The 144,179-nt window shown below is 46.6% G+C and overlaps 1 protein-coding gene across 1 annotated transcript; it reads right to left on the bottom strand.

The window, feature by feature from the left end:
* Window positions 1-42,574: 42,574 nt before the first annotated feature.
* On the bottom strand, window positions 42,575-128,347 carry kcnj12a (potassium inwardly rectifying channel subfamily J member 12a). The gene is made up of 2 exons (XM_086000255.1): window positions 127,685-128,347; window positions 42,575-45,375 (listed from the first exon to the last, which is right to left on the bottom strand). Exon 2 carries the CDS (start codon window positions 45,196-45,198, stop codon window positions 43,897-43,899), a length of 1,302 nt encoding a protein of 433 aa, XP_085856381.1. The 5' UTR covers window positions 45,199-45,375; window positions 127,685-128,347; the 3' UTR covers window positions 42,575-43,896.
* Window positions 128,348-144,179: the final 15,832 nt, after the last annotated feature.

Here is a 144,179-nt window from a genome sequence, read left to right as displayed (position 1 = left end):
AAAGCTGGGTAATTTGCTGCGAACGATGGTCTGTTTGAGGTTAGGCGGCTGTTTGAAGGCGAGTAGTGGAGGCGTGGGGATGGCCTTAGCGAGGTGTTCATCATTGTTGTGGTTGATCTCTTAATTTTTAAATTTTTATAAAACATAGCAGCCTTACAGTTTTCTTTCTAGTTTAACCCTACGCATCTAATTATAATCCTTTTATATCATCTAACTCAGCCTCTTCAGAAAGAAAACACAACACAGTGGAAAAGCATGTCTAGAAATATTCCCCAGGACTGTCAATCACTGCACTCTATGAAATTGACCTTGCCAGTTACACAAACATGGTTATGTAACGAGTCTTGTTTTGCACCCAGTTAAAGGAACATTGCGATATGCACCCAATAGCTGTAACAACTAAATCCTTCGTGCTGCGAAGTGCAGTTTTAGAGATGACGTGTACAACGAACATCTTTCTTGGTTGCTTTTACCCGTTTAAGGTGCCTTAGTACCGCTGCTCTTGAAACCCAGGGGGATAGTAAATGTAAGAGATTGAGCAGGAGACCGAACCAGTATGGTGTGTAGCGAGCATATTTTATTAGTACTAGATTTACATAAGATTACATAGGATACACAGCACAAAAACAGGCCATTCAGCCCAACCAGTCCATGCCGGTGTTTATGCTCCACTCGAGCCTCTTCCCATCTTTCCTCATCTAAATCTATCAGCATAACCTTCTATTCCCTTCTCCCTCATATGCTTGTCTAGCCTCCCCTTAAATGCATCTATACTATTCGCTTCAACCACTCCCCGTGGTAGCGAGTTCCACATTCTCACCACTCTCTGGGTAAAGAAGTTTCTTCTGAATTCCCTATTGGATTTCTTGGTGACTATCTTATATTGATGGCCTCTAGTTATGCTCTTCCCCACAAGTGGAAACACTCTCTCTGTATCCACTCTATCAAAACCTTTCATAATTTTAAAGACCTTTATTAGGTCACCCCTCAGCCTTCTTTTTTGAAGAGAAAAGAGACCCAGTCTGTTCATCCTTTCCTGATAGGTATACCCTCGCATTTCTGGTGTCATCCTTGTAAATCTTCTCTGCACCCTCTCCAGTACCTCTATATCCTTTTTATAATATGGCAACCAGATGTGAACGCAGAACTCTAAGTGTGGTCTAACCACAATACAGGTTTAGCATAACTTCCCTACTTTTCAATTCTATCCCTCTAGAAATAAACCTGGTGCTTGGTTTGCTTTTTTCATGGCCTTGCAAACCTGTGTCGCAACTTTTAGTGATTTGTGTATTTGTACTCTTAGATCTCTACCCCACCTAGACTCGAACCCTCCAAGTGATAAGTGACCTCCCTATTCTTCCTACCAAAATGTAATACCTCACATTTATCTATGTTGAACTTCATTTGCCCATTCTGCAAGTTTATTAATGTCCCCCTGTAATTTGTTGCAGTCCTCCTCAGTATTGACTATCCCCCTCAATTTGGTGTCATCCGCAAATTTAGAAATTGTGTTTTTGATTTCAAAGTCTAAATCGTTAATGTAAATTGTGAACAGCAGTGGTCCCAGCACTGATCCTTGTGGAACACCACTACCCACCTTCTGCCACTGTGAATAGTTACCCTTTACTCCTACTCTCTGCTTTCTGTCCTGAAGCCAGCCAGCAATCCATTCTGCTACTTGTCCCCTGACTCCGCATTCTCTGACCTTATTCATAAGTCTATTATGGGGTACCTTATCAAAGGCCTTTTGAAAATCCAGATAAATTATATCTACTGCTTTACCATTGTCTACTCTCTCTGTTACCTCTTCAAAAAATTCAATAAGGTTGGTCAAGCAAGACTTTCCCTTTTGAAATCCATGCTGACTATTCATTATTGTACTTTTTGTTTCTAGATGTTCTTCTATTTTCTCCTTTAGTAGGGATTCCATTATTTTTCCTACCACCAATGTTAAGCTGACTGGTCTATAATTCCCTGGACATGTTCTATCCCCCTTCTTAAATATCGATATTACGATAGCTATCCGCCAGCTCTTTGGCAATATACCTTTTTCTAACGAATTATTAAATATGCTATCTCTTTTAATATGTGTGAATGCAATCCAGCCGGACCAGGGGTTTTATCCTCTTTGAGTTTGATTAATTTATTTAATATATCCCTTTATAAAATTTTAAATGCATGAATCGGAGGCAGCGACAGCAGAACCTTCCATGATTTCCAAAAAAAACCAAGGTGTGATGTCACAGGACAACAGGTCAAAGTGCAGAAAAATATTAAACAGGCAAAGTTGAATTCACTTTATCTAAATGCACGTAGCATTCGCAACAAGGTGGATGAATTAATGGCACTAACAGAAGTAAATGGGCATGATGTAATTGCCATTACAGAGACATGGTTGCAGGGTAACCAAAGCTGGGAACTGAATGTTCCAGGGTACCCAACATTTAGGAAGGACAGACAAAAAGGAAAAGGAGGTGGCGTAGTGCTGTTAATAAGGGATGAGATCGGTATGGTAGAGATAAAAGATCTTGGCTTGGCAGATCGTGATGTAGAACTGGAATCAGTTTGGGTGGAGCTAAGAAACAGCAATGGGCAGAAAACATTGGTGGGAGTTGTGTATAGGCCACCAAACAGTAGTGGTAATATAGGGCAAGAGAGTAGAAGTGCATGTAACAAGGGCAATACGGTAATCATGGGGGACTTTAATCTACATATTGACTGGGCAAATCAAATTACAGGAAACACTCGATTTACCGGCACCTAAATAACCGGAAATCTCTGTTAACCGGCAAAATGCAGGAGTAGGTTCAGGTAAGTTTTACTTCATATTAGTGGCCATTCCTGGATCTGTGGCTGTGTAACCGGGGTTCCTGCACTTGTTGCTAAGCAACAGGGACGCCTGGATCTTTGGCTGGGGTTCCTGCACCTGTTGCTATGCAACAGGGACGCCTGGATCTGTGGCCGTGTACGGAGCTCGTACCTTTTACTATACCTCTCTGTAATCCAGACTTTTTGATAAACCGGCACCACGCCGGTCCCGTCGGTGCCGGATAAAAAAGATTTTCCTGTACCACTAATGGTGTGGAGGATGAATTCTTGGAATGCATGCGAGATGGTTTCCTGGATCAGTATGTGGAGGAACCAACCAGGGAACAGGCTACTCTGGATCTGGTACGGTGTAATGAGAAAGGGCTAATGAATAATCTTGTGGTAAAGGGGCCTTTAGGGACAAGTGACCATTATTTGATTGAATTTTATATTAAGTTTGAGAGTGATGTAGTCCAATCTGAAACTAAGGTCTTCAATCTAAACAGAGGAAACTACAAGGATATGAGGGACAAGTTGGCCATGGTAGATTGGGAGACTACACTAAAAGGTATAAAGGTGGACATACAATGGCTAACATTCAAGGAAATAATGCATAATTTGCAACAAACATATATTCCTCTAGGGCATAAAAACCCAAAAGGAAAAGTGATTCAACCATGGCTAGCAAAAGAAATTAAAGCTAGTATTAAGTCAAAGGAGGAAGCTTATAAAGTTGCCAGAAAAAGCAGTCAGCCTGAGGATTGGGATCTTTTTAGAAGTCAGCAAAGGGGGACCAAGAAATTGATAAAGAAAGAGAAAATGAAATATGAGCACAAACTAGCAAAAAATATAAAAATGGATTGTAAAAGCTTCTATAGGTATGTGAAAAGGAAAAGACTGGCGAAGGTAAATGTAGGCCCTTTACAGTCAGAGACGGGAGAATTTATAATGGGGAATGAGGAAATTGTAGAGAAATTAAATAAATACTTTGTTTCTGTCTTCTCGGAGGAAGACACAAAAAACCTCCCAGAAATACGAGAAAACCAAGGGTGTGACGAGAATGAGGAACTTAAAGAAATTATTATTAGTAAAAAAACAGTACTAGCAAAATTAATGGGACTAAAAGTCGATAAATCCCAAGGACCGGATGACCTACATCCTAGGGTTTTGAAAGAGGTGGCCATTGGAATAGTGGACGCATTGGTTGTCATCTTCCAAAATTCTATAGATTCTGGAACGGTTCCTGCAGATTGGAGGATAGCAAATGTAACCCCGCTATTTAAGAAAGGAGGGAGAGAGAAAACGGGAAAGTACAGACCTGTTAGCCTCACATCAGTAGTTGGGAAAATGCTGGAATCTATTATAAAGGATGCAATAACTGGGCACTCAGAAACTAATAGTAAGATTGGGCAGAGTCAACATGGATTTATGAAAGGGAAGTTCTGTTTGACAAACCTATTGGAGTTCTTTGAGGATGTAACTAGTGGAGTAGACAAAGGGGAACTGGTAGATGTGGTGTATTTGGATTTTCAGAAGACCTTCGATAAGGTCCCACACAAGAGGTTGGTGAACAAAATTAGGGCACATGGAATTGGGGGTACAGTAATATACTAGCATGGATTGAGAATTGGTTAACAGACAGAAAACAAAGAGTAGGGATAAATGGGTCTTTTTCAGGATGGCAGGCTGTGACTAGTGAGGTACCGCAAGGATCGGTGCTTGGGCCCCAGCTATTCACAATCTATATCAATGATTTGGATGAAGGGACTAAATGTAACGTTTCCAAATTTGCTGATGACACAAAGCTAGGTGGCAGTGTTAGTTGTGAAGAGGATGTGAAGTGGCTTCAAGGGGATCTCGACAGGCTCAGTGAGTGGGCGAGAACATGGCAGATGGATTATAATGTGGATAAATGTGAAGTTATCCACTTTGGTAGAAAAAACAGAAAGGCAGAGTATTTCCTAAATGGTGAAAGATTGGGGAATGCAGATGCTCAAAGGGATCTGGGTGTCCTTGTACATGAGTCACTGAAAGTGAATGTGTAGGTGCAGCAAGCCATTAGGAAGGCAAATGGTATGCTGGCCTTCATTACAAGAGGATTTGAGTACAGGAGTAAAGAAGTCTTACTCCAATTATATAGGGCCTTGGTGAGACCACACCTGGAGTACTGTGCACAATTTTGGTCTCCTTACCTCTAAGGAAGGATATACTTGCCATAGAGGGAGTGCAATGAAGGTTCACGAGATTGATTCCTGGGATGGCGGGACTGTCGTATGAGAAGAGATTGAGTAAACTAGGCCTGTATTCTCTTGAATTCAGAAGAATGAGAGGGGATCTCATTGGAGCATACAAAATTATTACAGGGCTTGATAGGGTGGATGTTGGGAGAATGTTTCCCTTGGCTGGGGAGTCTCGAACTAGGGGCCACAGCCTCAGGATAAAGGGTAGGCCATTCAGGACTGAGATGAGAAGAAATTTCTTCACACAGAGGGTGGTGAATCTTTGGAATTCTCTACCCCAGAGGGCTGTGGAGACTCAGTCATTGGGTATAATCAAAACAGAAGTCGATAGATTTCTGACGAGTAAGGGCATCAAAGGATACAGCGATAGGGCCGGTGAATGGAGTTGAGGCAGAAGATCAGCCATGATCTCATTGAATGGCGGAGCAGGCTCGAAGGGCCGAATGGCCTACTCCTGCTCCTATTTCTTATGTTCTTGTGTAGGTGATTGGTTGGTGATTATTAAGGTTTTTTTTCTCTCTCTAAACTAAGACAGTGGTTTAAACTAGGAGCAGGAAACTATAACATACTGTATTAAATTTATAGCTTAACTAGTTAAACTAATTAATATAACTATAAATAATCATTGAATAAAGACTTTAACTAATTAAATAAATAAAATAAGGCTAGACTAAGATCTGGCAGGGCAGGTTGTATGTCTGGACTGGAGTATGTGGGTGTTTGTGGACAGTGAGACTGTCCCGAGTGAACACGTCTGTAGGAGATATCTCCATCTCGAATCTCTCCGGCTCAGAGTCATTGAGCTGGAGTGCGAGTTAGAGACACTCCGACACACATAAGGGAGGGGGAGGAATTTCTGGAGAGTTTTATCCAGACTGCAGTCACACCCCAGAGGAAAGCACAGGTTCAGGAAAGTGAGGGTGCGGCTGTTAGGGAGATGGGTAGCGGGGATTTAGGAGAGGTTGAGAAGGAGGTCCCGCAGACAATGGTCCTGTCCAACAGGTACGATGTACTCGCTAGCTGTGAGGGCAAGGAGAAAGACTGCAGGGAGGACAGCCACAATGCAGACCAAGGCACCGTGGCTCAGAAGGCTGTCCAAGGGAGGTAAGAGCAGAATAGAAATGTGGTAGTGATAGGGAACTCTATAATTAGGAGGATAGATAGCGTCCTCTGCAGCCAAGAACGGGAATCCCAAAGGGTGTGTTGCCAGGGTAAGGGATATCTTACGGTGGCTGGAGAGGAACTTGGAAAGGGAAGGGTTAAATCCAGTTGTCGTGGTCCATGTTGGATCAAACGACATAGGTAGGAGCAGGGAGGAGGTCCTGCTGAAAGAGTATCAGGAGTTACAATCTAAATTAAAAAGCAGGACCTCGAGGGTAATAATCTCTGGATTATTGCCCAAGCCACGTGCAAATTGGCATCGAAGCCGACAGATCAGGAGGATTAACGCGTGGCTAAAGGGCTGGTGTGGGAAAGAGGGGTTCCTCTTCATGGGACACTGGCACCTGTTCTGGGACAGGAAGGAGCTGTACCAATGGGACGGGCTCCACCTGAACCAGGATGGGACCCGTGTCCTAGCGGAAAGGATAAATAGGGAGGTGGAAAATGCTTTAAACTAGTAAGATTGGGAGAGGGATCTACAAGAAACGTAACCAGCCTAATTATAAACAAAACAGGAAAAGAGAGCATAGGAAAGAATAAAGTAAGGGAGGACATTGATGACAAGGGAATAAATAGAGTTATAGAAGAGGAGTCTAAAAAGATGGTTAAACATAAAGTGAGAGGAAATCCTATTAAAAATTAGTTAACCTGTCTGTGCAGCAATGCACACAGTGTCCGTAATAAAACAGGAGAGCTGGAGGCAATCATGCGTTGCGAGGACCCTGACATAATAGGGATTACTGAGACATGGCTACAGAAAAATCAGGACTGGGAATTAAACATTCCATGTATAACATATTTAGAAAAGATAGGAAGTGAAAGAGGGGAGGTGGAATAGCTGTACTTGTTAGGGATAACATAATGGCAGTAGAAAAAAGTGACGCAGATATCAGCAAGACAAAAATAGAATCCATATGGATAGAGATAAAAGATAATAAAGGATCAATCAAATTAATAGGTGTAGTCTTCAGACCACCTAATATTGGAAGAGAGGTGGAGGAAGAAATATGCAGACAAATTAGGGAAATGAGTAAAAAACATAGAATAATAATCATGAGGGATTTCAACTACCCCGATATTAATTGGACAGAAGAGGTAGGTAAAGGGGATAAGGGAATGGAGTTCCTATAATGTGTACAGGACTCCTTTCTAACCGAATATGTAAAACGCCCAACAAGGGCGGATTCGCTGTTGGATTTAGTACTGGGGAATGAACCAGAGCAGATAAGAGAAGTAAAAGTAGGGGAACATATAGGCAATAGTGACCATAATATAATATGCTTTAAGATGATAATTGAGAAGGATATAAGTATGACGAAGACCAGGGTAATAGATTGGAGAAAAGCTGATTTTGAGGAGCTGAGAATAGAACTTGGGGAAAAAAATGGGCAACAATATTGGCAAACAACGATGTAGAACAGCAATGGGAAACATTTAAAACGGTGTTCAACAGAGTGCAGGAAAAATATATTCCGCTAAAAGGAAAGAGCAAACTAAACAATAATGAGACTCCATGGAGGAATAAAGCCATAAGGGAACAATTGAGGGTAAGGAAAGAGGTATACATTAAGTACATAGACAGCAGGGGAGTGCATGATAAGGGAGAATATGAAAAGATTAGGAGAGAAGTCAAAAAAATAATTCGGGAGGCAAAGAGGAACTATGAAATTAAATTATCAAGGAACATAAAACAAAATAGAAAAATATTTTATAGGCACATCAATAAAAAAAGGAAGGTTGGGATGGGAATAGGGCCATTAAGGGATAGACGGGATAATATCACAGGTAACGATAGAGAGATGGCAGAAATATTAAATAATTATTTTGCTTCAGTATTTACCAGGAAGATAGAACATGTGGACATGAAATTGGACGATGTGATTGGTAATGAGATAAGTGCATTTAAAATAAAAGAGGGGATATATTACATTTAAACGAACACACAGCAGTCACAGAGTTAACAAGCTAGCTCACTAACAAAGCACAATTCTTAGGTTGAAGAACAGCCCAGTAATTTTTTAGGACACCTACCAAATAGTGACAAGAAGGTCAAGGTTAAGGAGAACAAAAGGAGGCCATCTTGTTTTTAGATGAGTATTGTGACCTGCTGGAAGGCCAGAAAACCACATGTTACCATAGGTTGGATGACATCTACACTCAGACTCCCAATCTCTTTTGATAGGAGAACATAATCTTTAAGATTATGAAAGTGTTTGATAGAGTAGACATAAGAACATAAGAAATAGGAGCAGGAGTAGGCCATTTGGCCCTTCGAACCTGCTCCGCCATTCAATAAGATCATGGCTAATCTTCTACCACATCTCCACCTTCTCGCACTATCCCTATATCCTTCAGTCCCTAGTATCCAAAAATCTATTGACGTAGAGAAGATGTTTCCACTTGTGGGGGAGACCAAAACTAGGGACCATAAATATAAGATAGTCACTAATAAATCCAATAGGGAGTTCAGGAGAAACTTCTTTATTCTGAGAGTGGTTAGAATGTGGAACTCGCTACCACAAGGAGTAGTTGAGGCGAATGGCACAGATGTATTTAAGGGGGAGCTGGATAAGCACGTGAGGGAGAAAGTAATGGAAGGATATGCTGATGGGGTGAGATGAAGTAGGGTGGGAGAAGGCTTGTGTGGAGCATAAACACTGGCACGGACCAGTTGAGCTGAATGGCCTGTTTCTGTGCTGTGAATTCTATGTAACTCAATGTAACATAAGCAAAACAAAAGCCAATTACTGCGGATGCTGGAAATATGAAATAAAAACAGAAGATGCTAGAAATACTCAGCAGGTCAGGCAGCATCTGTGGAGAGAGAAACTGATGTGCCAAATAACTGCCTGAATCCATGAGGTTACAACTTAAAACTAAAGGCTTTTATTAAGTAAGAATCTTGGCATCAAGTTAACACAGGGCAACCATCATTCATCACCGACCCAGCCCTTATGAGTAAAACCCAGCTCTTATAAATAAGACTCACACCAATCAGGAGGATCCATAAAGGCGGAGCTAGGGAGGAACATTAGTGGTTACACCTGTAAAACATTTACAGACATTAACAAGTACAACAACAGACAATCCAGAACACAGAGTTATTTCATCACAGAAACAGAGTTAACGTTTCAGGTCGATGACCTTTCATCAGAACCGGAAGAAGTTGGATATCTAACAAGTTTTAAACGAGTACAGAGGCAGGGAAAGGGGGGAGGGGAGGAAAGAACAAAAAGAGAAGGCCTGTGATTGAGTGGAAGGCAGGAGAGATTAAATGACAAAAGGGATGCTGGCGCAAGGCAAAAGAAGATGATAATAGGAGAAGTAAAGAAACAAAAGATGGGTCGAGAGGAGGTGTAAATGGCAACAGCAGAATCATTACCAACAGCTGCTGTCTGAGAAAATGGGGGCAGTGGTTATGATCTGAAATTGTTCAACTCAATATTGAGTGCGGAAGGTTGTAAAGTGCCGAATCGAAAGATGAGGTGCTCTCCCTTGAGCTTACATTGAGTTTCATTTGAACACTATAGAAGTGGGAGTGGGACAGAGAATTAAAATGACAAGCGACCGGAAGCTCAGGGTGATACGTGCGGAATGAACGGAGGTGTTCAGCAAAGCGATCACCCAATCTGCGTTTGGTGTCCCCAGTGTAGAGGAGACCGCGTCGTGAGCAGCGAATACAATATACTAAATGGAAAGAAGTATAAGCAAATCGCTATAATATATTATGTTATATAACATTGATGTCAGTCTCCTCCCTTCAATGAGACAGCAGCAATTCTTATTTATTGTGTGCCTTTCACATTGAACGTCACAAAAATGAAACCAAACGACAGTTGATGGAGTTTCAGGACCTTCACTGGCTTGTGAAAGGTCTCGCTGTCCTCTCTTCTTTGCAAAAAAACAGATCTCTCTTATTCCTCAGCTGTTGTTGGTTAGCGGAAGAGAGCTTTGCTGAAGAGAGGCGCCATCTGCCTGAGCCTCTTCAACCTCTGTGGCACTCCAAACAGAGAAGTGGAAAATGTGAATGCTAAGTCAAATCAAATTAGATATAAGGGTCGGCAATCTGTGGGTTTCTGGGCAACCCATTCAGTATTGGAGAAGAGTGGAAAGTCATTTTCTCTCTAAATTGATTTGCAACTTGGCTCCCATGTGATTGTCAGTTATTTTTCATTTAAATGCACTTTTTGGACTATTTCAATAAAAACAGAATACCAAAAATGACTCTAACTTTGGGAAATGTATAATATTGTGTTAGAACTACCGACCAGTGCAATTAAACAGGCTGACAGACAAACATACGGGCTCTGAAATCACACCAGGGGATACATGTGTATGAAAGCTTAACATGTTTACCTGAAATCCTTCTCTCTTCTACTTCTGAGGAAATATTATAGAATCATAGAATGGTACAGCCCAAAATGTTGCCATTCAGCCCATCATGCCTGTGCCGGCTCTTTGGTAGAGCGATCCAATTAGTCCCACTCGCCCCCGCTCTTTCCCCACAGACCTGCAAATGTTTTTCCCCTTCAAGTCTATATCCAATTCCCTTTTGAAAGTTACTATTGAATCTGCTTCCACCGCCCTTTCAGGTAGCGCGTTCCAAAATCATAACAACTCGCTGCACAAATGTTTTTTTCATCATGTCGTTTCCGGCTCGTTTTCCAATCCCCTTTAAACCGGTGAACTCTGGTTTAAATTAAATGGGCCAACATATCCACTGAAACAGGGGAAAGAGGAATTTCAGATAAACGGGTTCAGTGTTCATCTGCCTGTACCCTGCAAGGCACAAGTTCTTGGCCATGGGCAGTTACTCAGTTACCTCCCTATACATCACTAACAGAGTATCACCACACAGAGCACGAATACCCAATAAAAAGAGGAGACACCATGAGGAGGGAATGAAAGAGGAAGCACGTTGGTCACTCTGAGACAAGAAATCAGACCCTTAGTACATAGAAGATAGGAGCAGGAGTAGGCCATTCAGCCCCTCGAGCCTGCTCCGCCATTCAATGCGATCATGGCTGATAATCCAAATTCAGTACCCTGTCCCTGCTTTCTCCCCCTATCCCTTGATTCCCTTAGCCTTAAGAAATATATCTAACTCCTTCTTGAATAATGAATTGGCCTCAACTGTCTTCTGTGGTAGAGAATTCCACAGGTTCATCACTCTCTGGGTGAAGAAATTCCTCCTCATCTCAGTCCTAAATGGCTTACCCCTTATCCTTAGACTGTGACCCCTGGTTCTGGACTCCCTCGCCATCGGGAACATCCTTCCTGCATCTAGTCTGTCTAGTCCTGTTAGAATTTTAACTCTGCTCAGTCCTACCAATCAATCAAAAACTAAAGGGTTATCTAAAGAACCCTTGATTAGGAATCGTCAAACAAAGTACCAAAATAATACCCTCATGAACAGAGACACTTAAGCCAATAAAGTGTGACCTGGTTCAGCCAGAGATTGAACATCATTCTATCTGACTACATAAGAACATATGAAATAGGAGCAAGAGTAGGCTATTCAGCCCTTTGAGCCTGCTCCGATATTCAGTAAGATCATGGCTGATCTTCCACCTGAACTCCACCTTCCTGCACTATCCCCATATCCCTTGATTCCTTTAGTATCCAAAAATCTATCGATCTCTGTCTTGAATATACTCAACGACTGAGCATCCACAGCTCTCTGGGATAGAAAATTCCGAAGATCGAGTGAAGAAATTTCTCCTCATCTCAGTCCTAAATGGCTGACCCCTTATCCTGAGACTATGCCCCCTAGATTTAGACTCTCCAGCCAGGGGAAACAGCCTCTCAGCATCTACCCTGTCAAGCCCTGTAAGAATTTTGTATGTTTCAATTAGATCACCTCTCATTCTTCTAAACTCTAGAGAATATAGGCCTAGTCTACTCAATCTCTCCTCATAGGACAATCCCCCCATCCCAGGAACCAGTCTGGTGAACCTTCGTTGCACTTCCTCTAAGCCAAGTATATCCTTCCTTGGGTAAAGAGGCCAAAACTGTACACAGTGTCGTCTTTCTTAAAAATAATGTTGACTAAGGGACTGTACTTGTTTCAGCACCATTCGAATGACACAGGATTCTGAAGCAACTCCGTCCAATTCTAAAGAACTTGGTTACAGCTTCTGGTTGAGTACAAAAGGAGACTTAAGGGATTGCCAAGTGAAGAATCCAAAGGTGACTTTGGAAGATGCCTGGAGTCAATCATAAAACAACTGATAGTCTTCATCTCTACTGAATTCATGAAGTGGAAACCTTGGATGTTAGAACAGATCCCTAACATATGGAGAAAGAATATCAACTTCAAGTTAACCATCAAAGTATAATGAAAGGGGGCAGTGCTTTTGGTATGAGGTACGTAGCCCACCCAGACCATTCCAAATGAAATGACCATCTCCCAACTTATAGGAGATTGGGCAGCTGTTACTCTGTGAATTTTCCATGGGGATCTGAGTCCTTCTGGGCCCTTCTCCAATGATGTAGGTTACAGATTAACTCCATAAAGTAGCCTTTGCACTAGCTAGATGCCAATCTGAGGTGCTCAAGCCTGTATTACTTAATACCAGTTGAGCATTAGCACCCCCTTGAATGAGATAGTAGGAAGTGAGTGAGGTGGAATCTCTCTCCTTCAAATACCTCACTTTCTTCCTCTGGAACCATTCCTATCTTTCACTGATAACACAGCTCAGCTTAGATACATTCCAGATACAGGCTCATTGGCATTGACCCATGTCTTATTTCTCTGTGGTTGGCATAGGAGAGCCAATGTGCTGTGCCAATACGATGTCCCACTCTATCCCTCTACAAATGGATTTCTAAATTAGCTCTTCTAGTGTCATCTGATTGTGTTTTGTCTGTCAGATCTGTTTTGCCCAAAAGGAAATCCAAAACTGTTATCTTTGCCAAAATCTCAAGCGACTGTCTGGTATTTTTCATCTGACTTTTTAATTTAGCACAAGAGCTCAGCTACTAAACTGTAGGCTAAGAATCAATCTCTGTACTTGTTGTGTTATTGAAACAATGTCAGCCGTCTCCTGTAAAACAAGACTCAACTGGTCGCTTCTAATGGGTCCCAGGACTGTACCACACCTGTGGCGGGTGAATGATCATTGTTGTCTAATTTCTCTGCTGTCTGTTTTGAGTAAAATATTTAACAAATGAGTTACATTGAAGAACAAAAGACTTGCATTTGTACACCAAGTTATGATGTCTCAGAAACGTCACAAAGCTCTTCACATACAAGGAATTGTGTTGTTGGGTAAATGCAGCAGGGGTTTTGTGCACTGCAAGATCCCAGAAGCAGCAATGGGATATCTATTTTTGAGTGGCATCTAAGAGAGGAATGCTGGCCAGACACCATTCTTCTCTGTATAGTGCCATGGAATCTTAAGCAGTCATCTGAACCAACAAAACAGGCAGACTGGAGTTCAGTTTAACAACTCAACCAAAGGATGACACCTCCAGCACCCCAGCACACCCTCAGTACTGCACTAGATGATGTGCTCAAGTCCCGTAGTGGGGCGTGAACCCACAACCTTCTGACTCAGAGGAGAGAAATGGGGATGTTCGCTGATGACTGCACAGTGTTCAGTGCTATTCACAAGGCCTCAGATAATGAAGCAGTCCATGCCCGCATGCAACAAGACCTGGACGACGCTATCATCCGAAAACACAATGTTAAGTTCCACATGTGCGCTGACGACACTCAGCTCTATCTCACCACCATCTCTCTGGATCCCTCCACTGTCTCTGATTTGTCACACTGCTGGTCCGACATCCAATATTGGATGAGTAGAAATTTCCTCCAATTAAATATTGGGAAGGCTGAAGCCATTGTCTTTGGCCCCCACCAGAAACTCTGTTCCCTGGCCTCCGTTTCCATCCCTGGCAACTGCCTGAAGCTGAGCTGGACCGTTTGCAACCTTGGTGTTGTGTTTGTCCCCGAGATGAGTTTCCGACCACATATCCGCTCCATCACCAAGACTGCCTACTTCCACCTCTGTAAAGTCGCCCGACTCCAACCCTGCCTCAGCTCATCTGCTGCTGAAACCCTCATCCACGCCTTTGTTATCTCCAGACTTGACTATTCCAAAGCTCACCTGGCCGACCTCCCATCTTCCACCCTACATAAGCTTGAGCTCATCCCAAACTCTGCTGCTCGTATCTTAACTCGCTCCAAATCTCGTTCACCCATCACCCCTGTGCTCGCTGACCTACATTGGCTTCTGGTTCGACAACGCCTCAATTTTAAAATCCTCATCCTGGCTTTCAAATCCCTCCATGGCCTCACCCCTCCCCTATCTCTGTAACCTCCTCCAGCCCTACAAGCCTTTGAGATTTCAGCGTTCCTCTAACTCTGGCCTCTTGTGCATCCCCGATTTTAATCGCTCCACCATTGGCGGCCGTGCCTTCAGCTGCCTTGGCCCCCAAGCTCTGGAATTCCCTCCCTGATCCTCCCTGCTTCTCCACCTCACTTTCCTCCTTTAAGATGCTCCTTAAAACCTACCTCTTTGACCAAGCTTTTGGTCACCCATCCTGATATCTCCTTCTGTGTGGCTCAGTGTCAAAACTGTTTTTATTGATATCGCTCTTGTTAAGTGCCTTGGGACATTTTGCTACGTTAAATGCTCTATGTAAATGTAAGGTGTTGTTGTTGTTTAATGTAAAGCATTATATTCCATCTCTAAAAATAAAAGTTGGGCTATGTTACAAAGTAACAGTGCACTGGTGCAGTTCATTGCTTTACCTGATATGTTCCTGAACTAAGATGGCTCGTTAGGTGTGGAAGAGGGGTGGTGGTTGGGGGCGGAGGACGCGAAGGGTTGGGGGACGGTTACGGATGGGTGGGATTGTTGAAGAGTGACTTTCCCTGGGTGACCAATGTCCAGTCACTCTGTGCGCAATCAATTGGCTTTCGCTGTGTGAATTATGACTGGTGACTGTCACCACTCTTTGTTTTATACTCATTCTTCTTTCAGGCTGGGGGGAATTATGGTCCTCTAGTCGATATGTGTTAGGCAAACCCTAAACCTAGCAGGAATGATTCATCTGATAGCTTTTTCTAGTGAAATTATAACATACTCTTTTAGGCAGTTTTGAAATTTTGCTGGAGAGAGCCACTGCGTAGACTGTCACATGAAGAAAACATAGAAACATAGAAACATAGAAACATCTCTCGTATGAGGAGAGATTGGGACGATTGGGCTTGTACTTGCTGGAGTTTAGAAGAATGAGAGGGGATCTCATTGAAACTTATAAAATTCTAACAGGACTAGACAGACTAGATGCAGGAAGAATGTTCCCGATGGTCGGGGAGTCCAGAACCAGGGGTCACAGTCTAAAGATAAGGGGTAAGCCATTTAGGACAGAGATGAGGAGGAATTTCTTCACCCAGAGAGTGGTGAACCTGTGGAATTCTCTACCACAGAAGGCAGTAGAGGCCAATTTATTAAATATATTCAAGAAGGAGTTGGATATATTTCTTAAGGCTAAGGGGATCAAGGGATATGGGGAGAAGGCAGGGACGGTACTGAATTTGGATGATCAGCCATGATCGCATTGAATGGCGGAGCAGGCTCGAGGGGCCGAATGGCCTACTCCTGCTCCTATCTTCTATGTTTCTATGTTTCTATGTTAACATGGGGACAGCATTTTCAGTGACACTGCCAACTGATTTCCTTATTATATTTGCGCGGACATATTCAAATGATAAATTAATGTAGCTGTTATGTCGCCTGATCGTTAATGCCTTAGTAATGCTAGGTGTCAGGAACTCCTTGGTGCTCCTGACTCCCGATGTTGCCAAAGCAACAGAAGAAGGTCGGGCAACATAGTGTCAGCGGAAATATTGCCAGGAGCTCACCAAATGAAATCTCAATGAGGATGGCCCTCTGCCGAGGCCAGCGCTCACGGAGAATGGGCGGACGCCAAGCTTACCCAAGCACCGATCCGACAGGACTTCCCACCGTGATCAGAAAATCTAGGCCTTACTGCGTAGACTGTCACATGAAGAAAAGCGATTTGAGGTGAGGTACTAGGTGTTAACTGACGGCCGAGAAACCGTACCCCAAAACAGAGTCAACACCGCTAGTGGGGGAGGGGAGAAAATTGTCATGAGAAAAATAAAAAATAAACAGAATTGATTATTTGGTTAAGTTTACGAGGATTTCAAAGTATGCTACAGAAGCTAGCACGGTGTCAGCCAGTGGTTCAGTGGCTAGCACACTCTTGCCTCTGAGTCAGAAGGTTGTGGGTTCATAGTCCCACTCCAGAGACTGGAGCACAAAAACCTAGGCTGACACTCCCAGTGCAGTGCTGAGGGAGTGCTGCACTGTCGGAGATGCCGTCTTTTGGATGAGACGTTAAACCGAGGCCCTGTCTGCCCTGTCAAGTGGATGTAAAAGATCCCATGGCGCTATTTCGAAGAAGAGCAAGGGAGTTCTCCCCGGTGTCCTGGCCAATATTTATCCCTCAATCAACATCACTAAAACCAGATTATCTGGTCATTATCACATTGCTGTTTGTGGGAGCTTGCTGTGCGCAAATTGGCTGCCGCGTTTGCTACATTACAACAGTGACCACGCTTCAAAAAGTACTTCATTGACTAAAGCGCTTTGGGACGTCCTGAAGTCGTGAAAGGCGCTACAGAAATGCAAAATTTTTCTTTCTTACTGAAGGAATTCTCTGTTTTCATTTTTTTTATTTGCGATGAATTTCTGGTAATGTTTCAAATCCCATCAGTAAGACCTTCCAAGCTGCTCGCACATGCCGAACACCTGCTGCATTTATTAATCCACATTTAAAATTTAATTCAATATAGCGACATTGGACACCATGTGCCTGGCACAGGGCACAATGCATTGGCTATCAGGTAGCAGTGGGTTGTTGCCACCTTAAGCTGTGTGGACTCAACTTGCACAGCGCTCTACAATTGCTGCCTTTTCTTCGTATCATGTTGCTCCCATTTTTTGTTGCACTGACAAAAATAAAGCTTATCTGTGTTAATTCCATTCCCCTATCGCCCATTGTGATCTCAGTGGCTTAATACTACTGCTAAACAAACAGGCCTCCAGGTGGTTGCTGTAGCACAAGGACAGTAATTCAGTAGCACGCACAGGGTTAGAGAGGTTGAGGCAGAGGGTAACAATGGAAAGTTTGCTATGTACATCCATGTGCGTAGCATACAGTATAGTGCCCTCCTTGTGGAGGAAGTAAAGACCCAGTAGTATAGATTAATGAATGTGATCTTTTATAAAGTAGACAGCATAATTTGTCTTCATTCCTTCTTTTTTTACTAGATATTTGCTTCGAAAAATCTATTTTGAACGTTAAAGAAACTTGGAGTGAAAGGGCTCGATTTTCATTGGGCTGTTGAGGTGGGATTGGAGGCGTGCGGGGGGTAAAAATCCCGAAATCGGGGGGCACGAACCCATCCCACCCCCAACCCGCCTCCATGCCCGTTTCCCAGGAGGCGGGTACCCGACCTGTGTTGGGAGCCGCCTCCCCGAGGCGGGAAGGGGATTAGTGCCAATTAAATGCCTGTTAACAGGTAGTTAACAGGCATTTTTTAGCCTAATCCCTATTTTTATCCCTGAAGTGTGGGCTTCCCGACGGCTCCAAACCACGCCAAGCTAGCGAGGCGGACCGTCGGGCTGAAGGGCTTGGAAGGGTTCGAGATGTCTGGTGTTCAGGTGAGTGATGGGTGCATGAGTGCAGAGGTAAGTGTGTTTGGTGTGTGTAAAGTGTTTAAATAAGTTTTACTTACCTTTACTTACTAATGTAGGCTTCCTTCCTTCAGGTCTCGGGAGTCCCTCATCTCACCAGCATAGAAAGCAGAATGGCCGCGAGCTGTCAAAATCTGCAGCCTCTGCTTTCTGTTCTGGAGAGATCTCTAAATCAGCCTGAGAGGAAGCAATTAACTTAGAGTACAGATTGTCAGTGTTTGACAGCTTCAAAGAGCTGTGAAACGCTGATATTTCATCTGTCAAAAGCTCTTGACAGATGAAATGTCAATCTGTGGTGTCACCTGTTGCCAGGTGGCCCTTAATTGGCCTGCTGAGCCCGCTGGGCGGGTTCAACAAGGTCAATCAAGGGAAAATCGAGTGGGTTGGCCACAACTCGATGGAGGCGGGACTACAACCCCAAAAGTGGGAGTCCCGCCTCCTACTCGCCTCCATTGATAAAATCCAGCCCATAGAGTTAGCGGTAAATATGCTGCCTGGTGTGGTTACTGAGGTATACAAAGCTGGAAGTGACCAGGGTCGGTCCCTGGTCCGTATTATGTTAGCTGACCTCACCAGTAGGAATGGTGCAATGGGGCAGAGTGCTAGATTGTGAATGTGCACGCACACATCCCTTCAATATTGGGAATTCTGCGCGTCTGTGTGTGTGGTTATCGAGCAAGGAAAGAATTATGATACCTTCTGTAATTGAATAGCCAGTCAAGCCTCACCTGGAGAATGTCCACTTGTGTGAAGTAGTGGAGTGACTGACGCCCATGAAACTGTACCGCAGCATGAATGAACACCTCTAAAATAGGTGGAGAGATAGGTTACGAATCCATATGCTTACAGAATGAGGTACAAGCCTCACATCTCTTGTGCGTTTTACACTAAACTTAGGTGGCCCCTCCACCTATGCACAAGAGATGTGATCATCGACCAGCTTGTTATAAAGGAAATAATTGAAGTGAATTTAACCAGAAGAAAGGTAATAATTGCAACCTAACGTAGGCTATGACAGGCAGCTCCAGAGACGCCCTGCACTGGGGGCCTCGGTCTCACTGTGACCCAGCATAAGGTTGAAGGCAGGTGCGTTGAGGGAGAGGAGGCTAACATATTGTTTCTACTTTACAGAGGGTGGCGGGGGTCTGGAACGCACTGCCTGAAAGGGTGGTAGAGGCAGAAACCCTCATTGCTTTTAAAAAGTACTTGGATATGCACTTGAAGTGCCGTAACCTACAGGGCTGCGGACCAAGAGCTGGAAAGTGGGATGAGGCTGGATAGATCTTTTTTTTGGCTGGCGCAGACACGATGGGCCGAATGGCCTCCTTCTGTGCCATAAATTTCTATGATTCTGTGATAAAAGGCTGTGTCAGGAACGTTTGTCCAGTTGTGTTCCCGCTCCTCCAAATTAATTTTCAAATATGGCTTCTTTGGTCGCCATGTGACTCCTTCTGGAAGGAGGTGGATTCTGGGCTGGGATTAGTGCCTGGATCCCGCCCCGCCCCAAAGTTTGAATCCACAACTGGCCTTTTCCACCCCCCCACCCCTCTGTTGCCCAAGGTCACTGAGGCTAATTGCACCCCTCCTACTAATGCCCTGTCTCAAATCAATAGGGATCAAACCTCAGACATTCCTGCTTAGAACTAGACCAAGCGATGGTCACAATTCTTCAGTGTTACGATTTGGAAAGAGTGAATGGCAAGACTCCATCCTCAAGTGATAAGGACTGTGAAATGCTAACGCACATCTGGTTTTGAGGATCAGCTCCAGGTAGAAAGTCAAGTAGAAAGTCAAGCCTATCATCAGTCAGGGATCCAAGTAAAAGAAAAGCAACACCTTATATTTATATAGCGCCTTTAACATAGTAAACCGTCCCAAGGCACTTCACAGGAACGTCATCAGACAAAATATGACACGAGCCACATAAGGAGATATTAGGACAGATGAAGTTTGGTCAAAGAGGTAGATTTTAAGGAGCATCTTAAAGGAGGAAAGAGAGGTGGAGAAGTGGAGAGTTTTAGGCAGGGAATTCCAGAGCTTAGGGTCTTGGCAGCTGAAGGCATGGCCACCAAAGGTGGAGCGATTGAAATTTGGGATTCGTGGAGGGGATTACAGAGGTAGGGAGGAGCGAGGCCACGGAGGGATTTGAAAACAAGGATGAGAATTTTAAAATCGAGGCGCTGCTTAACCGGGACCCAGTGTAGATCAGCAAGCACAGGGCAGAGAGGTTTAGGGAGGGAATTCCAGAGCTTAGGGCCTAGACAGCTGAAGGCATGGCCGCCAATGGTGGAAAGAAATAAAGAAAAAAAAGAAAGAACAAACTTCTGAAGTGTAGTCACTGTGGTAATGTAGAATGAAATATCCTGAGGAACTTTACCTTTAATAACACTCTCTTACAGATGAGTGCTACTCGTAATGATATTTTGATGGCACCCTTCAGAGAGATAGTTTTGCACCATTTAACACCTATAGAGAAAATGTTGCAAGGAAGCGAATGCTGAGAGCTTTTAGGAATAATAGATAGTTATTGGTGAATTAGAGGGATGTATTGTAATAAGGGTATTCAGAAAGTTTGTGTATAGATTCACGGCTATCTGGCGGTGATCATACCACCACTAAACAATTAAGGAGATTCAGGTTGTCTCCGGGGATAATGGATATTTTGAGAGTGATTTGTACATAGAGTTGGAAATCTTTCTTCAAGACGCTCTCTCCGTTCTCACACCTCACCTCGGAGTTCTGCCCCACGTCCGGCAAGATCACGTCGGTGAGGGCTTGCCCGCTCTGGCTGAAGCAGGTCATCGGCTGGTGGGAAGGTCCAAGAGACCCTCCAAACAATCCAAAGAACTTCATTCTGTGGGTCCAGGAGGAGCGAGAGCACTCCTCTGTGCTCCGCAAGGAAAGTTGCGGCACCCTCCTGTTGAATCCGTGATTCTTAAAGTATGATGTTTTCCAATAACTAGACGGAGGCTGTAACTTAACAATCAACAGGTGTTTACTGGAGGAGAGTAGTCTAAAGACTAACAGTACAGAGGCATGCTCAAGGCTTATATACAGGTGTGGTCACTGCCGGTACTACAGTATACAGGAGCTGTAAAAGTAGTTCTCTCTTAAAGGTACATACACTACAATTCCCCCCCTTTTAGATTAACAGTACCCATAACATTCAAATAACAGTTAACACTTTAACATGCACATTAAACTGAAATAGTCCATTTATAGATTCAGTCTTTGGGGCGGCTTCCTGATCCTTTCTGGATAGCGCCTTTCCTGAGGTTCTTATTCTTGGTGCGGAGGCGATTCTGGCCCCCTTTCGTCGGTTAGTTCATCAGTTTCCGCTGCTACTGTTTCTGAGGTAGATGCTACCGGTATGTCGGGTTCATCCCCAGGTACGCAAGACATGGGGTTGACTCGTTCCTGTGACGCTAGGATCTGGTCGACGTGGCATCTCACAATGTTCTCCCCGACATCCACTGCATACATTAATGGCCCCTGCCGTGTGCATATCATTCCGGGTTGCCATTTCTCTGTTCGGTAGTCGCGGGCCAAGACTGGTTGTCCTACATTGAAGCTCCTTATCGGCTTCTCATTGATGTGCTGGAATTGCTTATCCTCAACATTTCTTCGCACATTTGGTCTGAGCAAATCCAGACGAGATCTCAACCTTCGGTTAAAGAACATCACGGCTGGGGTCTGGTTGGTAACTGCATGTGTCGCATTTCTGTAGGCTAACAAGAAATTGTCCACCTTATGCTGTAATGAAATTTCATCATCGCACATGGCCCTTATCGCCTTTTTAAAGGTTTGTACGAACCTCTCAGCCAATCCATTTGTGGCTGGATGATACGGGGCGGATGTGTAATGCCTTACCCCATTCCTTCTCATAAATTTCCGAAACTCTTCGGACACAAACTGTGGTCCGTTATCAGAGCAAATCTGCTCTGGCAAGCCGTTCCTGGCAAATATGGTCCATAGGGCTGCAATCGTTTTCTCTGTAGTGGTTGAGGACATTTTGATCACCTCAGGCCATTTCGAGTGCGCATCCACTGCTATTAAGAACATTGAGTCCATGAATGGACCAGCAAAATCAATATGCACCCGTTGCCATGGAGAGGAGGGCCACTCCCATGGGTGTAGAGGGGCATGTGGTGGTGCATTTTGGACCTTCTGGCATCCTGAGCAGCTCTTTGTTGGTCCTCGATTTGTTGATCGATCCCCGGCCACCACACATAAGCCCTAGCAAGGCTTTTCATTTTCACCCCTCCCAGATGACCTTCGTGAAGCTCATTGAGCACTCTCTCCCTTAACTTGGGTGGAATTACCACTCGGGATCCACACATCACTGTCCCCTGGCATACTGACAGCTGTTCTCTTCTGGATGAGAATGCTGGCAACAGTGAGTCGCCATGTGTTGGCCATCCCTTCACCGTCAAATCATATACCCGAGACAGTGTCGGATCATTGCGGGTCTCCTTCTCTATATCCGTGTTAGTTACTGGCAATCGTTCAATTATCGACGAATAAAATATTTCAATAGGGTCCACTGCTGGTGCTTCCTCCACAGTAGGCAGTGGCAGGCGTGATAGTCCATCAGCGTTTCCATGCCGTTTCGTGTCCTTATACTCTATTTCATATTGGTTCGCCCCTAGAAAAAGGGACCATCTTTGTAGCCGTTGTGCAGTCATCACCGGAACGCCCTTCTTAGGATTAAAGATGGAGACAAGTGGTTGGTGGGCAGTCAGCAAGGTGAACTTCTGCCCATGCAGATAGTGGTTGAATTTTTTTACTCCCCACACTAGGCTGAGGGCCTCCCTGTCGATCTGGGCACAGTTGCGCTCGGCTGAGGTTAGTGACCGAGACGCAAAGGCTACTGGCCTCTCCAACCCATCTGGGAATTTGTGCGACAGCACCGCTCCAATACCATAGGGTGATGCATCACATGCCAACCGAATTGGTAGTGCTGGGTTGAAATGGGCCAACACCTCTTTTGATGTGATCAATTCTTTGCACTCCTGGAAAACTCGTTTACATTCGTCACTCCACTTCCATGGTACCCCCGTTTGCAGTAGGGTGTTCAGTGGGTGTAATACTGCAGACAAATTTGGTAAGAACTTATGGTAGTAGTTCACTAACCCGAGGAACAACCTCAGTTGTGACACATTTTCCGGTGCTGGAGCCTTGACTACTGCCTCAATCTTTTCAGGGGACTTATGTAACCCCTCTTCATCAATAACGTGGCCACAATACGAGATCTGCTTCTGGAAAAACTCGCACTTGTGGTGATTAGCTCGTAGACCATATTCCTTTAATCTAGTGAGCACCTTCTCCAGGTTGGCAAGGTGATCACTGTCATTTTCACCCGTGACCAGGATGTCGTCCAAATAACACTGGGTCCCTGGAATCCCTTGCAGGACTTGATCCATTGCCCTTTGCCAAATAGCCGGAGCCGATGCTACCCCGAACACCAGCCGGTTGTATTGGTAAAGACCTTTATGAGTGTTGATCATGAGGTATTGTTTCGAGGTTTCTTCTACCTCCATTTGCAGGTACGCCTGGGCCAGATCAATTTTGGTGAAGCGTTTACCTCCAGATAGCGAGGTGAAAATATCCTCAATCCGTGGAAATGGATATTGTACCGTGTGAAGGACTGGGTTCACTGTCACCTTAAAATCCCCACAGATGCGACCCTTCTTTGGTTCCCCAGGCGTATTACTCAACGACCTCTTCATTACAGGAACGATGGGTGCAGCCCACTCGCTCCAGTCTACTTTGGACAGTACTCCTGAATGTTCCAACCCTTCCAGCTCTGCTTCGACGGCTGGTCGGATCGCATAAGGCACCGGTCTGGCCATAAAAACTTTGGGCTTGCATTTTCCTCTATTTTAATCATCGCTGTTATGCCTTTTAGTGTCCCGAGTCCCTCCTGGAACACTTCTTGTGCATCAGTTAGCATTTTTGACAGTCGTCCAGGTGTGACGTTGTCATCCTTCTTGTACTTCTCCTGTGAAGATTGCTTACTGCTGGTTTTCTTCCCTGACCTGCAGGCTATGTGTCCTGTTTTTCCACACTGTCTGCACACTTGGTCCTTGAACCAACAATCCTTCTGGTCGTGTGTTGTTCTGCCGCAGCGATAACACTTCCCTGCTCCATATGACATTTCATTGGTGCCATATTCTTGCGATCTCCGTTGTATCTCTGCAGCGCCCCGTGCGGCTGCTTCGTGCGATACTGCCATACTGAAAGCCTTGTCCAGCGTAAGATCCTTTTCTGATAGAAGCCGTTTCTGGGTTCCTTCACTTTGAAGCCCACACACAAATTTGTCCCTTAACGTATCTGCTAGTCCCAATCCAAACTGGCAGTGTTTCGATAGCTTGCGCAGTTCCGTTAAGTACTCAGCATTACTTTCGTCTTTATGCTGGTTCCTTTTGTGGAACTTAAATCTTTCTGCTATCAGCAGCGGTGTGGGGTTTAAGTGGTCCTGTAGGATTTCCACTATGCTTTCGAAATTCTTATCCACTGGCTTCTCTGGGGTTATTAGGTTTCGCAGTAAGCCATAAGTTTTTGCACCCATGGAATTCAACAAAACCAGTGCTTTCCTAGCATCTGGCACTTCATTCGCCCTGCAGTACACCGCAATGCGTTCCACATATGTCGCCCAATCTTCGACTTCATTGTTGAACGCAGTGATACTGCCACTCTCCGGCATCCCTGGATGTGATTAAACTGTCTAAAATGGCGTCTCCCGCGCTCTCCCTTCTTCTCCACTGGCACAAAATGGCATCTCCCGTGCTTTCCTTTCTTCTCGCGCTCGCCCTTCTTCTCCGCTGCGGCTTTCAAAATGGCGTCTCCCGCGCTCTCCCTTCTTCTCCGCGGCTCAATGGCGTCTCCCGCGCTTCCTTTCTTTCCCCCGCGGATGCTGTTCAGCCCTTGAGCCCTGGCTGTGCTCTGCGCGTTCTCCTGTGCGCCTCTCTCGTTGCCGCCGCTCGGTCCTGAACCCGGCTGCTGCTTTACCCTCTCTCTCTTTTTTTTTGTTGTTTTCCCTTGACGCCGCTCGGTTTTCAACCCCCGGCTGCGCCCTGTGCGCTTCACCCTCTCTCTTACCCCGTCGATGCTGCTCGGCCTTTTCTATGCCGTCGGTCGGCTCCAGCCGCCGCTGTCCGGGAAGGGTCTGCGCTGTACCTGTTGCCAGTCTGTTGCTGGATCGTCGTGGCTGGAGAACCAAGCCCAGCTCTCAACAGCCTCCCCTGCGATGTTCACTCTCTGCCGGTTGATTGGGCAGTTGCTCGTGGTCGACGCCCGTGCTTCTGGCCTCGACTTTCTTCCACCGTCCTCCCGGAGCGAATCCTTGAAAGGAAATGCAGAGTTGCAGGTAGATTCGAATCGACCTCGTCGCCACTGTTGAATCCGTGATCCTTAAAGTATGATGTTTTCCAATAACTAGACGGAGGCTGTAACTTAACAATCAACAGGTGTTTACTGGAGGAGGGTACAGTGGCATGCTCAAGGCTTATATACAGGTGTGGTCACTGCCGGTACTACAGTATACAGGAGCTGTAAAAGTAGTTCTCTCTTACAGGTATATACACTGCACCTCCTCTTGTCCCGGAGCCCCTCCCCCTTTCTTCCCGCGAGACCCATCCAAAAACCCACTACCTGCCACTTATCCGGAATACTGGCAGGCAAGTCAGTAAAGCTCAGCTGTGTAATTTGTTTTTTTTTCATTTCGATGATATTTAATATATGGACCTATAATGTACAGGACAGCATCTATAGGGTTACAGAAAGATACTGCTCTCTCGCTCCGTTCCCTCTTCCCACCCATTCCGGACAGGAAATGGGCTAACGGCATTTAAAAAAGAAAAAAAAGAAAGACTTGCATTTATATAGCAACCTCAGGACGTCCCAAAGCGTTTTACAGCCAATGAAGTCTTTTTGAAGTGCGGTCACTGTTGCAATGTAGGAAACACGGCAGCCAATTTGCGCACAGCAAGCTCCCACAAACAGCAATGTGATAAAGGCCAGATAACCTGTTTTTTGGTGATGTTGGTTGAGGGATAAATGTTGGCCAGCGCTCTGGGGACAACTCTCCTGCTCTTCTTGGAAATAGTGCCGTGGGATAATTTACGTCCGCCTGAGAGAGCAGACGGGGCTTCAGTTTAACATCTCATCTGAAAGACGGCACCCTTGACAATGTTGCACACCCTCAGTACTGCAATGGAGTTTAAATGAGGCCCAGGGGTTTAAATACCCAAGGGCCTTAAACTTAGGCCAGTGAGTGCTTTTCGTAATCCCCCCCCCATCACCCAAAACCCACTGCGGGTTAAATTTTAACCCACCCCCCCTCCTCATCTCTTCTACTCGTTTTAACCCTCGTGGTGTCCTGCCCTATGGGCCATGACCCTACAGCTAAGATTCCCCAAGGACTAAACACTGACTGTGAAACTGGAATATGCAGAATGAGGTGACTGAGTTTCCACAATCAGTGAAATAAACTCCTTAAGCAGCCTGGAGCTCATTCACCTCCAAGCACTTAACCTTGGCTTGATACCGAGAGGATGAAATTATCAGCCTGAATTTGTGTCCCATTACTGTGATGGATGTCGACTGGCCATTACATTACCTTCTATTACTTAGGACTTTTATTGAAGGTGCCTCAGCTGCTCTGCTGCTAAAACCCTCATCCAGACCTGACTATTCCAACGCACTCCCGGAAGGCCTCCCACGTTCTACCCTCTGTAAACTTGAGATCATCCAAAACTCTGCTACCTGTGTTCTAATTCGCACCAAGTCCCGTTCACCCATCACCTCCTGTGCTCACTGAGCTACACCTCAAACTTTAAAATTCTCAGCCTTGTTTTCAAATCCCTCCATGGCCTCACCCCTCGCGATCTCTGTAATCCCTCCAGCCCTACAGCCCTTCGAGATCTCTGCGCTCCTCCAATTCTGGCCTCTTGAGCATCCCCGATCTTAATCTGTCCACCATTGGCGGCCGTGCTGTCAACTGCCAAGGCCCTAAGCTCTGGAATTACTTCCCTAAACCTCTCTGCCTCTCTTTCCTCCTTTAAGACGCTCCTTAAAACCTATCTCTTTGACCAAGCTTTTGGTCACCTGTCCTTATGTGGCTCGGTGTCAAATTTTGTTTGATAACACTCCTGTGAAGCACCATGGGACGTTTTACTACATTATAGGTGCTATATAAATACAAGTTGTTGTTTTTGTTCAAATGTTCATTATATCGCCAGCCAGGCTGCCCAACAAATGCTTGTTATTTTCAGATGTGTTAATTATTCCTTGCTTTGGTTCAATATGTGTGGAAAATTCAGTGAAACTGGAAAAAATAACTCCAACACTCATGCAACAAGGTCAACTCATGTGCTGTGTGAATCTATTTACAGGAGCAGCGATGCCTTGGTGTAGGTGGTATTCCGCACATTCCTGCTTTCGCAGTGAGTGTTGCGTCCTCGAGGGATCCTAGGTTTAGGGTCATGGCTCATAGTGCCGGGTACCACTGGGGTGAAAAAGAGTCGGAGCGAAGATGAGGTAAGTCAAAGGAGTAGTGGTGCGGGACACCAAGCTAGGAGTTTTAGAAGCCTGTCGAATGAAAGAGGAAGAGAAGATTAAGTATCACAGTGCTGAGGTCAGTGGAGAAAATAAATTAGAGTGGGCAGGTGAGAACGTGCAGAAGATCATGAGGTAAATAAGGATGAGGAAGTGCCAACTTCGGTCACTCATCTAGAAGAACATACAGTCTTCCCACCGCAGGGTCCAACTGTCTCTTAAATTATTACAAGGTTTTGCCCCATTCCCTTCCTGGGTTGCTGGTTGCAAGTGATAGTCACCCCTAGTGTGAGGAAGAACTTCCTGACATCAGCCCTGATGTGTTCCTATGTTCCTTTTGACTCGACCTAGTGGCTCTCCCAATCTCTGGAGTTCCTTTGTCAGTCCGAGACAGTACAGGAAACTTTGGTTTATCCGGAGGTTAACTGTCCGGAATGCTCGAGCCACCGGCAAAAATCAGGAGCCGTTTCGTTAGGTTTTTTTTCTTTTCGTTGCTTTTTTTTCACCAGTCAGGCTCTGTAAGGTCTCACTGAAGCTGTTGCTAAGCTACAGAGACGCTTGCAAGGTACGGCCAACTGTTTAGAAGCTGTTGCTAAGCAACAGGATTTGTTGCCAGATACTGAGCTCAAAATCTCCGTATGTTTCAACATTAGCGCTGGTTTGTCCGGCAGTTTTGATGGGACGGCAACAGCTCGGTCCCGTCGGTGCCGGGTAGCACAAAGTTTCCTGTAGTATGCTTACAGGCTTCTTCTTTTGATTCAGGTTTTGCTGAATGTTCGTCCAAATAAGAAGGAAAATACCTTATCATGGGCTCAGGACGTCCCGAAGTGCTTTACAACCAATGGATTATTATTGAAGTGTAATTCACAGTTGTAATGTGGGCAAACGGTTGCCATCCAGCAAATACAAGCAATGCTGATCGTTGCAAGAGTGACGGAGGACAGATTGAGTAGACTGGGCTTATATTCTCTAGAGTTTAGAAGAATGAGAGGTGATTTCATTGAAACATACAAAATTCTTACAGGGCTTGACAGGGTGGATGCAGGGAGGATGTTTCCCCTGGCTGGGGAGTCTCGAACCAGGGGTCACAGTCTCAGAATAAGAGGTCAGCACGGTGGCATAGTGGTTAGCACTGTTGTCTCACAGCGGCAGAGACCTGGGTTCGAATCCGGCCTCGGGCGACTGTCCGTGTGGAGTTTGCACATTCTCCCCGTGTTTGCGTGGGTTTTCTCCGGGTGCTCCGGTTTCCTCCCACAGTCCAAAGATGTACGGGTTAGGTTGATTGGCTATGATAAATTGACCCTTAGTGTTAGGGGGATTAAATACGTGGGGTTACAGGGATAGGGTGGGATATGTGTTGGTGTAGGGGTTACGGGGATCGGGTGGGATATGTGTCGGTGCAGGCTCGATGGGCCGAAATGGCCTCTATCTGCACTGTGGGGTTTCTGTGATTCAGGACTGAGATGAGGAGAAATTTCTTCACTCAGAGGGTGGTGAATCTTTGGAATTCTTTACCCCAGAGGGCAATGGAGGCTCAGTCGTTGAGTATATTCAAGACAGAGATCGATAGATTTTTGAATATTAAGGGAATCAAGGGATATGGGGATAGTGCAGGAAAGTGGAGATGAGGTAGAAGATCAGCCATGATCTTATTGAATGGCGGAGCAGGCTCGAAGGGCCAAATGACCTACTCCAGCTCCTATTTCTTATGTTCTTATGATCATATTATCTGCCCAATTAACATTCAGGGGTAATTATTTACAGTAATGTGTTGTGGCCAACACTTATCCCTCAACCAACATCACGAAACCAGGTTATCTGATCATTTATCTCATTGGTGCTTGTGGGAGCTTGCTGTGTGCAAAGTGGCTACATTACAACAGTGACTACGCTTCAAAAAGGACTCCATTGGCCGTAAAGCACTTTGGGACGTCCCGAGGTCATGAAAGGCGCTATGTAAATGCAAGTTTTTCTTTCTTTAGATTGTAGGAGGAAGAAAAGACCAAAGCTTCACAGTGCTGCAGTCCTCGGGGGAAAGAAATGATTGAAAGTGGGAGACGGTGCAATGCGTTTTGCTCTTTGATTTCATGACAGTGAGAATGTAGGGGGGAGGGAGAGTGGGTGGGACGATGTACTTAAAGTGAGAGAAGCGCAAGGGAGGAAAGTTAAGAGTTATTCTTTGGGGAGCGAGGAAGAAAATGACACGTAATTTGCCCGCATACTGCCTGATACTGATTTATTTCACGAGAGATCTAGAACAATAAGTTCTGCCTTGAGTGGAATAAACCCAGTATGACACCCCCAGTCCTGTGATAAAAATAGTAGATGCATCGTCAAAAGTTTAACAGTGAGGAAAACCATAAAAGACTTTTATTGGACTACGTTTTTTAGTATGTCATGGTGGTTCCCTGACCTGTTGCGCTATTGTCACTTTTATCCCAGGAAGGTTCTCTGAAGTGGGGGAGAGTCTCCTCTGTTTTCTCTTCCAAAAAGTTCAGTATATATAGCCAAATCATAAACGTAAGTATAGAACGTATCCTGTAGATAGTACATACTGCAGCCACGTACTCCCTCCACCACTGGCACACGTAACTGCAGTGTGTACTCTGCACAGGATGCACTGCAGAAACTCGCCAAAGCTTCTTCACCAGCACCTCCCACACACCCGCAACCTCCACCACCTGAAAGGACATGGGTGGCAGGTGCACGGGAACATCTTCGCCGCCAAGTTCACCTGCCTGTCATGTTAATTGTGGCACCCCAGCTCCTCCAGGTTCCCCTCCAAGTCACACACCATCCCAACTTGGACATATATCGGCTGATCCTTCATCGTCGCTGGTTCAAAATCCTGGAACTCCCTCCCTAACGGCACTGTGGGAGCACCTTCACCACACGGACTGCAGCGGTTCAAGGCGACGGCTCACCACCACCTTCTCGAGGGCAACTAGGGATGGGCAATAAATGCTGGCCTTGCCAGCGACGCCCATATATTGACAATGCATTTAAAAAAAATGTTTGTGAACTAGCAAACAGAGGGAGACCCTGCTCAATATACAAGTGCCAATGAGAGACGGGTACCCATTGAGAGTGATGTGAGATCGACAGACCCAAGTTATACTGTTGGCCATGCATATACAGGGCTTAATAAGTTCCCAGGCCAAATAAAAAGATGGAAGGAAAGAACTTCATTTTATATAACACCTTATCACAGCCTCAGGACGATAGATTTTTGGATACTAAGGGAAGCAAGGTAGTATATGGGGATAGTGCAGGAAGGTGGAGTTGAGGTAGAAGATCAGCCATGATCTTACTGAATGGTGGAGCAGGCACAAGGGCTGACTCATAGAATCATAGAATGGTTACAGCACGGAAGGCGGCCATTCAGCCCGTCGAGTCCATGCCAGCTCTCTGCAAGAGCACGTCAGCTAGGCACACTACCCCGCCCTTTCACCGTAGTCCTGCAAAGTTTTTTCCTTCAGATACTAATCCAACTCCCTTTTGAAAGCCGTGATTGAATCTGCCTCCACCACCCTTTCAGGCAGTGCATTCCAGATCTTAACCACTCGCTGTGTAAAAAAGTTTTTTCTTATGTCGCCTTTGGTTCTTTTGCCAATCACCTTAAATCTGTGCCCTCTGGTTCTTGACCCTTCCACCAATGGGAACAGTTTCTATCTACTCTGTCCAGACCCCTCATGATTTTGAACACCTCTATCAAATCTCCTCTCAATCTTCTCTGCTCCAAGGAGAACAACCCCAGCTTCGCCAGTCTATCAACGTAACTGAAGTCCCTCATTCCTGGAATCATTCTCGTAAATCTTTTCTGCACCCTCTCTAAGGCCTTCACATCTTTCCTAAAGTATAGTGCCCAGAATTGGACACAGTACTCGAGTTGAGGCTGAACCAGTGTTTTATAAAGGTTCATCATCATTTCCACACTTTTGTACTCTATACTTCTATTTATGAAGCCCAGGATCCCGTGAGCTTTTTTAACCGTTTTCTCAACCTGCCCTGCCACCTTCAACGATTTGTGCACATATACCCCCAGGTCTCTCTGTTCGTGCACCCACTTCAGGATTGTACCGTTTAGTTTATATTTCCTCTCCTCATTCTTTCTAACAAAATGTATCTGTAGTGTATGTACCCGTCTACCTTTAAGAGAGCTATTGTATGTAACCGTCCACCTTTAAGAGAACTACTTTAGGTGTTGCACTACTTTGTTGGCTTCTGTATACTGTAATACCGACGGTGACCACACCGGTATATAAGTGCTGTGTCAGGATTTATTGGGCAGATTCGCCCTGACCTTCGAATAGTAAAGTCCTGTTTTAAGTTACTCTGGTAGTCTGTGTATTAATTAACTAAACAACCCACAGACTTTACAGTGGCGACGAGTCCGATCGTACCCTGCGGCAACAATACTTCCGAAGCAGTTAACGAGCGTCGAGAAGAGGCAACCGCCCTCGTCATTCTGCTGGGAGAAAACTCGAGTCTGCAGAGCTGGAAAGGAGGAAGAATTCAGAGACAAAGACTTCCATCAGCAACAGGCACTGACTGTCCCTTCTGCCACGGTGAGGAGTGAGCCGATCAGCACGAGAAGCAAGCCGGCCACGATGACTGTGAGTAAGGGAAAAGTAAAAAGAATAACCGGAGGATAAGGGTGGTGCACTCGACCACGGTCGAGGGGGAAAGGAGCCGGACAGAAGTCGGGCCCAGAGGCGCTGAGACTGGGGCAGTGTGGAGCAAGGAAGCCGCAGTACAGACAGGCTGGGGACGCAACGGCATCGTGAGACAGCTAGACCGCGACCGGCGAAAAAGGCCGGGCAGCGACCGAAGCCACGAAGCGCTGCGACCGGGAGCGTAGGCGCGGGAAGATATAAAAACTCAGCCGCAGCCGGGGAGGGAAGCACCGGACTGCGAGAGGGCTGGGAGGCGCGATTGGGAGCCGAGCGAGCGGCAGAGGCAGAGCCGACCAAGGGAGACTGAGCGAGAGCCAGTCCAGCGGCTGAAACTGTTTGCCGTCAACGGGGTGTACCCAGCGCCGGTAGAGCCGAGCGAGCGGGAGAGAGACAGAGCCCGAGCAAGGGGAACTGAGCGAGAGCCAGCCCAGCGGCTGAAACTGTTCGCCGTCAACGGGGTGTACCCAGCGCCGGTTGCCCTGCCGAGAAAAGGGAAAGCACTGAAGCCGACGCGCAGGCTGTGAACCTGAAAGCCAGCGGCCGTCGCCCGTGGGGAAAGTGTACCCCTCCCGCCAGGGGAAGAAACGTGGGAAGCCGCCGTTAGGCGGAGAAGAAGATAGAAGTGGGGAACCGCCATTGAAGTGGGTGGGGAGAGAAGATAAGCGCGGGAAACCGCCATTTTCGCAGGAACCGCCATCTTGAAAAAAAAAAGAAAATTTAAAGAAATAATCCGTGGTGTTATCAGGAAGAGAGGAAGATGCCTAAGCGTGGTAACATCAACGATTTTAATTCCGAGGTAGAAGACTGGGCCACGTATGTGGAACGCATTGAGATCTATGGTGAGGCCAATAAAATAGAAGAAGATGACAAAGCTATAACCTTGCTAAACTCGATGGGCGCAAAGACATACGGGCTCTTGAAGCATCTACTAGCACCAGCTAAACCGGCGGATCAGACTTTCGATGATATTGTTGCTGTCCTGAAGGATCATTTTAACCCCGCACCACTGATGTTAGTGGAACGATCCAAATTTTACGCGAGAACGCAACGGAAAGAGGAAAGCAACGCGGAGTACCTGATTGAACTGCGTAGGCTAGCGAAACACTGTCAGTTTAGGGAAAATCTGGCAGAGGCACTCAGAGACAAATTCGTGTGCGGAATGTCGAAGGAAGAAACACAAAAACGACTGCTCGAAGAGAACGATCTTACACTTGATAAGGCTGTCCTTATTGCTGCATCGAACGAAGCCGCAGCGAAAGGAACGGCGGAAATGCAGCTAAAGGCAGCGGCACTCAGTGTGCAGCAAATTACTTCGGGTACAACGAAATGCTATCGTTGTGGGAAGACAACACACGACCAGAACCAATGCTGGTTTAAAAACCAGGAATGTAGGAAATGTGGCAAGCTCGGTCACATAGCTAAGGTATGCCGGTCAGGAAAGAAGACCAACAATAATGAGTCACCACAAAAGAGGTACAGAAAGGTACATGAGGTGACTAGGAAGAGTCCGGAAGAACAGAATTCGGACTCACACTCCAGCTGCAAGGAACTGGATAGTCTGAGAATTCACAATGTGAGTAATGAAGCTGACCGACAAGCTATCTGGATCACACTACAGATTGCAAAAGTCCAAGTGAAAATGGAAGTGGACACCGGATCGGCGTTGACGGTCATGATTAAGCATGATTATAAAAAGTTATTCAAGCATATTCCCCTACGGGATACGGAACTAGTATTGCAGACATACACGGGGCACAAAGTATACCCCATCGGAAAGATAGAAGTCAAGGTGAGATACAAGGACAAAGATCACCAAAGGATGGACCTGTATGTGTTGCCTGAGGGAGGTCCACCACTTCTGGGACGGGAGTGGATCAGGAAAATAAAGATAGACTGGCATTCACTAAACACCATGACGGTAGATTCCGGAAAGGAAGATGTCAAACCTGAACGGTTGTCCAGAATATTGGACGAAGCTAAAGAGGTATTCCAGCAAGGACTGGGAACACTGCGAGGAATTAAAGCAAAGGTTAAGATTGCAGAACATGCAAGCCCAAAATTTTTCAAAGCCAGATCGGTACCTTATGCGATACGACCTGCTGTGGAGGCAGAACTGGAAGAACTTGAACAATCAGGGGTACTGTCAAAAGTGGACTGGAGTGAGTGGGCCACGCCCATTGTTCCCGTCATGAAGTCTTCACCAAGTAACAAGCCAGGGGGACCGGGGAAGGTCCGCATCTGCGGAAACTTCAAGATCACAGTGAATCCGGTGCTTCACACGGTACAATACCCGCTTCCGCGGATTGAAGGTATCTTTGCTTCGTTGGCTGGAGGGAAACACTTCACCAAGATAGACCTGGCACAGGCATACTTACAAATGGAAGTCGAGGAAGAGTCGCGTCAGTACCTCACCATCAACACACACAGAGGCTTATATCGTTATAATAGACTGGTTTTTGGGGTAGCTTCGGCTCCAGCAATTTGGCAGAGGGCCATGGAGCAGGTATTACAAGGAATTCCAAGCACGCAGTGTTACTTAGACGATATCCTGATTACGGGAGAAGACGAGGAAGAACACCTCACAAATTTGAAACTGGTGCTCACTAGGTTGAAGGAATATGGCCTTCGAGTTAATCGCAAGAAATGTGAGTTCTTCCAAAAACGGATCTCGTACTGCGGTCATGTCATTGACCGAGAGGGGCTGCACAAGTCACCTGACAAGATAGAAGCTGTCGTGAAGGCCCCCGCTCCGGAAAACGTATCACAGTTAAGATCATTCTTGGGGTTGATTAATTATTATCACAAGTTTCTGCCGAATCTATCCACGGTGCTGCATCCGCTGAATGCTCTGTTGCGGAAAGAAGTACCATGGAAGTGGAGTGAGGAATGTAAAAAGGCCTTTCGCAGAAGCAAGGCGTTGATTACCTCTGAAGAAGTGTTGGCTCATTTCAACCCAACGTTACCTCTTCGTCTAGCTTGTGATGCTTCCTCCTATGGAATTGGAGCAGTACTTTCACACAAGTTACCAAATGGCTCGGAAAGGCCAGTGGCATTCGCGTCCCGATCATTGACCTCCGCGGAGCGAAATTATGCTCAAACAGATAGGGAGGCCCTCAGCCTTGTGTGGGGCGTAAAGAAATTCAATCATTACCTGCAGGGCAAGAAGTTCACATTACTGACAGACCACCAGCCGTTGGTGTCCATATTCAACCCTAACAAGGCCGTTTCCACCATGACAGCGCAAAGGTTACAGAGGTGGTCCGTGTTACTTGGGGCACACCAATATGACATCGAATACAAAAGGTCCAAACAGCATGGAAATGCTGATGGGTTATCGCGCTTGCCATTGCCGATAGTAGAAGAAGCGACTACAGTGGACCCGGTAGAGATGTTCCACTCATCCATAGTGGAATGTCTACCAGTAACAAATTCGATGATCGAAAACGAAACAAGAAATGACCCGACTCTCTCACGAGTCTATGATTTAACGGTGGAGGGATGGCCAGCACAGGGCGAACCAACGCTGCCAGCATTTTCGCAGAGAAAAGAACAGCTGTCAGTGTGTCGAGGAACCCTGATGTGTGGATCTAGAGTGGTGATTCCACCCAAACTTCAACAGAAGGTGTTAAAGGAGCTGCACGAGGGACATCTGGGTGGAGTGAAAATGAAGAACCTAGCAAGAGCGTTCGTGTGGTGGCCAGGCATTGAAGGGGACATCGAAGAAATCACTAAGAGCTGTCTAGGATGCCAGAAGGTCCAAAACGCGCCACCACAGGCTCCTCTGCATCCATGGGAGTGGCCCTCATCTCCTTGGCAAAGGGTACACATCGACTTTGCTGGTCCATTTATGGACTCAATGTTTCTAATAGCGGTGGATGCACACTCCAAGTGGCCGGAGGTAATAAAGATGTCCACCACCACCACGGAAAAAACCATCACAGTGTTAAGGACCATGTTTGCTAGGAATGGGCTGCCGGAACAGATCTGTTCTGATAATGGACCGCAATTTGTGTCCGAAGAATTCAAGAAATTCTTAAAGAGCAATGGGGTTAAGCACTACACGTCAGCCCCATACCATCCCGCCTCCAATGGATTGGCTGAAAGGTTTGTCCAGACCTTCAAGAAGGCCATAAAGGCCATGGGTAATGAAGCCATTAACTTACAACATAAGGTGGATAGCTTCTTGTTGGCGTACAGGAATGCAACACATGCGGTCACAAATCAAACTCCCGCCATGATGTTTTTTAATAGACGACTAAGATGCCGGCTGGATTTGCTTAAGCCAAACGTCAGAAGGGATGTAGACAACCGGCAATTCCAGGGCATGAATGAAAGGCCAACTAGATCTTTTCAGATAGGTCAACAAGTTTTGGCCCGGGACTACCGTACCGAGAAATGGCAGCCTGGAACTATTGGAAAAAGGCTAGGGCCGTTGATGTATATGGTGGACATTGGGGACAGTATAATAAGGTGCCATGTTGACCAGATCATAGGGTCAGCCATAAATGGCCAACCTACTCCACCACCTTACACGGTTAATGTTGAGACAGAGATACCCAGAACACCTACCTCCGATCTGGTAATACTGGAATCAGATGAACCTGACACTGTCCTTCAAGCCGAATCGACCTTGCCAGAAGCACCTGCTACCCCGCCGGGAGTTACGACACCACCGAGGCATTATCCGGACAGAGTCCGGAAACCTCCAGAGAGACTGAATCTGTGAACTGTCTTGCATAAAGTTGTATATATGTTATAATGTATGTTTAATGGGGAATCAGTATGTTGTAAGCTAAAAAGGGAGGATTGTAGTGTATGTACCCGTCTACCTTTAAGAGAACTATTGTATGTAACCGTCCACCTTTAAGAAAACTACTTTAGGTGTTGCACTACTTTGTTGGCTTCTGTATACTGTAATACCGACGGTGACCACACCGGTATATAAGTGCTGTGTCAGGATTTATTGGGCAGATTCGCCCTGACCTTCGAATAGTAAAGTCCTGTTTTAAGTTACTCTGGTAGTCTGTGTATTAATTAACTAAACAACCCACAGACTTTACAGTATCACTTCACACTTTTCTGCACTGAATTTCATCTGCCACGTGTCCGTCCATTCCACCAGCCTGTCTATGTCCTCTTGAAGTCTATCACTCCCCTCCTCACTGTTCACAATACTTCCAAGTTTTGTGTCATCTGCAAATGTTGAAATTGTGCCCTGTACACCCACGTCCAAGTCATTAATAATAGCCAACTCCTGCTTCTAGTTATTATGATGTTATGTTCATATGACATCCCAAAGTCCTTCACATTCAATGAATTAATTTGACCAACAATTCCCAATGGACTAGAATCCTTTTAATGCATGTTTTGCATTGACTGCAGTTAAATGATGAGGACAGGTTGCACAGACTAGGCTTGTATTCCCTTGAGTATAGAAAATTAAGGGGTGATCTAATTGAGGTATTTAAGATGATGAAAGGGTAGATAGAGAGAAACTATTCCTCTGGTGGGAGAGTCCAGAACAAGGGGGCAGAACCTTAAAATTAGAGCAGAATCATTCATGGAGTGATGTCAGGAAGCACTTCTTCACACAAAGGGTGGTGAAAATCTGGAACTCTCTCCCTCAGAAAGCTGTTGAGGCTGGGGGGGTCAATTGAAAATTTCAAAACTGAGAATGATAGATTTTTGTTAAGGGTATTAAGGGTTACGGAACCAAGGCGGGTAAATGGGGTTAAGAAACAGATCGGCCATGATCTAATGAAATGGCGGAACAAGCTCGAGGGGTTAAATGGCCTACTCCTGTTCCTATGCTGTTCCTAGTACAGGAAACTTTTTTTTATCCGGCACCGACGGGACCGACGTGGTGCCGGTTCATCAAAAATTCCAGATAACCGAACGCTATAGTAAAAGATACGGAGAGATGAGGGCTCCGTATAAAGCAACAAACCCTGTTGCTTAGCAACAGGTTCAGAACAATGGCCACAAGTTCCAAGCGTCTCTGTAGCTTAGCAACAGCTGCAGCCACACCCTTGCACAGCAACAGATCGAGGAAGGCAAGTACAATATGAAGTAAAACTTACCTGAACCTACTCCTGAATTTTGCCGGTTAACCGAGATTTCCGGTTATTTAGGTGCCGGTAAATCGAAAGTTTCCTGTACAATATAACTGGCCAGTTAGTTACAGAGTGTCTACACAGTAGCACTGTAGCACTTGCTGGACTGCAGATGTTCTTTTGACAAATCTCTAATACCATTTTCATTTTTTCACACGGGTTAAACAACACTGGCATAAAAGTGAAACTAGCACTAACACATCTGCAATAAATTTAGAACTATATAAATAGCTGAGAGTGCACGGCCTGTAATGAAGTCACGAAGCTCAGTTCAACCCATTTACTCAGAGGAGTTTTTTGTTACTGGTACAGTACTACACTGGCTAATGTGCTCGGACAAAAATCTTTCGGGGGGTGATTTGTAACCGCTGCCGGGCCACTTCTCTGCTAAAAATAAAGGGCAGCCGGCAGCTGAAAATTGGAGGGGGGCCACCTTGGCCGCTCCATAGATGCTCAGGATCCGCCTGATGCAATTTTCAGGCATGTCTCTAACAGTATGCACAGCACAGCCGCCTGTTTTGGACAGGAGGCTGTTTAATTAAGCAAATCGGGATCCTGTGCCCGTTTTTAACCAGGCGGTGAGTGGCCTCATTAGTGGACCCGCCGGCGGACACTCCAGAAAAGGCCCACCAAACCTTTCTTCTTTCATTTTTTGTGGGGCCAGGAGTTGCTCCCCGCCGCTCCCCAGGTCCAGCCTGCCGACTGGCTCAGCATTTCCCACCCTCCCACAACTGGCGAGGTGCAGCGGAGCGCACGCTGGTGCTGGAGCCGGGAAATGGTTCGGGAGCCCGCAGGACGGCAGCTTCGGGCCACTCTGCATAAAAAAAACGATCGTGAAGATGGCGGAGATCAAAAATCCATCCCTTGTGAGTTACACTAATGCAGCCATTAACCGGAATGAGTTAGCAACTGGGTTAAAATAGACCATGAAGGAAAAATATTGAGCAATTGAGGAAATGAAATCCATAATATTTGAAGTGCTGGTAACTCGGAATCCCATGTTGGGATTACTGCTTTGGTTTTGATCTGTTATTTTTTTTCCAGTGTATCCTGACCTCTTTTATTAAGTACATCCTTGTTATCCTTTCTCGTGTTGCTCATGCTTTGCATCTCTGGTACTAGGCTCAATATTGTGAAAGAAAAGAAAGAGAGAGAAAGAGAGAAAAAGAAAGAAAGAGAGAGAGAGAAAGAGAAAAAGAGAGAAAGAGAGAAAAAGAAAAAAAAAGGAAAAAGAAAGAAAATGACTTGCATTTATATAGCCCCTTTCACAACCTCAGGACATACCAAAGCCAATGAGGTGCCTTTGAAGTGTAGTCACTGCTATAATATAGGAAATGCAGCAGCCAATTTGCACACAGCAAGCTCCCACAAACAGCATTGTGATTATGACCAGATAATCTGTTTTTTTTAGTGATGTTGGTTGAGGGATAAATATTGGCCAGGGATGCCAGGGGGAACTCCCCTGCTCGTCTTTGAAATAGTGCCATGGGATCTCCTACCTCCAATTGAGAGGGCAGATGGGGCCTTGGTTTAACATCGCATCCGAAAGGCGGAATGCGTGAAGGGGATACTTGTGCTTGCACCTACAGCTGTCCCTTTCTACAGTTAGGAAATAATTGAACCAACTGTAAGATCTTATTAGATCCCCAGCACAATGTGTTTGTGCTACCACAGTTGGTATACATACTCCACTATCTCTGGTCTTGCTTCCCACTATTCTATAGATTATGGGGCCTATTCTATAGGTATTCAATGTGTTATTCTATAGATTATTGGGCCCGTGTTTTATTTGTTGCTGGTTTGCACTATTCTATAAAATACAGACTCTTAGATGCCTATATTCTATAGATTTTTAGATCTGTGTCCTATGGGTTTTTCAATCTTAATTGCCTAGATCCATAGAACATAATTGGAGGAGGGAGGCTTTTCAATAGATAAAACTTTAACAGGAACTCCTCTCTTTCTTTCCTCATTGTGGCCATGGCTCAGTGTTACCACTCTTGCCTCCGAGTCAGTAAGGGTCTGGGTTCAAGCCCCTCTTCAGTGCCATACTGAGGGAGCACTGCAGCATCGGAGGTGCAGTCTTTTGGATGAGATATTAAATCTGCCTACTTAGGCGGACCTATAAGATTCCACAGCACTGTTCAAAGAAGGAGCAGAAGAGTTTTTCCTGGTGTCATGACCAACGTTTATCCCTTAACACAGTATCACTAAAAACAGATTATTTGGCCAATTAACTCACTGCTGTTTGTGGGACCTTGCTGTGTGCCGTGTTTGCCGACAAAACAACAGTGACTACACTTGAAATGTGATTCATTGTCTGTAAAATATCTTGGGATGTCCCAAGGATGAGAAGGGCGCAATATCAATGCAAGTTATTTTCTATTTCTGATTATTCTCTTGTCTTCTCACTTACGTGCGTGTTGCAAGTTAGAACACAAAAAAAAAGTTTGACATGAACGTGATGCAGTGTGTCTCCATCCATCTACTCCTTGAAGAGACCCAGGGAAAGGTTCAGAAACTGTGTACACCCTCCCATCAGGGTGTGTACTGGTCCTTGCCAATTCCTAAACATCATTCACTTCAAGTTCATCATCTCCAAGTTCCCCTCCAAGTCACACACCATCCTGACTTGGAAATACATCGACCGATCCTTCATCGTCGCTGGGTCAAACTCCTGGAACTCCCTCCCTAACAGCACAGTGGGAGCACCTTCACCACACGGACTGCAGCGGATCAAGGCGGCGGCTCACCACCACCTTCTCAAGGGCAACTAGGGATAGGCAATAAATGCTGGCCTTGCCAGCGACGCCCACATCCCATGAATGAATTTTTAAAAATTAAGCCCTGACAGTTGGGCAAGGAGCACAGGCTCGCTGATGAAAGACAATTTTCGGACTCATGTTGGGAAGTTCCTCATACAAGGAGTGATTAGCACATGGAATGGACTCGGGGTGGAGTAGTCGAGGTTAAAAGCTTTTGGAATAATTTAAGAAGCAGTTGGATTCTCTGATGGACGGAGGGAACTGTAGGTTCTTTCTATCGGGATGAGCTAGGATCAAGGGCCTTTCTCCATCTCTGTCATGTGGAGTATTGTTCGATGGGCACTGAGGGGCATTCAATGTTATTCTCACAGATTTGATGAAACAATCTATAATATCAAATGCTTTTATTGGTGGATTAATAGTGCCGAAAAAAAGACAAATTCCAATTTGTATTAGAATTCTTTAATTTAATAAATTCTTTTATCATTCAATAAAATAAAACAGAACCCAGAGTCATTCTTTACATTTACAATCTGGGTGAAGAGGAAGACTTCTACAGAGGTCAAAGTTCACCTTATCCCTTTAAGAGAAATACCTTTATTTAATCACAAGCTTCTATGCTGAGACATATCGCAAAAATTGAGAAGGAAAAAAAACCCCAAAATAACAGGAATGCAAGGTTAAGCTACGTCCAAAAACAAAGAGGTCGGCTAGCACAATCGAAGATGGTCAAAGCAATTAATACAGTCTTACAGGTGCAAGGCTGCAGCAGAGAAGCTGATGATGCTGTCACCATGGTTACCTAGTGTGAGACAAGCCACAAACATCCCAGTGGTATCACACCCCTATAGTAGGTACAAGGATTTCACACAACAGGTGTCAAAGACAGTGCCTTCCCAGAAGGCATTGCAAATGCTATAAAGAGTGCACCAAAAAATCAGCAAACGCTTAAAGGGGTAGGAAAGTCCAGACAGGGGAGAGTAACCTTCAGTTTAAAGTACTCTCCCACCTATACATTGCTCACTTGAATTTTCAGTTGATTTTTTTTTTACAAAAAAGGCCCACGCGTTGTGGAGCGACTCCATCGGAATCTTAGCGCTGCGGGAGCACCTTCGCCACACGGACTGCGGCGGTTCAAGGCGGCGGCCCACCACCAACTTCTCCAGGGGCAACTAGGGACGGGCAGTAAATGTCGGCCTTGCCAGCGACGCCCACATCCCGAGAATTATTATTTATTTTAAATCGGTGGGCGCCAGCACTTCAGTCCGTTCCGTTTTGGACCCCCAGAGTTAAAACTGGTTGGGGAAACCTGCACTCCCAGCAGCTGGTGTAGTTTCCCCGGGGCCCCCATGGCTGTGAGTCAGCTCTCGGGCCAGTCTGAAGTCATGGTCCTCCTGTTCCTTTGTGAAGTTGCTCTGGGATGCGAAGGTGCTCACCTCGCTGGTGATGTCACCGGAGCAGCCTCGCAGAGAGGTACACCTGACTAGAGGGTTTCCACCCCATTTGGCATTTTTGTAAAAAAAAAAATGATCAATCAATCAAAATTCTGCTTAGAACATTACAGGGGTATTCCCGTGGGGCTCAACTCCCAGACTGGGGCCTTGTTAGAGGAGAATGTAGGCTTGAGATAAGACTACGACACCATGTGGCCAATTCTCCAACCTAGGCTCCCATCTACGGATGCTCCCGTACACTGGGAGCGGATCCTTGCAGAATTATTCCTTCTATTGCCATCTAAAGTGGAGAAATGCTATTCCTCCAGACATTCCTTCCCCTTCAATTACTCCCTGATAGTAATTAACCATAGCACTCACCCAGGCTAGGTCTATACAGTATATAACACCATTCCTCCCAACTATACAGTGTGCATGTCAGTGTGTGTATGTGTGAGTGTGTGTGTGTGTGTGTGTGCGAGTCTGTGTGTCTGTGCAAGTGCGTGTGAGAGTGTGGACATATATATATATATATAAAATATATGGGAACAGCACTCTCCTTAGCTAGGCCTATACATTATATATAACAGCACTCAGTCTAGCTAGGTCTGTACAGTAGTATAATCTTGTGAAGCAATTTGTATTTAAAGATAAAGAACTTTATTTTTTTTACAAAAATGTACTCTGCTTGAGCAACACTGATGCGACATCTCGAGCGCGAATGACACCATTTTTTTTTGTACGCCTCAGGAGCTATGCGCAATTTTCACCTCATGCAATGTCTAGCTCTTCACAACGGTTAAGTGCACAGGTAATTGTGCTTGCTGACATAGAACCACTCGCACTCTGTGGCTGACTTGATGTGCATTGTCGCTCGGTAATTCCATCTCTGCTCTCTGTTCATCTGCCAGCTGGTACGAAGATACCTTCTTTCAAGTAAAATGTCAAATGGTGGGGAAAAAACCCCCCCACAGAAGGAGCATTAAATCTGGTCTGACAAGTTGAAATGCCTATTTGCAAGTCTAAACATCATGGTTTTGTTCTAGATCTATTCTCTTTAAAGCTCACATTTGCACACATCCTAGAGCACTTGATCCAACATCTTGCTGTAACCAATTCTTTGACCTTCTACATTAATGTCTAAATCCATTGGAAGGTAATTATTAATGTTACATAATCTCCTAAAAGCATGACAGTAATAATTCTATCTTTACTTACGTTAAACACTAGCTCATTCTGTTGCTTTGTAGGTATCATTCTGGTAGACTTCATATTTCAGAATTCCCGCCACCATTACAATCAAATTTTGACCTAATTCTATTCAAGCTTTAAAATCCTTATGGCACTCATGATGATCGGTCTCCCATTTCTTACATTTGACGGAAAGGTCACTGTAACAGTCAAAGGTCATATCTCAGATTCCCTTCTGTAAGACCTTTGATCCAATGCTAAAGTTGCCTGTAATCGGTCAAATTCATGCCGGCTGCTGTTTGGGCTTGGGTCATCCAGGACCCGGCTGTCATCGTCGTCGTCGCCCTCGTCGTCCTCGTCTCGGCTCATGAAAGCCAACTCATTCTCGTAGCAGAAGGAGTTTGTGCTGGGAACAAGGAACTTGCTTTCCACCAGGGCCTTGGCACTGCACCGGGGGGTTGTGGGCACCTCGTAGGTTTTATGGAAGTGTGAGTAGTCGACTTTGTACTGGTCCTTCTCCTCAAAGAGCACCGGCTCGAAACGCTGACCCCACAGAATCTCGCTGGCCAAGTACGAGCTGCGAGCTTGCGTGGTCATCGCCGTGGCTTCCACCATCCCTTCCAGGATGACCACAATTTCAAAATCCGCCATCTCCAGGTCCTGCTTGCTGATACCATACAGTGGACTTTCCTCGTCAATCTCGTGGAGAATAGTTATAGGGGAAACCAAGAATATACGATCGTACCCTTTATCGAAACCCACGTCAATGTCAATCTGGTCAAGGGGTATGTATTCTCCTTCCTCGGTGATCCGCGGCTTGATTAACTGAGCCCTGACGTGGGCTTCCACTATGTGACTTTTCCTCAGGTTGCCCACCCGCCACATAAGAGAGAGTTTGCCGTCTCTCATGGCTATTACTGCATTGTGGCTAAAAAGTAAGGTCTGGGCTCGTTTCTTTGGCCGTGCCATCTTAGCCATTATGGCACCAATCATGAACGAGTCTATTATGCAACCTATGATGGACTGGAAGACCACCATGAAGATGGCCAATGGACACTCTTCCGTCACGCAGCGGAAACCATACCCGATAGTTGTCTGAGTCTCGATAGAAAAAAGGAAGGCAGCGATGAATCCATTCACCTGCAGAATGCAAGGCATGAAGCTCTCGTCACCAGCGGGGCTCTCTAGGTCTCCGTGGATCAGCGCGATCAACCAGAAGGCCAGGCCGAAAGCCAACCATGAGGTGATGAAGGCTAGCGAGAAGATCAGCAGCATGTACCGCCAGCGGACATCCACGCACGTCGTGAAGATGTCAGCGATGTACCGCTGGGGTTTCTCGCTCATGTTTGCAAACTGTACATTGCACTGGCCGTTCTTCTTCACGAAGCGGCTGCGGCATTTCCTCCTGGTGTGGATCTTCCCGTTGCCATAGCCGTTGATTCCTGGCATGGTGGTCAACCTAAGCCCGTCTTCTTCGGAGGACACTATGCTGTAATGGTTGTCACGGGCGCTGCTCATTCCTGTCCGCAGAACGGAATTTGTTCAGCTTGGGGTCCCCGTCTGCCAGCCGCCAACCCCCCCCCCACCCCCCCACCCACCCCCCAAGAAAAAAATAAGCAAAGTCGAGTCTCTGGCAATGCAAGTGAGTCCAGGCAGCTTGGCTCGCCTTGTGCGGAGTCTTGTCAGCGCAGTACCCTGAAACAAAAACACTTATGGTTAAAATGCGCAATATTTAGAAATGCAACCGTCGCACACAACAGTGTTAAATATAATTTGGGGCAGTGTCACCAGCTTGTTGGGTTCAACTGAGTTAGCCCCTTTAATACCTTAGGAACAGGAGTAGGCCATTCAGCCCCTCTGGCCATTCAATCAGTTCACCACACAGTGTGAGTTCCTGGACTCGACCTGTGGCACAGCTGGTAGGTGCCAATCGGTGGCCAATTATTACCCCCCACCCTTCTGCCCCCCACCTCACCCCTTGTAGGATTGGGCTAACTGTAAAAGACAGTGAGCCCCGCAGCCTCCTCCTCTTCTTCTTCGCAGTCCCTCGGAACCGAGGATGACTTGCTTCCACACTAGAAATGAGTTCTCAGGTGACTGATGAGTCCAATAGTGGGACCTACAGTCTCTGTCACAGGTGGGGCAGACAGTGGTTGAAGGGACGGGTGGGTGGGGTGCTTGGGTTGACGTGCGCTCCTTGCGCTGCTTGCAACCTCTTGCACACCTGCTGGCAGTCAGCCATAAGGCAACCTTGATGGAGGGTTGCAAGTGGAGCGGTAACAGTGCCTACGAGACAGGTGTTCAGTCCAAAATAAGTGCAACTAAGCACATGCAAACCCCTTGTGCAGTTTTAATTAAACGATCGTGAATTGGGAAGGGGGAGGAGAATTGGGCGTAAGATGTAATTTTTCAATATGCAGTCAAGAATCACCCCCACTCACGTGGCAGGACTCTGAAGCTGGCTTGTTTTATCGCTGGATATATAGCAGGCTTATATAGGCTGAATAGGATTTTTCATTTCATGGCGTCCAGTCTCTCCAACCGTTTAAGCTGCCTTAGAATTCAAAACAATATACAAATCCGGCACAGGTACAATGGCCCGAGTGGCTACCTTCTGTCCTCTATGATTCTACGAAGTTCCGTCAGAGTGACACGGCCCCACAGAGAAATGGGCCACAGGCACAATTCCACATTTTGCTGAGTTGCCGATCGCCTCAGGCATTTCCACACGAGAAGGGAGGGAAAGTCAATGGGAGAGTCTTTGCTACACTTCTCCCAGGCATCTCCTAGCAACAGGCTGAAACATTCCATTGGCCAAGGCCCGGGGAGCAGGGTTGTCCATCTGCTCTCTCAGCAGGGAAGACCCTTCAGGAAGCTTTCAAGACTCAGGTCGATAGATTTTTGTTGGGTGAGGGTTGTGGGAGCAAAGGTGGGTAAATGGGGTTGAGGTACTGATCAGCCGTGATCTAATTGAATGGTGGCGCAGACTCGTGGGGCTGAATGGCCTCCTCCCGTTCCTGTGTTCCTATATTCCACGGGGGAGATAAATGTTGGAAGAAAATTGAACGTGAACGTACCCTCATTGTCTATTAAAAGAACGAAATGTTGGCATTTGGTCAGCCGGTTGGGACGTTAGTGCGCCAATGATAAGTCTGTAACCTAGGACTGCAGTAACAGTGCCCTGTGCACATCAGAGTCCCCTGATATTGTATGACAAGTTGTGTAACACTGCAAATAACTTTGAGTTCAATAAGCCAAGAGCAGCCAACAATAATACATTTTTGATTCCTGTGTTGCGAGGAGCCGAGAACATGTTTATTTAAAAGACAATTGTTTTTTCCCAGGCCATTTTCTATCAACTCAATAACAGCAACAATTTCTTACAATTGCTTCAAAGATGTTTTATTGCACTGAGATTGCGCTCCCTGTGCAGGTTTCAAACCCCAATCTGATTTTCAAGCGTTTTGTTTTCTGAATTTTAACTTTCAGATTCCAAGAATTGGATGTCCCAAATCGGCATGACTTCCCCAACATATTTATATAAAAAAAGGACTTACTCGCTCTTTGCAAAGTAATGAATTTTGAGACCAAATCTATTTTTTTCTAAAAATGTTTTATGTGTTGTCAATTCTTGATTTTCTGTGAATTGTAGTGCTCACTGAGATTAGGGATTGGATCATTTTCCACTTCAGGTCTGCACCCATGCACTCCCAGGTCAGGTATCACACAGCTAGATGCAGGAATAAAGCTCCCTCAACTCTGTCACAACGATGCGCCTCAGCCCTGACCTCAGAACAACAGCCCCTGCTGCACCAGCGTGACACTGGATGGAGAATGTCCAAACACGCTTCATATTAGACCCTTAGGGGTAGATCTTGACTTTGTGTGATTGTGTAGAATGGGCGATAGTGTAAACCGTCAGCCGGGGCTCAGTGGGTAGCACTCTTGCCTCCGAGTCAGAAGGTTATGGGTTCATAGTCCCACGCCAGAGACTTGAACACACAAATCTAAGCTGGCACTCCGTTTGCAGTACTGAGGGAGTGTCAGTGGTGGCTTTCGGATGCGACGTTAAACCAAGGCCCTGACTGCCCTCTCAGGTGGATGTAAAAGATCCCATGGCAATATTCAAAGAAGTGCTGGAGAATTCTCCCTGGTATAAAAACAGAAATAGCTGGACGTACTCAGCAGGTCAGGCAGCATCTGTGGAGAGAGTAACAGAGTTAACGTTTCAGGTCGATGACCCATCGTCAGAACTTCCTGGTGTCATGGCCAATATTTATCCCTGTAACCAACATCACTGAAGCAGGTTATCTGCTCATTATCACATTGCTGTTTGTGGGAGCTTGCTGTGCGCAAATTGGCAGGTACATTTCCAACAGCGACTACACTTCAAAGGTTGGCTGTAAAGCGATTTGGGATGACCTGAGGTTGTGAAAGGGGCTATGTAAGTGCAAGTTCTTTCTTCCGATAGCGAGTCGGCAGCCCTTTTTACATCACTCCTGATTTTTATTTCCACTGAATCACAGAGAATCAAGATCTACCCCTCAGAGTCAGTGGGCAGTGAAGGATTCCAACCTATCTGCCAGGGCTGGATTTTAGGCTTAGGTCCTAAGGGTGAAACCTCCCAAGGTACAAACACAAAAAAAATGCTGGAAACACCCAGCAGATCAGTCAGTACAGGTAGACTACCCTTTATCCGGACTTCCGAAAATCGAAACCCTCTAAAAACCAAAGGTTTTTTCGGTCAGCGTAAGTCGTGCGCACGACATGACCAGAGTGGCGCACGACTTATAGGCCTAGCCGGATAAGGGATAGTGTAGCATTTTTCCGCACTTCTGAAAACCGAAATCGCTCAGCGTAAGTGTACCAGCCTTTATCCGCACATCCAAAACCAGAAAACCTCTGAAAGCCGAAAGTGGCGCAAAGCATGACTTCTGAAAACCGAAATCGCTCAGCGTAAGTCGTGCGCACGACCCCGACCCCCGCCGACCCCCACCCTTGCCGACCCCCACCCCCGACCCCCACCCTTTCGGATAAGGGATAGTGCATCCTTTATCCGCACTCCCGCAAACCGAATTACTCTGAAAACCGAAGTGTTTTCGTGCACCTTCCGAAATCCGAAATTTTCCTAAAACCGAAACACGGCTGGTCCCGAGGTTTTCGGATAAAGGATAGTCTACCTGTATCTGTGGAGAGAACAAACAAGTTAACGTTTCGAATGTAGACCCTTCATCAGTTCTCATCTGATAGTTCCACAGCTGCTGAGCGCTTCCACCATTTTCTGTATCTGTTTCAGATTTCCAGCATCTTCAGTATTTTTGCTTTTTGTCTTCTTAATCAGCAGATTCTGTTACACACTTTTTAATCTTTTCAGAATCACCTCTCTCCAGTTCAAAGCATATCCATACCCCCAAAAACGGCTTGAACTTCTAACCAATAAATCCAGAAATGTTTTGTTTCATTTTCCTTTTCTTGGGGGGGGTTAATTTTTGTCCTCTTCTCTACGAGACACATCACTGCTGGGGAACGGAGCACCACTGCCTTTGTCAACCAGTGCCAGCAGCTCTCCCAGCTCAGATAATCGTACACTAGTTGTTGAGTTATGTTCCCTCACCTTGCTCTGACAATGTACCTTGACCTCAGCCTCACAAAAATATCCCACTGCATCAGGGTAACATAGAGTCATAACGGCACAGGAGGCGGCCATTCGGCCCATCGAGTCCATGCTGGCTCTCTGTAGAGCAATCCAGTCAGTCCCATTCCCCCGCTCTATCCCCGTAGCCCAGCAAGTTTATTTCCCTCAAGTGCCCATCCAGTCTCCCCTTGAAAACATTGAGTGTCTCCGCTTCTACCACTTCCGTCAGCAGTGAGTTCCAGGTCCTCACCACTCGCTGCGTAAAAAAGTTTTTCCTCACATCCAAGCTTAAATCTGTGTCCCCTAGTCCTTGTACCATCAACTAGTGGGAACAGCCTTTCCCCGTCTAGCCTATTCAAACCTGTCATAATCTGACCGTTGGGGAACATCACTGTCTACCATCCTCCAATCTGAAAAACAGCCATTTACCACAACTTGCTGTTTTCTGTCCTTAAGCAATTCCTTATCCAAGCTGCCACTGACCCACCTATTCCATGAGCCTCAATTTTGTTACCCAGCCTTCTATGTGGCACTTTGTCAAACGCCTTCCTAAAATCCATGTAGACAACATCCATTGCATTCCTTTCATCAATCCTCCCTGTTACTTCATCAAAAAATTCAATTAGATTAGTCAAACACGATCTGCCTTTTACAAATCCATGTTGGCTTTCCTTAATTAGCTTAAACCTCTCCAAGTGCCCATTAAGTTTTTCCTTGATTATTGTTTCTAAAACTTTACCCACCACTGATGTTAAACTGACCGGCCTGTAGTTACTAGGATTGTCCTTACACCCTTTCTTGAACAATGGTGACACATTTGCTATTTTCCAATCCTCAGGCATCTCCCCCGCATCTAGGGAAGATTGGAAAATTATAGCAAGCCCTTCCGCTATCTCCTCCCCCAATTCCCTTAGCAACCTGGGATGCAAGCCATCTGGACCAGGCAACTTGTTCACTCTAAGCATACCCAGCCTTTCTAGCACATCCTATCTATCAATTTTCGCCACTTCCATTGCTTCTACCTTTTCCACTTCTACTGATATTTTGTCAGCATCCACCTCCTTAGTAAACATCGATACAAAGTACTCATTGATTACTCTAGCCTTGCCCTGCGCCTCTAAGCATATATCACCTTCTTTGTCCCTAGTAGGCCCCACCCCGCCTCTTACTACCCGCTTACTGTTTACATGCTGGTAGAAGATTTTTGGGTTCTCTTTTATGTTAACTGCCATTCTACTCTCATTCTCTCTTTGCCAATCTTATTTGCATCTTCACTTCCCCTCTCAACTTATTGTATTTGGTCTGGTTCTCCCTTGAAGACATTCATCATACACCCTCTTTTTTTGTTTCATCATCTTCTCAATCTCCCTCATCATCCAAGAAGCCCTTGCTTTGGTTCCCTTACCCTTCCCTCTTGTTGGAATGTATCTAGCCTGTACCTGGAACATCTCCTTCTTAAAGATCACCCATTGTTCCATTACAGTTTTTCCTGTCAGTCTTTGGTTCCAGTTTACCCTGGCTAGATCCTTTCGCATCCCATTGATGTTATCCCTATTCCAGTTTAGAAGTTTCACTCTAGATTGTTCCTTGCTCCTCCCCATTGCTAATCTAAATCTTATAATACGATGATCATTCGTACCCAAGTGTTCTCCCACAGACACTTGGTCGACCTGGCCCACCTCATTCCCCAGCACCAGATCCAGCAACGCCTCCTTCCTAGTTGGGCCAAGAACATACTGGTCAAGGAAATTCTCCTGAACACATTTCAGAAATTCCTCCCCCTCCTTTCCCTTTACCCTTACATTATCCCAATCGATATTTGGGTAATTAAAGTCCCCCAATATCACTACTCTATAGCTCTTGCATGTCTCTGCGATTTCCCTGCAGGTTTGCTCCTCTATCTTCCTCTCACTATTTGGACGCCTGTAGAATACCCCCAATAGCGTGATCATACCCATTTTGCTCCTCAACTCTAACCAAATGAATTCTGTCCTTGTCTCCTCAAGAGCATCCTCCCTTTCCAACGCTACAATGTCTTCCTTAATCAGCACTGCCACCCCACCTCCCTTTTTCCCTTCCCTATCTTTTCTGAACACCTTGTACCCTTGAATATTAAGTGCTCAGTCCTCACTGTTTTTAAGCCACGTTTCTGTTATTGCCACATCATATTGCCACACGGCTAATTGTGCTTGTAGCTCACCAACCTTATTCACCACACTTTGTGCGTTTCCGTACATGCATTCTAAACCCATTTTTGAATTTTTCATAGTCTTTCTTAGTCTGCTCCTATCTAATATGGTATTACTTCTGCCTCCAACACTACCTTCCCCTCCAGTACCATCCAACACACTCACTCTTCCACACACCCCATTCCTCCCCTCCACTCCTACATGCACTTCCATTTGCGGCATTCTCTGCCTTTGAAGCCTTTAAAAAAAAAAATTCATTCGTGGGATGTGGGCGTCGCTGGCAAGGCCAGCATTTATTGCCCATGAGATGGTGGTGGTGAGCCGCCTTCTTGAACCGTTGCAGTCCATGTGGTGAAGGTCCTCCCACAGTGCTGTTAGGGAGGGAATTCCAGGATTTTGACCCAGCGACGATGAAGGAACGGCTGATATGTTTCCAAGTCAGGATGGTGTGTGACTTGGAGGGGAACCTGGAGGTGATGGTGTTCTGAGTGACGTGGTGAAATTGCGTCAAATCACGACAGTTCTGTGCCGTCGACCTGAGCTCATTAGCAACTACCTAGAACCTGGGGTACTGATAGACAACAGAGAGTTGAGACTTTAGCCCATCATTCTCAAACTGTATTTGAACATGTCCCAGAGCTGAAAAACAGTTTTCTAAACACCATGGACCCAAATGTCTGCCGGCTATGGTCCTGCTGGTTATACTGAGATCATGCCCGGCAGTGCCCTCCAGTGCTAACCCTACCAGATTTTGCACCTGATTTGCATGGGGCTGACAGGTGCCCGCACCACTACAAGTACATCTCTGGCATCTGCCTGCCCCAGGGCTGCCAACTCTGGTTGGACATATTCCTAGTGGTGTCATCACATGATCCCCTGCCGCCAACCGCCCCGCCCCCACAATCCTGCCATTGGTCGTCTGACATGTCCATCCTCATGGTAGACCACCTTCCCACGGCCAATTGGAAAGTGAACAGACTCTTCATTACCCAATTGGATGATTCTTGACTGTCAGTCAAACAGCCTTTTATTCCCATGTCCGATATTTTTAGAACTAATAAACAAAAATGTTCAAAGAAATGTTTTTAAAAACACACAATTGTGGCGGAACCACCAGAGGATTACGGACAATTGTATATAATTCCTTTTACAGCAATGTAGTACAGCTGGGGGCTGCACCTTTAACGTATCTGTTAACTGTACTAGGGCTTCTTTCCTGTACTCCGCATGATGACGTCATGACGTCAGAGCTCGGAACCTTCTAGCAGTAGAGCTCGGAACCTGCTAGCAGTTGAGCTCGGAACCTGCTGGCAGTTGAGCTCGGAACCTGCTAGCAGTTGAGCTCGGAACCTTCTAGCAGTTTCCAGAGAGGCTTTGAAGCAGACCAGACCTATTTGCATTGTATCCTACAGTTTCCTGCACAGCTTTGTTTGTTCATTAAATTTTATTGTTTTTGATTTTCTGAGTCGATCTCAATTCTTCGGCTAGGAACCCCAGTTCCTACATTGGTGACCCCGATTTCTTCGAACAATTTTCGTTGAAGTTACATCATGGACACGAACGCCGTCACCCTCAAACTGCCGCAATTTTGGGAGCAACAACCGGCCGCGTGGAAGCCCAATTTGCAATCCGGGGAGTAGCAACGGATTCGACCCGTTATTATTACGTGGTCTCCGCCCTCGACAGCGCCACGGCCTCGCGGGTCATCAACCTCCTCGAGAGTCCACTGAACGATGGCAAGTACGAAGCTTTAAAAGCACGTTTACTGCAGATTTTCGGTCTGTCCAAGTTGGAGCGTGCTCGCAGACTTATCTCCATGCCCGGCCTCGGGGACTCAAAAACCTCAGAGCTCATGAGCCAAATGCTCACGCTTTTGGGCTCGGAATCGCAATGTTTTCTGTTCCGCGAGCTGTTTCTCTGTCAACTACCAGAGCCAATACAGACGGCCTTGGCCAATTCCGCGATCACGGATTGTGCTGAACTCGCCGCGGAAGCGGATAAAATATTCACCGTCTCACAACAATCTTGTGCAGCCACGAGGCGCCCATCCCCCACAAGAGCGAATCCGACTCCTCCTCCTGCAGGCTGGTGTGCATACCATGCTCGTTTCGGCGCGAAGGCCAGAAATTGCCGTCTGCCCTGCAGTTTCTCACCAAAAATAAAACCTACCTCAAACCAGCGGTTTCTGAGAAGATCAATAAGGCCTAAGGGACGCGCCGGAGTTGCGATGGCCATCGGGTTCGCAGGGAAACTCCTATACATTACAGACTCCCTGTCAGGGCGATGTTTTCTCTGTGATACTGGCTCCCAGTGCAGTATCCTACCAGCGTCGAAGCTAGATCTTCAGTCCGGCAGTCAAGGTCCCCCCCTCGAGGCAGCCAATGGTGCGGCCATTCGCACGTTCGGAAAGCGTAGGGTCCAGTTGAGTTTTGGCGGCCAACGTTTTGTTTGGGAGTTCATCACGGCGGAAGTCTCACAGGCCATCCTGGGGGCAGATTTCTTCTGCGCAAACGGGTTTCTCGTCGACGTCTGACACTGCCGGCTAATCAGTGCCTCCACTTTTCACTCGTGCCCTGCCACCGAAGCACCGCGATGTCTTGGTCAGTTGCCTTTGCAGTCCCATCTCCAAATGAGTTCTCTCGTCTTCTCAGTGAGTTCCCTGAGCTCACCAGGCCCACATTTTCTTCTTTAGTCGCGAGGCACAGTGTGGCGCACCACATTACCACGACAGGATCCCTCGTTTATGTGAGAGCTCGAAGGCTGGAACCTGGTAAACTTGCGGCCGCCAAGGCGGAGTTCCATACAATGGAACGCCTGGGTATTATTCGACGTTCGAATAGTCCTTGGTCCTCGCCATTACACATTGTTCCTAAGCCGGGCGGCGGATGGTGACCATGCGGCGACTACAGACGCCTGAATGAGGCTACCACACCGGATCGGTACCCAATTCCTCACATTCAGGATTTTTTGGCCCATCTGGCAGGGAATTCCATCTTTTCCAAAGTAGACCTCGTCCGAGGCTATCATCAAGTGCCCGTGCATCCTCAGGACGTCCCCAAAACTGCCGTCATCACACCTTTTGGGCTCTTTGAGTTCCTTTGTATGCCATTTGGGCTGAAGAATGCAGCACAAGCCTTCCAACGTCTCATGGATTCCGTGTTGCGCGATCTGCCGTTCATCTTCGTCTACCTAGACGACATCCTTATTGCCAGTAACAGCACGAAAGAACACATTACGCACTTGCGTACCCTTTTTTCTCATCTCAGCCAACATGGCCTTATTATCAACCCGGCCAAGTGCCAGTTTGGGTTGCACAGCATTGATTTCCTGGGACACAGAATCACCTCAGAAGGCGCCGTCCCGCTGGCCACGAAGGTGGAAGCAGTCACCTCGTTCCCTCTTCCTCAGACCGTCAGGGCCCTCCAGGAATTTCTGGGAATGGTCAATTTTTATCATCGGTTCGTCCCCAAGGCGGCATTGTTGATGCAACCTTTGTACGAGGCCCTCAGAGGTAAATCGGGCAAAGACCCGATCGATTGGACACCCCAGATGGACCAGGCTTTCCTCGACACTAAGAACGCTTTGGCTGCTGCGACCATGTTGGCACATCCCCTTCCGGGCACAACCATTGCCCTTACCACCGACGCATCTGATTATGCCATCGGGGCAGTACAGGAGCAGTGGGTCGACGGCACATGGCAACCACTGGCTTTCTTCAGCCGCCAATTGCGGAAGAACGAACGCAAGTATAGTACTTTTGAGATCTTCAACCTGTTTGAAGTTGGTAGGGTGGCAAGGTTGGCACACTGGTCCATAATTTCATAGGAGTTCACAGTTGGCCTTGTAAGGGTCAGCACCTCCGCCTGCAAGGCCAACAATGTCGAGGGGCGGAGCTGAGGGCAGGAACTCCCTATGCTGGGAATTTACTCTTCCCTGGCCCAGAAGAGAGCTGGCGTAAGACCGGATGCCAGCACACCGAGAGTGATGAGGCATTCTGGTCTCCAGAAGGGAGGAGTGGGTCCCTTCAGATGGGTCCAGGTCAGGGAAGCAACCTGGAGCTCTATGGGGACACTCCACGGCGGGGTCCCAGTGACGGTCACACGCCATGTTGGCAGCATGGGGCAGACTATGGTTGCCAACCTTCCAGGATCACCCTGGAATCCCCAGGAATTAAAGAAACTGATGCGAGCAAAACCAGGGAGAAAAATTAACAAAAATTGTGTAGGAACTGGGGTTCCTAGCTGAAGAATTGAGATCGACTCAGAAAATCAAAAACAATAAAATTTAATGAACAAACGAAGCTGTACAGGAAACTGTAGGATACAATGCAAATAGGTCTGGTCTGCTTGAAAGCCTCTCTGGAAACTGCTAGAAGGTTCTGAGCTCAACTGCTAGCAGGTTCCGAGCTCTACTGCTAGAAGGTTCCGAGCTCTGACGTCATGACGTCATCACACGGAGTACAGGAAAGAAGCCCTAGTACAGTTAACAGATACATTAAAGGTGCAGCCCCCAGCTGTACTATATTGCTGTAAAAGGAATTATATACAATTGTCCGTAATCCTCTGGTGGTTCCGCCACATGCGCCCCCCCAGAATTGCTTTTAACAGAGAAGGTAAGGCGAGAAGGGGGTCTGATGAGTCTGTCCGACCGACTGCGATACCCCGGCAGCTGGAACGGAGCGCTAGAAGATGAACTGGCCGTTGGCTGTGGTTGGGATGACGCCGCAGGAGAAGAAGAGGCCGGCTGTGGTCGACCCGGTGAGGCGGGCGCTGGCGACTCGGCGGATGACTGTGGCTGTACTGGACCGGCAGTCGATGGTGGACGACCACGACGAGGCAGCTGAGCGGTGACGACTGGTTCGCTCAGATCCAGATGCGCCGGTTTCAACCGGTCGATGGAGATGTGGTCAGGCTTACCGCCGACGTCAACTGTGAAGGACTTCTCACCTGACGAGATGACGCGGAACGGACCTGTGTAAGGTGGTTTGAGCGGGTTTTTGCGAGCATCCTGCCGAATGAACACGTATTCTGCGCTCTTAAGATCCACCGGGACACGGGAGCGCTGCAGGTCATGATGCGACGTAGGCACTGGGATGAAATTCCTAGCCGCTTCCTGGTGGCTGACGAGCTGCTGAGCTGGGGACCAGGGTTCCGTGTGAGGATGAAGAAAATCGCCAGGCACTCTGAGTGGTTGGCCGTAAACCAGCTCTGCTGAAGAAGAATGCAGGTCGTCCTTAGGCGCCGTGCGAAGACCTAGCAGCACCCAAGGGAGCCTGTCCACCCAACTAGGCCCACGGAGACTAGCACACAGTGCGGCTTTAAGGGACCTGTGGAGTCTTTCACACAGACCGTTCGCCTGTGGATGGTAGGCGGTGGTACGATGAAGCTTGGTGCCCAAACCTTGAGCTACAGCGTTCCAAAACTCAGAGGTAAATTGAGGCCCCCGGTCGGAGGAGATGTCAGCCGGTACCCCGAACCGAGCTACCCACGACGAGATGAAGGCTCTGGAGACATCTGCCGCTGTGGTGGCAACCAAAGGAATTGCCTCTGGCCACCTGGTGGTGCGGTCTACCACGGTGAGGAGGTGAGTGTACCCGCGAGAGGAAGGGAGAGGACCAACCAGGTCCACGTGCACATGGTCGAATCGACGCTCCGGAACCGGAAAAGTGGCGACTGGGGCCTTAACATGGCGTTGTATCTTGGACTTCTGGCAACTCACGCAGGTATTGGTCCAGTCACGGACGTCGAGATGCATGCCCTTCCAGACGAATTTCTTTGCCATGAGTCGTTGTGACGCTCTCATGCCAGGGTGTGACAACCCGTGGATAGTGTCGAAAATTCTCCTGCGCCATTCGACTGGAACGATTGGACGTGGGACGCCCATTGCGATGTCACACAGGAGTGTGGTCCCTGCGGCCTGGAAACTGACATTAGCCACTTGTAAGCTGGAAGGTGCGGTCCGGTATGCTTGCACTTCAGGGTCTGCCTTCTGTTCTTTTGCCAAACCAACATAGTCGACTCCCAGGTGTACTGCGTGGAGCTGGGCGCGGGAGAGACAATCCGCCACCAGGTTGTCTTTGCCCGAGACATGTTGTATGTCAGTTGTAAATTCAGATATGTACGTAAGATGACGTTGTTGCCGTGCCGACCATGGTTCCGCTGTCTTGGCCATCGCAAAAGTAAGTGGCTTGTGGTCGACAAAAGCCGTGAATGGGCGTCTTTCCAGTAGGAAGCGGAAATGGCGGATGGCCAGAAACAATGCCAACAAGACGAAGAAATCAGCTGAAGGTCAAATGATTTTAAGCGATTTTAAGCGATAGCATAAAAAATCTTTGAAGACCTGGAATGCGACTGCCGATTGCCAAAATTGTACATTTAGTCAGTTCAAATGCATGGGATACATCACCAAATGGGTATCGTACTGGATTATTGAACTACTGAATTCCCTCCCTAAACCTCTCCGCCTCTCTACCTCTCTCTCCTCCATTAAGACCCTCCTTAAAACCTACCTCTTTGACCAAGCCTGTCCTACTAGCTCCTTATGTGGCTCGGTGTCAAATTTTGTTTTCATAACGTTCCTGTGACGCGCCTTGGGAGGTTTTACTCCATTAAAGGCGCTATATAAGTGCAAGTTGTTGTTGTTGATGATTGGCCACACAGTGGATGGGAGTCGGAACCCCACCAACAAATTTGATAATTAAATGACCATGCAAGCTGCCGGAATTTAAAAAAACCAAATGGTTCACTAACATCCTTCAGGGAAGGGAAGATTGCCACCCCTCCCTGGTCCCAACCACACTCTGTGGGTGACTCCTCGGAATGGACAATAAATGCAGGGGGGGTCGACTGTAATTGTTTGGCTGCCCGTTTTACACCCCGTCCGAGGTTTCCTTTTCCTTTCCGCGGAACAAATGAGTGACAAAATTGTAAGTCTAGTCCATGGAGAGTTAATTGGGTGGGAACCATTCCAACACCCTGCCCCCCCCCAACCTACCCCTCCACCCCGTCTCTACTTGCAATCAAATTCCTTCAAGATGACGTTCAATTGATTAGTTTACAGCAGGCTTGCATTAACTGGATACTTTTAGTGAACAATTGATAATCATTCACCTTTGTCAATGGACATTGTAGTCAACTCCTTACTCAGCAATGTAGGACTGACTGCACTCATCCAATTTGGCATAATGACATTTTGGGCAGTGTACCAAATCTGGTGACCAGATTGGATGGTTTCATTTTTTTTTTTAGAAAAAATTGATGATGTATCTATCATAAGAACATAACATAAGAAATAGGAGCAGGAATAGGCCACTTGGCCCCTCGAGCCTGCTCCGCCATTCAATAAGATCATGGCTGATCTTGGGCTCAAAGCCACTTCCCAGCCCGCTCCCCATAACCCTTCACTCCCTTATCTTGCAAAAATCTGTCTATCTCCACCTTAAATGTATTTAATGACCCAGCCTCCACAGCTCTCTGTGGCAGAGAATTCCACAGATTTACGACCCTCTGGGAGAAGAAATTCCTCCTCATCTCAGTTCTAAAAGGGCGACCCTTTATTCTAAAACTATGCCCCCGAGTTCTAAATTTCCCCACGAGGGGAAACACCCTCTCTGCATCTACCTTGTCGAGCCCCCTCAGTATCTTATATGTTTCAATAAGATCACCTCTCATTCTTCTAAATTCCAATGAGTATAGGCCCAACCTGCTCAATCTTTCTTCATAAGTCAACCCCCTCATCTCAGGAATCAACCGAGTGAATCGTTTCTGAACTGCCTCCAATGGAAGTATATCCTTGCCCCATTTCCTCTCTCTGTGGCCTCCCTGAACTATGGGCCAGCCCTAATCGAGAGGACAGACGTGTGACATGGTCCAAGGCCTCTGCCAATCCCACTTTATAACCATCTGCTCCTGGGTCCAAGTGACTATCTTGTTTTTTCCTCCTTTCTAAAAGCAGGTGCCGCTACCTCAGTACCTCATTGCGGTGGGACAGGGATCGTGACTGGCGATCATCAGGCACATGAGCATTCTTTTCATTCCAGTTCCTAAAACACTGGTGCTCCAACTCACACCATCCTACACCGAGTCCAAATATCTTCTCCTTGACTACAAGGAACAGGGGTTAAACACCCTTAGGCTAAGGGCAGCTTGGCCTGTCTGCTCTCAATATGGATGACAACAGTTGACTAACTGAACCCAAATTGGTCGGAAATAAGAAATTCAGCTTCCATGAACACCTGAATTCAGCCCATTTAAATGCGCCTGTCCCTTTAAAACAAAACTGGCTATGCTTGTGTGAATAAAATCTCTCTTCGTCTGTGCATCACGCCATTTCTTTCAAGGTCCAAAAGCCTTTTTCGCTTGTAATTACTCCAGGTACTCAGGGGGATCTGATACTCAAACAGAAGGGGCTGCTTATCAAAACTTTCTTTAATCTTTTGTTTTAAGTGCAAGCATTTGTTTGCAAAAAGAAATAGCCCGCCTACTCTCAGGATTTTAAAAAGAGCCAATTGACATGATGTTTGTTCCAAAGCCAAATTAATCCCCATTCAGTGATTCAATTGGAATGAGAAAAAATAAAACCAAAATCCTAAGCCTAACACAAGGTGATTCAACTTCTATTGCTGCATCTTTCTTACAGAACAAAGAAAGAAAGAGTTTGCATTTATAGAACGCTTTTTGCAGCCTCAGGACACAATTTACAGCCAATGAAGTACAGTGCCTTTGAAGTGGAGTCAGAAGGTTGTGGGTTCAAGTCCCACTCCAGAGACTTGAGCACATAAATCCAGGCTGACACTGCAGTGCAGTGCCGAGGGAGCGCTGCATTGTCGGAGGTGCCGTCTTCCGGATGAGACGTTAAACCCAGGCCCCCGTCTGCCCCCTCAGTTGGACTTAAAAGATCCCGCAGCCACCATTCAAAGAAGAGCGGGGGAGTTCTCCCGGTGTCCTGGCTAATAGTTAATTGCCTATAAAGTACTTAATTGCCTATAAAGTGCTTTGGGACGTCCTGAGGTCATGAAAGGCGTTATGTAAATGCAAGTCTAGAGGGGAAAAATTTGTCGTCGCCCGGAAAGCAGTCGGTGTCCTCGCCAACTGTCGTTAACAGCCGCTCGAAATGGCCGCCGCGCTGAACGAGGTAAATTGGTGTGTGTGGGGGGGGGTGGGGCACGGTGGTAGGTGGCGCAGCGCTAACCTTAGGCGCAGCGCTGTGTCCAGGTGGCGTTGCACGAGGGATCCGGGACCAGCCCTGGTGCAGCGTTGCTGCTTCCCCGAGTGTCTGTGTGCGAGGCTGTGAAGCTCGCAATGCATTGTGGCCAGCGAGGAGCTCTGAAATTTAAAGGGCCATGCACATTGAAGCAAGGGAAAATAAAATGCACTGGTTCAATAGATTTTTCAGCCCTTTCGGTCTTTTAACAAATAATCTATATTTAAAAGAAGTTCCAAATGTCAATATTCAGCACTTAAAGCTGAATTACCTTCCTAAACTCCACAAATGGGAAACATGCCTCAGCACCAACACAAATGGCTCAGCAGGCCAGGGAAAGGGCACCCAGGGTCTCGCACGCAGCGCTCCAGCTTTGTGCAGGAGGTCAACACTGCAAGACTGGCCCTCTACCCACAGGGGCCAGGAGGCCCTCTAGAAAGAGCAATGTGGGAGTGCATTACCAAGACCATCACTGCCAGCAGTGTCGCCCCCACCACCTGGCTCCAGTGCCCAAAGAAGCTTCATGACCTCAGACCACTGGTCAAGGTCAGTGAATGTATCTTCAAAAGCCGTCACCTACTAACTAACCCACTAGCCTCACACACTGCTCAATACAGGACCCCCAATCACTCACCTACCAACAATCTGCACCAAGATGAGGCACATCTCCCATTCCTAGCATCACCTCACCCCCCCTTAGAGGAGACGGTGCAGGCCATTCTTGGCAGGGGCATGGCTGAGCCCTTGGCCAGCGGCGGGGCTGAAAGATGCGGGTATCCTCGTACGATATCCTCCCTCTGGCATGCACCGCAAGGCTTCCCGCCCTCCCGCCAGCACAACTCCACCCTTGTGCCTTCCTCATTTCACACACCCAAGAAATGCATCCTGCCCAGCCCGGGGGATGATTCCATCCTGGATATGCCGGCCACAAAGGGGCTGTCTGGGATGCATCCTTCCGTCTGATTGCTCCTCTTCTACGTCTTCCTCTTCCCTCTGCAAGCGGACACTGTAAATGTGAAATGACGGCATAAAATGCGGGAATACTCAGTGGGTCAGGCAGCATGTCGACCTGAGACGTGAACTCCACGGATGTTGCGTGACCTGCTGAGTATTCGCAGCATGTCCTGTCTTCTCAAAGGCGTTCACTTACCATCCGAGCCCTTGCAAGTGTCCAGCAGCACTCGCAAAACACTTAAAAAAAACTTTTCACATCTATTGCAGCAAGCCACCACTTCAATAAAATAAATAAAACCCCAGTCCAAACACTTCCATTCAAACTTACCTGATTGATGTGTGTGTCCCTTTAACAGCTGCAGATATCGCCCCGTCAGCCTGCTTGCACACCAGGTTAACTGCGTTTAGGGCCCAGCGCTGAATTGAGCACTAGGGTCGAAGTTCGCGCAGGTGATGTTAAGTCGGCGTTGCACGCTGACTGACGTCGCCATGCTGACATTTTTTTCCTCAGGGCACTGCCGGTTACCGGCAGCACAAAGAGGGAGAGCAATATGGCGGCCACTGCCAGGACCGCCACCAGCTGGCGCAAGAGCGGCGGCCGCCATTTTTTCACGCATCACTGGCGCTACCAGGTGGCGGTAAGGACATCAATATCTCGCCCTGTATTTTTATACAATGGGAGTGAATGGGAAGGGGTTTAGTCCATGGGAATTCTATACAATGGGAGAGAATGGGAATTTGTTAAGGAGGAATTCTACAGTTAAATCGGATTGTATTTATCTGGAATCAGGTCTAGTGCTTTTTGTAACAAAACGAAAAAAACAATTCTGGAAATTCACGGCAAGTTGATTAGCACTGGGAAGGGATGAGATGGTTAATGTTTCAGGTGTAAGACCACTCTTGAACCCGGTTACCCCAGTACTGCTGGGCCTGCTGTGGTAGTTCGAGCATTTTCAGTTATTATTTCAGATGTCTCATGTCAGTTTTATTGTGACAGACTTGATAAACTGGATATTGCAATTCGCATCACTGCCAGACACTTTGGGAATTGTAAAGCTTTCTCTACCGCTCCCAAAAAAAATCTTGCGATGCAAATTTTTTTTTAATGTTGAATTATTGACAGTATTTTGTGCAGTTTGGATCTATCCAGCACTGCGGTGTCTATTCAGAATCACAGCGAGGAGAGGGTACACACGAGGAGGATCACACGCCAACAAGTCAAGGTGCCCCAGGCTATATATGGACAAATCCCTGCCCCCCCTTCTCCCATGGAGACAGCACTTCAAGGCATCAGCTGACTGTTTCTTCCCAGCTGATGCAGCTTTTCTGTGCCGAGCTTATCACAGCCACTTGTGATAACATAGAATTACATAGAATTTACAGCACAGAAACAGGCCATTTGGCCCGACCAGTCCGTGCCGGTGTTTATGCTCCACACGAGCCTCCTCCCACTCTACCTCATCTTACCCTATCATCATATCCTTCGATTGCTTTCTCCCTCCTGTGGTTAGCTTCCCCTTGAATGTATCTGTGCTGTTCACCTCAACCACTCCCTGTGGTAGCGAGCTCCACATTCTCACCACTCTCTGGGCAAAGACGTTTCTCCTGAATTCCTTATTGGATTTATTAGTGACTATCTTACATTTATAGCTTCTAGTTATGGATTCTCCCACAAGTGGAAATATCTTCTCTACGTCTACCCTATCAAACCCCTTCATAATTTTAAAGACCTCTATTAGGGCACACCTCAGCCTTTTCTTTTCTAGAGGAAAGAGCCCCAGCCTGTTCAGTCTTTCCTGATAGTTTGAACCTCTTGAGTTCTGGTATCATGCTTGATACACCTGTGTAGTTGACAAGTCTGGCTGAGCGTCCCAATCTTGGTCAGCACCTGATAGGCTGTGCACTGGTGGCTGGGTCGCAAACAGAGCCAATGGCCTAAAAAATATGCTGATGCCATTTTCATTTGAATATAGCAACAGGAGGAGGCCATTCAGCCCCTCGAGCCTGTCCCGCCATTCAGTGAGATTATGGCTGATCTGTATCTTAACTCCATCCACCTGCCTCCTTGTCCAGCAAAAAATCTATCGCTCTCAGATTTAAAATGACTAATTGAGCTGGAGCCTACTGCTTTTTGCAGGAGAGAGTTCCGCACTTTTACCATCCTTTGCGTGAAGGGGGTTTGTCCTAACTTCTCTCCTGGATGGCCTGGCTCTGATTCTAAGGTTATGTCCCCTTGCCCTAGCCTACCCGACCAGCGGAAAAAGTTTCTCTCTCTCTACCCTTTCAATTACTTTCAAAATCCTAAAAACTTCAATCAAATCACCCCTTAGCCTTCTATATTCCTGTGAATACAAGCCTAGTTTATGTAAATTCACCTCATAATCTAACCCTTGGAGCCCTGGTAACATTCTGGTGAATCTGCACTGCACTCCTTCCAAGGCCAATATATCCTTTTTAAGATGTGGTGCCCAAAACTGTACACGGTATCCAGATGTGGTCTAACCAGGGCTTTGTGTAGCTGTAGCACAACTTACTCCCCTTTATATTCTAGCCTTCTAGTTATAAAGGCTAACATTCCATTAGCCTTTTTTGATTCTTGTTTGTCCCTGACATTTTGATGATGTGTACATGGACCCCTAAATCTCTTTGGACCTCTACTAGTGATATGGCTTCTCTATTGTGTTAGCTATGTCATTAATAAATATAGTGAATAGTTGAGGGCCCAGCACAGGTCCTTGAGGGACGCCACTAGTCGCTTCCTTCCAACTCGAGTACTTACCCATTATCTCTACCTCTGTCTTCTACCGCCTAACCAATCCCCTAAACAGGTCAATCATTTGCTTTCAATTCCATGAGCTTTAATTTTAGCTAACCGTCTCTCATGTGGAACCTTATCGAATGCCTTCTGGGGAGTCCGTATAAATTTGGTAATGTGTCTCACTCCTGCTCCAGTCAGTCTCCGTCTGGCCTCTACTCTCTTGTCAGTCAGTCCCCCTCTCTTTAATCAGCGAGCCCTTACTCTCTCTGGCTTTCTCCTCTATCACTATTAGCCCTGTTCCTGGGGCTAGGGACAGGGTCACTGGCAAGGCTTGAGAAGCCTAAGCAGAGCCAGGCCTGGTTAGTACCTGGAGGGGTGACCACCAGGGAAGACCAGGTGCAGAAGGTCATGGAAAGAGCCCCAAGGAGGGGCAGCTGGTGAGCAGGCCCGGGCGTTGGGCTGAAGAGTGTCGGACAGGAGGAATGGTGGAAATGGAATGGCGGCACACACAGACGCAGTGGCTTTGTTTCTCCCAGGACGGTGCTATTTACGTTAATGTTATTTGTACTGGACTCATGGGAGCTTGCAAGATCGCATTTTGTTGTACTTGTACAATGACAATAAAGTTGTATTATTACTGCTGTCTTTTGCTTTGACATTAGGCTCTTTAGACAGAAGTACATGTACCCTGATGGAGCGCTCACCCGTTTATTTTAAATGGCTCAGCACTTATAGTAAAATAGCGGATGAGGGATTTCAGCATAAATCTAGTGCTCTCACACTCCCAGTATGGAGCCACGCTCAAAGAAAAGTTCTGGACCACAGTACAAAGGGATCTGGGGGTCCTGGTGCATGAAACACAGAAGGTTAGTATGCAGGTACAGCAGGTGATCAGGAAGGCCAATGGAATCTTGGCTTTTATTGCAAGGGGGATGGAGTATAAAAGCAGGGAAGTCTTGCTGCAGTTATACAGGAAACTGGTGAGGCCACACCTGGAATACTGCGTACAGTTTTGGTTTTCATATTTAAGAAAAGATATACTTGTTCTCGAGGCAGTTCAGAGAAGGTTCACTCGGTTGATTCCGGAGATGAGGGGGTTGACTTATGAGGAAAGGTTGAGTAGGTTGGGCCTCTACTCATTGGAATTCAGAAGAATGAGAGGCGATCTTATCGAAACATAAGATTGTGAGGGGGCTTGATCGGGTGGATGCGGTGAGGATGTTTCCACTGATGGGTGAGACTAGAACTAGGGGGCATAATCTTAGAATAAGGGGCTGCCGTTTCAAAACTGAGATGAGGAGAAACTTCTTCACTCAGAGGGTAGTAAATCTATGGAATTTGCTACCTCAGAGAGTTGTGGAAGCTGCGACATTAAATAAATTTAAAACAGAGATAGACAGTTTCCTAGCTGATAAGGGAATAAGGGGTTACGGGGAGAGGGCAGGGAAGTGGACGTGAGTCTAAGTTCGGATCAGCCATGATCCTATTGAATGGCGGAGAAGGCTCGAGGGGCCGTATGGCCTACTCCTGCTCCTACTTCTTATGTTCTTATGTTCTTGCCCTATCTCCGACCCACATTCCCTTCACGTGCAGTTGCACCCCCCCGGAGGTGCTTAATTTACCCTTCTTACGAATATGTTAAAGAGCCTAATTGAAATTGATTCAAATTTGCCCTTCCTTGCTCTCTCCGCTTCCTTCTCTCTTCCACTTCCCTTTCAGTCTCCATCATTCCTCCTTGCTCTCTCCATCATTTTCTCCCCATGTCTTCTCTCTTGCTCCCTCCCTCTCCTCTTTCCCTCATTGATTCTGACAGTGAAGGAGTAAGGAAATAGACAATGAGTGAACATTCCTCCTGCTCGCCAATGTCAGGGGCCAGCGGTGGAAAGTGGTCTCTCAACGGACCCGGTCCAAGAGAGCGCAATGCTGCTCCTGTGCATGCCACCAGAACCTAATTCATCTTCATTGCGGTTAGTATCAGATAAAACTTTCTATTGCTCTGTGCCAAGTGTCAACACTCAACTGCAACCAGACAAGCTGCCAGAATCCAAACAATGACTAAACAGTTCATTCGTTTTAGTAATTACTAGCTCAGTTTGAGGGGAAGCCCATCAGCATTGATGTTGTCCCCCGGGGCTCCTGTGTGTGTATTTAGAATGTGAACCAAATATCACTGAGGTAATAAGAAACATTGAAAGAAAAAGTGACTGATGAAACATGCCAGGACTAAACAGCTACCAGTCAGTCAGAGCTGGATATTAAGGAAAGGACAGAAAATGCTGGAGATACTCAGCAGGTCAGGCAGCATCTGTGAAGAGAGAAACAGCGTTAACGTTTCAGGTCGATGACCTTTCATCAGAACTGGAAAAAATTAGAGATATAATAGGATTTAAGCAATTGCAGGGGCAGGGAAAGGGGGGAGGGGAGGAAAGAACAAAAGGGAAGGTCTGTGATAGGGTGGAAGGCAGGAGAGATTAAGAGACAGAGAGACATTAAGAGATATTTAAGGCGAGAGGAAGTGGTAATGGGACAGGTTAAGAAACAAAGGATGGCTCTAGCATACTTCATCTAGAGCCATCTTTTGTCTCTTTTACCTGTCCTATTACCATCTCGTCTCGTCTTGAATATCTCTTAAAGTCTCTTCACTTCCCCTTTTGTTCTTTCATCCCCTCCCCCATTTCCCAGCCCCCAAACTGGCCTTTTAATCGGTTTCATTTCCTGCCTTTTTTTCTCAGTTCTGAAGAAGGGTTTCGACCTGAAACGTTGACTCTATTTCTCTCTCCACGGATGTTGCCTGGCCTGCTGAGTTTCTCCAGCGTTTTCTGTTGTTATTTCGGATTTCCAGCATCCGCAGTATTTTGCTATCGTAAAGGATGGCTCTAGATGGGGTGTGAATTGCGCTGGCAGAATGAAGGACAGCTGCCATCTCTCTTCACAGATGCTGCCTGACCTGCTGAGTATCTCCAGTATTTTCTGTTTTTATTTCAGATTTCAAGGATCTGCAGTATTTTCTTTTTGTATTAAGTGCTGTGGCATTTGAGTTGAGAGAGAGTGTGGTAAGTGGGAGAAAAGTCATTTAAGTGTATTTTGTGAATTTTAGTGTGTTAAAAAGTTAGTTATTTGAAGTGAGTTTAATTTTTTAAGTGTAAATTAAACTGCTGGGGAGTTTAAACCGGAAGTAGAATCCGGGTATGAAAGGGGCGGGACTAGTGTGGCTGCACAGAGTGCGGGGCATTGAGTGTAAGCAGAGTTTTGTAAGTGGGAGAGTTCGGGCAAGTGGGAGGTGAGGGGGTGTTTCTGCTCTGTTTTGTTCCCCACTCCCAGGCTTAGACAGCACTGCGGAAGCAGAGCAGTGAGACGAGTCAACCAAACAGGCCCCACAGACAGTATTCAAAGAGGAGGTTGGTGATCAGCTGCTTGGTAGGTTTTCTTCCTTCTCTTTTATACCTTTAAGTTGGTAAGTCCTATTGAATAGCGGTGTGATATCATCTATATCCGGGCAGGGTCTTCATAACTAATAATAAGAAATTTAATTAATTATATAGAATGGAGCAGGTGATGTGTTACTGTTGCGAGATGTGGGAGCCGGTGGACCCCATTGAGGCTCATGGTGATTACATCTGCGACAAGTGTTTGCTGCTAGAGGAACTCCGGCTCCGTATTGAGGTGCTTGGGATCGAGCTTCAGACACTGCAACACATCAGGGAGGGGGAGAAGTTCCTGGACTCTATGTTTCAGGAGGTAGTCACACCTATGAAATTAATTAATTCAGATGTAGTCCGTGGTCAGGGACAGGACGGTGTGACTATGAGTGAGGCAGGTACAGGGATCCAGGAGGTAGTGTTGAAGGAGCCGCAGCCCTTGCTCTTGTCAAACAGTTTCGAGATTCTTTCTCCCTGAGGGGGCGGGAGTGGGGACTGCAGGGAGGATGAGCAACCTGGCCACAGCACCGTGGAACAGGGGGCCATTCAAGTGGGGGGAGTAAAAAGAAATGTTGTAGTGGTGGGGGATAGATAGGGTTCTCTGCAGTTGAGAGCGGGAGTCCCGAAGGCTGTGTTGTCTGCCCGGTGCCAGGGTTAAGGACATCTCTTCTGGGCTGGAAAGAAACTTGGAGTGGGAGGGGGAGGATCCAGTTGTCGTGGTCCATGTTGGTACAAATGATGTAGATAGGACAAGGAAGAAGGTTCTGTTAAAGGAGTATGAACAGCTAGGGGTCAAATTAAAAAACAGAACCTCAAGGGTAATAATCTCTGGATTATTACCTGAGCCACGAGCGAATTTGGCTAGTATAAATAAAATTAGAGAGTTAATTGCGTGGCTCCAAGACTGGTGTGGGAAAAATGGGTTTTGCTTCTTGGGACACTGGCACCAGTACTGGGACAAGAGGGAGCTGTTCCGTTGGGACAGACTTCACTTGGCCAGTGCTGGGACTAGAATCCTGGCGAATCATATACCTAGGGCTGTAGAGAGGGCTTTAAACTAATTAGTGGGGGGGAGGTTTCTAGAGAGCAAATAATAAAAATGACTACGGAGAAGGTCATAGACTTAGGTAGCAGTGGGGGAATTAAAAAACAGAGCCTGTCAGGAAGGGACAGAAGGTATGGAGTAAAAGGTAAAGTAGTAAAAGGGGAAAAAGCATATTTGAAAGTTCTTTATCTGAATGCACGTAGCATTCGTAACAAAATGGACGAGTTAACGGCACAAATAACTACATATGGGTATGATCTTGTGGCCATTACAGAAACATGGCTGCAGGGTGACCATGACTGGGAATTAAATATACCAGGTTATTTAACAATCAGGAAGGACAGGCAGGAAGGAAGGGGAGGTGGGGTGGCTATGTTAATAAAGGAAGGAATCACTGTAATACAGAGAAATGATATTGGGTCAAAGGATCAGGATAGTGAAACAGTTTGGGTGGAGATACGGAATAATAAGGGGAACAAAACACTAGTGGGCGTAGTCTATAGGCCTTCGAACAGTTGCAACTCTGTTGGATGGAGTATTAATCAGGAAATAGTTGAGGCTTGTAATAAGGGAACAGTTATAATTATGGGGGATTTTAACTATCATATTAACTGGACAAATCAAATTGGGCAGGGCAGCCTTGAGGATGAGTTCATTGAGTGTATTAGGGATGGGTTTCTTGAGCAGTATGTAACTGAACCGACCAGGGGGCAAGCAACCTTAGATTTGGTCCTGTGTAATGAGACAGTATTAATAAAAATGTCCTAGTAAAGGATCCCCTTGGAATGAGTGACCATAACATGGTTGAATTCCATATTCAATTAGAGGGTGAGAAGGTTGGATCTCAAACAAGCGTGCTGAGCTTGAATAAAGGAGACTATGAAGGTATGAGAGCGGAATTGATTAGAGTGGACTGGGGAAATAGATTAAAGGGTAAGACGGTAGATGATCAGTGGTGTACATTTAAGGAGTTATTTTACAACTTCCAAAAAAAATATATTCCACTGAGGAAAAAAGGGTGTAAAAGAAAAGATAGCCATCCGTGGCTAAGTAAAGTAATTAAGGATACTATCCGACTAAAAACAAGGGCATATAAGGTAGCCAAATCTAGTGGGAGGATAGAAGATTGGGAAGTCTTTAAAAGACAGCAAAAAATAACTAAAAGATTGATTAAGAAAGGGAAGATAGATTATGAAAGTAAATTAGCAAAAAATATAAAAACAGATAGCAAAAGTTTCTATAGTTATATAAAAAGAAAAAGGGTGGCTGAAGTAAATGTTGGTTCCTTAGAGGTTGAGACCGGGAAATTAATGGTGGGAAACATGGAGATGGCAAAAACGCTGTTTTTATATTTTTTGCTAATTTACTTTCATAATCTATCTTCCCTTTCTTAATCAATCTTTTAGTTATTTTTTGCTGTCTCTTAAAGACTTCCCAATCTTCTATCCTTCCACTAGATTTGGCTACCTTATATGCCCTTGGTTTTAGTCGGATACTATCCTTAATTACTTTACTTAGCCACGGATGGCTATCTTTTCTTTTACACCCTTTTTTCCTCAGTGGAATAAAGACCGAATGGATGAGCTATAGAATTGGTTCATCCCAGTTTGGCATAAAAATAAAACAAAAAAGGTGACTCAACCGTGGCTAACAAGGGAAATTAGAGATAGCATAAGATCCAAGGAGAGGACATATAAATTGGCTAGAAAAAGCAATAATCTTGAGGATTGGGAGCAGTTTAGGAGTCAACAAAGGAGGACAAAGGGATTAATTAAGAAAGGGAAAATAGAATATGAGAGTAAGCTAGCTGGGAACATAAAAACTGACTGTAAAAGCTTTTATAGATATGTGAAGAGAAAAAGATTGGTGAAGTCAAGCGTAGGTCCCTTACAGTCAGAATCAGGGGAATTTACAATGGGAAACAAGGAAATGGCAGACCAACTAAATACATACTTTGGTTCTGTCTTCACAAAGGAGGACACAAATGCCTCCCAGAGATGCCGGGGAACATAGGGTCTAATGAGAGGGAGGAACTGAAAGAAATCAGTATTTGTAGGGAAATGGTGTTAGGAAAATTGATGGGACTGAAGGCCGATAAATCCCCAGGGCCTGATGGTCTACATCGCAGGGTACTTAAGGAAGTGGCCCTAGAGATAGTAGATGCATTGCTGGTCATCTTCCAGAACTCGATAGACTCTGGAACAGTACCCATGGATTGGAGGGTAGCTAATGTTACCCCACTATTCAAAAAAGGTGGTAGAGAAAAAGCGGGGAATTATAGACCGGTAAGCCTGACATCAGTAGTGGGGAAAATGCTAGAGTCCATTATAAAAGATGTAACAGCAGAGCACTTGGAAAGCAGTGACAGGATCGGACAAAGTCAACATGGATTTACAAAAGGTAAATCATGCTTGACTAATCTACTGGAATTTTTTGAGGATGTAACTGGTAAAATAGATAAGGGAGAACCAGTGGATGTGGTGTATTTAGACTTTCAGAAGGCTTTCGATAAGGTCCCACATAAGAGATTAGCGTGCAAAATTAAGGCACATGGGATTGGGGGCAAGGTATTGACTTGGATAGAGAACTGGTTGGCGGACAGAAAGCAAAGAGTTGGAATAAACGGGTCATTTTCCGAGTGGCAGGCAGTGACTAGTGGGGTACCGCAAGGATCGGTCCTAGGACCCCAGCTGTTCACAATATATATTAATGATCTGGACGAGGGAATTGGATGTAATATCTCCAAATTTGCAGACGACACAAAGCTGGGTGGGAGGGTAAGCTGTGAGGAGGATGTCGTGAAACTCCAGTACGATTTGGACAGGTTGGGTGATTGGGCAGAAACATGGCAAATGCACTATAATGTGGATAAATGTGAGGTTATCTACTTTGGTGGCAAAAACAGGAAGGCAGATTATTATTTGAATGGCAATAGATTGGGAGAAGGGGAAGTGCAAAGAGACCTGGGTGTTATTGTGCACCAGTCGCTGAAGGTAAGCATGCAGGTGCAGCAGGGGGTTAAGAAGGCAAATGGTATGTTGGCCTTCGTAGCAAGAGGGTTCGAGTACAAGAACAAGGATGTCTTGCTGCAGTTGTACAGGGCCTTGGTGAGGCCGCACCTTGAGTATTGTGTGCAGTTTTGGTCACCTTACCTGAGGAAGGACGTTCTTGCCATGGACGGAGTGCAGCGAAGATTCACCAGGCTGATACCTGGGATGGCAGGAATGACGTATGAGGAGAGATTGTGTTGATTGGGCTTATACCCACTGGAGTTTAGAAGATTGAGAGGGGATCTCATCGAAACCTATAAAATTCTGTCAGGTCTGGACAGACTAGATGCAGAAAGGATGTTTCTGATGGCCGGGGAGTCCAGAACCAAGGGTCATAGTCTAAGGATAAGGGGTAAGCCATTTAGGACTGAAATGAGGAATTTCTTCACCCAGAGAGTGGTGAACCTGTGGAATTATCTGCCACAGAGGGTGGAGGAGGCCAGTTCATTAAATATATTCAAGAAAGAGTTGGATATATTTCTTGAGGCTAAAGGGATCAAGGGATATGGGAGAAGGAAGGGACAGGGTACTGAATTTGAATGATCAGCCATGATCTCATTGAATGGCGGAGCAGGCTCGAAGGGCCGAATGGCCTACTTATGTTTCTATTATTTTGTATCAGTCTTTACGGTAGAGGACACTAAGAATATCCCAACACTGGACAAACAGGGGGCTCTAGGGGGGGAGGAGCTAAATATGATTAAAATCACTAAGGAAGTGGTACTTGGTAAAATAATGGGACTCAAGGCGGATAAATCCCCTGGACCTGATGGTTTACATCCTAGGGTCTTGAGGGAAGTGGCGGTAGGGATTGTGGATGCATTGGTAATAATTTTCCAAAACTCCCTGGACTCAGCAAAGGTCCCGGCATATTGGAAAACTGCTAATGTAACACCCTTATTTAAAAAGGGTAGTAGGCAGAAGGCGGGAAACTATAGACCTTTTAGCCTAACATCTGTGGTTGATAAAATTTTAGAGTCCATTATTAAGGAGACAGTAATGGGACATTTGGATAAACATAATTTAATAGGACAAAGTCAGCATGGTTTTATGAAGGGGAAGTCATGTTTGACAAATTTGCTTGAGTTCTTTGAGGAAGTAACATACAGGGTGGATAAAGGGGAACCAGTGGACGTAGTGTATTTAGACTTCCAAAAGGCATTTGACAAGGTGCCACACAAAAGATTATTGCTCAAGATAAAAAATCATGGGATTGGGGGTAATATTCTGGCATGGGTGGAGGATTGGCTATCTAACAGAAAGCAGAGAGTTGGGATAAATGGTTCGTTCTCAGACTGGCAATCAGTAACTAGTGGTGTTCCGCAGGGGTCAGTGCTGGGTCCCCAACTCTTTACAATCTATATTAATGATTTGGAGGAGGGGACCGAGTGTAACATATCAAAGTTTGCAGATGATACAAAGATGGGAAGGAAAGTAGTGAGTGAGGAGGACATAAAATACCTGCAAAGGGACATAGACAGGCTAAGTAAGTGGGCAGAGATTTGGCAGATGGAATACAATACTGGAAAGTGTGAGGTTATGCACTTTGGCAGGAAAAATCATAGAGCAAGTTATTATCTTAATGGCAAGAAACTGGAAAGTACTGTAGTACAAAGGGATCTGGGGGTCCTGGTGCACGAAACTCAAAAAGTTAGTATGCAGGTGCAGCAAGTGATCAAGAAGGCCAATGGAATGTTGGCTTTTATTGCTAGGGGGATAGAATATAAAAACAGGGAGGTATTGTTGCAGTTGTACAAGGTATTGGTGAGACCGCACCTGGAATACTGCATACAGTTTTGGTGTCCATACTTAAGAAAAGACATACTTGCTCTTGAGTCAGTACAAAGAAGGTTCATTCGGTTAATCCCGGGGATGAGGGGGTGGACATATGAGGAGAGGTTGAGTAGATTGGGACTCTACTCATTGGAGTTCAGAAGAATGAGAGGCGATCTTATTGAAACATATAAGATTGTGAAGGGGTTTGATCGGATGGATGTGGTGAGGATGTTCCCAATGATGGGTGAAACTAGAACTAGGGGGCATAATCTTAGAATAAGGGGCTGCTCTTTCAAAACTGAGATGAGGAGAAACTTCTTCACTCAGAGGGTAGTAGGTCTGTGGAATTTGCTGCCCCAGAAAGCTGTGGCAGCTACATCATTACATAAATTAAAAACAGAAATAGACAGTTTCTTAGAAGTAAAGGGAATTAGGGGTTACGGGGAGCGGGCAGGAAATTGGACATGAGTCTATGTTCGGAACGGTCATGGCCCTGTGGGTAGTGGAGCGGGCCCAGGGGCCGTGTAGCCTGATTCTGCTCCTACTTCTTGTGTTCTAATTACGTGTTAGATTTCAGGAGATGGTTCTATTCCTGTTCCTGGCTGGGGTGGAGATCACCTTTTACAGAAGTTAAGTACTGTAGAAAATATAGGGACAGAGTGATCTCCTGGACGAGTTTCGATCACCTAGATGGGTCGGAGAGGAATTTCCCAGATTTTTTTCTCCCAAATTGGCCATTGGGTTTTTTATCTGGTTTTTTGCCTCTCCCAGGAGATCACATGGGTTCGGGAGGAATGTAGAGTGATAGAAGATTGAAGGTTAGGATCAGATCAGCCATGATCTTATTGAATGGTGGAGCAGGCTCGAGGGGCCGATTGGCCTACTCCTGCTCCTATTTCTTATGTTCTTATGTAGGAAAGGACGTTGCTTTAATTTGACTTTTTGTTAGCGATCAGAGTTGATGTTTTATGTGGAGGCTGGGGGGGAGGTGTTCCAGGCTCTTAAAGCTTTGAGGGGCACTGTGCATTGTTGATGGCTGCGATGAGCTGCGTGGCTCCTTCCTGGCTCGTGTCAATCTTTCAAATAATCGGATGATAATCCTGCCCTGGATATGCATGAAACAAAATATTCTTTGTACACAGCACAGGAGGCAGTTGAAGGGGCGCTGTCATCTCAGGAATGGGAGAGTTTTCAGACTGTCTGACTCCTGGCAACCCCAGCCCGGACTGAAAACTGCTGTCAACGATCGTGTGTTAGCCAGCAGAGAGGAGCATCGTGCGGCGGAGGCTGCCATAACCATCACTGTGCCAACCGTTACATATCTGGGTTTTGCTTTTTATCAGCCTCATTCTTTAATATAGATATTTTTCTCTCTTGGAAGGAGTTGACTTCTGCGGGGTGCTGTTCCACAGCTGTGCTCCCTGTACCTTCCCTTCCCACCTCCAGGTGGCTATCACCTCCGGGGGGGCGCAACTGCACATGAAGGGAATGTGGGTCGGAGATAGGGCAACAACACTGTGGTCCTGAACTTTTCTTTGAGTGTTGCTCCATACTGGGTGTGTGAGAGCACTAGATTGATGCTGAAATCCCTCATCCGCTATTTTACCCTAAGTGCTGGGCCATTTAAAATAAATGGGTGAGCGCTCCATCAGGGTACATATACTTCTGTCTAAAGAGCCTAATGTCAAAGCAAAAGACAGCAGCAAGAAGTGATGGAGGAGAAAGCCAGAGAGAGTAAGGGCTCGCTGATTAAAGAGAGGGGGACTGACTGACAAGAGAGTAGAGGCCGGAAGGAGACTGACTGGAGCGGGAGTGAGACACATTACCAAATTTATACGGACTCCCCAGAAGGCATTCGATAAGGTTCCACATGAGAGACGGTTAGCTAAAATTAAAGCTCATGGAATTGAAGGCAAATTATTGACCTGTTTAGAGGATTGGTTAGGCGGTAGAAGACAGAGGGTAGAGATAATGGGTAAGTACTCGAATTGGAAGGAAGTGACTAGTGCCAAAACTGTGGAGGTAATTTTCACCTTCACCGTCTGGGTGGTAATCTGGTGAAACGGACTGTCCACCCATTGTAGAACACATCCCATTAAAATCAGACTGGTCATCCTGAATCATAGTACAACTGGGCCCAATCCTGCCCTCAGCCAATGTCCAGTCCTGCCTGCTGAGGCAGTCGCAGATAGTGATCAGAAACAGGACCCGTTGTTGATGTTTTATCTTCTCTGAAGCTCAGAGATACTGAGATTAGCAAACTCAGGCCTAGAAATTCACTATGGCCCCGCCAGCTGGCTAGCGCCCAGAAGTTAGTGCTGGGCGGGAAGCCTATAGCGATCGTCAGATATTCATTGTTAGCGCCCCAATTCGGAAACGGGCGCTATACCAGGGTGTGCCCGCCTCCGCTTGGGGCGCTGACACTGAATATCAGCGCTCTTGGCGCCGCTGCGCCAGCCACTGCGGAGCGGCAGGCTGCGGTACTGCAGGCCTCCTCCTGCGCTTAAGGGGGAGGTGCCTGCAACAGCCGGAGCCCCGATCGCGAGTGCCGGCAAAAGAGCCCGGCACAACGGAGAAGTGCCGGGCTCCCGCAAACCAGCCGGCAATGCCGCGGGGGGGGGGGGGGTGGAGGAGGCCGGGGAAGGAGGTGCGGGCAGGCGGCCGCCGAAAAAGCGGCCGGCCGCACCTTTCCCCTTTAAAGCGCCCCACTAAGGATTCAGCACGGCCCCGTTTTCTGGTCGCTGTTTGCGGCCGCTTCGGAGGAGGCGGCCGCAACTAAATATGGGGATCGGGCCGGTACCAGGGCACTGCGCACACCGATGGCGTCATCGGTGCTGGCGCAGCGCTAACGGCTACCGCCGCAAATACCGCTGCGCTGAATATCTGCACAAACTCATTTTTGGCGCAAAATCACTCTTTAGGCGTTAACTGGGCGCAAAACTGGCAGCGCCTTAATGAATTTCTAGGCCTCAGTCTATACCAGGATTGAACCTGGGCCTTCTCAGGTCTATGTAGCTCAAACAGAATAAACGGCAGCTTATCTATCCACTGGTCCGTTAGAAGAGTCCGCAAATTAAACTTTTGGGCATCGTATACGATCAGTTAATGCAATAACATAATTGTGTCAAAGGTCACGCCACTGTTTCCTCTGGTATATTCACTAAGTATCTGCACCCGTTGCTAATACATTATGGTTGGGAGTTTGCTTTGCATTAATTTTTCCTGGTATTGTGGTGTCCGCTCTCAGGTTACGTTGGCTTTACAAGATGCTACTTTACATCCCTTGACTTTAAAAATGGAGGGCTTGACTGTATCTTGGGTCCGACAGTAGATTGGATTTGTAAGGTATACTAACTAGGTACTTCCAGCAAGGGTCGCTGGGCACTCAGCCAGATCAGCAATCCTGGAATGGCCTGAGGTGGGGGTCAACTGTAGCAACCTGCACACTGCCCCATCTGAGATCATTTCATTCCGAGCACAGACCTTTCTGGTCTGCATGCGTCAGGACTACACACAGAATTACATAGAACTTACAGCACTGAAGCAGCTCCACACGAGCCTCCTGCCACTCTACTTCATCTCATCCGATCGATAGCCTTCTATTCCTTTCTCCCTCAGGTGCTTATCTAGCTTCCCCTTAAAGCCATCTAGGCTATTTGCCACAGCTACTCCATGTGGTAGCGAGCTCCACATTCTCACAACTCTGAGTAAAGAAGTTTCTCCTGAATTCCTTATTGGATTTATTAGTCACTACCTTATATTTATGGCCCCTCGTTTTGGACTCCTCACAAGCAGAAACATCTTCTCTAGGTCTACCCTATGCATTGTGCAGTTAGCTATTAACCATAGCCATAGGTTGAGTAGACTAGGCCTATATTCCCTAGAGTTCAGAAGAATGAGAGGTGATCTCACTGAAACATATAAAATTCTTAAGGGGCTTGACAGGGTAGATGCTGGGAGGATGTTTCCCCTGGCTGGGGAGTCTAGAACCAGGGGTCACAGTCTCAGAATAAGAGGTCGGCCATTTAGGACTGAGATGAGGAGAAATTTCTTCACTCAGAGGGTGGTGAATCTCTGGAATTCTCTACCCCAGAGGGCTGTGGAGGCTCAGTCGTTGACAGAGATTGATAGATTTTTGGTTACTAAGGGAATCAAAGGATATGGGGATAGTGCAGGAAGTGGAGTTGAGGTAGAAGATCAGCCACGATCTCATTGAATGGCGGAGCAGGCCCGGGGGGCCGGATGGCCTACTCCTGCTCCTGTTTCTTATGCTCTTAAACCATCAGGGAACCCTATTTGATTGCATTTATTTTGTTTTTAAATTTTAGTTTTTTCACCCTATTCGATAATTCTATCCTGTTAATTTTTAATGGCCTGTTTCTGTGCTGTAAATTATATCTAATTCTTTATTGCTCTATCATAGTCCCCCCTGTGCTTCTGATATTGTCCCTCTGTTGATGCCAATAAATGCTCTCTGGCACCACCTCAGGCCAGGCAGAGAACTGCAGCCATAAGACATTTTTTTTTCAAGCACTTGAAAATCAGAAAAATGCTGGAAATGCAGCTGATTGATCAACAATTGAAAGTGGAAGGTGATAAATATTTCACATGTAATCCTTCATCAGAACAGACGATGCAAAAACAGATAAGGAGAGTCAAGGGTTCAAATGTAGAGGCGACTAACGGGTGCAGGTTTTAAAATGTTGGAAAAAGTGTAAAATGCATTATTTGCAATCAGATTCTACTGCCGTTCCTTTAGTGTCCAGCAGTGTCACTGTTGAGCACACAATAATTAGCAACAAAACCTATCTTTGCATTTACATAGCGCCTTTCACCACCTCAGGACATCTGAAAGCGCTTTACAGCCAATGAAGTACTTTTTGAAGTGTAGTCACTGTTACAATATATAGGAAACATGGCAGCCAATTTGCGCACAGCAAGCTCCCACAAACAGCAATGTGATAATGACCAGATAATCTGTTGTAGTGATGTTGATTGAGGGATAAATATTGGTCAGGACACCGGGGAGAACTCCCCTGCTCTTCTTCAAAATAATGCCATGGGATCTTTCACGTCAACCCGAGAGCGCAGACGGGGCCTTGGTTTAACGTCTCATCCGAAAGACGGCACCTCTGATAGTGCAGCACTCCCTCAGCACTGCACTGGAGTGTCAGCCTAGATTTTTGTGCTCAAGTCTCTGGAGTGGGACTATGAACCCACAACCTTCTGACTCCGAGGCGAGAGTGCTAGGAACTGAAGGAAAAAGAACGGGTATAGTCCACACCACATCAAATGACTGACTGTAATACAAAAGCAAAATACTGCAGATGCTGGAAATCTGAAATAAAAACAGAAAATGCTGCAAATGCTGAGCAGGTCAGGTAGCATCTGTGGAGAGAGAAACGAAGTTAACGTTTCAGGTCGATGGCCATCTCCTTTTGCTTTGTACAATCATACCTTTTCTCATTTAATCTCTCCTGCCTTCCATCCTATCACAGACCTTCCCTTTTGTTCTTTCCTCCCCTCCCCCCTCTCCCTGCCCTTTCTTAAAACCTGTCACATCTCTAACTTTTTCCAGTTCTGACGAAGGGTCATCGATCTGAAACATTAACTCTGTTTCTCTCTCCACAGATGCTGCCTGACCTGCTGAGTGTTTCCAGCATTTTCTGTTTTTATTTTATGACTGATTGTAATGGTTAGCTGGCTCTATGTAAAATTACCATTTTTTAAAACTTTATATTTACTGACAAATAGTATGACCCTATGTTAAATACAGGTGATAGAACTCCCAATATCCAACATTTAGTTTGAACCCTGTTAGCCAATTAGTTTAAAGGTTTAATATGTTCAGTACCTCACTGATACCTTTTAAAACAGATATCTTCATTTATAGATTCTAACTGTTCCAAAGCTCCCTGCACCCTCACTGTGCTGAAATCGAGACCCATTGTGCTGACTCCGACTCTAATTGGTTCTGTCCCAGGACATCAAAATCATCAAAACTCCTCACCTCTCTTGGTCTTTCTTTATAAAAATCTACAGGCTGTTGATATGCGTGATGGGCAGCATGAATCCACAACTTAGCTGCATCATCCGTGGCTCAGTGGGCAGCACCCTCATCTCTGAGTCATGAAGGTTGTGGGTTCAAGTCCCACTCTAGAGACTCAACCACAAAATCCAGGCTAACACTCCTGGTGCAGTACTGAGGGAGTGCTGCACTGTCGGAGCTGCCGTCTTTCAGATGAAATGTTGAACCGAGGGCCCCGCCTGCTCTCTCAGGTGAACGTAAAAGATGCCCGTGGCCACTATTTCAAAGAAGAGCAGGGGAGTTCTCCCCGGTGTCCTGGGACCAATATTTATCCCTCAACCAACATCACTAAAAAAAAAATGATCTGGTCATTATCACATTGCTGTTTGTGGGAGCTTGCTGCGCACAAATTGGCCGTTGTGTTTCCGACATTACAACAGTGATTACACTTCAAAAAGTACCTCATTGGCTGTAAAGCATTTTGGGATGTCCTGAGGTTGTGAAAGGCGCTATATAAATGCAAGTCTTGACTTTGTTCCTATTCTTTTTAAATTGGTGGTGTCTTGCTTTCTGGGCCCTGACCCTTATATACAAAAGTACGCTTCGTTGGGAGGTTTTACCGCATTCAGACAGTTCTGTTTGTGTTTCGTTTGTTTGCCGAATGCCTCTGGCAGACAGCAGCATTTTACAACTGAATCACATTGTGCAGGGCTGCGAGCTAGAAAACTAAGCTGTATTGTACCAGGGGACTCAGGATAGCAAGCTAATTTAATGGACTTAACCTGGGTTCTCATCTTTCAGGTTGACCTGTTTGTCCTCCATTATCTGGTGTAGCACAGTGCCCATCCATTATTACTTAAATATACCACCGGCAGAAATGTGAAACATCCCGACATAACATTTTGCCGCACTGTAAATCTCTTTATTAAATCTTCAGACTTCTAAGTTCATCGTTATGTTGGCCACTACTTTCATTAGCTAATACTTCCTTTATACCTCAGAATTATTCATCTAATTTCATTAGGTAAACACAAACAATGCCGAGAATTAAAGTGCTAATCAAGGGGACTGGGTCACGCGTGGCAGTTGATGTTTTTGTATCTTCACATTCTTCCCTTGGAAAAGGGAGTGAAGTAGTGTGAAGCACTCACAGGCTGATTAACAGTCTGACAGGCCCCGACGTGAACCCTTCTTCCCTGGCAGTAACCATCCAGCCGCTAGGGTGGTTAGTCTGATCTGGCGGGAGGGTTTACGGGCTCCCACAACCCATACGATAAGTGGGGGGAGCAACCCACACCCATCGGGCAAGAGTGTCCCGCTGATAGTCAACCCAGAATCCAGAGCTTTGATCTAAACTCACTGGGGCTGCCTGGTGTAGGGTTCGAACCCTGAACCTTTCTGACAAGAAGTAATGCGACCACTGACCCAAAGGCTTGCTCCATGCATAGTGGTGACACACTGTACTTTCACCTATGGGACCTTGGCTTCAATTCTGCCCAGACCGGTGGGAGTGCAAGTCTCCCCTCACTACCAGCTGTAAGGAACCTCTTGTGAAGTGAGCTCAGGCCTGTCTCAACCCAGTTCCTTTTGGGCACGTCCACAGTACGAATAGTTTGGCACTCAGTTATTCACTCAGCGGATGGCTGGTGTAGGAATTGGAAGTAGGGGATGCTTGTTTGAGGCTTGGGGTTAAGGCACACCAAGAAAGAACGAAAGACTTGCATTTCTATACCACCTTCCATGACCTCAGAACGTTCCAAAGCGCTTTACAGCCAATGAGGTAATTTTTGGAGTGTAGTCACTGTTGTAATGTAGCAGCCAATTTGGGCACAGCAAGCTCCCACAAATAGCCATGTGATAATCTGTTTTAGTGATGTTGATTGAGGGATAAATATTGGCCAGGACACTGGGGATAACTCCCCTGCTCTTCTTTGAAATAGTGCCGTGGGATCTTTCACGTCCACCTGAGAGGGCAGACGGGGCCTTGGTTTAATGTCTCATCCAAAAGATGGCACCTCCGTCAGTGCAGCGCTCCCTCAGTATTGCACTGGAGCATCGGCCTAGATTTTTGTGCTCAAGTCTCTTCTTGGAGTGGGACTTGGACCCACAACCTTCTGACTCAGAGACAGGGAAGAGGGAACTACACTCTGTATCTGGTCCATGTGTAAATGGCACAGGCGGCGCTTGATGCTGACAAATAGGTCAACAATGTGGGAAAAATGCTCCATTCTCCTACCCCACCATCTACCACCTTGATAAGCCCATTGACCTCTCTCGTCTCCCTGCTTCAATGGGCTCCCATTTTATAAGGGGCATAGTTTCTTATAAAATGTCTTCTGGGGCAGCACTTTTAAAGTCACTTTCACATTAGAATGCTTCAGCCATGATAAGCAGATAGTTCTCCCATCACTTGCTGTGTTTGGGAATTACTAAATGGCCTGGACTTCATAGTTCTGACCTAGTTCTTCCCGGGTCACACAACTTCCGTCTCAGGTATACAGCTAAAAACGCGGACCGGGATTCCCTCATTTTTTTAGCCATGGGAATTGACGCAGTCACATCTACAAGTCTTTTGTTAGGACCAGCAGAGCCAGGTAAAATAAACAGGAGTAATTGTTACACAAGAGATGGTAGGCCGCTGGTTCAGTGCCGCTCCCCTGGGACCCCTTAGTGAAGGTACAATCAACTTATGGGCCCTATTTACTGGCGGTAACCTTCGGAGTGCGTGCAATTTCCCAACATGTACAGCCAGTGGGCAAGGCTCCTTGCCGACCGTGCGTACTTGGGAGATTGCTCCCGCTGTGCTGGCCGGTTTCTGTTGTTTTAACAAGTAAGCTCCCCGACTTCTCCTTTAACACTTAGGCTGCCGCAGAATGCCTGTCACACACTGTGACATTGAACCATGTGTGGAGATTGCCCTGTGTGATATCTGTAACAGATGCATGAAAACACTCCTATAGCATTCATCTGTCTGCTATTTTAACTGAGGCATTAACCTGCTTAAAATAAGGTTAGTGCTTTCTTTAAAGTTCCTGATATCTGACAGTGATTGCAGTAATAAAAGCTACTTCAAAGTCATCCTTGTAAAGTCTGTGGGTTGTATAGCGAAGTAATACACAGACTACAAGAGTAACTTAAACAGGACTTTACTATTCGAAGGTCAGGGCGAATCTGCCCAATAAATTCTGCCACAGCACTTATATACCGGTGTGGTCACCGTCGGTATTACAGTGTACAGCAGCCAGGATAAAGTAGTGCCACACCTAAAATAGTTCTCTTAAAGGTGGACGGTTACATATAATAGTTCTCTTAAAGGTAGAACAGTTACATACACTACAATCCTCCCTTTTTAGCTTACAACATACTTATTCCCCATTAAACATAACCTCCTAACATATATCCAACTTTATGTTAAAACAGTTCACAGATGTAATCTCTGCGGAAACAGTTCACAGATTCAGTCTCTGCGGGAAACAGTTCACAGATTCAATCTCGGTGGATGCGCCTTCCGTGCTTCTTGACTCGGTCCTGACAACGCCTCAGTGGTGCAGCAGTTCTCCGTGGTGTAGTCGGTTCACGTTGCTGGAGTGACTCATCCAATAGTCCTTCACTGGACTTAACAGCTTGAACTTCCGTCCTTCTGAACCAGCATTGTTGGCTTGTAAAACTTGAGTACCTTGGGAAGTTTTCTACTTCCAAACTGATTTGGCTCCGTTCGCAGGGACCCCGTGCGTGATCTAATAGTGATGATGATGGTCCAGATGATCATCATCTTCTGCTTCGTCTTTTCCTTTTCTGTGATTCAGATGGTTATCATCTTCTGCTTCGTCTTTTCCTTTTCTGCTTCTTGGAGACTCTCGGGGCTCCATTGTCAGCTGCCAGCTGCCTGCACAGTTCCTCCCGTAGTAGCGCCACCATCTCCCGATGTTCCTTAGACTTTTTGTGATTCATCAAGGTTTCTGCACTTTGGGAGTTTTCATCACAAGCTGGGCAGAACAGGTCCTCGTAATATTCGGTGTCGCTCAACAGGTCATGGTAATATTCGGTGTCGTCCTGAGCTAAGCCAGCGGGAGGGTCTTCTATTTCCTCCTTGCCCAGCTGAACGTTAGCCGACTTTTGTTCTAAATCCCGACATCTGTCCTGAAGAGACTTCATCATGCGTTCAGCTTCATCCCGCTTTTTCTGGGCTTCCTGCAAGTCTTTTACTAATGACCTCATTTGTGATTTCAATACTTCAACTTCATTCGGAGATTGATTGATCGGACCATTCAATCCCTCTACTGAAGTAGCTGTTTCAGCATTCTGTTGTTCTGCATTGACGTGAGGCAGCGTACTTTCGGCATCCAAGAGTGGCTCTGCTGCAGTCTTCTCAGTCTGTGTTGCCACCTCAGCTATTTCAATAACCTTTGAGAGTTCCGAACCCCTTTTCTTTGAAGATTGAGGCTCGTGTTCAAGTTTTTCCCATTTCAGGGTCTTGTCCCTCAGCATATGAAGAAGTTGGCTGACTGTTAACTCTTCTGCCATCATCCGTTTCCCATTAGCTGCAGGGCTGTTTATAAACTTGCCCTGGGGCTCCTTTGCTGTTTCTACTTTGCCATCATCCGCAGCCTCCACCATTCGAATTTCCACAAATGAATCGTCCGGTGATGCTGCACCCAACTTCAGTAGGAGCTCGGAAGTCATGTCGACCAAATCAGCCTTTTCTGTCTGCAACCTGCTAACAAGCGCCTTCAGTTGCTGCACATCTTGTTCCACCAGATTAGAGCACGCACCTTCAGAAACCGAATCAGCTTTGATTCGTTTGGCCTCCTCTCGCAGACGGTTTGTGTGCTCCTGCTCCCTTTTCTCCCTCAGCTGCTTCTGTTGTCTTTCCAGATTCTCCCATTCGGTGTCATAGAACTTTTTCATTGCTTTCATCTCTTGTTCAAGACGGCAACTCAATTGCTCTAATTGCTGTCGTAATTTGAAATAAGTTTGAGTTCGAGCTCGGTGTTCCTCAGTAATGTATATGTCTGTAAACTGAACAGACTCAGAATTCTCTGTCAAACTAAGTTGTTGTTGTTCAGTGGAGTTCTGTTCTGAAACTTTGTTCTCCTCTGGAGCATAAGCCTTTATGCACGCCTTCGTTTTTCCAACCTTAGTCAGCAAGTCCATTTTAGCCTTGTCTTTCATACTTGGGCTGGACTTATCGTCATCCGTTTCAGAGTCTGAGCTGATTGTCCGCACCGAGTCCTCACTCGTTATTGCTTTTAGGTAGTGCCATTCCATGTCTATTTTCTTGATCCACTCCCGTCCTAGAAGTGGTGGTCCTCCCTCAGGTAGTACATATAAGTCCATTCCTGGGTGTTCTTTGCCCCTGTCTCTCACCTTGACTCTTATCTTTCCCATGGGGTATACTTTATGCCCCATGTATGTCTGCAATACGAACTTGGTATCTCTCAAGGGTATATGTGAGAATAGCCGGTTGTAATCCCTTCGATTTATGACTGATAGGGCTGATCCAGTGTCCAACTCCATTTTTACTTGGACTCCGGCTATTTTTAGCATGACCCAGATAGTTTGTAGGTCAGCTTCCTTACTCACATTGTGAATTCTCAGACTACCCAGTTCCTGGCCGTTTGGGTCTGAACTCTTCTCAGCCACCTTGTGTACTTTGTTGTACTTTTCCTGTGATGGTTTTCTTTGGTTGTTGGTCTTCTTCCCTGACCGGCATACTTTAGCTATGTGACCCAGTTTGCCACATTTTCTACATTCCTGGTTTTTAAACCAGCATTGGTTCTGATCGTGTGTTGTCTTCCCACAACGATAACATTTCGTTGTACCCGAAGTAATTTGATCCACACTGAGTACCGCTGCCTTTAGCTGCATTTCCGCAGTTCCTTTCGCTGCGGCTTCGTGTGATGCTACAATAAGAACAGCCCTCTCAAGTGTAAGGTCGTTCTCTTCGAGCAGTCGCTTTTGCGTTCCTTCCTTCGACAACCCGCACACGAACTTGTCTCGCAATGCCTCTGTCAGATTTCCTCCAAACTGGCAGTATTTCGCTAATCTACGCAGTTCGACCAAGTATTCCGCGTTGCTTTCCTCTTTCCGTTGCGTCCTCGCATAAAGTTTGAATCGTTCCGCCAACATCAGCGGTGTGGGGTTCAAGTGATCCTTCAGAACAGCAACAATATTATCGAAAGTCTGATCCGCCGGTTTAGCTGGTGATAGAAGATGCTTCAATAACCTGTATGTCTTCGCGCCCATCGAGTTTAGCAAGGTTATAGCTTTATCATCATCTTCTATTTTATTGGCCTCACAATATAGCTCGATACGTTCTACGTACGTGGCCCAATCTTCCACCTCGGAATCGAAGTTGTTGATGTTACCATGCTTAGGCATCTTCACTATCTCCCACTATCTTTCTGCGAAACAACAGGATTTCTCTTTAACTTTTTCTTTTTTTTTTCCAAAAATGGCGGTTTCCCGCGCTTGTCTTCTTCCCCCCTACTGGCAAAATGGCGGTTTCCCGCTCCTGACTTCTTCCTCTGGTGGGAGGGGTAAGCTTTGCCCTCGGGCGACAACCGCTGGTTTACGGGGTTTGTAGCCTGTGCGCCGGCTTCAGTTTATTCTGAAGCGCGCGCTAGAAAAGCCGATCGCGTTCCTTGTTCCCCCCCCCCTTCTTCTTTTCGGCAGGGGCAACCGGCGCTGGGGACAACCAGTTGGCGTCGGACAGATCCAGCTCCTGGTCCTTCACGGCAGCTGCTGCAAGCCGCTGGCCGGAACCTCGCTCGGTCTCTCTCTCGGGCTCTGTCTCTCCCGCTCGCGCAGCTCTCGCTCGCTCTCTCTTGGGCTCTGTCTCTCCCGCTCGCTCAGCTCTCGCTCGCTCTCTCTCGGGCTCTCCCTCAGCGGCTTTAAACGCCTCTCCCAGACCTCCCGCAGTCCGGTCCTTTCCTCCCCGGCTGCGGCTGATTCTTCGCGGGTTATTTAGTTATTTATTTATTTATTGCCTCCGCGCCTTACGATCCCGGTCGCAGCGCCTCGTGGTCGCGGTATTTGTCCGGCCTTTTTCGCCGTCGCGGTCTAGTCATCTCACGACGCTCCCCAGCCCGCTTGTACCGCGGCTTCTGCTCCACGCTGCCCCAGTCTCAGCACCTCTGGGCCCGACTTCTGTCCGGCTCCTTTCCCCCTCGACCGTGGTCGAGTGCACCGCCCTTATCCTCCGTTTATTTGTTTCTATTTTCCCTTTACTCACAGTCACCGTGGCCGACTTGCTTCTCGTGTTGATCGGCTCACTCACCACCGTGGCAGAAGGGACAATCCGTGCCTGTTGCTGATGGAAGACTTCGTGTTTGAAATCTTCCTCCTTTCTTGGTCTGCAGACTCGAGTTTTCTCTCAGCAAAACGACGAGGGCGGGTGCCTCTTCTCGACGCTCATTTACTTCTTCAGAAGTATTGTTGCCGCAGGGTAAGATCGAACTCGTCGCCACTGTAAAGTCTGTGGGTTGTATTGTGAAGTAATACACAGACTACAAGAGTAACTTAAACAGGACTTTACTATTCGAAGGTCAGGGCGAATCTGCCCAATAAATTCTGCCACAGCACTTATATACCGGTGTGGTCACCGTCGGTATTACAGTATACAGCAGCCAGGATAAAGTAGTGCCACACCTAAAATAGTTCTCTTAAAGGTGGACGGTTACATACAATAGTTCTCTTAAAGGTAGAACAGTTACATACACTACAATCCTATTACCATACTACCAACCAAAGTCTACTGAAATAAGCACTTAAAATACAATTTAGTAGAAATAAAAACTTTAATATTGTTCGACCTGTTATTCTTTACCCTTCCTTGTTCTCGCTTATTAATCTCCCCGGATCTCCCACTGTCCTGGCCAATATTTATCCTGGTCGCGTTTCCTACATTACAACAGTGACTACACTTCAAAAAGTACTTCATTAGCTGTAAAGCACTTTGGGACATCATGAGCTCATGAAAGGTGCTGTATGGAGGGGAAACGAGGAGCAATTTCTTCACACAGAGGGTTGTTGACATCTGGAATGCGCTACTTGAAAGGGTGGTGGAATCAGATTCCACAGGAACAATAAAAAGACATTTGGACATGTACTTGAAGAGGACTCATTTGCAGGGCTATGGGGAAAAAGCTGGGGTGTGAGACTAAATTGGGCAGCTCTTTTAAAGAGCTAGCACAGGCGTGACAGGCCGAATGGCCTCCTTCTGTGCTGCAAGAGTCTATGATTCTATAACTGCAAGTCTTTCTTTACTTTCTTACATACAAACATATGGAAAAGAACAGGATAAGGCCAAGTGGTCCATTCAGACAATGGGTGCAGCCCATGTACACCATCAAACTAGGCCCCAGTCAAGCAATCTAGCTTTAGGGTTAGGGTTAGGGTTAGGGATCAGGCGTAGGGTTACAAGCAATCTAGGGTTAGGGTTAAGGGTCAGAGGTAGGGTTACAAGCAATCTAGGGTTAGGGTTAAGGGTCAGGGGTAGGGTTACAAGCAATCTAGGGTTAGGGTTAAAGGTCAGGGGTAGGGTTACAAGCAATCTAGGGTTAGGGTTAAGGGTCAGGGGTAGGTTTACAAGCAATCTAGGGTTAGGGTTAAAGGTCAGGGGTCGGGTTACAAGCAATCTAGGGTTAAGGTTAAAGGTCAGGGGTAGGTTTACAAGCAATCTGGGGTTAGGGTTAAGGTCAGGGGTAGGCTTACAAGCAATCTAGGGTTAGGATTAAGGGTCAGGGGTAGGTTTACAAGCAATCTAGGGTTAGGGTTAAGGTTAAGGGTCAGGGGTAGGGTTACAAGCAATCTAGGGTTAGGGTTAAGGTTAAGGGTCAGGTTACAAGTAATCTAGGGTTAGGGTTAAGGTTAAGGGTCAGGGGTCGGGTTACAAGCAATCTGGGGTTAGGGTTAAGGGTCAGGGGTAGGCTTACAAGCAATCTAGGGTTAGGGTTAGGGTTAAGGGTCGGGGTAGGGTTACAAGCAATCTAGGGTTAAGGTTAAGGGTCAGGGGTAGGGTTACAAGCAATCTAGGGTTAGGGTTAAGGGTCAGGGGTAGGGTTACAAGCAATCTAGGGTTAAGGGTCAGGGGTAGGGTTACAAGTAATCTCGGCTTAGGGTTAAGGTTAATCCTTGGAGCACTTTTATGAATCAACAATGAAAGGGACTCTGCCAAGAAGTAAAGCTATCAGTGAATCCCGGCAGTGGAGGGTATCACAGTTGAGCCCCATCCTGTTCTTATCTAATATGTATTTGCACTCACTTTCCAGCAGGGTTCACCAGCAATGCTCCTTCCAAATATTACCGTGGGTGCGCGACCTTTTTATTTAACTGCATGGTACATAATAAATAGGAGCAGGAGTCGGCCATTTGGCCCCTCGAGCCTGCTCCCCCATTCAGTAAGATCATGGCTGATCTTCTGCCTCATCTCCACTATCTCCATATCCCTTGATTCCATGGATATCCAAAAATCTATCGATCTCTGTCTTGAATATACTCAACGACTGAGCCTCCACAGCCCTCTGGGGTAGAGAATTCCAAAGATTCACCACCCTCTGAGTGAAGAAATTTCTCCTCATCTCAGTCCTAAATGGCCAACCCCTTATCCTGAGACTGTGACCCCTGGTTCTAGACTCCCCAGCCAGGGGAAACATCCTCCCTGCATCTACCCTGACAAGCCCTGTAAGAATGTTGTATGTTTCAATGAGATCACCTCTCATTCTTCTAAACTCGAGAGAATATAGGCCTAGTCTACTCAATCTCTCCTCATAGGACAATCCCCCCATCCCAGGAACCAGTCTGGTGAACCTTCGTTGCACTCCCTCTATGGCAAGTATATCCCTCCCATTACATATGCAGCGCAGCCACTGCGCACGTGCAGTATCTTCATCGGGACAGCTTGTGCACGGTACCTTCACAGATTGCTGCACGGCCACACACCCGCACAGATTACAGGGGAACATTGGTCACTGGATAGCAGCCCTGTCTGATTTTCCCCCCTCCTTAACCTAGACCACGGAGGCCAACTACAGCAGCCCAGGGGCAGCTCAGCTCCCCAAGGTTGCGCGCTTGCACAGCTGTTCAAGAGTTGCAATTGTGATGTTACAATTACGTGGCCTGATTGGGGTGTAAAAACCACACCGCCAGTTCGTATGGAGTGAGCTGGGAGGTCAGCGCAGTCAGTGCGAGAGAAATGGCATGCAGTGCCAATAAAACCCCAGCTGAGATACTATGGTTAGATTTGTTCTGAAGAGGTCCCATGGAAGCCTGCCTCACGGATTGGACCTCAATGCCTCCAGCAGCACCTGCACTGTGTGTTTGTATCGCAGCCCTGCCTCCGAAGGCAGGACTGTGATATATATTAGGGAGGACCGGTGGGGGGTGGGGATCACAATTTTAAGTTGTATAAGGCCAGATCGAGGTGAGATGTCAGGAGGTGGTTCTTGTCCCAGAGAACAGTGGACCTCTGGAACAGGCTGCCCTCTCGTGTGGTGGACGCGGACTCGCTGAATTCCTTCAAGCGAGAGCTGGACCTGTTTCTGGGCTGGGGCGGAGATGACCTCTTACAGAAGGTGGGTGCTGCAGCGAATTCAGGGCCAGATGGAGCTCCTGAACTAGCTTTGATCGCCTAGATGGGCCGGAGAGGAATTGACCAGATTTCCACCCCAAATTGGCCTGGGTTATTTATCTGGTCTTTCGCCTCTCCCAGTAGGTCCCATGGTTTCGGGTGGCGGGGGGAGTGCAGATATTGTGATACACAAGGTATCGCAATTTTGTGGGACAGGCTGGATGGACCAGAGGGTCTTTACCGGTCCGTCATTGTCCGTATGTTCATAAATGACATACAAGTCTGTATAGGTTTAATATGTGCAGAATCAGCGTGAACAGCAAACCTCAGTATAATGTCACCTGCTGCTCCTGTCAGTAAATCATAGAGACAAACATGTCAGGTAGTGCACTCACTGCTGCCTCCGAGACCTATAATATTCCAACGTCTCCCATCAAAATAACCAGCACTATATATTTACTGTCTGGAGAATCAATTTACGTTCGAAGCAACAATAATTTCCTTCCAGTGCTCTTTCGAAAACTCTTCTAGCTAAAATGATGTTTTACTCGCTCAGGGAAAGAGAGAGAATTAAATAAATATATAGAGATTGCTCTGAGATTTGCTATATGCAAAAAGGAACAATTTATTTGACATCTGGATCACTGTAAAGAATACAGAAAATTCAAATCTTGAATTATTTATGGGTCTGGTGTGGAAATGTAACTGCAAAACCCCCCCACGAGATTAATCCTCAATCCTGTAAACTGCAGTGTTACTGATGCATTACATCCACCAGTAAGATCCGTGTCACTCTCCCTCCCACTATTTGCTCACTCCCATTATAATTCCTCACTGCTAGATTTAAGAACATTAGAATTAGGAGCAGGGGAAGGTCATCCGGCCCCACGAGCCCACTCCGCCATTCAGTAAGATCACGGCTGATCATTTCCCTTCTGTCTCCTACCAAAATCACCACAGTGCATTCATGTGCAAATCAAAAGGGAAGGAAGCTGTTTTGAAAGGCACTAAAATACAAAAAAAAACACCCCCAGTCACATCGCAATAGGTGGAGAATTACACCAACATTCAAAGCAAGTGTGAGATACAAGAACACACAAACAATCTGGTCCCTAGAGTCTCGTTATCAGAGGGGCTTCCCTAACCTTTGGCTACTTAATTCAATCCTCTCTCCCTCTCTCTCTTTGTAAACAGTTCTTTTCTGGTCTCACTGTTTGCTTTCTTTTTCTACTTGAACGCTGTCCTCGATATTCTATACCCTCTTCCTTCCTGTCCTCACAAATTCTTCCTCCTGAGTGTATTCTTGTCCCTCTCAATCCTTCTCCCTGTCTTCACTAGTAAGGTGTCCATTTCCAACTCTTGCCCTCTGTTCATTGGCAGGTATTTTTACTATACTTGCTCCCTCTGTCTCTTCCTCTCCTTGTCCCCGTTGAGTTCCCCTCTATCTAAAATGTCTGTCTCTTCTTCTCCCTGTTTCTCCCTTCTGGTTTGTCTAGAAAGTAGCCAATCAGATGACCAGATCTAGTAATTGTGACAATTTGATTGGAAGTGCCTTAAACCCAATTTCCACACACAGCATATAACAACTCTATGAAGTTAATGCTTGAATTCATATTTGGTGTGTTAGCTATAAGATCAGTCATGATCTAATTTAGGTGTCAGCTCTGGTTCAGTGGGTAGCACTCTCTCGCCTCTGAGTCAGAAAGTCGTGGGTTCGAAATCCCACTCCAGAGACTTGAGCACAAAATCTAGGCTGAGGGAGTGCTGCACTCTCGGAGGAGCCGTCTCTCAGATGAGACGTTAAACCGAGGCCCCATCTGCCCTCTCAGGTGGGTGTAAAAGATCCCGTGGCACTGTTTCGAAGAAGAGCAGGGTAGTTACTCCCGGTGTCCTGGCCAATATTTATCCCTCAATCAACATCACAAAAACAGATTATCTGCTCGTTATCACATTGCTGTTTGTGGGAGCTTTCTGTGTGCAAATTGGCTGCCATGTTTCCTAAATTACTGTACAACAGTGACTACCCACTGGAGTGGAACCTGAACCTACAACTTTCTGTCTCAGAGGCGAGAGTGTTACCAACTGAGCCATGGCTGATAGAAGGATGTGTTGATAGAGTGAGATGAAGAGGGGTGGGAGGAGGCTCGTGGGACGCACAGACACCGGCATGGACCAGTTGGGCTGAATGGCCTGTTTCTGTGCTGTAGATTCTATGTACTATCAGTTCACATCACACAAACCAAAACGAGGTGTGATAAAGGGCAGTTAGAAAGATTACCTGTAATCATCTGGCATTTTTCTCTGACTATATATGCTGTGCCTGTATGCTTCTCTTCACTTCACCTGATGAAGGAGCAGCGCTCCGAAAGCTTGTGATTTCAAATAAAGCTGTTGGACTATAACCTGGTGTTGTGTGACTTCCTACATTAAACCAAAACAGGTTCAGGTTTAAGCAGAAAAATACAAAGATCTGAACAGCCTTTCAAATTCAGGTGGAACAGGCTTGAGGGGCTGAATGTTCCCATGTTCCAGTCATGTGTACCTGCACTGATGACAGCTGACTTGCTAAATTAGCAAACTGGATGACAAACTTGATCAGAATGTTGTCCTGTCAGAACATGGATCAGTTACGACACCCTTTAACATCTGCACACAGTATCATTGCACCTCTCAAGCATAGCCGTAACACGTTTTTCCGTGATTGTAAGGTGCTCAGCAAAGGAGGCCACTTGTCTCTTTTATCGCTCCACCATTAGCGGCCGTGCCTTCAGCTGCCTCGGCCCTAAGCTCTGGAATTCCCTCCCTAAATCTTGTCGCCTCTCTCTCCTCTTTTAAGAGGCTCCTTAAAACCTACCTCTTTGACCAAGCTTTTGGTCATCTGTCCTAATATCGCCCTATGTGGCTCGGTGTCAAATTTTATTTGATAACGCTCCCGTATCGTGCCTTGGGAAGTTTTACTACTTTAAAGGCGCTGTATAAATGCAAGTTGTTGTTGTTGTTATTGCATGGGGGTTAAACATCTTGGGCCTTTTGACAACTGATGGTTCCACGTTCCAGGAGGATCCTTCTGCTATGGCTCCTCCAGCTTTGGATGCTCGGACAGATCCCTTTGAGGTGATGGTGGTCCCAGCACCCTCGTCACCTAGTGACTCTAAAAGATACAAATAGGTGTAGGATTGTTTAGCTCTCCTACAGCTATGTTCAGGGACAAGGCAAATAAAAAAATGTGGGGGAGGGGAGAAGGATTGATGCAATTACTGCTGTAAGGAGGGATGATATCTTAGCAGGTTCCTCTAATGAGGCCATATGGGTAGAACTTAAAAACAAAAAGGGGGCAAGCACTTTGCTGGGAGTGTACTATAGGACCCCAAACAGTCAGGGGGAGATAGAAGAACAGATATGTAGGCAAATCTCAGAGAAGTGTAGAAATAATAGAGTAATAATAGTAGGGGATTTCAACTTCCCCAATATTAACTGGGATAGTCAGAGTGTGAAAGGCTTAGAGGGTGCGGAATTCTTAAAGTGCATCCAGGAGAGCTTTTTGAGCCAGCATGTAGAAAGTCCTACAAGAGAGGGGGCGGTACTGGACCTAATTCTAGGGAATGTAGCCGGGCAAGTGGTAGAAGTGTCAGTAGGAGAGCATTTTGGTGACAGTGACCATAATTCGGTGAGATTTAAGGTAGTCATGGAAAAGGACAAAGATGGACCGGAAATAAAGGTTCTAAATTGGAGGAAGGCCGATATTAATATGATAAGGCAGGATCTGGCCAAAGTGGACTGGGATCAGCTACTTGTAGGAAAATCCACATCAGAGCACTGAGTCTTTCAGAAAGGAAATAGAGAGAGTACAACGGCAACATGTTCCCGTAAAGGTCAAGGGTGGGACCAACAAACCCAGGGAACCCTGGATGTCAAGGGATATACAAGAATGGATAAGGAAAAAAAGGGAGGCTTTTGGCAGATACAAAGGACTAAAAACAGTGGAAGCCCTAGAGGAGTGTAGAAAGTGCAGGGGGGTACTTAAAAAAGAAATTAGAAGAGCGAAGAGGGGGCATGAGAAAACACTGGCAGGCAAAATAAAGGAAAATCCCAAGGTGTTTTATAAGTATATTAAGGGCAAGAGGATAACCAGGGAAAGAGTAGGGTCCATTAGGGACCAAAGTGGCAATCTGTGTGTAGAGTCAGAAGATGTAGGTGAGGTTTTAAATGAATATTTTGCATCTGTGTTCACTATGGAGAAGGACGATGTAGGCACAGAAATCAGACAGGGGGATTGTGATATACTTAAACAATTTAGTATTGAAAGGGAGCAGGTACTAGCGGTTTTAGCGGGCTTAAAAGTGGATAAATCCCCAGGCCCAGACGGGATGTATCCCAGGCTGCTGTGTGAGGCAAGGGAGGAGATTGCAGGGGCTCTGGCACAAATTTTCAGAACCTCTCTGGCCACAGGGGAAGTGCCAGAGGACTGGAGAACAGCTAACGTAGTACCATTGTTCAAGAAGGGTAGTAGGGTTAAACCAGGGAATTACAGGCCAGTGAGCCTAACATCAGTGGTAGGGAAATTATTGGAAAAAATTCTGAGGGACAGAATTAGTCTCCACTTGGAGAGGCAGGGATTAATCAGGGACAGTCAGCATGGCTTTATCAGGGGGAGATCATGTCTGACCAATTTGATTGAATTTTTCGAGGGGGTGACTAGGTGTGTGGATGAGGGTACTGCAGTTGATGTAGTCTACATGGACTTCAGTAAGGCTTTCGACAAAGTCCCACATGGGAGACTGGTCAAGAAGGTAAGAGCCCATGGGATCCAGGGCAATTTGGCACATTGGATCCAAAATTGGCTTAGTGGCAGGAGGCAGAGGGTGATGGTCAAAGGTTGTTTTTGTGACTGGAAGCCTGTGTCCAGTGGTGTACCGCAGGGATCGGTGCTGGGTCCTTTGCTGTTTGTAGTGTACATTAATGATTTAGATATGAATGTAGGAGGTATGATCAGTAAGTTCGCAGATGACACAAAAATTGGTGGAGTGGTAAATAGTGAGGAGGGAAGCCTCAGGCTACAGGATGATATAGACGGGATGGTTATATGGGCAGAACAGTGGCAAATCGAATTTAACCCTGAAAAGTGTGAGGTGATGCATTTTGGGAGGACTAACAAGGCATGGGAATACATAATGAATGGTAGGGCCCTAGGAAGGACAGAAGATCAGAGGGACCTTGATGTGCATGTACATAGATCCCTGAAGGCAGCAGGACAGGTAGATAAGGTGGTTAAAAAGGCATATGGGATACTTACCTTCATTAGCCGAGGCATAGAATATAAGAGCAGGGAAGTTATGATGGAGCTGTACAAAACGCTAGTTAAGCCACTGCTAGAATAGCGTGTGCAGTTCTGGTTGCCACACTATAGGAGGGGTGTGATTGCATTGGAGAGGGTGCAGAGGAGATTCACCAGGATGTTACCTGGGCTGGAGCGCTTCAGCTATGAAAAGAGACTGGACAGGCTGGGGTTGTTTTCCTTAGAGCAGGGAAGGCTGAGGGGGGACCTGATTGAGGTGTACAAAATTATGAGGGGCATAGATAGGGTAGATAGAAAGGAACTTTTCCCCTTAGTAGAGGGGTCAATAAACAGGGGGCATAGTTTCAAGGTAAGGGGCAGGAGGTTTAGAGGGGATTTGAGGAAAAACCTTTTCACCCAGAGGGTGGTTGGAATCTGGAACTCACTGCCTGAAAGGGTGGTAGAGGCAGGAACCCTCACAACATTCAAGAAGCATTTAGATGAGCACTTGAAACGCCATAGCATACAAGGCTACGGACCAAGTGCTGGAAAATGGGAATAGAATAGACAGGGCTTGATGGCCGGCGCGGACACGATGGGCCGAAGGGCCTCTTTCTGTGCTGTATAATTCTATGACTCTAATTATGAAGAATGCTTTCCTACATTCCATTATTCCACCCCGGAAACCTTCCACCTGGATCTTCTTGGGCATGGCTACTGTGAGTTGCTAGGATGCATCTCCCAGCATCTGCTCCGCTGTAATACTGGGTCTTTCTTACCACTTACGTTCTAGGTCTGGTGTAGCATCTTTATATTTTTCCATCTGCCCCTGATATTGGCTTTGCTGCAGTGAATATGTTGGAGCAACCGTGACCTTGGAGAAGGTGCACTCGTAGAGAAGGTGACGCTCAACCAGCTCCTCACAGAGAAAACTAGCAGCCAATCTAAAGAATATGGCTGCACAAAGGAAGGCAATAGGTGCTACTAATGAAAGAGTAGGTTGAGCATTACTGTTGCAATTAGGTGTCAGCTGTATCTCAGTGGGTAGCACTTTCGCTCGACTGAGTCAGGAAGGTTATGGGTTCAAGTCCCACTCCAGAGATTTCAGCCGATAATCTGGGCTGATACTCCAGTGCAGTACTGAGGGAGTGCTGCACTGTCGGAGGTGCCGTCTTTCGGATGAGACATTAAACCGAGGCCCCGCCTGCCCTTTCAGGTGATGTAAAAGATCCCATGGCACTATTTGTAAGAAGAGCAGGGGAATTGTCCTGGGCCAATATTTATCCCTCAAATAACATCACTAAAGCAGATTATCTGGTCATTATTGTTATGTTCATTAATAACTAGACATTCTTATTATGAACACAGCAAGCTTCTAGCTAGTCATTTATTCAGTACACGTTCTCTAGGTACAGTATCTGTAGAGATGCAGCATGTGTGCTCCTGTGTGCAGGCTGCCATCTTGACTGTTGCCTTGTGGGTAGCCTAGTGCCTCATGGGTAATGTAGTCTTAATATATATACAGCTGGGTAGTGTAGTCTTATACATACAGCTATATACAGCTCTACGCAGCTCTACGGCTCCACCTAGTGTCCACTATAGAATGACATGTTATTGATCACTACAATTATCACATTTCTGTTAGTGGGAGCTTGCTGTGTGGAAATTGGCTGCTGTGTTTCCTGTATTACAACAGTGACTACACTTCAAAGAGTACTTCATTGGCTGTAAAGCGCTTTGGGACGTCCTGGGGCCGTGAAAGGCGCTATAGAAATACAAGTTTGTTCTCTTTATCAATGGAGTGAGCCTTCTTGAAGTCAGGGATGTGCTGCTGTTTCAACTAATATGAGGACGAAATAGAAAAAGATTCTGCTGTTCGAGTGAACACTTACTATCTTCCGTTGTGTAGCCACTCCCGCCGAGGCTGGGTGCTGCTCATAGCTGTCCCAGGACCTTCCCACAACCCTGACTGCGGAAAGCGGAGGTGGGCAAAGCACTTTAGGGACCCGCTGATTGGGTTATTCAAACATCTGATTGGTGGCCCAGGGTTCAAGCACCTCCGGCACAGATTGTGAAGTATTTGAAACTGAGCCAGTGCTTGGTAAGCCATGATATGTGTTGTAGTTGACGTTTCTAGGTTACCTTCTCCCCAATCCCTTGCCCCAATGGATTTGCTGTACAGTTTTCTGCAAGATTTTCTTCATCTTCCCAAACACTAGGTAGTTCACAGAAAATACATTCGCAACAAGCCATAGCTGATAAATAGCTACCTTCTTGCAAAACAGAAGGGCAAAATAAGTGACTACAAAATAGTCAACTGACAACAACAATAACAACAACTTACATTTATATAGCGCAGTTGCATGTCAGCCAGTGGCTCAGTGGGTAGCGCTCTTGCCTCTGAGTCAGTAGGTTGTGGGTTCAAGTCCGACTCCAGAGACTTGAGCAAAAAAATCTAGGCTGACACTCCCAGTGCAGTACTGAGGGAGTGCTGCACTGTCGGAGGTGCCGTCTTTCAGGCGAGACATTAAACCGAGGCCCCCTCTGCTCTCTCAGGTGGACGTAAAAGATCCCATGGCACTATTTCGAAGAAGAGCAGGGGAGTTATCCCCGGTGCCCTGGCCAATATTTATCCCTCAATCAACATAACAAAAGCAGGTTATCTGGTCATTACCACGTTGCTGTTTGTGGGAGCTTGCTGTGTGCAATTTGGCTGCCGCGTTTCCCACATTACAACAGTGACTACACTCCAAATAGTACTTCAGTGGCTGTAAATTGCCTTGAGACATCTGGTGGATGTGAAAGGTGCTATATAAATGCAATCTTTCTTTCTATTTAACGTGGTAACGCATCCCAAGATGCTTCACAGATTAGCTAACAACATTTGACACTAGCCACTTAAGGAGATATTAGGACAGGTCAAAGAGGTAGGTTTTAAGGACTGGAGAGGTTTAGGGAGGGAATTCCAGAGCTTGGGGCCGAGGCAGCTGAAGGCACGGCCACCAATGGTGGAGCGAAGAAAATCGGGGATGCGCAAGAGGCCAGAATTGGAGGGGCGCAGAGCTCTCGGAGGGTTGGAGGAGGCTACAGAAATAGGAAGGGGCGAGGCCACGGAGGGATTTGAAAACAAAGATGAGAATTTTAAAATCTAGGTGTTGCCGAACTGGGAGCCAATGAAATTCAGCGAGCACAGGGCTGATGGATGAACGGGACTTGGGACTTGGGGAACGAGTTAGGATGCAGGCAGCAGAGTTGTGGGTGAGCTCAAGTTTACGGAAGGTGCCAAGTGGGAGGTCAGCCAAGGGAAGATAAGAAAACCGCAATACTGGAGATGTGAACTAAAAACAGAAAGTGACGGAAACACAGAAGATAGGAGCAGGAGTAGGCCATTCGGCCCCTCGAGCCCGCTCCGCCATTTAATGAGATCATGGCTGATCATCCAAATTCAGTCCCCTGTCCCTGCTTTCTCCCCATATCCCTTGATCCCTTTAGCCTTAAGAAATATATCCAACTCCTTCTTGAATATATTTAATGAATTGGCCTCAACTGCCTTCTGTGGCAGAGAATTCCACAGGTTCACCACTCTCTGGGTGAAGAAATTCCTCCTCATCTCAGTCCTAAATGGCTTACCCCTTATCCTTAGACTGTGACCCCTGGTTCTGGACTCCCCCGCCATCGGGAACATCCTTCCTGCATCTAGTCTGTCTAGTCCTGTTAGAATTTTATAAGTTTCAATGAGAACCCCTCTCATTCTTCTAAACTCTAGCGAATATAAGCCTAATCGACCCAATCTCTCCTCATACGTCATTCCTGCCATCCCAGGTATCAATCTGGTGAATCTTCACTGCACTCCCTCCGTGGCAAGAACATCCTTCCTCAGATAAGGTGACCAAAACTGCACACAATACTCAAGGTGTGGTCTCACCAAGGCCCCGTACAACTGCAGCAAGACATCCTTGCTCCTGTACTCAAATCCTCTCGCTATGAAGGCCAGCATACCATTTGCCTTCTTAACTGCCTGCTGGTCAGTCAGCGTCTGAAAGAGAAAGCTGAGCTGTGACGAAAGGTTTCCATTGAAACATTAACCTGTCTTTACTCTTCCAGGCGCTGATGGGCCTACTGTGCAGTTTCTGATATTGTATGTTTTCCTTCTTACTTGTTCCTGAAACAGCAGCTAGGGAGAACCAGTCCAAAATTAGAAATACACTACCAGGTCCCAGTAAAAGTAAACTGAGAGAGGTATTTATTGACAGTTAGGGTCTACATATATTTAAGGGCTATAGATCTGCATTCATATCAACACTATTGGAATCCCATATATGTACGTGCTAATTTGAGACTCATTTAGTTAACCTGACAGACATGCCAATGTGTTACCATGGGAACAGGCTCCCATAGACACAGCATGGGTGCCTGCAGGACCAAAACATCACTAGTTCTTTCATGCTCCATGACACAGTCCACAATTAAAAAAAACTTGCATTTATATAGCGCCTTTCACAACCTCAGAACCACCCAAAGCTCATTGCAGCCCCAATGAAGTACTTTTTTGGCGTGTAGTCACTGTTGTAATGTAAGAAACGCAGCAGCCAATTTGCGCACAGCAAGCTCCCACAAACAGCAATGTGATCATGACCAGGTACTCTGTTTTTTTGGTGATGTTGGTTGAGGGATAAATATTGGGCCCTAAGACACCGGGATAACTCCCCTGCTCTTCTTCGAAATAGTGCTATGGGATCTTGTACATCCACCTGAGTGGGTAGACGGGACCTCGGTTTAACGTTTCATCCGAAAGACGGCACCCCCGACAGTGCGGCCCTCCCTCAGCACTGCACTGGGAGTGTCAGCCTGCATTTGGTGCTCAAGTCTCTGGACTGGGACTTGAGCCCACAATCTTCTGACTCCGAGGTGAAAGACTGCTACCCACTGAGCAACATTCATGATGTGAGAATGTTCATCAAAAATGTCCCTCAGATAAAACCCCTCGGTCATACATCAATTGCAAATGGTGACCTAGCCCAATGGCACAGCTAGATAATGTAGGACAGCCCCAGCTCAATAAGGGAAGGCCTGCATCTCACAACATAATATTTTGCAGCTTTATCACAGGCCAGCATTGCTCATTTGGTCCAACTCACTGAATAAAAAGCAGTTCTAAAATATTGCATTGCTTTTACGAGATTTAAAAAAAAAATTCTAATTTATTGGAGACCTTTTTGCACTAAGGTGAAGATGTTGGCATCAAGCACGTCCGTGATAAGCACAATTTGGGCCAGAGGCAAGGTAAATTTCCTCTAATATGCCCTAACAATATACCCTAACGAAGAAGCTTAACAGGACACTTACAGCATCACAAGCACACAAAATAGGTTAGAAATGAAGAAGAAAAATTGGCCCATTTTCTCTCATTGTTCCAGAATACCAATTCCACGGTGGTCCCATTACAGCATACAGCTGTGCCTTTCATGGCCGGTGCCCTGGCCTCAATCGCACCTTCCTGGCAATCTCTTCCATCTGTTGATCGCTTAACGTGTAAAGAAATACTTCCTGGTGTCTGTCGCCGAGTTGTCCTACACAACCCTGAACCTGTGCCCTCTTGCTCTGCTGCTTCGGTGCATCTGAAAGTATTGTTCCGGGCTGGCTTTTACCATCCAACGTGCTAGTGTGGCGTTCCTATTTCTGACGCCAGCTATCCTTACCGTCCCTCTGAACGAAGTTGTAAGCTGGCACAAATTATGTGTGGCTTTGCAGTGTGTAAATTCACCCACTGGGACTAAGACTGGAAACGTATATTAATCGTTAATACGAGACTTTATCAAATATAATCTCCCACAGTTGCTAACGCGAGTGGAAATGTCAACGCGGCTATAAAACTGGTTTCCTCATTTTGTACGCGGATGAAAATATACCCGAATATGCGGTCACCCTTGGATTTAGGATGGCAGAGGAATCCTGTGCTATTACTCAGATCTCCTGTGGCGTTGCTTACTATGGGTCAAAGGTTAAACCGTTGCGAGGGGAAGGTTGTGGAAATGGAGAGCGCTGCATCTCTCCACTGGAGCAATTTGGAAGGGATTTCCCAGAGTGAGGGAAGTGTGGAGCTGCAAAACAAAGAAATAGTCTGTTCCTTAACAATTGTGGGTAGATAAAGGAATAACTTTGTTCCCTGACATACCACACGTACATTAAATAAATAAAAACATTTATATACCTAATATTGGGGAGCTGCTTATGATGTGGCTTCTGATAGTAAAGTCCAAAAAAATCTTACTTAGTTTTTCAATTGCATCTTTACCAAATATCTTTGGGCCAATACTTAGTGGCCTAGAAATTCAGTTGGGCGCCGTTTGGGGCGCCAAGCTCGCCTGGGCGCCGGAATTACCGCTGCGAGCGGAGCCATTTGCGCCATCCCGATATTCAGTTTCTGCGCCCCAAACGGAAGCGGGCCGCTACTCAAGGCTCCCCGCGCCCCGCTTGGGGCGCTCACCCTGAATATCGCCGCGCTAAGGGCCACAGCGCCACACGCTGCGGCACGGCACGCTGCGGTACTGCAGGCCTTCCTCCCACTGTTAAGGGGGAGGTGCCTGCAACAGCGCGATCCCCGCTCGCGAGTGCCGGCAAATGAGCCCGGCACCAAGGAGAAGTGCCGGGCTCTCGGGAAACAGCCGGCAATGCCACGGGGGGGGGGGGTGTAGGAGGCCGGGGATGGAGGTGCTGGCAGGCGGCCGCCGAAAAAGCGGCCGCCCGCACCTCCACCTTAACTAGCGCCACTACCGCCACAGGTAGGCCCCTGTGAACCGGTCGCGATTTGCGACCGGCGTTAAAGAGGCGGGCGCGACCAAATATGGTGATCGGGGTGGGAGCGTGGCGCTGCGCACACCGATGACGTCATCGGTGGCGGCGCAGCGCTACAGGCTAACGCCGCCATTAGCACCCAGCTAAATATCGCGGGAGGCGTGGCCAGTGGCGCTAAAGCCACTGAGTGCCCTCTTTGGGCGCTAACTGGTGGCGCAGCCCACTGAATTTCTAGGCCAGTATGTTTAAGTAGGACCTTTGGTAAATGATTTAAATTCAGGACTTTTACTCAAAGACTCCCTTCAAATTTGAATAATAGTACAGGTCTTCCTGAACCTGCTATCCATCTCTGTGAGCCAAATACAATTCCAACCGCACTTAATTGTTACCATGATGTTCTACTTAAATTCGCACGCTTAAAGCAGGAATTTTATTCGCAACCTTCCTCCAAACCTGAACAATGGTGCAATCCCTCCACAACTACCAATGTCTAAATGAACAACGATTGATTTGAGTTCTCGGTGAAAACGTAAATATTGGCAGCTGCTTTAACCATTTGGAACACTTTGCAATGTATCAGGACCTGCACCATTCTCTCTCATTGGTTTTTTCCTCAGATGTATCTGTCTTCAGCCTTCTGATTGGACTTTATTTGCAAGACATCGGATAGTAATCTGTCTATAACATTTTTACTTTCAAAGCTTCCAATAATGGCTTCCCTGGGGACTTTTGTCCAATTGAAATTTTCCGTCAATGCAAAGAATTGGGGAGGAGCTTGCAAACACTAATGCCCAACACGTTCTGTGAATGGTTTTAGCGGGCTTAAAAGTGGATAAATCCCCAGGTACAGACGAGATGTATCCCAGGCTGCTGTGTGAGGCAAGGGAGGAGATTGCAAGGGCTCTGACACAAATTTTCAGAACCTCTCTGGTCACAGGGGAGGTGCCAGAGGACTGGAGGACAGCTAACGTAGTACCATTATTCAAGAAGGGTAGTAGGGATAAACCAGGGAATTACAGGCCAGTGAGCCTAACATCAGTGGTAGGGAAATTATTGGAAAAAATTCTGAGGGACAGAATTAGTTTCCACTTGGAGAGGCAAGGATTAATCAAGGATAGTCAGCATGGCTTTGTCAGGGGGAGATCATGTCTAACCAATTTGACTGAATTTTTCGAGGGGGTGACTAGGTGTGTGGATGAGGGTACTGCAGCTGATGTAGTCTACATGGACTTCAGTAAGGCTTTTGACAAAGTCCCACATGGGAGATTGGTCAAGAAGGTAAGAGCCCATGGGATCCAGGGCAATTTGGCACATTGGATCCAAAATTGGCTTAGTGGCAGGAGGCAGAGGATAATGGTCGAAGGTTGTTTTTGTGACTGGAAGCCTGTGTCCAGTGGTGTACTGCAGGGATCGGTGCTGGATCCTTTGCTGTTTGTAGTGTACATTAATGATTTAGATATGAATGTAGGAGGTGTGATCAGTAAGTTCGCAGTTGACACGAAAATTGGTAGAGTGGTAAATAGCGAGGAGGGAAGCCTCAGGCTACAGGACGATATAGACGGGTCGGTCAGATGGGCAGAATAGTGGCAAATGGAATTTAACCCTGAAAAGTGTGAGGTGATGCATTTTGGGAGGACTAACAAGGCAAGGGAATACACAATGAATGGTAAGACCCTAGGAAGGACAGAGGATCAGAGGGACCTTGGTGTGCATGTACATAGATCCCTGAAGGCAGCAGGACAGGTAGATAAGGTGGTTAAAAAGGCATATGGGATACATGCCTTCATTAGCCGAGGCATAGAATATAAGAGCAGGGAGGTTATGATGGAGCTGTACAAAACGATAGTTAGGCCACAGCTGGAATACTGTGTGCAGTTCTGGTCGCCACGCTATAGGAAGGATGTGATTGCATTGGAGAGGGTGCAGAGGAGATTCATCAGGATGTTACCTGGGCTGGAGCGCTTCAGCTATGAAGAGAGACGGGACAGACTAGGGTTGTTTTCCTTAGAGCAGGGAAGGCTGAGGGGGAACCTGATTGAGGTGTACAAAATTATGAGGGGCATAGATAGGGTAGATAGAAAGGAACTTTTCCCCTTAGTAGAGGGGTCAATAACCAGGGGCATAGTTTCAAGGTAAGGGGCAGGAGGTTTAGAGAGGATTTGAGGAAAAACTTTTTAACCAGAGGGTGGTTGGAATGTGGAACTCACTGCCTGAAAGGGTGGTAGAGCAGGAACCCTCACAACATTCAAGAAGCATTTAGATGAGCACTTGAAACGCCATAGCATACAAGGCTACGGACCAAGTGCTGGAAAATGGGATTAGAATAGATAGGGCTTGATGGCCGGCGGTGGACACGGTGAGCCGAAGGGCCTCTTTCTGTGTTGTATAACTCTATGACTATATGACTCTAATGGCCAGTTTTCTTTGTCAGTCATAAAAAAAATCATAGAATCATACAACATAGGAGGCCATTCAGCCCATCGTGCCTGTACCGGCTCTTTGAAAGAGCTATCCAATTAGTCCCAGTGTTATACTCCCGCCTCACTCTCCCCCCCCCCGCTCTCCCTCCGCTCCCGCCCTCCCGCCGCTCCCTCCCCGCTCTCCCTCCGCTCCCTCCCCGCTCTCCCGCCCCGCTCTCCCTCCGCTCTCGCCCCGCTCTCCCTCCGCTCTCCCGCCCCGCTCTCCCTCCGCTCCCTCCCCGCTCTCCCGCCGCTCCCTCCCCGCTCTCGCTCCGCTCCCGCCCCGCTCTCCCGCCGCTCCCTCCCCGCTCTCCCTCCGCTCCCGCCCCGCTCTCCCTCCGCTCCCGCCCCGCTCTCCCTCCCCCCCCCACTCTTCCCCCCCCCACTCTTCCCCCCCCCCACTCTTCCCCCCCCCCACTCTTCCCCCCCCCCCCACTCTTCCCCCCCCCCACCCACTCTTCCCCCCCCCACTCTTCCCCCCAACATCCATTCCATAGTTACTTTGCTTGTCTATTTTGGAATGTGCGTAGGCATTTTCGATGAATGCCAAACCTATTAGGGCTGTGGGACTGGGTAACCTACTTGTATAAGGCATGGATGGCCATGCTCTTAGAACATTCGGCTGATTAGGAGTTGAACTCCCCTGGCTCTTGACTGCTTTCAGACAGAGAAGGCAGTTGTTATAATGAGAGGTTTGTTACAAAGACTGGATATCTACCTCTGATCAATTGAGGCAACGTTCCATTTACGAAATGGCTGATCATTAAAGGGCACCATCTTGATGACTAAGTGTCTGGCACAGGTTTTTTTAGTTTGTCTACAATCGTTTGACACAATTCAAAGGATTTAATGGTCTTCTGCACAAAATATAGAATTGTTTTCTTACGTTAAATGCTGTCGAAGTTCGAGCAAGACTCAGACGCCTGGTAACTGGCAAACAATACCTTTATTTACTTGTACAAGGGGAGAGCAGTACAATCAAAGGTTGATAATGCCCATCATGATATTCTCTACATACAGAGCAAAACTGTTTTTCCTCTGTGCCATATCACAAGTTGAAATAGAGCAGAGAATTACATTGAATGATACGTTGGGGCTTAGGTGCCACATAGCTGTGGCTTAGTGGTGGCACCCTGAGTTAGAAGGTTGTGGGTTCAAGTCCTGAAAATCTAGGCTGACACTCCAGTGCTGTACTGAGGGAGTGCTGCACTGTCGGAGGTGCCGTCTTTTGGATGAGACGTTAAATCTACCCTTTCAGGTGGACATAAAAGACCCAATGGTGCTATTTCGCAGAAGAGCAGGCGAGTCCACCCCTGGCCAATATTTCTCCCTCAACCAACATCACTAAAAACAGATTATCTGGTCATTATCACATTGCTGTTTGTGGGAGCTTGCTGTGCACAAATTGGTGCAGTGTTTCCTACATTACAACAAGTGACCACACTTCAAAAAGTGCTTCATTGGCTGTAAAGCGCTTTGGGACGTCCTGAAGTTGTAAAAGACGCTGTAGAAATGCAAGTCCTTTCTTTCTTACTATACTTGCACCTCTGTGAGCTGAGCTTGAATCTAGACTGATGGGATATAAGGTCTCCCACCAGCTGATGGATGTAAGGATCCAGTCTCAAGCCAGTTTATAGAGGATGCAAATCCACCGCATAAACCTGCGCATCGTTCAGGCAATGAAACATAGAAAAAGTGGGGCAGGAGTCGGCCATTCGGCCCTGCTCCGCCATTCAATATGATCATGGCTGATCCTCTATCTCAATACCATATTCCCGCTCTCTCCCCATACCCCTCGGCCACTCAGAAAGACTTAAAGATGACAGATGTGGGAAATGGGGCTAATGTTCGGAGCTCGTGTTACCAGGGGGGAGTCTAGCCGTTTGGCAGGCCACGCTAATCAAGTAATGGCGGCTATGCTGTCTATGGTTTTCCATTTGTTAATACAACAGATGAAACTTATGGCAGTGTGCCGGTGATTTCCTGACATTCTCAGTCAGCAGGACCAAGATGGAAAAGAAAATTGGCCCTTAAAAGTGAAATGTAATAATTAAGAAGGATCAAGTATGTCGTAATGTTGATTTAAATGCCCCATTTATAAATACAGTGGGGACGTGATGTACACATATGATTAAAGGTGGTGGTGAGCGAGGAAGGGGGGAATTCAGTAACGTGTCTTGAGCAAATTAAAAAGTCAACCTATGCCTGAACCTGAGTTGGTGCAGTTGCCTTGAACTGACTGTGTGTCGTGTCTTATTTTATGTAATTACAACTTTCTTAATTGAATATTAAAAAAAAAAAATTCCCATCCAATTGTCTCCCTTTTCCTGGAGGCACTGACTTGTGTTGGGGTACGATTCTGCACGCACTGGACTCTTCACCCAGCCAGCCATTCTTTGTGCATGAGCCTGGATGGTATCAGCGGGCTAGTTGACTATGAAGGGCTTGACAGCTGAGCCCAACCACTTCGCCACCCAATGTCCACAATCAGATGCTGGCCAGCAGTTGTGACTGGGAAGTATCCAGATGTTGGGAACTTTATCCTTCCATGCTCCAGCCAGGCTGAGCCCAACTGATAGCTCAGCACAGACCAGGAGTTGTCTGTCCTCTCAGGTGGACTTAAACGATCGAAGAAGAGCAGGGGAGTTCTCCCCCGGTGTCCTGGGCAATATTTATCCCTCAACCAACATCACTGAAAACAGATTATCTGGTCATTATCACATTGCTGTTTGTGGGAGCTTGCTGTGCGCAAATTAGCTGCCGCATTTCTTACATTACAACAGTGAATACACTTCAAAAATATTTCATTGGCTGTAAAGCGCTTTGGGACATCCTGAGGTCATGAAAGGCACTATATATTAGATATTAGTGTTAGATATATTTCTTAAGGCTAAAGGGATCAAGAGATATGGGGAGAAAGCAGGGGCAGGGTACTGAGTTTGGATGATCAGCCATGATCTCATTGAATGGCAGAGCAGGTTCGAGGGGCCGAATGGCCTACTCCTGCTCCTATCTTCTATGTTTCTATAGAAATGCAGGTCTTTCTTTTTTACCTGGAAACTTCCTGTTGGGTATGACTCAGTTCCACACTGAGCAACGCATTTACCAGCTGAGCAACTTTTTTTTTTATATACACAAGTTCCCACTCAGCTACAGACCTACCACCTCAGACAGATGTAGCCGCACAAACTACAGACCCTGCACCCTAACCAGCTTTGACAAATTCAATACGAATCATATCAACTTAAAAGCAGACAAGTCTTAGAGTGCAAATTGCCAGTCCATTATGATTTTGCAGCATGCCATTCTGGCGCACGTTGGGTGGGAAATAGGACTCGGTGAAAGACTAGCTGGATGTTGCAATAACGGCAGTAGGGTTGGTATGCTGGAGTACAGCGAGTGGTGAGGACCTGGAACTCGCTGCTGACGGAAGTGATGGAAGCGGGGACACTCAGCGTTTTCAAGGGAGAGACTGGATAGGCACTTGAGGGAAATAAACTTGCTGGGCTGCGGGGATAGAGCAGGGGAACGGGACTGACTGGATTGCTCTACAGAGAGCCGGACGGACTCGATGGGCCGAATGGCCTCCTTCTGTGCCGTTATGACTCTATAATGAGGCGATGGACCTTCTTCACCACAACCCATTTTGTGGGGGTTCAGGAAGGTTTTTCTGTTTATGAAAATGGGAGAGGAAGTGACAATTGGTGAATTAGAGGCTCTTGCTCAAAACTTAAAAAGAAGCGAATCTGATAAGAGGATTCTGTGGATTAGTCACATAATCCTAAATGATATGGAAGACAAATCTACACACCTCCTGGAGTTACCTCTTGTTAATCTGCATAGGTTTAAAACTGGAGATGGTCTGGAGACAGATATCTTTTGTGCACAACTGGTTCAGATGTCACTGAAGTTCTGATCTGAAGTCATAATGAATGGGCAGACCCAACCACAGCTTACTGTGGCCACTAGAATAGAGGCGTCCTGGTGGTATGTCAGGCCCCCACAAAATATCTAAACATGCTCCACTTTCGTAATGGGTGAATGCACCTCCAACTGATGGTGCTACTGAGCCACAGGGGCTCTTTATCTCAAAAGGGGCTGGATTACAAAGGGGTGGAAGTGATGCTTCAGTTGTGCAGAGCCTCAGTCATACCTCATCGGGAGTGACTGCGTTCAGTTCTGGGCACCGTACCTCAGGAAGAATATACTGGCCTTGGAGGGGGTGCAGCGCAGATTCACCAGAACGATACCGGGGCTGAGAGGGTTAAATTATGAGGACAGGTTACACAGACTAGGCTTGTATTCCCTCGAGTCTAGGGCCGATCTGATTGAGACGTATAAAATGTTAAAAGGATTCGACAGGGTAGATGCAGAGAAGCTCTTTCCTCCGGTGAGGGAGTCAAGAGCGAGGGGACATCATCTTAAAGTTAGAGCGAGGCCATTTCGGAGGGAAATCAGGAAGCACCTTTTCACACAAATGGTAGTAGAAATCTGGAATTCTCGCCCCCCAAAAGGTGGTGGATGCTGGAGGGCAATTGGAGCTTTCAAGATTGGTAGTTTTTTGTTGGATAAGGGTATCAAGGGATATGGAGTTGAGGTACAGTTCAGCCATGATCTAATAGAATGGCAGAGCAGGCTCGAGGGGCTGAATGGCCTCCTCCTGTTCCTACGAGACCAAGAAGGTCGCAGGTTTGATTCTCCAGTATTAGTTGGCCTCAGTCAAGCCAGCAATTGGGATGCTACAGCGGACTAAAATGCCCCTGGGCTAGGGAAAGGGGAAAAGGATCTAGCCATGTTTCCCACCCCTGATCAGTATCCAGTGACCCTTGATGGAAAGTGCGCGCATGTGGATGTCGATAAGAACACAGTCAGTCAGCCGAGATGCTCCCCTATCGAACTAAGTCCCACTGTGCCTCGAATGTTATTATCCTGTCTTCGGGAGAGGAGAGAAAAAGGTAGGAAAACTGGAAATATTTATGAATGGCAGTAAGTGAACAGATCCATCTCTTCATGACATTTCGGATTAGGTGACAATTCAGCAGCATACACTTCCTCTAAGAAGCGAGCGTCTATATATAGCCTTAATAAAATGAAGTCAGTGCTGATAATGGTTATAAGTTCCGGTGAAATGACATTGAACGAAGATGTCGAGAAGCACAGTGCAAAAAGATATTGTTACATACTTCACAGGAAGGTGTTACACTTAAAATGGGCTCCTGGGAGTGATTCTAAGGCAGCAAAATCATTTAGGGGTTCAAGACGCAAGAGCAAAGAGAGGCGCTGAACTCCAAGAATCACTCCTGTGTGTCTGTCGGGGTCTTTATAAATAAAACAATTTAATATAGTGTGGGGGGGGGTGGGGGTGGGAGCAGTAGTGGAATGTCGATGGCCAGAACAATCCACAGAATCAATGCATGCTGACTAAAGGATTGCTGTCCGTGGCTTAATCGCTGCACGTAACAGCGATCATTACATGGCATTACTGGAATGTGAGCCACCAGAATATTGGTCAATTATGAAGGGTTTTCATGGAGTAGGTAGGGAGAAACTGTTGCACTGGCAGGAGGGTCGGTAAGCGAAGGACGCAGATTTAAAATAATTGGCAAAAAAGCCAGGGGGGAGATGAGGAGAACTGTTTTTACGCAGCGAGTTGTTCTGATCTGGAATGCGCTGCCTGAAAGGGTGGTGGAAGCAGATTCAACTGTAACTTTCGCAAGGGAATTGGATAAATACTTGAAAAGGAAACATTTGCAGGGCTGTGGAGAAAGAGCAGTGCGTAGTGGGACTAATTGGATAGACCTTCCAGAGAGCCAGCACAGGCACGATGGGCCGAATGGCTTCCTTCTGCGCTGTACGATTCTATGATTCTATTGTACAGGAATTCAAAGTTTTAAAACAGAATGACAAGGGGATTAAAGGGCAGCATCTTCATGACAAAAGTGTTTGGCAAACCTTTCCCTTGTGAATTTGTAAACACGTAACTCGGTAGCATAAATCATATTGAAATAATCTCTGGGATCATCATAGCACACGGCTCTTCGGGTCCTCCCCAGTCAAAAAGGTTTGCCAAAGTTTTTCATGCATTCCTTTAAGAGGCTGCCCCTTTAATAGCCCAGTATCTGTCATAATCACAGAAAATGCTGGAAATACTCAGCAGGTCAGGCAGCATCTGTGGAGGGAGAGAAACAGAGTTCACATTTCAGCTCGATGCCCTTTCGTCCGGTATCTGTCATATGTTTTTACTTCTATTTCTCTGCGCAAGTGTGACTACTGTGTGTTGTTGAAACCGGAATACTGCCCTCAAAAACATGCCTTACTCCCCAGCCACTGTTGCCTGAAGCAGTGTGAGCTATATGTTTCCCATGTCAGTCATCTCTTGGCCTTTGTGAGTGAGTCAAAGGTTTTTGACATCACAAAGTGCTTCTTCCATTAAGAACTGGGAATACTGCCTGCAATGCCCCGCCATCCTATCCGTCACCAAGAGCACTTACATGTAACCTCCACAACACTGCCCTTTGCTGCCTCTGCCACTGCTGAGACCCTTATCTGTGATTTTGTCACCTCTAGACTTGATTTCTCTAATGTTCTCCTCGTCAGCCTCCCTTCCTCCACAAACTCCAACTCGTCCAAAACTCAGTTATTAATATCCTGTCCTGCTTGCATGTTACAGTACTTCCTATCATCGCTGACCTACATTGTCTGTCTACCAATGCATTGAGTTTAAAATTCTCGTCCTCATCTTCAATTCCTTCCAGGGCCTCGTCCCACTCTATCTCTGCAGCCTCTGCCAACCTTGTGTCCTTTCCCTCACCATCTGGTTCTCGGACTCTGGTCATTTGTGCATCCTCCCAAGATCAGATCAGCCCTGATCTCATTAAATGGTGGAGCAGGTTCGAGGGGCCGAATGGCCGACTCCTGCTCCTATTTCTTATGTTCTTATGTTCTCCCCTACCCCACACCCTTTGCTCCACAATTGTTGACACAACCTTCAGCCACTTGGGCCCAACTGTCTGCAACTCTCTTCCCTAACTGTCTCTAAGTGCTGGCTGTGGCTCAGAGGATAGCACTCCCATCTCTGAGGTAGAAGGTTGTGGGTTCAAAGTCCTGATGCGCCATCAATTACTCAAAAGACTGAAGTTGAGCGAGTAACAATCAGGCTTTTATTAACTAAAGAATGAAGGTCTTGTCTCGAGTGGTCGACCCGTCCAGAATACTAAGGGACTGGGAGGTAGTCACTTATATACCTGGAATAGTGGGAGGAGTCAGCCGAGGCATGTCCAGACCTGTACCTAGTGGAATACACATACAGACACAGACAGGTATGACAGTGGTTTACCACAAGTCCCACTCCAGATACTTGAGCACATAATCTAGGCTGACATCTCCCAGTGCGGTACTGAGGGAGTGCTGCACTGTGGGATGTGCCGTCTTTCGGATGAGACGTTAAACCGAGGCCCCGTCTGCTCTCTCAGGTGGACGTAAAAAAATCTTGTGGCACTATTTCGGAGAAGAACTGGAGAGTTCACATGGTATCCTGGTCAATATTTATCCCTCCACCAACATCACTAAATGCAGATGATCTGGTAATTTATTTAATTGCTGTTTGTGGGAGCTTGCTGTGTGCAAATTGGCTGCTGCATTTCCTACATTACAAAAGTGACTAAACTTCAAAAGTACTTTATTGGCTGTAAAGAGCTTTGGGACATCCTGAGGTCGTGAAAAGCGCTACATAAATGCAAGTCTTTCTTGCTTTCTTTTCTCTGCCTCTCCACTTCCCTCTTTAACCAAGCTTCAGGTCAACTCTCCTCGTTCTCCCATTATTGATCGGCGTCCGTTCCTTCTACACATTTATTTTTCCCGTTTATCTGGCTCCCGCTTTCCCCACCCCCCAACCCCTTGCAAAGAGCCCGAAGGGGATTTCTACATTAAAGATGATATAATTTTTTTTTTTTATTTGTTCACAGGATATGGGCATCACTGGCAAGGCCAGCATTTATTGCCCATCCCTAATTGCCCTTGAACAACTGAGTGGCTTACTGGGCCATTTCAGAGGGCAGTTAAGAGTCAACCACATTGCTGTGGGTCTGGAGTCACATATAAGCCAGACCAGGTAAGGGTGGCAGATTTCCTTCCCCAAAGGACATTAGTGAACCAGATGGGTTTATTAACAACAATCCTGTAGCTTCACCATTACTGATAGCAGTATTTTTTCAATTCTGGATTTATTTAATTAACTGAATTTAAATTCCCCAGCTGCTGTGGTGAGGTTTGAACTCATGTTTGTGAATCATTAGTCCAGGCCTCTAGGATTACTAGTCCAGTAACATAACCGCTACGCTATCGTACGCAAGTTGTCGATACTCTCAATGGACTAAGGGAAAGAAGACTATGCATGGAGGTCAGTCTGCATGTGTTTCAGCGGTGATCTCCACTTCCATCGACTAACAGGCAATGGGGCAAACACTCCTCAGTGACTGCCGTCTCCTGGTTTCTCTTTACGTCCTATGACATGGTCCTCCTTTTATCCAACCACAGAAGGATGAAAGGCCAAGTAAGCCTCCTTGACCTCGAGTCTGCTGCTCTGTCGAGTTTTGCCAATGGACAGCAACTTCATGAGGTCACAGAGGAGGAGACATTGCACAGAGTGTTTGCTTCTAGCCTGCTGTTTTGAAGGCATAACATGCAAGAACAAGGGAGCACTGAGAGGCACCAATAAGCGAATAAGCACCTGCCATTATAGCAATTTAGCCTTATGTGCCAATTCAATAGATCAACCGTCCCTTTTATTATCCTTTGGAGATAACTCTGTGCTTCCTACAACTACTTCTACAGCCTGCTGAAGGTGAGACACAGGCCAGCAGAATAGTCCAGCTTTTTCTAGAACATTCTAGCTGGAGAAATAAAAGTTATTGTATCGGTGTATCTTACTTCTGGTGTTGCTGCTGTGCCTGTGCTGAATGTATAAGTAAGTACAAGCTGCACTGCTAAGAAACCCAGTCTCGCTGTATTTGCAGCGTAATAACTAATGACACGATTAAGTCAAAGTTGCAAGCAAGGATGGGAAAATAACTGGCTCGAATAATTAATGGCAGCACAAATTCGCCAAGTGGGAAAATTCTTCTTTTGCTCCTCTCGTAAAGGCGCTGCCTCACCCTGGGGCTCGGTTCTGTTGGTGCTGCCTTGCCCAGGAGACCACTGTTCATGCACGAGCTTAGATAGTGAGCGCCCAGGCGAGGGGGGGGGTGGGCAGCAAGGCCGAGCATGAGGTTGATACACGCACAGTTCCATCAGGGGTGGATGAACAGCAATCAGCAGTAGAAGCCCTGGTTGATGCCACCTCTGCTAACGTTCTATTGTCACTCTGCTCCAGAGACTCGAGCGCAAAATCAAGGCTGACACTCCAGTGCGGTACGGAGGGGGGGGGGGGGGGCGTTCCACTGGCAGAGGTGCCATCTTACAGAGGAAACGTTAAACCCTCTCAGGTAGACGTAAAGGGAGCTACGGTTGGACTCTGAGGGGAAAAGAAATCAGCCTGGGTTTCTGCTTCTTAATTCTTATCCAATAACTCTTGCTGGAAAGGGGGTGTCCAGGCACATGTTTGTCTGGATCACACTCAGCGATGATATTCCCAAAAAGAATGCACTAGCATTTACATAGCGCCTTTGACAACCTCAGGACATCCCAAAGCGCATCACAGCAACTAAGTTCTGGTGATGCACGGTCACTGTCGTAATGTAGGCAAATGCGGATGCCAATTTGCGCACAGCAAGATCCCACAAGCATGCAATGAGATACACGACCAGGTAATCTGTTTTATTTTAGCAGTGTTGGTTGAGGGGTGAGAACGCTGGCCAGGACATGGTGTTGGACAAATAGCCTGCCAACACTCCCTGTCCAGGATCACACGAATAATGGACACCTAGCTTGAGGTGAGAGAGGGCAACTGGCAGCCATGGAAGTGTACCTCACTAAAGGGGGCAACAGTGGAGGGAGATGAGGAATAAATTGGAATAATGAGATGTCACGTGGAGCTAAAAGCGATGGCAGAAACCTGCACAGCAATATCTTATGCTGCCAAATGTTTAATAAGGTCTACAGCCAACATACGTTCTTGTGTTCCAAGCAGGGTGATTGCTTGTGACACATAGCCATTATTCTCAACCACAAGAAGAATAAAAAAACACATTAGTTCTAGAATGTGAAGTGTTGCCTTGACAACAGTCTCCCAGTACATCATTATCATTCTAAAAAACATCAGTTTCACAATCTGAAGGTATAACAATTCAAAGTTCAAAGCTTGCTGCATAGCTGACAAGATCAGGTTTCCCAAGCTTGCGATACTGGAACAGATGTGAGTGGTATGCTGGGTTAGCACACCATCCTTGCATCTCTGGGACTGTAGGTTCAAATCCAACCTAGTCTTTGTTTCCCTATCAACTGGCTGTTAAGGTCCTACATTGACATGAGCTTGGGACAGTGAACCCAGTTCCTAGTGGGTATGAACCAACAACATAATAATAATTACAGTTCGTCACATATCGGTGCTAAATTGGCAGCCTTGTTTAGACAATGTGGAACGTTTACACTTCTACAGGCGAGAAGGATGTTCTTCAAAGATTGGGGCAGAGGATTATTCTGCATCCGGCTGTGTTATACCTGACCAGGGAGGGCTTGATACTGATACTGATTGGCCAAATAGTGCCCATTCTCCAAAACACCTTGATACGGATAGAAATTCAAACCAATTTCCAAATTCAAAACCATGATATAATAGTTTTGGACAATAATAACAACAACAACAACTTGCATTTATATAGCACCTTTAACGTAGTAAAACGTCCCAAGGCGCTGCACAGGAGTATTTTAAGACAAAAGATTTGACACCGAGCCACGCAAGGATAAATTAGGGCCGGTGACCAAAAACTTGGTCAAAAAGGTAGGTTTTAAGGAGCGTCTTAAAGGAGGAGAGAGGTAGCGAGGTGGAGAGGTTTAGGCAGGGAATTCCAGAGCTTCGGGTCCTAGGCAACAGAAGGCACGGCTACCAAAGGTGGAGCGATTATAATCAGGGATGCTCAAGAGGGCAGAATTAGAGGAGCGCAGATATAATTGAGAAGGGTATAAGTACGACAAAGACCAGGGTAATAGATTGGAGAAAAGCTGATGAGGGGCTGAGAATAGAATTTGGGAAGATAAAATGGGCAACAATATTGGCAAATAACGATGTAGAACAGCAATGGGAAACATTGAAAAATATATTTTGCTAAAAAAAACAAGAACAAACTAAACACTAATGAGACACCATGAATGAATAAAGACATAAAGGAAAAATTGAGGGTAAGGAAAGGGACATACACTAAGTACATGCAAAGCAAGGGGAATATAAAGAGCCTAGGAGAGAAGTCAAAACAACAATTAGGAAGGCAAAGAGGAACTATTAAATTAAATTATCTAGTAAAATATTCTACAGGCACATAAATAAAAAAAGGAAAGCCAGGATGGGAATAGAGCCACTAAGAAGGGATGGTCAGGATAAAATCACAGGCAGCGATAGCGAAATGGCAGAAATATTAAATAATTACTTTGCTTCAGTATTTACCAGGGGGACATATCAGGTGGACATGACATTGGAAGATGAGATTAGAAATTATATAACCGTATTTAAAATAAAAAGAAGAGAAATATTAAATAAACTAATCAAACTCAAAAGAGGATAAAACCTCTGGACCAGACGGATTACACCCGCGCAGTTTAAAAGAATCTAGGGAAGAGATAGCAGTGGCACTATTACACATATTTAATGATCCATTAGAACAAGGTGCAGTGCCAGAGGACTGGCGGATAGCTAACGTAATACCTATATTTAAGAAGGGAGATAGAACATGTCCAGGTAACTATAGACCAGTCAGCTTAACATTGGTGGTAGGAAAAATAATGGAATCCCGACTAAAGGCGAAAATAGAAAAACATCTAAAAAACAAAAATATAACAAAAAATAAGCATGGATTTCAAAAGAAAAGTCTTGCTTGAGCAACTTCACTGAATTATTTGAAGAGGTAAGAGAGACTAGACAAAGGTAATGCAGTAGATGTACTATATCTAGATTTCCAAATCTTCAATGAGGTACCACATAATAGACTAATGCATAAGGTCAGAGCATGCGGAGTCAGGGGACAAGTAGCAGAATGGATAGCTAGCTGGCTGCAAGACAGAAAGCAGAGAATAGGGGTAAAGGGTAGCTATTCACAGTGGCAGAAGGTGGGTAGTGGTGTTCCACAAGGATCAGTGCTAGAACAACTGTTGTTCACAATTTATATTAACGACTTAGACTTTGGAATCAAAAACACAATTTCTAAATTCGCAGATGACACCAAATTGGGAGGAATAGTCAAAACTGAGGAGGACTTCAACAAATTACAAGAAGACATTAATAAACTTGCAGAATGGGCATACAACTGGCAAATTAATTTCAACATAGATAAGTGTAAAGTATTACTTTTCTTACCAAAATGTAAGGTCACATATGACTTGGAAAATAAGAATCTAAATGAGGTAGAGGAACAAAGGGATCTGGAAGTACAAATACATAAAACACTAAAAGTTGCGACACAAGTTAGCAAGGCCATAATAAAAGCAAACCAAGCACTAGGGTTTATTTCTAGAGGGATAGAATTGAAAAGTAGAGAAGTTATGCTAAACTTGTATCGAACCTTGGTTAGACCACACTTGGAGTACTGCGTACAGTTCTGGTCGCCATATTATAGAAAGGATATAGAGGCACTGGAGAGGGTGCCAAAAAGATTTACTAGGATGATACCAGTACTGCGAGGTTATATCTATCAGGAAAGGATGTACAGGCTGGGGCTCTTTTCTTTTGAAAAAAGGCGGATGAGGGGTGACCTAATAGAAGTCTTTAAAATTATGAAAGGTTTTGATAGAGTAGACAGAGAGAGAGTGTTTCCACTTGTGGGGAAGAGCAAAACTAGAGGCCATCAACATAAGACAGTCACCAAGAAATCAAATAGGGAATTCAAGAGAAACTTCTTTACCCAGAGGGTGGTGAGAATGTGGAACTCGCTACCACAGGGAGTGGTTGAGGCAAATAGTATTGATGCATTTAAGGGGAGGCTAGATAAGCACATGAGGGAGAAGAGAATAGAGGGTTATGCTGATAGAGTTAGATGAGGACAGGATCGAATGGAGCATAAACGCCGGCATGGACTGGTTGGGCTGAATGGCCTGTTTCTGTGCCGTATATCTTATGTAATTCTATGCAATTAACAAAGAAAAAATGCTCCAGTTTCTCCACAAAACTTCAGTTGAAAGGACAAAAAAAATTTTTAAAATATGAATCTTGCATTTCAATTCCGATGTTATTTATGTCTTTACTGAGTGTCGAAATAATTTCTACCCAATGATAATACGTATTATGATCACTAGGTGAGTTCAAGTGAAGAAAGCCCTTTGGCTCATTTGATCCCCTCTTTCCAGAATACCAACCCTACCACCTTCCTGTTACAGCATCTAGCTGTCTCTTGAATTAGTCCAGTGTCCTGGCCATAGCCACCAGTTCAAGTTGTTGTTGTTCAGCACCCTCTGGGAAAAGAAATACTTCCCAATATCTGTCCTAAACCAGCTCTTTATAATCCGGTCATCAATTTCTGCCATTTTTCTGTGAAGACAGGAATTGGGACTAAACTTTGAAGATCTGACATTCTCCACTAAGCTTTCCTTCTTCCCCCTCCTCACATATAGGTGCGGATTCTTGTTGGGGAACTATTCCACAAACGCCAAATGCCCCTCTAATACCCAACAGTCATTCTTCATGTAGACATTCTTCATGCAGAGCCATCTGACTATGAATGCTTTTCACAGCTCAGTGCGATCCTCTCCTTACCCAATATGCACATTCTTTAGCTTGGCTCGCTTGATTGCAAGAACCCTGGCTGATTTTTGCCTTTCCTACTCTGGGGTCATTAAGACACATTGGAGCACTCCACTGCCATGCCAGCTGAGGTCAGTTGACCCAATGCAGACCAAGGCATTGGACCTGGGAATATCTTGATCTGTGTGACCCAGTTCCACACTCATTCTGCATTACCCACTGAGCCATCTGGGCAGAAACCCATCTTTAATCTATCAGACAAGCACACTCTCTCTTATAAAACTCCCTGCACTGCATTCTTATCTTCAAGTGTCACCAGATAAGATTTATTGCTGTGCTATAAGACATTTATTACAATAAGTAGCTCACAACATGCTTTACTCCCACAAGTCAGGTTATAAATGAGGGTATAGGATCATCATAAAAGTTTCAAATGGTCTATTTTGAAAACATAGTCTAAAGAATCTCGGGAAGACTAGAAGCTTGGGGTATCCCTGGAACAGTTCCCATGGATTGGAGGATAGCTAATGTAACCCCACTATTTAAAAAGGGTGGTAGAGAAAAAACGGGGAATTATAGACCGGTAAGCCTGACATCGGTAGTGGGGAAAATGCTAGAGTCCATTATAAAAGATATAATAGCAGAGCACTTGGAAAACAGTGACAGGATTGGACAAAGTCAACATGGATTTACAAAAGGTAAATCATGCTTGACTAATCTACCGGAATTTTTTGAGGATGTAACTGGTATAATAGATAAGGGAGAACCAGTGGATGTGGTGTATTTGGAATTTCAGAAGGCTTTCGATAAGTTCCCGCATAAGAGATTAGCATGTAAAGTTAAAGCACATAGGATTGGGGGTAAGGTACTGTCTTGGATAGAGAACTGGTTGGCAGACAGGAAGCAAAGAGTTGGAATAAATGAGTCTTTTTCCGAGTGGCAGGCAGTGGCTATGGGGTACCGCAGGGATCGGTGCTAGGACCCCAGCTATTCACAATATACATAAATGATCTAGACGACACAAAGCTGGGTGGGCGTGTGTGCTGTGAGGAGGATGCAGAGAAACTCCAGTACGATTTGGACAGGTTGGGTGATTGGGCAGATGCATGACAAATGCAGTATAATGTGGATAAATGCGAGGTGGCAAAAACAGGAAGACAGATTATTATCTGAACGGCAATGGATTGGGAAAATGGGAAGTGCAACGAGACCTGGGTGTCCTTGTGCACCAGTCGCTGAAGGTAAGCATGCAGGTGCAGCAGGCGGTTAAGAAGGCAAATGGTATGTTGGCCTTCATAGCGAGAGGATTCGAGTACAGGAGCAAGGATGTCTTGCTGCAGTTGTACAGGGCCTTGGTGAGACCACACCTTGAGTATTGTGTGCAGTTTTGGTCACCTTATCTGAGGAGGGATGTTCTTGCCATGGAGGGAGTTCAGCGAAGATTCACCAGACTGATACCTGGGATGGCAGGAATGACGTATGAGGAGAGATTGGGTGGATTAGGCTTATATTCGCTAGAGTTTAGAAGAATGAGAGGGGATCTCATTGAAACTTATAAAATTCTAACAGGACTAGACAGACTAGATGCAGGAAGGATGTTCCCGATGGCGGGGGAGTCCAGAACCAGGGGTCACAGTCTAAGGATAAGGGGTAAGCCATTTAGGATTGAGATGAGGAGGAATTTCTTCACCCAGAGAGTGGTGAACCTGTGCAATTCTCTGCCACACAGGGCAGTTGAGGCCAATTCATTAAATATATTCAAGAAGTTGGATATATTTCTTGAGGCTAAAGGGATCAAGGGATATGGGGAGAATGCAGGGACAGGGTAATAAATTTGGATGATCAGCCATGATCTCATTAAATGGTGGAGTGGGCTCGAGGGGCCGAATGGCCTACTCCTGCTCCTATCTTCTATGTTTCTATGTATCCACACAACAGTGACTTTGTCCAGATCATTACATGGAGACAATATGATCCAATATGAAGGGGCTTGATAGGGTAAGCGTAGGGAAGATGTTTCCACTTGTGGGGGGAGACCAAAACTAGGGGCCATAAATGTAAGAAAGTTACCACTAAATCCAATAGGAAATTCAGGAGGAACTTCTAGTGTTAATGCAACGATGAAGAATCCACCAGTTCAGTGATACTGTAGCCAATGTTTTTTAACTTGTTGCTGCTGCATGGCTTAAGGACCCAGCAGTATTGAAAATTATTATTCGTCAAATGCAGAAGGACATTACCAATGGATCTACTGTGTGACGTGGTTCATTTCTAGTGAGTCGCTGGAACCTGCATGGCTTGAGCTTTTGGAGTTAAGTGGCGGGATCTGGTGACTGGGCTTCACTGGACAGCAGGAGTAAGGCACATTGTGTGAACAGGAAGGTCATCTATCTGGCTCTGGACAATCTGGTTTTTGAGTCTGGGACTCTCTTCGGTGTAAACCAGACACCCAATGACTTAAAAACAATGTCATTCTCCCTGCCCAGTTATTTCTGTGCCTTATGATGTATAGGAATTAATCATTGCGGTTATCAAGGTTTTGAATGAATCTTCATCAGCAGCGAAGGAATTGGTAAAAGGCAAACCATGATTCCACCCCAGGCTCAGTATATATCCACCCCTCTTCTCTTTTGAACTTGGCAGCTGTGTTTGAGAGAGGAAGAGAGACTGAAAAAATGGGTGGGTTTGGAGCGTGGGGGCAGTTAAATTGTTAAAAATCTGAATCCCGACCTGAACCCGCCTCCAACCTGCCCACTTCCTGTTTTGATGGGGGACGGGCAGCCAACCCGCTGCCAGGAGCCGGGACGCCAATTTAAATATTACAATGAGGCTGGAAGCCTCTCCTTTAACCTACATTTTGTTTTTAACTGCACGTGGCCAGGTTTTACACACTTCCTAAAACCCAACAGTTTTGTGTGCAGTTTTGGTCGCCTTATCTGAGGAAGGATGTTCTTGCCATGGAAGGAGTTCAGCGAAGGTTCACCAGGCTGATACCTGGGATGGCAGGAATGATGTATGAGGAGAGATTGGGTCGATTGGGCTTGTACTCGCTGGAGTTTAGAAGAATGAGAGGTGATCTCATTGAAACTTGTAAAATTCTGACAGGACTGGACAGACTAGATGCAGGAAGGATGTTCCTGATGGTCGGGGAGTCCAGAACCAGGGGACACAGTCTAAGGATAAAGGGTAAACCATTTAGGACTGAGATGAGGAGGAATTTCTTCACCCAGAGAGTGGTGAACCTGTGGAACTCTCTACCACAGAAGGCGGTGGAGGCCAGTTCATTAAATATATTCAAGAAGGAGTTGGATATATTTCTTAAGGCTAAAGGGATCAAGGGGTATGGGGAGAAAGCAGGGACCGGGTACTGAATTTGGATTATCAGCCATGATCGCATTGAATGGCGCAGCAGGCTCGAGGGGCCGAATGGCCTACTCCTGCTCCTATCTTCTATGTTTCTATGTAAGTTACAGCAAGGCGAGGACTGCTGCATCCAAGCAGGTAAGTGCCTTTACACCTACCTCTTGGATCCAGGATCCCTGCCTAGCCCACCCCGCCACGATCGGAGACCTCCCCACGAGGCCTCCGATCACCTTCCCGGATCCCCCACCTGATCAGCCTGAGGCCGGCCCCAATCCTCCGGTGGCCGGTCCCGATCTTCCTTCTCCTCCCCCTGGTCTCTCGACGGCCCCGATTTTCCTGCTTCCCACCTTCCCCCCCACCCCCGATGCTCCAGAGGCTGGCACCAGCCCCCACCCGATCTCTCCCTCCCTCCTCTGTGCGGCCTAGTGCCGCAGGCCTACCCACCCGCAGCCAGCCAGCCTTTCCATCTGGCTGGCTGCGGGTGGAAAACAGATGCTTCAGATGCAAATCAGGTCTTGCCGTTAAAGTCAGCAGGGTCTGCGGGCCCCTATTTATTTTTCTTACATGGCAGCTGTTGATGATCCTGCCATTGCCATTTACACCTCATCAAGAGCCATCTTTTGTTTCTTACCTTGTCCCATTACCACCTCCTTTTGCCTTGCACCAGCATCCCTCTTGTCTTTTAATCTCTCCTGCCTTCCAGCCTATCACAGACCTTCCCTTTTGTTCTTTCCTCCCCTCCCCCCTCTCCCTGCCCCTGCACTTGCTTAAAAATCTGTTACATCTCTAACATTTTCCAGTTCTAACGAAGGGTCATTGACCTGAAACGTTAACTCTGTTTCTCTCTCCACGGATGTTGCCTGACCTGCTGAGTATTTCCAGCATTTTCTTTTTTCTTTGACCAAGCTATTGGCTACTTGCCCTACTATCTCCTGATGTGTCTCAATGTCACATTTTGTTTGATAATACTCCTGTGAAGTGCCTTGGGATGTTTTACTATGTGAAAGGAGCTGTATAAATGCAAGTTTTGGAATATAATGTGGAGAAATGTGAAGTTATCCACTTTGGTAGGAAAAATAGAAAAGCAGAGTATTTTTTAAATGGTGAGAGATTGGGAAATGTTGGTGTTCAGAGGGACCCGGGTGTCCTTGTACACGAATCACTGAAAGTTAACATGCAGGTACAGCAAGCAATTAGGAAAGCAAATGGTATGTTGGCCTTTATTACAAGAGGATTTGAGTATAAGAGTAAAGACGTCTTACTGCAATTATATAGGGCCCTGGTGAGACCACACCTGGAGTATTGTGTACAGTTTTGGTCTCCTTACCAAAGGAAGGATATACTTGCCTTAGAGGGAGTGCAACAAAGGTTCACCAGACTGGTTCCTGGGATGGGGGGATTGTCCTATGAGGAGAGATTGAGTAGACTAGGCCTATATTCTCTAGAGTTTAGAAGAATGAGAGGTGATCTCATTGAAACATAAAATATTCTTACAGGGCTTGACAGGGTAGATGCAGGGAGGATGTTTCCCCTGGCTGGGGAATCTAGAACCAGGGGTCACAGTCTCAGAATAAGGGGTCGGCCATTTAGGACTGAGATGAAGGAGAAATCTCTTCACTCAGAGGGTGGTGAATCTTTGGAATTCTCTACCCCAGAGGGCTGTGGAGGCTCAGTCGTTGAGCATATTCAAGACAGAGATCGATAGATTTTTGAATATTAAGGAAATGAAGGGATATGGGGATAGTGCAGGAAAGTGGAGATGAGGTAGAAGATCAGCCATTGAATGGCGGAGCAGGCTCGAAGAGCCAAATGGCCTACTCCTGCTCCTATTTCTTACGTTCTTATGTTCCAAGTTGTTATCATGGTTTTTTTAGTGTGTGTGAATGGGTATAGGTTTGAACGTGTAGGCGGGAGTGTTGTAAATTGGATAGCCACTGTTGCTTTCTGTACTCGGACTGTTTTAGTATTCCCACGGAAATGCATATCGAACCAGTGACACATCACAACTCCAAGGCAAACCTATTGTACGAAAAGCTTAAAAACATTATATTGGGACTCTTCCCAATTTTAACTCACCGCCCCCTTACTAGCTTGGTGCGATCTGTCAAAACTATGCTTCTGGATGGGTTGGCTGGACACTCTAGCCTGTGTATTTATGAGCAGACATTGTCTAACGGTATTCTTTAATCACCTCATCAGGAGGCAGTACAGCCAGCCAGTCAGCCTTCGCTCCTCTCCCCCGTCCCTCATTTGACTTAGTTGAGTTTGGCAAACTTGCCTCTAGGGCATTGCACAGTCTGATTGTCAGACAAGAGACCGGGATTCAAAATCAGCTCTCCCAGTGGCTTATTATAGCTCATTGACAGCTGATAATAGTACGCCAAGATTTTAAAAACAAAATCACAATCTTAACTTAAAAATGACAGACATTTTATAACTTCATCCGTTCAGGAATTCTCCCCACGACTAGGCTCTTTCTGTAAGCTGTTTCTAACAGTATGCAACATTCTAGGGCTGTCAAGTATGACACCTATCGAGGGCCGAATAACACAGGAGCTAAAAGTCACAAAGTCTGGTTTTAGAGAATGTTTTAAAAACATTTTTTTTAAAGGAGGAACCTTTTCCCGTACAAGTCTTCTGTGATACATCAGTAAGAGGTTTTTTTCTCTCTCTATTGAGGGAACAGTGTCAGCCGTAGCTCAGTGGGTAGCACCCTTGCCTCGGAGTCAGAAGGTTGTGGGTTTGTAGACCCGCTCCAGGGACTTGAGCACGGAAAGCTAGGCTGACACTCCAGTGCAGTGCTGTCGGAGGTGCTGTCCTTTGTTAAATTGAGGCCCTGCCTGCTCTCTCTCTCTCAGGTGGACATAAAAGATCCCATGGCAATATTTTGCAGGGGAGTTCTCCCCAGTGTTCTGGCCAATACTTATCCCTCAATCCACGCCTAAAACAGATGATCTGGTCATTATCACATTGCTGTTTGTGGGAGCTTGCTGTGCACAAACTGGCTGCCACCTTACTACACTTCAAAAGTACTTAATTGGCTGTAAAGCGCTTTGGGATGTCCTGAGGTCATGAAAGGCGCTATATAAATGCAAGTCTTTCTTTAAATTGAGAGGATAATTCTCCTCCAGAATGCAGTTCAATTATGTAATTCTTCTATTAAAATAAATGCTTCAAGCTATAAATAGAGACAGTGTTGACAAATTAACACTCGAGGTTCTTAGTAGTTCTTAATTCAGTCATTTAACAGCCCACACTACCGTCAAATCCTCTTGTTATTTCTGTACTCTACATATTGACCAATATATATATATATATAACTATCCCATTATAGCATTCCCTCTTCTTGCTATAACGTACTGGCATGTTTTATTTTATTTTCACTAATATTGTATACCAGATTATATAAAATCATAGAAATTTACGACACAGAGGGAGGCCATTTGGCACATTGTGTCCGTGCCAGCCGAAAAAGAGCTCTCTAGCCTAATCCTGCTTCCCAGCTCTTGGTCCGCAGCCTTGTTTATTACGACACTTCAAGTGCATAGCCAAGCACTTTTCAAAATCTTGATGACTTTACAGCACGTGTCCTTATTTTAAGATTGTGGGGTGGAGCTGTGATCTGTATGACCCTTGAAGCCTGTGTGTTTTTCTATCCCTCTTCCTGTTCACGCACTTTTTCCTCTTCTTTTCCTCTTCGTTGCTTCCTTTCTTGGCTTGTTTAATTTTCTGAGACTTTTTTTTGCTGGAACTGTCTATGTGAAGAATGACTGTTAATTATAATCTCTTCTATATCGTTCCTTTCCTCCCTGTGACCCTTTCCCATTCTTTGCCTTTTATTGGATTGACAGGTCCCTTTTTGCTCATACTTGCCTCTTTTTGTGTCTCTCACTCTGTGAACTTTTCTTGCCCAGTTGTAATGTTCCTCTTTGCTCGCCATGTTCTACAATGATGCCAACAACCACCCTCGCTCTGTCCTTCCAGCTCTTGCTGAACTTTCTCTGCCTCTCTCAATTCCCTCCCGCGCTTCTTTGCACTCCTCTCCTTCTTTTCTCCATCTCCTCTTCCACCCCTCTCTTTCTCACCCCTTCCCACCCAAAATTGCATCATCTCCACCACCTCCGACAGCACCCCCCACACCCCCTTGCCCTCCAAGCCATTCCTGCTGTAGGCGCACTCTCCAGCTACCTCGCACCATGTGATCAGGTACTTAGGCAGGAAGGCAGTCGCCACTGGGGCTGAGTGTCAACAGACTCCCCACAGACTGAGGTGGGAGGAGGGGAAGGGGGAGCAGGCGGAGATGAAATCACATGTAGCAGAACTAATCGCCTGGGATGGTGCAGATGCAATTACACAAAGAGCAACAACCTTTGAAAGCAACATGCTGTCGCCTGAACGGACCATTTCGTTCAACAAATGTAAGCCACCAAATGCCACTTGTATGGAACTGTTCCCACCATGTTTTAATGCAAATGGACAGTCACTTGGAATTGCAATGCCCAACACGAGATAATGATATATAAATACAGAAACAGAAAATGAAATAATGCAGGCTGCAATTAAAAGCACAACTTAGAAGCCCCATTCGAATTTGAGCATATTTAAAATTCAGCTTTAAGAGGTTTGTTGTTGGATGCCCTACATTAAATTCAAAAAGCATCCCTACCAATTGTGCTACATTAGACAGGCAGACAGACCCAGTCAGCCAGATTGATATCGATACAGATATGGACACAGCTAGATAGACACAGATATTGACAGGTGTATGCTCCCCTCACTCAGCTCCTCTGGTCGGTTTGCTAAAACATGTTTGGATTCTAATAATGGAAATTAATTAATTTTTTTTTTTTACAGTGTGCTCGATAAATTTACTGACTTAAGGTTATTAATCTGGAGAACACTTTGTGACACTTCAATGCAATAAAAAAATGACGTAGGGCAACTAATGCCAGGTCCAGTATAACCTAATAAATCCGAATTATTTTAAAAGTTATATGTCAGTTTAACTTCTGCACAGTTTTTTTAAAAAAAGGTACAAAATAAGTACAGTACTGCAGTCACTACTTGATATAAAATAAATGCACTTCATAAAGACGGATCAAAACAATGAACCCTCACTACACCAATTCATGTTTCTGGGTAAATAAATCTCAGCTAATAATACAGGAAAATAATTAAATAAAGCAAAGCGCCTTGCTCAGATAGCGAGATTGTGTCTGTGAATCAGCCTCTATCGGCGAAGTGCCTTGCTTGGGGCCAGACTGTTTCGTAGTGTGTTTCAGCCGACCGTTATTTCCCCACTTAATTCCGCTTTTCGCTGGCTAACTTTACTTTCCCTCGATTCGAAAACATTCGTAATCGTCAATTAGCTTACACGCAACTCAAATCAAACACGTTGCATTAAAAAAAATGAATTTAAAATGTAGTTTTGGCGTCTTGTTTATTTTTTTAATTAAAAGTGCGCAAGACTTAGGATATTAAACCGTTGCATGTGCTTGCTTACTCGCCGGCGAATCCCCTGGTTTCACTTCAAGCATTCATCCGTTTAAAGTTATCGGATTAATTATCAAATTAAAAGGTGATTTAATTATTTTTTTTTGCTCACCTGCTCCTCCTCCTCCTCCTCCTACCCCACCCCACCACCTCTTTAGGCGAGGAGTGGTGGTGGCGGCGAAATAGCCCAAATATTTCTCATTTTCCAATGGTCCTGGAGCATGTCACGGGCAGGGATGGTTCTCCGGGACGAGAACCCTCTGTAAAATCCCGCATCAAAACTTGGGAGCTGCTTGTACCTGTTCATCCTAATGAATCAATCCGCTCCATTACAGATTCCCCAGGAGGGGGGTGGTGGTTGTTTGCTGGAAAGAAAGGAGAAGGAATCCTTCATGGAAAAGGAGCTGCTTGTTCACAATGTGGAGAAGGTGACACCATCCCAATGTGTGGCTTGCATGGTCCCGGTGGCTGGCTAGGCTTGTCAATATCACTTGGAGTTTCTCCTGGCGCTGGGCTGAAGCGCCACCCTTCTCTCTATCTCCCTCTCCCTCTCTCTGGCAGTCAGTGCGATGATGCCTGCGAGTGTTTCACAGCACCCCGAGTCCAGGTTCAGCCACACTAGGAAGGTTTTTTTTTTAAAAAAAATTCTGTCCAGCGCTACCTGATCCGGGAGGAACCCATCGCAACCCAGCACAGGCACACTGCGCATGTACTCGCAGGTCTGCCAGTGGCCAGACTGGGGAGGCTCCTCAGGCCGAATAACCTCTGGAGCCGGCTGCTGACATCGCCAGCCACCACCGCCACCACCCTCTCACACCCCCACATCAGCGCCGGGCCACACGGCTCCTCTCCACCTAGACAACACCAGCGGAACTCACAGGCACAGAGCTGGGACTCACACACATCTCATACGCCACACACACACTCACCCCCCCACACACTCATTCACACTCACCCCCCACACACTCATTCACACTCACCCCCACACACACTCATTCACACTCACCCTCCCCCCACACACTCATTCACACTCACCCCCACACACACTCATTCACACTCACCCCCACACACACTCATTCACACTCACCCTCACACACACGCTCAAACACACTCATTCACACTCACCCCTCCACACACTCAAACACACTCATTCACACTCACCTCCACACACACTCATTCACACTCACCCCCACACACACTCATTCACACTCACCCCCACACACACTCAAACACACTCATTCACACTCACTCCCCCCACACACTCAAACACACACATTCACACTCACTCCCCCCCACACACTCAAACACACTCATTCACACTCACCCCACACACACTCATTCACACTCACCCCCACACACACTCAAACACACTCATTCACACTCATTCACACTCACTCCCCCCACACACTCAAACACACTCATTCACACTCACCCCCCACACACACTCAAGCACACTCATTCACACTCAACACCACACACACTCATTCACACTCACCCCCACACACACTCACTCCCCCACACACTCAAACACAATCATTCACACTCACCCCCACACACACTCATTCACACTCACCCCCCACACACTCAAACACACTCATTCACACTCACCCCCACACACACTCAAACACACTCATTCACACTCACCCCCACACACACTCCAACACACTCACTCCCCCACACACTCAAACACAATCATTCACACTCACCCCCACACACACACTCATTCACACTCACCCCCCCACACACTCAAACACACTCATTCACACTCACCCCCACACACACTCAAACACACTCATTCACACTCAGCCCCACACACACTCATTCACACTCACTCCCCTCAAACACACTCATTCACACTCACCCCCCCACACACACACTCAAACACACTCATTCACACTCACCCCCCACACAAACTCATTCACACTCACCCCCCACACACTCAAACACACTCATTCACACTCACCCCCACACACTCAAACACACTCATTCACACTCACCCACCCCAAACACTCAAACAAACTAATTCAGACTCACCCCACACACACTCATTCGCACTCACCCCCCCACACACACTCAAACACACCCATTCACACTCACCCCCCACACACTCAAACACACCCATTCACACTCACCCCCCACACACACTCAAACACACCCATTCACACTCACGCCCACACACACTCAAACACACTCATTCACACTCACTTCCCGACACACACTCAAACACGCTCATTCACACCCACACACACACTCATTCACACTCACCCCCCACACACACACTCATTCACACTCACCCCCACACAAACTCATTCACACTCACCCCCACACACTCAAACACACTCATTCACACTCAACCCACACACACTCAAACACACTCATTCACACTCACCCCCCACACTCTCAAAAACATTCATTCACACTCAACCCCCACACACTCAAACACACTCATTCACACTCACCCCCCCACACACTCAAACACACCCATTCACACTCTCCCCCACACACACTCAAACACACCCATTCACACTCACCCCCCACACACACTCAAACACACCCATTCACACTCACACCCCCACACACTCAAACACACCCATTCACACTCACTCCCACACACACTCAAACACACTCACTTCCCTACACACACTCAAACACGCTCATTCACACCCACACACACACTCATTCACACTCACCCCCACACACACACTCATTCACACTCACCCCCACACAAACTCATTCACACTCATCCCACACACTCAAACACACTCATTCACACTCAACCCACACACACTCAAACACACTCATTCACACTCACCCCCACACTCTCAAACACATTCATTCACACTCAACCCCCACACACACTCAAGCACACTCATTCACACTCACCCCCCCACACACTCAAACACACTCATTCACACTCACCCTCCACACACTCATTCACACTCACCCCCCACACACTCAAACACACTCATTCACACTCACCCCCCACACACTCAAACACACTCATTCACACTCACCCTCCACACACTCATTCACACTCACCCCCCACACACTCATTCACACTCACCCCCCACACACTCAAACACACTCATTCACACTCACCCCCCACACACTCAAACACACTCATTCACACTCACCCCCCCACACACTCAAACACACTCACCCTCCACACACTCATTCACACTCACCCTCCACACACTCATTCACACTCACCCCCCACACACTCAAACGCACTCATTCACACTCACCCCCACACACACTCAAACACACCCATTTACACTCTCCACCCACACACACTCAAACACACCCATTCACACTCACCCCCCACACACACTCAAACACACTCATTCACACTCAGCCCCCCACACACTCAAACACACCCATTCACACTCACCCCCACACACACTCAAACACACTCATTCACACTCACTTCCCTACACACACTCAAACACGCTCATTCACACCCACACACACACTGATTCACACTCACCCCCCCCACACACACTCATTCACACTCACCCCCCACACAAACTCATTCACACTCACCCCCACACACTCAAACACACTCATTCACACTCAACCCACACACACTCAAACACACTCATTCGCACTCACCCCCCACACACTCAAACACACTAATTCACACTCACCCTCCACACACTCATTCACACTCACCCCCCACACACTCAAACACACTCATTCACACTCACCCTCCACACACTCATTCACACTCACCCCCCACACACTCATTCACACTCACCCTCCACACACTTATTCACACTCAACCCCCACACTCTCAAACACATTCATTCACACTCAACCCCCACACACACTCAAACACACTCATTCACACTCACATCCCCACACACTCAAACACACTCATTCACACTCACCCTCCACACACTCTTTCACACTCACCCCCCACACACTCAAACACACTCATTCACACTCACCCTCCACACACTCATTCACACTCACCCCCCACACACTCATTCACACTCACCCCCCACACACTCATTCACACTCACCCCCACACACTCAAACACACTCATTCACACTCACCCCCACACACACTCAAACACACCCATTTACACTCTCCACCCACACACTCAAACACACTCATTCTCACTCACCCACCCCAAACACTCAAACACACTCATTCAGACTCACCCCACACACACTCATTCACACTCACCCCCCCACACACACACTCAAACACACCCATTCACACTCTCCCCCACACACACTCAAACACACCCATTCACACTCACCCCTCCACACACTCAAACACACTCATTCACACTCACCCCCCACACACACTCAAACACACTCATTCAAACTCTCCCCCCACACACACTCAAACACACCCATTCAGTCACACCCCCCACACACACTCAAATGCACCCATTCACACTCACCCCCCACACACACTCATTCACTCTCACCTCAAACACACACTCAAACACACTCATTCACACTCACCCCCAACACACTCAAACACACTCATTCACACTCACACCCCCCACACACACCCCAAACACACTCAAACATACTCATTCATGCAGCAACACACTCACAACACCCTCCCCTATCCACACCCTCACCCTAAACACGCTCATTCACACCCCCACACACTCACCCACACACTTAAACACACTCCTACACACCCACCCACACACACTAACACACTCATACACACCCTCACACACTCATACAGCCCACACATGCTCACACACCCCACACTCACACACACCCTACACAGTCACACACTGTAACACAACCCACATACACACTCACACACACACACACACTCACATACACCCGCACCCACACTCACCCACACACTCACCCCTCACACTCCCCACACATTCACCCCCTCACACACTCTCACCCGCTGCACACACTCACCCCCTCACACTCACCCCCTCACACTCACCCCCTCACACACACTCACCCCCACACTCACCCCCTCACACTCACCCCCACACACTCACACAAACACTCATTCACACTCACCCCCCACATACACCCAAACACACTCATTCACACTCACCCCCTCACACACACTCAAACACACTCATCCCCCACACACACTCAAACATACCCATTCACACTCACCCCACACATACACCCCCACACACTCAAACACACTCCTACACACCCACACTAACACACTCCTACACACCCACACTAACACACTCCTACACACCCACTCGCACACACACTCACACACACCCTACACACACTCATACACACACTCACACACACCCTACACACACTCACACACTGTAACACAACCCACTCACACACCCCACACTCACACACCCCACACTCACACACCCCACACATTCACCCCCTCACACTCACCCCCTCACACACACTCACCCCCCGCACACACACCCACACATTCACTCACACTCACACACCCTACACACACTCACACACCGTAACACAACCCACACACCCCACACACACTCTCACCCCATACACACACTCACACACACACCCTCACACTCACACCCCCACACACTCACCCACACATTCACCCCCCCACAAATACTCACCCCCCACACACACACACCCTCACACACACTCACCCCCCACACACACTTACCCCCCTCACACTCACCCCTCGCACACACACACACTCACCCCCTCACACTCACCCCCACACACTCACACACCCCACACACACTCACCCCCTCACACTCACCCCCTCACACACACTCACCCCCCACACACGCCCCCCACACACTCACACACACCCCACACACACTAACACACTCCTACACACCCTCACACACTCATACAGCCCACACACACTCACACACACTCACACCCCCCACACACTCACACCACCCCACACACACTCACACACACTCACACACACTCACCCCCCCCGCACACACACACCCCACACAATCACCCCCACCCCCACACACTTAGACACATCTCCAGACCCCGCCCTCCTCCCCACCCATACATCACATCTGGACCTGGAATTTCCTCTGTGGGCACAACCCGGACTTTAGACCCATAAATATAGAAAACATAGAAGATAGGAGCAGGAGTAGACCATTCGGCCCCATCGAGCCTGCTCCACCATTCAATGCGATCATGGCTGATCATCCAATTTCAGTACCCGGTCCCTGCTATACTCAATCCCGTGCCCATTCTGTCAAGCTGCCGCTCAAATTTCATTAGAAAATGCCCGAACATAAGCCGTGTGTAAATGGGTGTAAATCGGCATGAACAATGGTGGCCCAGGAAAGTGCTGAGGTGACACCTTATCTTTCTTCTTTAAGAATGAGAATGAAAGTTTGAACCATCGCGCATGCAGATGAGGTGCAGCATGTATGAGAGGCTGCAATCAGCAAAGCTTTTCAATTATTAATGTGACTTTTACTGAGGTCATCAAAATCCATTCACAGAAACAGAAAATACAGTCCAGGGTCTCAGTGAGGATAAATTTTTAAAAAACACTTAAAAAATTGCAATAAAACAGCTGAAAAATGACATCGTTTCCTGCTGAATATCTGGTGGTCATTTGAGCAAAGTGCGATTGTAGGGAACTCACATATCAAGCTCTGTAACCTTGAGGTCCGGGCCAATATAATGGGCGCGGAGATGCGTTCGGGCGGAGGGACGGGTAGCGAGTCGTAAAAGATCGAGGAGACTTGGGCTTATTGTACTTACGGGCTTAACTCACTCGCGCCCCAAAAATTCCGTGACCATTTAGGCCGGGCCGTTCGATTTGGCGCCCCGGCTGTGTAACCGGGGCTCAGGCACACGGGATCTATTCTAGGCCGGAGCGAGACTGGCTCCGCCAGGGAATCGCTCGGCTCGCTCCAGGCCAGGATGCGAGAGTCAGGCTGCGTTGTACGCTGGAGCCGCACCGCTTCGCTCCAATGCGGCGGTTGGCGTGCGAGGGCCCCCCCTCAATCCTCCCCCCCCCACCCTGTTCGAAGCGGCTGGCCTAATTCCTAATGAATAACGGAGGTGCTCGAAGCTGCGAATGGGAGATGGCAACCCTGACTTAAGGCAGACGTCACATCAGCTGCACAAAAAATCCTTACAAACAAACCCACACCACACATGATTCATATGTCATGTTCCTATGCCACATCAATAAGGTAACTCCTCCTCCCCCACCTCCCTCCTTAACCCCCCAGCAGATTGCCTGCACACAACTCTCACAGAATCGGTGAATTGGCCAATCTCATGGCTACATTATCCAATAGCAGTTCGGCTAAAAATGCACAAACTGAGCGAACCACGAATCTAACCCTGCTGCACAATTTAGGCTGGTGTTAAGGACTATAAGTATGCTTTGTCATTTACAACACAGAATCATACAGCACAGAAGGAGGCCGCTTGGCCCGTCGTGACTGTGCCCGTTCTCTGAACGAGCTCCACACTTAGTTCCACTGCCCTCTGCTCTTTCCCCCTAGCCTTGCAATTTTTTTTCCTTTTCAAGTATTTATCTAATTTTTGCCTTTCGAAAGTTATTATTGAATCTGCTTTCAGGCAACGCATTCCAGATCATAACAACTCGCTGCGTAAAAAAGAATTCTCCTGCTCTCCCCCTCTGGTTACCGACCCTCCTGCCAGTGGAAACTGTAGCTCCCCTATCTACTCTATCAAAAACCCTTTATAATTTTGAACACCCTTATTATATCTCCCCTTAACTTTCTCTGCTCTCAGGAGAACAAACCCAGCTTTTCTAGTCTCTTTTATGTATTTTCTTCCACCATTACTTCTTTTTCTAAACACATCCAATTTTGTCCCCTCCCTTCCTGTAAGGTAACTCCCCGCCCCCAACCTCCCTCCTTAACCCCCAGCATCATTTGCAGATTGCCTGCACACAACTCACACAGAATCGGTGAATTGGCCAATCTCATGGCTACATTATCCTTCCTGTATTGCTGGGCAATAGTTCCGCATTCACCAGCAGCCATCCACTGCTTCATCCACAGGGCCAATACTATGTGTGTCACCAGGCTGTTTGACTGTTGGGCCATCATAGCTGAGTCTTATCTTGTCAACAACAACAGTAACTTGTATTTGTTGCGTATGTACCTTTAAGAGAAGAACTGATTCTATACTGCAGTACTGGCAGTGACCACCCCTGTATATAAAGCCATAGCAGGCTTCTGTATTTCAGTCTTGAGTTCCCCTCTGTTCAGTAAATACCTGTTTCATTGTTCTCCTGCAGTCCGAGTATTATTGATCCTCGGACACTACACTGGTGACGGGCAGGTTCGAACTCACCTGCAGTACTGCATCACCTCACGGGGATCTTTTCCCTGAAGAGAAGCTTCTTGGAGGTCGAAGTCAGAACGGCGGGCGTCGACCGTGGGCAGCCGCCCAGGGATCCATCGGAGAGTTGCAGGGGAGGCTGTGGAGAGCTGGGCCTGGCTCCCCAGTCGAGGTGTTCCAGCAAGTCGTGCTGGTAGCAGGTAGTGCGCTGACCCTTCCGGACTGCGGCGGGCTCGGGCTCGATCGAGCAGCTCTGCAAAGGGGCCGTGTAGCGTCGTCGGGAGGAAGAGAGAGAGAGAGGGTGGAGCGCACAGGGCGCGGTCGGTGCTCAAGAACCAGGCAGCATGTAGAGGATAGAACGAGGGGAAGGAAAAGTGATACGCGCCGAAGCCGCAGGTCGCCGCCATTACCCTGTAGAACGCTAGGAGCAGCGTGGCAGCAAGGGGAAGAAGGAAAAGCACGGGAGGCGCCATTTTATTCCATTGGGGAAGAAGAAAAAGCACGGGAGGCGCCATTTTAAATCACTCAAGATGCCGAAGAGTGGCAGTATCACTGCTTTCAACAACGAGGTAGAAGACTGGACCACGTATGTGGAAAGAATTGAAGTGTACTGCAAGGCAAATGAGGTGGCCGATGGAAAGAAGGCGTCGGTATTATTAAATTTGATGGGCGCGAGAACGTACGGCCTATTGCGGAATTTAATTACCCCAGCTAAACCAATGGAGAAAAGTTTTGAAGAGATTGTTAATATCTTACAGGAACACCTAAACCCTACACCGCTGCTGATAGCAGAAAGATTCAAGTTCCATAAAAGAAACCAGCACAAAGATGAGAGCAATGCTGACTATCTTACGGAACTACGCAAGTTATCGAAGCACTGCCAGTTCGGAGCAGGACTGGCAGACACCTTACGGGATAAGTTTGTCTGCGGGCTCCAGAGTGAAGGAACCCAGAAATGACTACTTTCGGAAAAGGACCTGACGCTAGAACAGGCTTTCAGCGTGGCAGTATCCTACGAAGCAGCAGCACGGGGAGCTGCGGAAATACAACAGAAACCACAGGAATACAGCGCTAACGAAATGGCGTATGGAGCAGAAAAGTGCTATCGCTGCGGCAGAACAACCCATGATCAGAAGGACTGCTGGTTTAAGGACAAAGTATGCAGGCAATGTGGGAAAATGGGACACATAGCAAGAGTCTGCAGGTCGGGAAAGAAAACCAACACTACAAGAACTACTAAGGAAAAGTACAAGAAAGTAAAGAAATTGACAGACAGTAGTTCGGAAGATCAGGAGAGTGATAAGGACTCCGGGAGCAGGAGACTAAGTTGTCTAAAGTTACACAACGTGATCGCAAAGGAGGATCACGGAACCATTTGGGTCACCCTCATGATAGCAGGGTCCCCAGTAAAGATGGAATTGGACACAGGATCAGCCCTAACTGTCATGAATCGACGAGACTATGAGCGGCTATTCTCACACATACCCTTGAAGGACACGTCCATTGTATTGAAGACATACACGGGGCAAAAAGTCTACCCCAGAGGAAAAATAAGGGTGCCAGTTGAATACAACGGCAAGGAAACACAGAAACTGTATCTATATATACTACCAGATGGAGGACCACCATTATTGGGACGTGAATGGATCCGAAAAATACAATTGGATTGGCATTCCATTCAGGCGCTAACTGTGACTGATAAAAAGGATGATGACGTCACACCTGGACGACTGTCAAAAATTCTAACTGACGCGAAAGAGGTGTTCCAACAAGGACTTGGGACTCTAAAAGGAGTAACGGCAACGATAAAAATCGAAGATAACGCAAACCCAAAATTTTTAAAGGCCAGACCGGTACCTTACGCGATCCGCCCAGCCGTTGAAGCAGAGCTGGAGAGTCTGGAGCGTTCAGGTGTGCTGTCCAAGGTGGACTGGAGCGAGTGGGCCACACCCATCATTCCTGTAATGAAGAAATCATTGAGCAGCACGCTTGGGGAACCGAAGAAGGTTCGCATCTGTGGGGACTTCAAGGTAACTGTGAACCCAGTCCTGCACACAGTACAATATCCACTTCCACGGATAGAAGATATTTTCGCCTCACTATCTGTAGGGAAACACTTTACAAAGATTGATCTGGCCCAAGCGTATCTACAAATGGAGGCGGAAGAAGCATCTAGGAAATACCTCACGATAAACACTCACAAAGGCCTTTACCAGTACAATCGACTGGTATTCGGGGTAGCATCAGCCCCGGCTATTTGGCAGAGGGCGATGGAACAAGTCCTGCAAGGGATCCCGGGGACCCAGTGTTATTTGGACGACATCCTGTTTACGGGCGAAAATGACAGTGAACACCTTGCCAACCTGGAGCAGGTGCTCACGAGATTACAGGAATATGGGCTATGAGCCAACCACCCCAAATGCGAGTTCTTCAGGAGACAAATCTCGTATTGTGGCCACATGATTGATGAGGAAGGGTTGCATAAGTCGCCGGACAAGATTGAGGCTGTAGTCAAGGCTCCAGCACCGGAAAATGTGTCGCAACTGAGGTCGTTCCTCGGGTTGGTGAACTACTACCATAAGTTCTTGCCGAATTTATCTACAATTCTGCACCCACTGAACGCCCTGCTGCAAACTGGAGTAACATGGAAATGGAGTGATGAGTGTAAGCGTGCCTTTCAGAAATGTAAATGCCTAATCACTTCAAAAGAAGTATTGGCCCACTACAATCCAACACTACCGATTCGGTTAGCATGTGATGCATCTCCCTACGGCATCGGAGCGGTGCTGTCACACAAATTCCTTGATGGTTCAGAGAGGCCAATAGCCTTTGCGTTGCGCTCGTTAACCTCAGCCGAGCGTAACTACGCCCAGATTGACAGGGAGGCCCTCAGCCTGATGTGGGGGGTGAAGAAGTTCAATCACTATCTGCACGGGTAGAAATTCACCCTACTGACTGATCATCAGCCCCTGCTCTCCATTTTTAACCCAAAGAAGGGCGTTCCGGTGATGGCGGCGCAATGGCTGCAAAGATGGTCACTTTTTCTAGGGGCACATCAGTACGACATAGAGTACAAGGGTACGAAACAGCATGGAAATGCTGATGGGCTGTCGCGCCTACCGTTGCCTATGGTAGAGGAAGCACCTGCAGTGGACCCTGTTAAGATATTCCATGTGACCATAGTCGAATGTCTACCTGTTACAAACTCAAGTATAGAGAAGGAAACCCGAAATGACCCGACACTCTCTCAGGTCTATGATTTGACGGTGAAGGGATGGCCAGCACATGGCGACTCACTGTTGCCAGCATTCTCGCCAAGGAGAGAACAGCTGTCAGTGTGCCGGGGGACCTTGATGTGTGGATCCCGAGTGGTAATTCCACCCAAGTTGAGAGATAGAGTGCTCAGTGAGCTTCATGAGGGTCATCTGGGAGGGGTAAAAATGAAGAGCCTAGCCAGGGCGTTTGTGTGGTGGCCGGGAATCGATAAAGAAATCGAGGATATGACCAAGAGATGCACAGGATGCCAGAAGGTCCAAAACGCTCCACCACAGGCCCCGCTGCATCCATGGGAGTGGCCCTCATCTCCATGGCAACGGGTACACATTGATTTTGCTGGTCCATTTATGGACTCAATGTTCCTAATTGCTGTGGACGCCCATTCGAAATGGCCAGAGGTCATCAAAATGTCCTCCACCACCACGGAGAAAACTATTGCAGTCCTACGGACCATCTTCGCCCGGAATGGCTTGCCAGAACAGATTTGCTCCGACAATGGGCCACAGTTTGTGTCCGAGGATTTCTGGAGGTTTCTGAGGAATAATGGGGTGAAACATTACACATCTGCCCCATATCATCCAGCCACAAATGGATTGGCTGAGAGGTTTGTTCAGACCTTTAAAAAGGCAATAAAGGCAATGTATAATGACGACATTCCACTACAACACAAGGTGGATAATTTCTTGTTTGCTTACTGGAATGCGACACATGCAGTCACCAACCAAGCTCCAGCCATAATGTTCTTCAACCGAAGGCTAAGATGTAGCCTGGATTTGCTCAAACCAATCATAAGACGAGATGTTGAGGATAAGCAATTCCAGCACATAAATGAGAAGCCAACCAGGAGCTTCAAGATAGGGCAACCAGTCTTGGCCCGTGACTACCGAACAGAAAAATGGCAGCCAGGAATGATATGCACACAGCAGGGACCACTAATGTACACAGTGGACGTTGGAGAGAGCATCGTGAGATGCCATGCTGACCAGATTCTAGAGTCACAGGAACAAGCCAAACCCATACCACGAGCAGGTGCACTTCGTAATCAACCCGAAGTACAGATTGCGTCTACCTCAGAAGCAGTGGTATTGGAAGCTGACGAACCAACCAATGACAATGAGCCAGAATCAACTCCGCCGCAAGAACAGGATACTCGAGAAAGGCGCTATCCAGCCAGGATCAGGAAGCCTCCTCAAAGACTGAACTTATAAATGATTATTTCAGTTGATGTATATAGTACAGAGAAAATTGTAATTGTAATTAGTTATTATTTAATTGTTAAATGAATGTTATGTACTGTTTATCTAAAAGGGGAGGAATTGTTGTGTATGTACCTTTAAGAGAAGAACTGATTCTACACTGCAGTACCGGCAGTGACCATCCCTGTATATAAAGCCATAGCAGGCTTCTGTATTTCAGTCTTGAGTTCCCCTCTGTTCAGTAAATACCTGTTTCATTGTTCTCCTGCAGTCCGAGTATTATTGATACCCGGACACTACAGTATTTATATTGTTTTATTATTCGTTCCTGACAACTGAATTATTTACACCGACGGCACATTTTTGGTCTGAATATAATAGTTCCAAATGTAATGTAATATGTTTCCACAATCACAAAAATCCTGCGAGGCTATTTAAGTCGTAAAATACATTCATAATATTTATGAATGGACTACATGCTGCAAAATGCTAAAATGAATATATAAGGTAGCACTCAGATAATGAAGCAGTCCATGCCCGCATGCAACAAGACCTGGACTGCTTGGGCTGGTAAGTGGCAGGTAACATTCGCGCCACACAAGTGCCAGGCAATGAATATCTTCAACAAGCAAGAATCTAACCACCTCCCCATGACATTCAACGGTATTACCATCGCCGAATCCCCCACCATCAACATCCTGGGGGGTCACCATTGACCAGAAACTTAACTGGACCAGCCACATAAATACTGTGGCAACAAGAGCAGGTCAGGGGCTAGGTATTCTGCGACAAGTGTCTCACCTCCTGACTCCCCAAAGCCTTTCCACCATCTACAAGGCACAAGTCAGGAATGTGATGGAATACTCTCCACTTGCCTGGATGAGTGCAGCTCCAACAACACTCAAGAAACTCAACTCCATCCAGGACAAAGCAGCCCGTTTGATTGGCACCCCATCCAGCACCTTTAACATTCACTCCCTCCATCACCGGCGTACCATGGCTGCAGTGTGTACCATCTACAAGATGCACTGCAGCAACTCGCCAAGGCTTCTTCGGCAGCACCTCCCAAACCCACGACCTCTACCACCTAGAAGGACAAGGGCAGCAGGCGCATGGGAACACCATCACCTCCAAGTTCCCCTCCAAGTCACACGCCATCCTGACTTGGAAGTATGTCGCCGATCCTTCATCGTTGCTGGGTCAAAATCCTGGAACTCCCTCCCTAACAGCACTGTGGGAGTACCTTCACCACATGGACTGCAGCAGTTCAAGAAGACGGCTCACCACCACCTTCTCAAGGGCAATTAGGGATGGGCAATAAATGCTGGCCTTGCCAGCGACGCCCACATCCCATATACAAATTTTTTTTAAATCACCACCGTAATATCGTAAAGCTCAAATATTTTTCAGAGTCTGACTGAAATATGAAATGCAAAAGCAAAACACTGCGGATGCTGGAAATCTGAAATAAAAACAGAAAATGCTGGAAATACTCAGCAGGTCAGGCAGTGTCTGTGGAGAGAGAAACAGAGTTAACGTTTCAGGTCGATGACCTTTTGTCAGAGCTGGAAGATGGTGTAAGAGCCATAAAAGCTTAAGAAAATACTTTAAAATAGTGGCTAAATGGCATAATACAGTTAATCTACCTGAACGACTTATTGTATTAAGAAACCCCCTATTTTCTTGCTCCAGTAGTATAGTCCGACACCCCCTTCATTCTTGCCACAATGGAACAGTCCCTAAGCCACACATGGGTGCAGCCATCTTACAGTTTTAAACTGCACGTGGTGAAAGAGGCAGAAGCTGTGAGGTGTGGAGCAGTACAGTTTTTGACCGTGTTCGTTTATACGTGTTTGCTTTGTAATTCCGTTTGTTAAGTGTTATAGTAAACAGTTTAAAAGACAAAGCTACGTTTGGGAACGTTTTATTTCGACACGCGTCTACTCGTTGTTAAAGGCCCCACAGCTCAGTGGCCTGCCTGTTTGGAAACTAAGAAGCGCCACTACATTAGTCAAAAACTAGCTCCCTAAGAAGGAAGGGACGGAATCATCGGCGAACGTATACATGAATGGTCACGGAGCCAGACGACAATTTAAGAAAGCAAAGGTACAGTGACTGTTACTTGCTTTGTTCATTCTGTTGAGAAGCTAAATAAGAGCTGCGGGTAAAATGGCCGAGGCCTTACGGAGCCAGGAGCTTCCCCCAGCCAGAAGGATTGCTGGCCAAAAGAGGGAAATAAAGCTCACCCCAAAGGCAAGGGAAGAGAAGTTACATAGAAGCATAGGTGCAAGGAAGGCTAAATTAGTTCAGATAACTGGAAAAATGAAGATAATTGATCGTCTCATGGAAGATAATGCTAATATTAAGAAAGCTGAAGACATGATGTATTACGATTTCTCCAAGCTGCATGAAGAATTTAATATACTCAATGAAGATGTATTAGCACTTCTGTCTGAAGAAGAGGGAAACACTGATCAGCACGACTGGTTTGATCTTAAATCAACCAGCATTAAGGACTATATCAAGGCCACGGAGCAGTGGATGTTAAAAATTCGTCAAGATGCTGATACAGCAGAGAAAGATGAGGTTGACGATGAAGTCGGACCAGACGATAGCATTTCAGAGACTTCCGCCAGACTGAGCAAAAATCAAAAAGAAGGTAGCTCTGTTTCTGGACGCAGGTCAGTCGCTTCTACCACAAGCTCGGCGCGACGCATGAGAGCGGAGGCTGAACGGGCGGCGTTGATGGCGCGCGCAGCATCTTTAGATGAGAAGCAAGCTCTTGAACGGGAAGAGGCCCAACTGTAGGTCCAAGAGGCCCAACTGCAGGCCCAACTGCAGGCCCAACAGGCCCAACTGCAGGCCCAAGTGCAGGCCCAACAGGCCCAAGTGCAGGCCCAGCGGGCCCAGGTGCAGGCAAAGAAAGAACGGCTGGAGATGAAAACAGCTATCGAGGTCTCAGATGCCAGGTTGAGTGCATACGAAGATTATGAAGGCTCACGGGACGGCGGGAGCCACTGCCAGTCAACGTTGCCACATAGAGTTGGATCCAGGGCACCTTCAAGAGTTACAACAGAGCCCGAAAGCAATTCCCCGGCATTACAGCGTGGAAGAGTGGCCTCTCCACTAACAGGAGCACGTGATGCTACCCCAGACGTCAGACGGTCTAGACTAGACCCTGCTGACGACCACCAGAGGCCTGAAGACACAGGGAGAAGCCTATACCGAGTGATGCAACGTCAGAACGAAATTACAGAGATGCTTGTAAAACAACAGAATCTGTTTCGACTCCCTCAAAGAGACATACCAGTGTTCCAAGGCGACCCACTCAAGTATAAGCCCTTCATCAGATCCTTTGAACAAGCCATTGACTCCAAGACAGAGAGCAGCAGTGATAAGTTGTACTACCTGGGACAGTACACCAGTGGTAAACCACAAGACCTGGTCAGAAGCTGTGAACACATGAGACCGGACCGGGGATACATAGAAGCCAGGAAGTTGCTGCAGGAGCACTATGGTAACGAGCTGAAGATAGCCACTGCATATATCGAAAAGGCTACCAAGTGGCCACAGATCAGATCGGAAGATGGAGAGGCATTGAACGCATATGTTCTCTTCCTCATAGGATGTCGCAACACCATGGAGGATGTTGAATTCATGGAAGAGATGGACAATCCTACGACTATGAGAATCGTCATCTCTAAGCTTCCTTACAGGATGAGAGAACAATGGAGAAGAACAGCCTTTGAGATAATGGAGAGACGGAAAAGTAGAGCCAGGTTTGCAGACTTAGTGAATTTCATAGACAAACAGGCTAAAATTGCTAGGGACCCATTGTTTGGAAACATCCAGGATGTCAGCCCGACCACCGATGGAAGA

The sequence above is a fragment of the Somniosus microcephalus genome, chromosome 11, assembly GCF_052327205.1.
Source record: "Somniosus microcephalus isolate GS21.2 chromosome 11, FLI_Smic_1.0, whole genome shotgun sequence".
Lineage (NCBI taxonomy): Eukaryota > Metazoa > Chordata > Chondrichthyes > Squaliformes > Somniosidae > Somniosus > Somniosus microcephalus.
The sequence above is the reverse complement of the archived record's forward strand: the minus strand, read 5'-3'. Positions and strand labels throughout refer to the sequence as shown.

Excerpts from the sequence above, each read along its gene's own strand:
- kcnj12a (XM_086000255.1), bottom strand. The coding sequence starts at position 45,198 with ATGAGCAGCGCCCGTGACAACCATTACAGCATAGTGTCCTCCGAAGAA.